A 144,179-nucleotide genomic window follows, 5' to 3' on the forward strand; every position below is an offset into this window, starting at 1 on the left:
TCTCATCTTCTATTCCTATTCTCCTATATTCCTAAACTCCTGCTAGCCTGTCTTCATACATACTACAACAGCCCAACTGAAAGATTCAAATGTCCTGATCTATTTGATGATGCACTCCTCCACCAGTTCCTGCCACATCTTTACAGATAGATCTGACCTTTTCTTGTCCTAGCCCTTTCATATTTCTCCCCATCCCACCTCCAACTCTTTCTTTTAGGGGGAAGGGTATATTTGTCTCTCAAAGAAACCATCCCTAACATTTTATTTAAAAGAAGTGCATCTGATGCAGAAATAAAGCTCCTGGAAGAGAGCAACACAGAATGTCCAGACCCCATGCCAGGGGGTGGGTTGAGTTTCCTTCCCCACCCCAACAGAGCCCCAGAAACCAAGAACCTCTAGAATCCAACCACCACCATGCTCACAGCAACTCTCCATAGGTTCAGATGAACCTCACCCATGAGGGAATCTGCAGAAAGACCCATGATTGAAATCTCCAAGCTTGCTCAGAGCAGAAATTGGCCTCTTCCTCCCATCTCTCAAGTTTACCACTAGTGTGACAGTCACACCCACAAACTGCCCTGCTGCCATATAATCTCATCAATGGACATCAATGATCCAGAGACTCAGAAATAAAGCTCCAGAAGAGAGCAACATAGGCCTCACACATGAGTGAAAACTTCTGTATAACCATATTCTAAATTTTAGAATTCCTGGAGTGATCCTTCAGACTCTACACCACTGATGTACCAAGAGTAGCACACAACATTTGATTGGGTTTAACAAACATGTTTTTAATCTCTTATACAAGGTCTTAATGGCTCCAGGATGAAATACAATAATCTTCACACACTTTCCTCTAAGGAAATTTTGTTGGACCATTTTTAGCAGATTATTCATAACAAGCAATACAAATTTAATTGTTTTGGTTCTGCTTCTGGGGGTCACGGTTTGGGATTTGGGTTGGAAACATTTGAAATATGGTGGTGGGAAGGTGCAATGGTGGTGGAATTGCTGTTTGAATATTAGATGTAATGAATTGTTGTGAACTACTTTATAAAAATAAAATAAAAATTAAAAAATAAAAAATTTTTTAAAAATGCATCTTCTTCCTCCCCATGTGGTCAGCAAAGCAACCTCACCAGGTAGAGCATCCTGTGATGGAAATGTTCTAGAATCAAAGCTGTTCAATACAGTAGTTATAAGCAACACCTTACTGCACCCTTGAAATATGGTTACTGCAGCTCACAAACTAACTTTTCATTCTATGTCATTTCAATTATTCTAATATAGAGTTCTATGCAGATAGAGGCTACCCCATGGAATGAAATAACAGCATATTTTATTTTTGTCAGAGTGCTAATAACTCTGGGCTGGAGCAATAGCACAGCGGGTAGGGCGTTCGCCTTACACGCGGCCAACATGGCCGACCCGAGTTCGATTCCTCCGCCCCTCTCGGAGAGCCCGGCAAGCTACCGAGAGTATTCGATATGCCAGACACAGTAACAACAAAGTCTCCAATGGAGACGTTACTGGGCCCGCTCGAGCAAATCGACGAGGGCTAATAACTCACTGAAGTTACTGTGCTCATTTCTTTCACAAGTTTCTTAAAGAGATCTGGTCTACCAAGAAAAAGTGCTAGACACACAAAATGTATTGTATAGATTATCTATGGCTGCTTACCAAATTATCACTCACTCAACAGCTTATCACAACATTTGTTTATTATATTACAGGACCAGTGAGTTAAGAATCCTGGGTGTGACTTAATTGGATTACTGCCTCAATGTCTCTCCCAGATCTGAAATCAAGGTATTGGCCAAGACTAGAGTGTCATCTGAACACTTGACTGTGGAAAGGTATGCTTTCGGTTTATATAGTTACTGGCCCGGTTCAAAGTTCTTCAAGGGCTTCCAGAGTGTAGCCTGTTCCTTGCTAGCTGTTAATTTCAGTTTCTGATTATGCAACATTTCCAACATGGCAGCTCATTGCATACCCATTTACTTTTTTCCAAAACTTCAAGCCAGGAAGGAAATAAAACTAGCTATCAAGACAAGATTCAACCTTAAGTAAGCAAATCTCAGAAGTGATATCTCATCACTTTGCCATGTCTTATTGATTCGAAAAAAGTCACAAGGTCAACTTACATTTGAGGGAGAGGATCACTCAAGAGCATGAATACCAGAAGCCAAGATCGTTAGAGACCATTTTTAGGAGTCTGCCTACCAGAGTAGGTTACTAAATGTTCCCTGAGCGGATGCCGAATGAATAATGACTCTCTTCAGGCTACTTTTATTGGTTGTAGCATTTTGGTTATTTAATACAAAAAGGAGTGTAGAAGTGTCCTCACTTCTCTCCTTTTTCATTAGAAATTATCAAGGGAAAATACAAGATATTTCTCTGAAGAGACCTGAGAGATGAAAAAAGCAATAGGAAAGGAAACTTCTTGGCAAATTAGGCAGATCTCAGAGGCCCTGGAATCCAATTGCTCAGATTCAGAGCAATTTGTTCTTCTGTTGTTGTTGTTCTTCATGAAATTGCTGTCAGGAATCAATGAGTTAATAAAGTTAACAAACTTAGGACAGTGGGAGCAAACACTCAAAAAATATTAGATAGTATTGTGATTACTGCCGTTGAATTCTGTGTTGAAAAAAAATTTCTGCTTCTATTGCTAAAGTTAATAATCATATCACTTGGGGTTCTTAGTTAAAGGCAATAAAAAACCAACTCCAACTAAGCTAAGCAGAAATGATATTGATTAAAATGGAAGCTGCAAGACCAGGGGTATGGCTTATAGTGCTGGGATGCAGCCTTTGCATGCAGGAGCCCTGAGTTCAATCTCTGGCACTATATGGTATCCCAAGCACCACTAAAAGCAACCTCCACACACTAAATCAGGAGTAGTTCCCAAGTACCAACAGATGTGGCTCAAAACCAAATTGAAAATATAACGAGTAACTCTCAGGCTCACTAGGGAACTGGTGTGGGACTGTGTAGCTGATAAAAATAACCCCAAATCACAAAGGTGGAAAGTGTCTGGCAAGACCCTCCTTTGCCCTCTGTCTTCTGATACGGTTACCTGTGAAGCTCTGAATACACCAACAGTTCTTTTCCCAAATGTATGTGACTAACAGTTTAAAGAAACTTGGTCTTCTTTCACCTGTACAACCACAGTTTGCAAGCCCAAAAGTGAACCCATCATTGGAATTTTCAGTTGGTACCAGCCAACTGATAGAGATAAATCTCAAAGAGACATGGAAGAGTCAAGATTTGACATTTTTCTCCTATGGTAGAAGAGATATCTGATTACTCCCAATATTCATTAAAGAGGGAATTTTTCAAAACATAAAATAAATATTCCAGTGCTGAATAGCCAAAACAGTTGTTAGGGGCAAATGTCCACTAAAGTGGCCATTAATTATTTCTCCAAGCACTAAATGCATAATTTTAATCCATGTATAAAAAATTCAATACATTGCTGCCAGCAAGATCACTCACATATTTATAGTCTCATTACATTTTTATCTACATCAAATTGGTAAGCCCAGAGAGAGAAGGAAGAGACAATCAAACAATTAGTAGTTTGGTTTATTGCTATTTACTGTGTTTTTTTTTCTAGTAGATTTTTCTTCACCATAAAATAATTGATTGCAGATTATATTTATTCAGAATCTGTGTTGTTACAAGATATATATACATCTGTAAAAAAAAGTATATCTCCCTCTAAGATTGATTGCCTCCTACTTTGAACCCTATTAAATGTGGTGCGGTAATCTTGGCGTATGGATAATGGTTTGAAGTGTCCAGGAATAGATTCATTCGTGGGTGATGCTCAGCGTGAGCGTTGCTGTGAGCAAGGTGGGGTCTGGGGTCTGGAGGTTTTCGGCTGCCAGGGATGGGTCCCTTGGAGCACAGTTATGGCAAGCATCATGTTATGCTCCCTTCTGGGAGAGAAAGACGTGCGATCTCTGGACCTGTACTTTAACAGATTCCTTGTTCTACTATACTGCATGTCTGAGGCCCCAGTTTTTCCACAGTCTTAAGGCCCATGAACATCCAGTTTCTCTCCCTAGAACTAACTCTGCTTTTGAAAATCTTGAATCTAATACCCAATTCAGTTCCACATGTAATAAAACTACTTTCCAGGGCAAAGCAGTTTGACTATCAGAACAAATAATGTAAAAGCATTTTAATAATCTATAAAACAATAGAATGATTATTCTTACCTTATTATTCTTCTTCTTCCCAATTTCTTTCTGTACCCTACTACTCTGTGGTTAAAATGGTTGGGCCTCAAGGCAAGCAAGAATACAGCAGATACTTGCTTTGCTCTCCCAGGTTTGATCCCAGGTATCACATCTTGTCCCCCAAGCCCACCAGGAGTGGTCCCTGAGAACACAGTCAGGAGTAAGCCCTGAGCACCACCCGGTGCAGCCCCAAAAAACAAAATAAATAAATAATTGGCCATCCCCTGATCATGAATAGCATTGCAAATATTAAGCATTTGCTACAACATGTATTGTGCTGTTACACTTACTCCTACATGCATAAACAGTAAATCTACAGGGACATTTCTGAGGTGTAGAGAGGAGTTATGCTACAATTGGACTCGCCCCAAATTTAATAGAAAAAGAATGATTACAGATGATTCGTAGTGACTCGTCCAAGGTCACACAGACCTACCCTTTCTTGTCAAGCTCTTGCCCGTATTGCCAGCAGGAAACGCTCCACCCACACTGCTCAGTGCAGCTGGAAGTAGAACCTTGCCATCAGTAGTGACCAGAGTCCCTTAGGCCTGTGCTGTGTCGATGTGCGTGCAGCTCATCCGGAAACGGAACCACCCAGGCTGCGGGGCCTGGAGCTCAGGAGCCAAGCAGAACTGGGAACAGGGGTGAGGGGTGCAGGGGCGGCGAGAGAACAAGAGAGAAATGGGCCTGGAGGGTGTCACCAGCCAGGAACACTGGCTGAGACAGTCAACCCCCTGAATGCAGGGCCACAGGGCATGAGACAGGAACAGAGAGCGGTGACCGCAGGCCTGCAGGAAAGGCATGAGTGCTCGACCGAATTCACGGCCTGAGAGTGGAAAACTGACGCCATGACAAGCTGCAGCTAACATTAAGTCTCAAGTAGACCTCAGTTTCTATTTCCCTGGAGCAGAACTGGCTGTTTCTGGTAGCTCTCAGTTGACTAATTTTCCAAGATCAGGAACTGGGCAGTTGGGTCTGGCCAGTCATGAGGGGTCACTGTTCCCTCATTAAAAACTGATACTAACAATTGCTGACTATTGTTATAATAGGGGGCACAGCGGATAGGGCGTTTGCCTTACATGGGTTCGATTCCTTTGCCCCTCTTGGGAGCCTGGCAAGCTACTGAGAGTATCCCGCCTGCATGGCAAAGCCTGGCAAGCTCCCCGTGGCACATTCGATATGCCAAAAACAGTAACAACAAGTCTCACAATGGAGATGTTACTGGTGCCCACTTGAGCAAATCAATGAACAACGGGAGGACAATGCTACAGTGCTACAGATGATTCATTTCATTACAAGGTGCTTAGATTCAGAAAATAAAATGAATCATCATGAAATACTATTTTTTCTCATAATAACATTTTAATATGTGGTTGAAAGAAATATGACATCAAGCCAATCAAAGCATAAACACTAACCAACAAACCTCTATAATTTTAAAAATTCAAATACACTCCAACCCATGTAAGATAAATATTAATGTGTTGCACCTATTAATACATTTTTGTTAGTCTTAACATTTAGACTAATTTTTCTATTGATGATTTCGATGGTTTGTTTTATGAAAACACTGCACATGAAAATTTGAATTGTGGTTGTCTTTTTTCCCTTAATAAACTTCCCTAAACTTAGCAAGGGCTGGAGTGATAGCACAGCGGGTAGGGCGTTCGCCTTACACGCGGCCAGCATGGCCGACCCGAGTTCGATTCCTCCGCCCCTCTCGGAGAGCCCGGCAAGCTACTGAGAGTATTCGATATGCCAGACACAGTAACAACAAAGTCTCCAATGGAGACGTTACTGGGCCCGCTCGAGCAAATCGACGATCAACGGGAGGGCCTTTACCTTTTTACCTTAAACTTAGCAAAAAATAACCAAACTCTTTACATCTGCTTTGGACAGCCTTGCAGCACTGAAATCATTATTCACAGTCCCCACAGGACCTAAACACTTAGTGCTTAGTTCTAAAAGATGTTAGTGCTTAGACCTAAATGATGTTAGTGCTTAGACCTAAATGATGTTAGTGCTTAGACCTAAATGATGTTCCCACAGAACATCATTTCTTCCTCACCTCTATGCTCTACTCTTGGTTAAGAAGACAATCCACAGAAAGAAGTCTAAAAAAATGAGTGTCACTCATGTGTATTCTATAGAGAAAACAAAGAGATGAATTAAATATGGCAAAAATACTTTAAGACTGTTAAGATCAATTAATAGTTACCAGAAGGGAGAGGAGAGAAGAGTGGGTAGATCAACAAAAATAGGTCTATTGTATGATGAAAGATAAAAGTGAACTCCTAGTGGCAAACTTAAAATAGCATATACATCCCACATCCCACAACCACCCCTATGTAAGTACATCCATTGGCACCGCTTTACAGACTCCCAATTAAATCTTGCACAGATCAACAGATCAAAAAAAATCACCAGCACACCCATCTCCCAGCTGAAAATGCTGGGACACCCTAAAGAATGATTGGCCAGTCCCTGCCCTACCAAAACAAGAGTAGACACATTCACACTTTATTACTGCCACTGTGCCAATATCAATGGCTCAACTCAACTGCCTCAAGACTGAGCTTCTCAGAGATGTCAAACTGCCAAAATTCCCAGGCACACCAGGCTGAGGAGTCTGGAATCTTTTCAGAGTATGGTCAGGTAGCCTTTCCCCACCCCCTCTATTTCTGGAAGCCCTGGCTGCTACACCCCACACCTCAAAACTGCCCATATAAACTCATAACCCAGTTAAATAGTCTGATGTTTCTGGAGCATGGCCATTGCACCTCCAAATTCTACAATACTGGTATCCCGGTAGGGGCACGCCAACTTAGATGGGAAAGTCACATCGAAGCCAACTAAGATCCATAAACAAAAACATTACTATAGAAGTATCAACTAGCAACCACAGCTTAGTAAACCCACAGACAAAGAGTTAATGACCATAATGTGAGATATAAAATTTTCACAATTTTTTCTTTACTGAAGAAATTTCATTAGCCATTTTTTGATAATTCCGTTAGCCATTTAGTTGTAACCAATAATATAAAATAAATGATTTTATACCTGTGAAGGGGGCAAAGTTGGAAAATGGTTGGGAAAATGATTGGGGACAATGGTAGAGGGAAGGTAACCCTGGAAGTGGGATTGGTGTTGGAACATTGAATGCCTGTAATAAATGCATCACAAGCAACTTTGGAAAGCACAGTGTTTAAATAAAGGGAAAACAAATTAATTAAATTAAACAGCATACACATATTGCCTTTCAATGATGCACACCTAAAGCCTACATAACATTACCATTCAATACTTTTGTTTTGTTTGTTTTTGGTTTGGGGGCAATGTTCAAGGGCTATTTCTGACTCTGCACTCAAAAATTACTTTTGGCAGTGCTTGGGGAATCATATGGGATCATGGGTATCGAACATGGGTCAGACACATGCAAGGCAAGCATACTACCTGCTTACTATCCCTCCAGCCCCAGGAATGTGACTTCAATGAAAATTACATAGAAATAATTATATGAAAGATATGCAATTATGTAAATTTACTTAATATATAAAATTATATTTGTAGACATCTATATATGTGTACATATGTAGATGCCTTATCAGTAACTCCAGTTGAAGGTTTTACCCGACAGAAATAAAAGCATGGTATGTCAGAAAAAAGAATGAAAAAAATTGACGAGTGGCATAAAAGCACTCACAGTCCTTTAGCACAGACTCTTTTTTTGAGGGCATGGTGCATACCCTCTGATCAGCCACAACCATGCTGAGACCACTCTCCACACGCATGAAGGTACTGGTAGAGGAACAAAGGCATGCAGGTCCCAGGGCTGAGTTCTCCAAGCCTGCTCAGATCGGGGTTGAGCATCCTCCATCTTCCAGTAGGCAGGGATCACACCCACCAACTGGCCCCCTGGCGCCGTGTAATCCCATCAACAGCCAAGACACAGAGACTATAAAACCCAGCTCCCGGAAGAAAACAGCACAGAGTCTCCTGCCCCCGCCCCCTGGCTGTCCTCTCTGGGACCCCTTGGAGGGGGGCGGGTTGAGTATCCCTCCCCACCCTGACCAGAGTTCCAGCAGCCGAAGACCTCCAGAACCAGCCACAACCATGCTGAGACCACCCTCCACACGCATGAAGGTACCGGCAGAGGAACAAAGGCATGCGGGTCCCGGGGCTGAGATCTCCAACCCTACTCGGATTGGGGCTGAGCATCCTCCACCCAGATCCTCCATCTTCCAGTAGGCAGGGGGTCACACCCACCAACTGGTCCCCTGGCGCCGTGTAATCCCATAAATGGCCAAGACTCAGAGACTATAAAACCCAGCTCTGGCAGTGATGTGGTGGCTGTGCGACATCTTATTATCTTGTTCTTACTTTGGACAAACTGGCAAGCTACCAAATGTAACCTGCCCACACGGCAGAGTCTGGCAAACTCCCCGTGGCGTACCCAATATGCCAAATACCAGTAACAATGATGGGTCTCATTCTCCTAACCCTGAAAGAGCCTTGAATACGGCACTTTAAAAATCTCAGGGCTAGGACGAAGGAGACATTACTGGGGCCTGCTCGAGGCAATCGATGGTCGTGATCATGATGGTTCATACCCTCTGATCTCCTTACACTGCTGACTGCCCAGAGTTTGCACTATTTCCAAGTGTAATAATAGTGCAATGAAATAGAGGGATCCTGCACAATGAAGTGGAATAGAGTTATGAGTTGCCCAGCGATACACATTAGTATTTGTCTTTATTTACTAGTCACCCACCATTTCATTTCATAAAGTATACTTTCCCTCTTCATGTTCTTTAATAGGTAGATAAAAAGCAAGGTATTTTAGAAAAGTTACAGTCAGGAATACTCCAAATGAAATATTTCTAATGTGTACATCATGAGTAAACAATCAATTTCCATCATAGCTAGTTTTCAGAAGTTGTTCCTGATTGGTATGGTCAGATTCCTTACTGACTCCACATTGCTAATGCACTCAGCACTGTTAATTTACAGAAGCCTGTTCTTGAGCAGATGGTGGTGAAATAGTCCAATGATACGTTTGTTCTTCCTTTGAGAGGACTTTGGTTGTGTTAGGAACTCCACTCAAAGGGACAGACTTTCAGGTTAAATAAACCCATTTCTGCAGGGGTCCTGGCACACACAGCAGTGCTCAGGGACCACTGTAGGCTTTCTGCTCTAGCTTGGGGAATAACTTCTGGTACTGTAGACTGGGAAAGTCCTGGCTACCACATACACACACCCCACAACTGCTCGAATAAACTCATGACCCAGTTAAATATTCTGGTGTTCCTGGAGCACAGCCATTATACCTCCAAATTATAGAGGGAGTTCAGGCTGGTCAAGATTAGGGGATCAAACCCAAATTGCCTGCAAGACAAAGCTTGCTCTCCTGTTGACTAAGCTATTTCTCCAGCACCCAAATCTCTGTCTATAATCTAGATGGCATAATACAAATTCAGCAACTGCTGTCACTTGCTGTCATAAGAATTTTGCCTTTTCTCTTATTGGTTCAGGACTGCAAAATTAAAACTTCTGTGATGATTTATCTCAACTCAGAAATGTGCCCTAAAATTCAGGTACTGTCAAATACTATGAGGAGAAGCCACATAGATATGGATTCACAAACGGTCAAAAAGAACAGCATACTTTACATTTGACACATTGGTTTTCTTCAACCAAGGCAGTAACTTGAACCTGTCCCCTGGTCATTAAATATGAATATAATAATGACACATAATTCAGACATTTCCGTCGAGTGTGCTCCCAAATAAAAAGTTTTTAAAAGTCATGCAATCCTCTACCCTACAAGATGCACACACAACATGCATAGTTTCTTAGACTATTACTTAGTAATTCAGAGCATTCACTGCCGAGAACTCAGTGCTGACACCATGTATTACTATGAAATTTATACCAGGGTCTGGGAAAGAAAACAATTCCTCAAATCATCCTCTTTAAATTCATTTTAAGAGTCGTATTCACTCATGACACTGAGCCTACCTGAGCTACATAATCTGAATGAGAACCTAAGAGAAGCAAAAGAAATAGGATACATAATTTTATGCCATGTGTCTCTCTTTTTATGCCATTTAGCACTTCATTGTTCTTACCATACTTGAAAAGTTTATCAGTGGTAGTTCACACTTTTTCACCCCAAAATATCTCTATAACACCATCAACAGAGAGACCTAACTTGTCAGGTTTCATTCTGACTTTTCATTTATTCTTTCCTACTTGCAAAGTATATCCAAACCCTGGTTCCACCAAACCTGTAACTGCTTTGGCCTTTGTAATTCCTATTTTTTCTGCCTGGAATGCTGTGTCCCTCAAAAAGGTTAGGACTGGTATGTTCTCATTCAAGTCTCAGCTCAAACATTCTGCTCTCAGAGAAGCTGCCTTTCAGCCACACTAGGTAGTGCTCAGGCTTACTTGTGACTCAAAACCATATGGGACCATATGGGGTGCTGAGGATTGAACTTGGGTGGGGTGTCTAAAAGACAAACTCCTTAACCACTGTACTATCTCCAGACCCAAATAAAATCCTCATCTCTACCTACATGCTGAGAATTCTGGGAGAGTCCCTCGGTGCAATTCCATAACCTGCCAATTTCCTTTATCTATGACAGAATAAACGTCAAATATCTGCTTATTTTTGCTAACAATAAGATCAAACCAAGATTGGCCACAGGAAATGTAAGAGCTTTTACACCTATTCTGTCTCTCAACCTTTCTGGTCCTTTTGATCATAGCCATCCTAATAGGTGTGAGGGAATATCTTTGTGTAGTTTCATTCTTTTGCATGTGGTTGTCTACTCAACATGATTTAGGAAAGAAATTTCCCTTTCTTCACAATTGGCTGCTCAGAAGTATGTTGCTTAATTTTTATATGTTTGTGAATTTCCCAACTTCCTTCTGTTTCTTCCTTCATACCTCTGTGGTTGGAAATATATATATATGATTTATAGCTTATTGAATTTAGTGTTTTGTAGCCTGACTTATAAACTATTCTTTAAGACATTTGTGTGTTCTTGAAAAGAATACACTTGCTAGTGGACAGAATATTCAGATAGGAGTTCTGTGAGTGTTGGTAACTATTGATTATGTACGACAAGAAAAGATACATCAGAAATGATCTGTGGCACCACATATGGTCTACCACAAGGAGTGACCCCTGAGCACAATTAGGTGTGGCCCAAACCACGCTCTCAAAAAAAGAGACAAGAGATAACAAGGATCAAGAGAAAGAAGGAACCATGTGTACTATTGGTAAGAGTGCCTTGATCACAATGAAAAACAGTATAATTTTTCACAGAACAATTAACACAAGATGATGCAGTAATCCTCCTTCTGGGTATCTAATTAAAGCAATGAAAATACAACATCCAAGCGATGACTATAACCCCCAAATGCAGCATTATTTACAATATCTAAGTCACAGAAATAACCTATCTGCCCATTAGCAGTTGAATGGATAAAGAAAAATTGTGTAGATAGATTTGCTCGAGCGGGCCCAGTAACGTCTCCATTGGAGACTTTGTTGTTACTGTGTTTGGCATATCGAATACGGCACGGGGAGCTTGCCAGGCTCTGCCGTGCGGGCGAGATACTCTCGGTAGCTTGCCGGGCTCTCCGAGAGGGGCGGAGGAATCAAACTCGGGTCGGCCATGTTGGCCGCTTGTAAGGCGAATGCCCCACCACTATGCTATCGCTCCAGCCACACACAAAAAGTGAATATTATTCAACCACAAAAGAAGGACTTCTCATTTGTGGCAACCTGGATGGACATTAAGGCTATTAATTCTAAGTGAAATAAATCAGGAAGATAGGATGTGGAATCAGAAAAAAGAATCAAACTCATAGAAACAGAGAGTGAAATGGTGAGTAGTATAAAAGGATGAAGGGGGGTGAAGAGTGCAAAATTCTACTAGAAGGTGAAAACTTCAAGGGATCCAATGTTCAGTATAGTGACTAAGCTTAATAATACTTGAAATTTTCAGATACAGCATAGTTTGTTTTATAAAAGGCTGAATTTATGTATGTACAAAATATGTAGGGCTGGAGCAATAGCACAGTGGGTAGGGCATTTGCCTTGCATGCAGCCAACCCTGGGTTCGATTCCTCTGTCCCTCTCAGAGAGCCCGGCAAGCTACCGAGAGTATCCTGCCCGCAAGTTAGAGACTGGCAAGCCCCCTGTGGTGTATCTGATATGCCAAAAGCAGTGACAAGTCTCACAGTGGAGACGTTACTGGTGCCCGCTCGAGCAATTCGATGAACCACGGGAGGACAGTGCTACAGTGCTACAAAATATGTACGTGGCTGCAAATTTTTATGGATGAGACAAACCAGGAAACTAACAGGATAGAAGTCTGGGGTTTGAAGGAGAAGGAAGGGTGTCTGTTGGAGTACATGGAGCTTAGGTTTATCAGACTGTACCCATCACAGTGCTCCCGAGTCACTCCCATTACTTTGTCTGTCTGTAACCTCTTCTATGCTCTCTTCCCCAACCAATTTGTAAGGTCTCATCCTGCTTAAACACTGAAGCTGTACTGTCAGTTAATATTGCCTTTCTCCTCTCCTTATGTCTTTTGAGCAGTTTACTTTAATGCAATGTCCTTTTGTATAGATACAGGAAGACAATTAATTAATATGCTCGGTAATTTAGGAATTGATTGGCTTTGAATATTATTCACTCCTGGGCATCTGCCTTCTCAACTTAAGCCTCAGTTGCCCTCACTTCCTAGCACCCCAAGGGCAGGGTCCCCACGTGGGACTGGATGGAACCAGGGCAAGCTGGTAAGTTATGTGCTACGCTGGCATCGCGATGGGCCAGGCCAAGGTGCCACGATTCTTAACTATAAGTTAAGAGGTTGATCATAGGCAAATGATGTCATGATCCAAAAGTAACGACGAGACTAGGGCCCTGCTGCTAGGAATAGGAAAGATATCTGGCCTGAGCACTGAAGTCTGAGATCGAGATTGCCCTAGGAGAGCAATTCTATAAGCTCAAAGTATTTCTTACTGTGTCCATACGAAATGATTAATATTATGTATGCTTATGTTGGTTGGACAAGGAGAGGAGAAACACGTCCTAGAAGCAGTTTTCCTATGTGTCCTGACTAGCTTGGATGAGGCTGAACCTTTCTCCCCTCCAAACTGCCTTCAGTAAAAGATTTCAGTATATTGAGGCAGTTTCTCTTATCTCACAGGAACCTAGCTGGCCTTAGGTATTCAGATCCCAGGTGCTAAGCCAGGCCTGGTCTTTGGGATGTAGATGCCTGACTCCAGGCTGGCTGATTTTGGAGATGTAAATTCCAAACTCTAGAGGACTGATCTTTGTTGTGCTAATCTAAGTGCTTATAGCTTGTAAAAAGGTGAGGCCAGGATTACTGGCCTGCTGATGTAAAGAAACAATGTATGTTTTGCCTCAGTGTTCTTTCTGTAACTCCTTTTGATGACATCACTATATTGTGCCCTTTAGAGTTACTCCCTCTCGGAGAGCCTGGCAAGCTACCGAGAGTATTGGATATGCCAGACACAGTAACAACAAAGTCTCCAATGGAGACGTTACTGGGCCCGCTCGAGCAAATCGATGATCAACGGGAGGGCCTTTACTTTACTTTACTTAGAGTTACTATGATCTATATAAGGGAGATTTCAGGGCTCTGGGGCGGAGGGCGGGGGACACGTGCATCAGAGAACCTGGGAAGATGGGGCTGAGGACAGAAGCTGAGAGAACAAGGGCACACGTGCTTGAGGATTCCTGAGGCCTCCATGACATACATCTCTTCCATGTAATAAATGGCTGCTAAGACCAACCAGCTTGGCCTCGTTTCCTTCCTTTGCCTGACCATCGCCATCAACCTCCCTGGAGTGGGGAAGCGGCCTGACCGCCGGCCTTTTTATTTTTTGTGTGTTTACACAGATGTCATGTGACAAGAAGGGAATGCCTTCATATGACAAAGCCTTGCCTCTGGATGTTTGCCCCAATTCAAGAGAGCTTCTTCATAAAAATTTTATTTCTGGAGATGTGAATTGAGGTACTCTGCATTCCTTAAGATTATGGTTAGAGTTTCTCCTGAGGTCTAGAAAGCTTCAGTTAGCATTAGTTCCATACACCATCATGGCATATACTAGAAAAAGCCTGCTTTGGGGTTTGCCTTGTACAAGGTCAATTCAGGGTCTATCCCTGGCACCACATACAACCCCCTGATTCCTGCTGGGAGTGATCCCTGACACAGAGACAGGAGGAAGCACTGCACATCGCCAGATGTGGCTAAAATCAGAAAAAGAGAAAAAAAGAAAAAGCCTCACCAGAAATTATGGAGGAAACCAATCCTAAGAGTGCAGATTCAATTTTGTTTCTTGCTTTTGATTTACAGCAGAACACACAAAACGTAACTGTGTAGGGTGACAAACGTGCTTACTAACCTTATAGAGGTAATCACATCACTCTATGCATATATCAGATCTTTACTTTGTAAACCTGACGCTTACTAGTGCTCTATTTTAATGATATAAAGCTGAGGAAAAGTAAAATCCTATAGTTTGTTATAGGGTAGGTGACTTGGATGAGCAGGAAGTGACGGAGGAACTGTCTGAGAGAGAGAGAGAGAGAGAGAGAGAGAGAGAGAGAGAGAGAGAGAGAATGTGTCTATCTTACTGCTCAGTCCATCTGGTCTACCTGGGGAAGTTCCTGAGGGAGTTCAGGCTGCCAAGTGCTTCCATGTGATGTGGGTGTCCCACCAACCCCAGTAGGCAGCATCCAGCTGCCCCTGAGATCCCCTTGATCTTCACCGTGTGGGAAAGTAGTTTCCACCATCTGAGATCTCAGGAGTTGCAGTCTCAGGTTAGAGTAGGAAAAGGAAAATCAGTCTTTGCTCCATCTGAGTTTCCAGGTCTGCCTTTTGTCCTCACAGAATTTCACAGAAAAAAAAATTCAGGAGGAGACTAATAGTCAATTTCTTGAAATAAAATGTCTTTATTTGGAGAATAAAGATATGAGGAGAGAGAGAGAGAGAGAGAGAGAGAGAGAGAGAGAGAGAGAGAGAGAGAGAGCTTCTCTAGAGGGGGTTTCTCTGAGGGGAGAGTGCCCAGAGTTGACACGTGGGAGGTGAAATCCAAGAAAGGGTGTGTGCCCACTTGCCTTTGCAAAGTTGGATTTATAGTTTTATTCCAAAATGTCCCCACTTGGGGATTTCTATGTTGATAAGCATCTAGAATATTGTCAAGGGTATTGTCAAGAGGAGGAGCTTAAAATTTTTGATGGTCTTCTACCATATCCTTATCACAGACTTTTGTTCCTGCTGAAGCTTCTCTGCTCAGGGGAGCCAGCCTTTTCTAGGCTAATGCTAATTTTATATCTTAAAGTGTTTCTGACTCTCATGCTTTAGGGGATGATGCCAGAGTAACTTTATTTTATTTTATTTTATTGAGTCACCATTAGATACACAGTTACAGAGTTGTTTATGATTAGATTTCAGTCATAAGATGTTCTAACACCATTCCTTCACCAGTGCACATTTCCCAGCACCAGTATCCCAGTTTCCCTCCACTACCACCTCTCTCAGCCTGCATCTTCCTCCTCCTCTTTCTTCTTCTCTGTCTCTGTCTTTGTCTCTCTATCTTTATCTCTGTCTCTCTCCTTCTCTGTCTCTCTCTCCTTGTCATTGTGTTTTGCAATACAGGTACTAAAAAGTTATTATGTATAGCCTTTTACCTCCTTTCAGCACTCACTTCTTGTCCAGGATGATCATTTCCAATGACCATTGTCATAGGGCTGGAGCGATAGCACAGCGGGTAGGGCGTCTGCCTTGCAAGCAGCCAACATGGCCGACCCGAGTTCGATTCCTCCGCCCCTCTCGGAGAGCCCAGCAAGCTACCGAGAGTATTCGATATGCCAGACACAGTAACAACAAAGTCTCCAATGGAGATGTTACTGGGCCCGCTCGAGCAAATCGATGATCAACGGGAGGGCCTTTTATTGTCATAGTGGATCCTTCTCTGTTCTAACTACCCTCCCACCTACACCTGTGCAAGTTTCCAACCATGGACCAGTCCTCCTGGCTCACCAAGGTAACTTGAATCCAGATCTTGGAACTCATTTCCAGGGCCCGTCTAATCTACTTGCCTGCTTCAATGCCTTCTCTCCAAAAATAGTTACTAATACATGCCACCAGCTTGCCATTTTTCCAGCCTGTTCCACTAGAGCTACAAGTTTATTGGGTGTTATCTGCTTTCCTGATGTCATCTCAATGTCATCATGTCATAGGAATTATTTTACCCAATGACTCACCCCTATGAATATGAATCACCGTAGTTTTAGTTTGCAATGCTTCCTTGCAATGCTTCCTTGCAACCTAAGCCAGTGCCATCTACTGCTGGCTTTTGTCTAGTTTCATGTCCCTTCTCACAGCAATTACTTTATTAGTCACAACTAGCTCAGGGTGGCTGCACTAACGAGTACCAAAAACTCAGGGAAACAACAACAGCTTAACTTTGATGAACCCTGCAAGTTAATCAGGGGATGGCAGGGCGCTCATTTTAGTCCCTTATGGGAGCCCAGACTGCTATGTAGCTACAGTCTCACTAGTTTCTGTAGCAAAGGAAACAACACGCTCTGAAGAGTCTCACATTGGGAAGCTTAGAAGTGAGTCATATTACTTCTTAAAACTAATAGGCCAAAATTAGTTGATGACATTACTCAACCACAAGGAAGCCAGGAAGAGCAATTATTTCTTGTGTTCAGGAGGGCAGAAAAGTAAAAAGAGAGAAATGTTTATTGAACAACATTGAATATCTGCCACCATAGGCCAATAAGAAAAACTAATAATAATTAAAATATCTGTGAAAAGTAGGATGAAAGGAAAAGCCAGACTTTTTTACTGGTCAGTGCAACTGATAGATCTAGTTTAAAATGAACGTTGTCTGGGAAGCCTCTTGGAGGAAGTAACATTTGCATTGAGACATCAGAGATCAGAAGGTGTTATCAAAGAGTTGAAAACATTTTTCAGATAATAAGCAACAAGCATACTGAAGGTGGGATGAACATGGGTTTTCCTGAAACCACAGACTTTGGAAACTGAAGAAGCTCAGGAGTGGGAGTTGGGAAAAACAGTGGGGTTGAGGAGGCGCTGTTATACAGGAAATACCTTCAGGATCCATCACCCATCAAAGGGAGGTGAAGGTCTTAGTAAATAATTACAATTTTATCTTAAATGCAATAGGAGTCATCGAAAGATCTGTAGACAAGCAGTGTACGCTTGATTTACATTTTTGAAAACATATGGTTTCTCTGTGAATGAAATAATGACAAAGGGTGAGAAGAATGAGAGTGAAAATGGAGAGGCTGGTTGGGTGGCAATTAAAGTAATGCAGATGACAAAGGTTGAAAATAGGTGTTACCAAAGGGTTGTGTATTTAAGAAGTGATAGATTTAGTAATTAGTATGACAAAAAGTAAATCCAGATCTATTCTGAAGCTATTGGTCTTTAGTAAGAAAGCAGCAGTCAGTTAACTATAAGTCAAAAGCCTTTGAGGATGGCAAAGAACTGAGCCTTAGGGAGCATAAGTTCAATTTTGATCCCCAAAATGGCTTTAAATGAGCGTGTGGGGGAGGAGAAGAATGTTCTCACAGAAAGGGGAAATTGAGGAAGTAATGGGAGATGACTAATGGATGAGATAATGGTCAGATGAAGAAATGACAACGTGAAAATAGCCAGGTAGAAGGTTCACAGGGCAAAGTAGGCAAAGGTTCTTTATATCAGGCCTTTCATACAGGATATTCTTATTGGCTTCTTAGAATGTGGTGGTTGTGCTCTGTGGAAGGGTCAGATTCAGTTTAAAGAGGACAGTAAAAAGGCATTTTCTCTGATGGCTGTCTCCCAACCCCATTTTAATATGCTCCATGATGTCACGTTTCACAGACAACCTACTGAAGAATGGCATTAGAGAGACAGGTTAGGAAAGATAAGAGTTAATTTTACTCCCATTAATAAAGATAAACATAGTGAGTTAAAGTGAAACACTAAAGTGGTGAGGAAAACTTTTGGCCAATAATAACTACCAGAATAGTAAAAGGGTCCAGCATGAATAAATTCAACTTGAATTTAGACAAGGTGGGTGATGGTTTTTAGACAAGGAAGAATGGGTGCCTAGGGGACGGATGCAAGGACGTCTCTATAGAGTCAGGGAAGTGAAAATTTACACTTTTGGCAAGCGGTCGGTGTGTGTGGGTTAGTCAGTAGAAATGTGATTGGCCCAGCAGGGTCTGCTGACTGGCAATGATCTAAGTTAAGGTTCTACCCTCCCACAGGGAAATGGACATGATCCTCAGAAGATGAAAGAAAAATGAGAGAAATGAAAAGTCTCGAGTTTTCTCAAGCAGGCATGTTAAGTGAGGCTAGGATCATCTTAGCAATGTGACCTTCAGTGGTGAGGGACTAAGTTGGTATAGGCGAAGATAGAGGCTTAGTCGAGACAAGGAGTCAGAAGAGCTTGGCCAGATTTGGGCCAAGCAGAGAAATCTCCGTCATCACATTTCTGGTTTTAGACCCAGGGTGGTTGCTGGTGTCATTCGCTAAGATAGAGTGGGGGTGTCTAGGAGACGACTAGGCTTAGAATCCAGAGGAACACGGATCCTATTTTAGACATGGTACTTTTGAAACACTCAAATTGGATAGAACTTAAATATAGGAGTGGATCACATAAGAGAAATTTGGGGTAAGAGATAAATCAGGAGCTGTCAGTGTGACGTTACTTCAAGATCACACAAGTGGAAGTGGGAGTTAGACGAGAAACAAGACTCCAAGATTTGGGTAATGAATTCCTCCTGGAGATTTTTCCAGAAATGTCTTTGCTAGAAATATGGATTGCATTTCCAGTGGCACAAAAGTAAACTGAACAGACAACAATTGGAGTAGCGGTCAAGTATTTGAACACTATTTTCTTTTGATTTGAAAACCTCTACTTGTTGTTACTAATGATAATATTTGCATGTCCCAAATTATATTTCTTGAACACTATTTTGTTCCCATTTAACTCTCAGAAAACTGGGGAGAGGGGGTGTAACATATCCATGGTGACAAAATTACTTAGTCTTGGGTCCTCTTTTCAAAATTAAGAAACCTGATTGGGGAGTTTCTGTTCTGAACCTCTATACCGAATGGCAGGAATAATCATTAGCTTGCTTTATTTTCTTACTGTGTGCCAAAGAATAGAATTATGTACATATAGTAGTTCTAATAAGAGTTCTTACTGAACTTCTCTACCTCATGTGTGGATGTTTGAATCATTAAGGTTGGGGCACCGGGTGGCAGTGCCCCAAGGCATTATAGACAAGTCCTAGGAAGGGCAGAATTCGCTTTAGTAGATTGATCATAACACTTCAAACCATTAAAAAAAGTGAACACAAAATGTAACAAAAGCACACTGGATGGGAGTTAGGTTTGCGTTGCCCCATGGCGTCAAACTCAGTGATCAGCTTTGGACATCATGTGGCAGTGAGATGTGCACAAAAATTTCCCCCCACCCTCTCAAGTTGTCCCCTCCAAAATATCAGACCGAGGCACTAAGACCACACAGACGTCTTTGGAAAGAACCCTTGGGGAACAAGGGTTTGTTTTGTTTTTTGTTTTTACTTTTTCTTTTAAATATATATATATCCTCAGTTTCTAGCAGAATCTGGTAGGTACAAGACAACACTCTGGAAAAAAGAAGGGAATTGAGGGAGGGCGGTGGGACAAGGAGGGAGGGCGGGAAAGTGGAGGATGGCAGAGAGGACCAAAGAGAGGAGAAGGAAGCAAGAAGGAGAAAGGAAGAAATTGACACCAAACACTCTTCCAAGATAAACTCTTATCAGAAAAACAAAAAGCTGGTTCTGCTTTAAAGAAAAGAAGAGGTCCGTGTTTGGGGAAGATGTGCAGAAAAGCCCTCATCCCACTTTCCACGCCCGTGCAGCTCAGCCCCCTCCCAGCCGCCCAGCATCCCCGGCCGGGGCCTCCGGGTCCCGCCCACTCCCCGACCCCGCCCACTCGGCCCTCCGCGCCTGCGCACAGCGGGCCCCGGGGAGGTCGGGGGTGGGGGGGGGGGGAAGAGGAAGAGGAAGCCGGGGGCGGGGCCTGGCGGGGAGTGAACCGGAAGTGCAACGCTCCGGCTTCTCCTCGCCCAGGCGGAACCCGCTCTCCCGGCCCGCTCAAGAACTTTTCTCCTCGCTGCCGCCCCGACGGCGCTCGCGGCGGCCCTGAGCTTCGCCCCGCGGCCTCCTCCGCCCGCCCCGCCCCGCCCCGCCGCGGCGTCGTCATCGTCGTCGTCGTCGTCGTCGTCGTCCCCGTCCCCGGCCCGGTTCGGCGCGGCCCGGTCTCCCTCGCGGCCCCGCGCTGTCCGCCCGCCCCGCTGCAGAGATGTGCGACAAGGAGTTCATGTGGGCCCTGAAGAATGGGGACCTGGACGAGGTGAAGGACTACGTGGCCAAGGTGAGCGGGCGCGGGGGAGGAGGGGTGGGGAGGGGGAGGGGGGGCGGCCCGATCGCCCACCCCCCCTTGGGGGGAGGGGCGGGCCCCTTCTGACCTTTGGTCACCTGGAACCGGGAACCCCTCCCCCCCGGCCCCCCCCCCCCGGTCCTTCCCCTCCCTCCACGTGGAGGCCGGGGATGCGGAGATCTTTCAATCAGGCACTTCTCCATCCCCGGGTTATTCTAAGCCGGGAGGGGTGGGGGGTGAGGGGGTAGGGTGGGACTTGGTGCGGGGGACGGCGAGGCGGGGGGGGGTGGTGATTTCCAGTCCAGAATGCGTTTTCTGGCGCGTTGGGATCTGCCTGCTGTGCTTTGGGGGCCTGCACGGGTCTTGGGAGCAAAAGCAAATTGGAGCCCTTCCCCCCCTCCTCCTCCCACAAACACATCACTTCCAAAATAAAACAAAATAAGAGGTTTTTTTTTTTGGGGGGGGGGAAATCTCCCCGTCCTTGAAATGCTGAAACTTGGTAGCACTTGGCCGGGAAGTTGTGGCTTGGTGCCGCTTTGGGTGTGGCTCTGCCTTCCCCACCACTGGCCGGAGCCCGCTGGTGTGGACCAGCCTGGGGCATGGGGTGTGTGTGTGTGTGTGTGTGTGTGTGTGGAGGAGGGGGGGATCTCAGATGCCCCCCCCGCCCACCCCCAGCCCTCGCAAGCCTTCCTCCCTCCCCCCCCCCACCAGCCTGCACACCCCGCTGGTGGCTTCCTCATTGGATTCCCTGGGGAGGGTGAGGGGGGGGGGGAGTCCGGAGGAGGGTGGTGGAGAACAATAATAGTAATAATGCGTTTGGAGGTAAAATCCTGATGCGCAAGACAGCTCTTCTCCGACGTGAGTCCAAACTACGAATCTCAGTCCAAGCGGTGGTGGAGTGTTGAACTTGACATTCCAAGCTAGCCCTGCGTTTGGACATGGATTCGGGGCCTTCAGAAAAAACACTGGAGAGCAATTGGGGTTGTGATTATGGCGATGCTCTTGTAAAAAGTGTGTGTGTGGTGGGGGGTGGGGGGGCGCGCAACTTTTTTTTTTATTATTATTATTTAAAGAACTGTCCGTGATTTACAAAGTTACTGAGAGTTGAATGTTAGGCATAGAGTATTTCAACATGAAACCCACCACCGGTGTCAACTTCCCTCCACCAGAGTTCCCATACAAAGGCCGCTGGTTGCAGCCTAGATCTTTGGTATTGTTGAGTCTGTTTTGGATATGTAACTACACCACTCTTCTTGCATCCTCAGTATAACCGGAGCCGGTGACTCTGCTCCTTGTTACTTCCCCTTCTCATCTTGCTCCTTGCACCCTTCATTCCGTTCCTTCTCTGAAAAGGACAACTTTTTGAGGACCCAGGAGGGCATCTTGCTTCTGAATGGGTTGACTCTGACTTTACCATGGAGGTCACCTTACTCTTAATTCTGAAAGTTAGAGGGCTGGAACTGGATTTTAGTGTTGTAAAAGATAGAGCCCTTGCTGTGGTGTTTTTGCCTCGAGATTGTGTTAGCAGATGAAGAGTTTCTGGGTTTTTTTGAGGGGGAGAAGGGAGAGCCACACCCTGCAGTGTCCACAAGCTATTCCTGGTTTTGTACCAGAGTCACTCCTGGCAGCACCCAGAATCGAACCTGGTCCCCTGCCTGCAAGGCAGAAATAGAAATGTCCTACCCATTGTTCTCTCTCTCTCCCTCCATCTCCCACTCCCTCTCCCTCTCCCCTATAGATGCAGACTTTTCTTAATGCAGGACCATGAGAGGCAAATTCCTGGTAGTTTTTGCTCTGATTATACCAGAACACTAGGCTTACTAGATGCAGATTATCTGCTTGGTTGTTGGCAATGAATTTTCTGGACACCGTTCACTGCCTTCTCTGCTAGTGGCACTTAGAATTCTGACTTCACTCTATGTTCCATGGAAGATGGAAGGGAAGACATACCTTACTCGGGACCCTTCCATCTATGATACAGTTACTACTCTGAAAGTGAGCCCCTAAGGATTTTATGTCCTGGTGGAACCTGGGTTTTTATATACTTGAAATAGAAGAAGTGGGCCGGAAAGGTAATACAGCAGGTAAGGCCCCCGAGCCCTGCTTGTAGGCCCTGAGCACCGCCAGGTGTGGAAAAGAAACAAAATGTAGGAAGAAGCAGTAAGTACTAAGCTTACAGCTACAAAAATAACAATGTGTGTGAATATTTTATATTCTTGTCAGTCTTGTGAGATATTTCATTAGTCCCATTTTACAGATAAGATTACTGAGATGCTTGAGAACAAATTCCAGTTACACAGATAGCAAATGACGAAGCCAGGACTGCTGACTTCCAAATTCAAGACTATTGCTCCACACAGGTCTTAGGATCTAAACGTCATTGTGATGAAACACATAGTACCAGGATGTCTGGTGTTGAGCGTTCCCGGAGTCACTTACACCGAGTTCTAAGTCACACAAAAAGGTTTATATACAAATCTGCACCTGTAATGATGGATGTATTTATTTTCAGATAGTTTTTATATCAGGTTATGTTGTTAAGGTAGACTTTATTTTTCCCTATTGCTGCCATACTTACAACTCTCATTAACAAAAAAAGATGTGCCTAAGATGAGGATGAGGAAAATATTAAGACCTGGTTTATATAGGAAGGTTTGACTCTAGTTGTATGAAGACTGTTGATCTTTTTCCTTGCCTTTTGCCTTATTAATAAAAAGTAATAAACCAAAGTAAACAAACACTGACACTCCAAGCTTTCACTGATGGCGCTCCTGTATTGTACCTATTTGTACTCTTTAAGGCCTTTTAGCAATGTCTTGTACTCAACAACCATCTTCCTGCTTATTCTTGGGCTTGTCTCATTTTCAGTTAGGAATTGAACTTTTCTACCTGCTCCTAACTTCTCTACAGAAGTCTATTATCTGGATAGGAATGCATTGTTGATGTAAGAGGAATTCAAGTTGCTGAAAAGTTCATAGTTCCCAGGATCACTGAAATTGTAATTTTCTAAGTAAATTACATTTGTCATAAATTTTTTTCCATTTGTCAAATTACATTAAAAATATCACAAACTGTTTGGCTCATTGACCTAAAAATCATTTTTATTTAATCCATCCATTTCAGTAGGCACCTTTTAGATCCTAAGCATTTTGCTAATGCCTGGCACGATCATACGTTGGATATAACATTTAGGAAGCTCAGGCATCTCTATTCAGCAGAACTCTATGAAAACGCTTCCATACTTTTAAGTAGTATGCAAATTATAAATAGCATCCACTTGCATAAAGTTTGCTTTGTCCGATTGGAAAACAAATGAGAGACGGAAAGTAAGATATTCCTGAGCAGCAATTCTAGGTATTCTTAACTCAATTTTCCATCAGTTTGCTCCCTCTGGATAACATTGTTTTTGCAGGAGTCTTCCAATTCTACCTTTATGTTACTTTCTCCCATTGGAGTTAATTTTACTCTTTTATCCTCAGCTGAACCTTCTCAGTAAAATTCCAGTCGAGCTCTCCATGTTCTTCTCAAAAACCACCTCTTTCTGTTGTCTCCTTCGGTGGGTTGGAGGTGTGGCGGGGGACGGGGTACATGTGGACAGGACGCACAGAGGCTGAGGCCAGCTAGGAATGCTCATTCTCCCAGGCCCTGTTGTCCTCTTTTTGATTAGTGATCTGACTCAGTCATTTGCCAAGACAAGAAAAAGGGGGATGGGGAAGGTGTCCCTAGATTTCTCAGTATAATCAAGACTTCCTTTTAAGTCTTTCATTCCTTATTCTTCAATCTAACCATTTACTGATTTAAATTAGCTGCTCATTCTTGCTTGTCTGGACTGTATCTGTGTGCCTTCCTGGTCAACTTGGACTCTTTCGCTAAAAGAATCGTTCTATAAAGTGGGTCTGAGCATGCTCTCTTTTCCAGCTAACCTCCTCCCGTGCCCTTAAAATACACTTGTGATTCCTCATTATTTATTTTTAAAAATGATAATTCATCCTTGATTCGACAGACCAGGCCTTTGTGCCTACCTTTCTATATTCAGCTCTCTCCAACCTCTGATCCTGACCCTGCGATGCCATTTCTTGTAGAACTATATGTACTCTTTAATCCTGCTTGACCAAATTTGCTTACCTCACTCCATCCCTGATTTCCTGCTTACTCTCTTAGTTTAAATAGCTCCTCCTCTTGAAAGATTCTGATTTCAAGTGAAGTGCTGCTTTTAATGTTTCACTTATTAGGGGTCACGGCACAGTTTATTCCCTCAAGCACTTCCAGATGTTGTCCCTGAGCACCACAGAATGTGGCTCTCCCCCCCCCCCCCCCAAAAAAAAAACAAAGGCAAGAAAAATACATTGAATTTTATTTTACTGTTAACTGTACTTGGTCTCTCAGGCTAGGAGGACTGGTTAATGTTAGAACCAACCACAAGTGTGTGGGGGGTTGAGGGTAGTTCAGATAGAGAAGGGAACGGTATGACAGTAATAGCTGGAAATGATCACATTGGACAAGAACTGAGAGTGAAAAGTAGGTAAAGGGATGTACACTACCTTTCAGTACGTGTATTGCAAACCCTAATGCCTAAAAGGGAGGGAGAGAGGGAGGGGGGAAAGTGGGGCGGAGAAAGAGAGGAGAGAAAGGAAGGGGGGGAGAGAGAGAGAGCGAGAGAAAGAGAGAGAGAGAGAGAGAGAGAGAGGCCTGCCATAGAGGCAGGGTTGGGGGTGAGGGGAGGGAAACTGGGGACACTGGTGCTGGGAAATGTATACTTGGGGAGGGATGGGTGTTGGAACACAGTATGACTGAAACCTAATCATGAACAGCTTTGTAAGAGTCTATCTCAGTGGCATACATTTTTAAAAATTAATAATTGTAGTTGTATTTGATCATGTATAATTTATATTTGGAATTATGGTTCTATACAGTACAGATAAATTTGTTAAATTTGTTAGTATGCCATAAGAAACTAAAGTAGCCATTCTATCCAGATCAGTGGTTATTTCTATTCAGAATGGTTTCGAATGTTGTGTACAGTTATAATTACTAGCTCTGTCAACCCAGAACCTATCATCAATCCCATTTTAGATAATTTAGGAATACTGAGGCTAAGACCAGGTAGCTTGCCTGAGGTCCGAGATGCTGAGATTTTTATCTCAGTTTCTTTGATTCCAAAGCGGTAATACCTAGAGCACTCAGGGCACTGTATTACTGAGCGAATAAATGTTGAAAACGGATCTCAGCAGGACCGTAGTTATCCTGAGACTGCTTGGAGCTGAGCTGCTTGGTTGTTTGAGGATCTAGCCCTCTTCCTGGTTAGTGCTTGTGAGCTGTATTAGTAAGCATCCCTTTAGGGCTCTCATGCGTGGACCGTGGACCGTTGTTTACCGGTCCTTCTGTTTCACTTGCTGTGAATAGTATGCACGGGTCTCTAACTTGTCTCTGACTTCCCTTTCTGTGGTTTCCTTCTCTACACTAGCCTCCACCCTCCTTACAGCTGCCCTTGACACCCTGGTAGGTCCAAAAACCAATCTGTGTGCACCCTGGGCGTGAGTAGGGTCTCTGAGCCTTCCGGGGAGTGTCATTTCTATACACACACACATACACCCGCATTTATAGTGCTTAGTGCGTAACTCTTAGTAGTGCTTGGTGACCATAAGGGGTGCTGGAATTGAATCTGGGTTCACTGCATACAAGCATGTAGTCTGCCCACTGTACTCTTTCTCCAGACATTATATGTATTAGAAGGATTTTTTATTTGAAATATTATAGAAAATAACATTTTGAGGGACCAGAGCAATATTAGAGCGGGTAAGACATGTGCCTTGCACACAGTCCACACGGGTTTGATCCCCAGCATCCCATATGGTTCCCTGAACACGGCCAGGAGTGATTCCTGAGTGCAGAGCCCTTAGCATTGCCAGGTGTGGACTCCCCACCCCCACCCCCCCAAAAAGGAAAAAGAAAGTAACATTTTGATACTTAGTTTTAAACCTTTGATTGTAAATTTTAAAAGTTGTAGGTGCTGTTTTTGGAAAACAATTTATTAAAAGATTGTTGGTATTGATTTTTGAAAACAATATGGACATGTATCAAAAAAAGAGAAATTGAGCTGCCATTTGACCCTGCCATACCACTTCTGGGAATATACCCTGGGGGCCCAAAAACAGCAGAAACAACCTCTGAAAAATAAATGTAAGCACTAAACATTATGCCCACAAATAGAAGTTAGGCACTGTCCTTTGGAAGTTTGGAAATGAATTACTATTGAAACCACAGTATAGAGCTGGAACATATTGGCTTTGAATCTAACCAGCTCTTTGGGGGAGTTAATTGTTTAGAACTCACCAACTGGAGTTAGAATATTTAGAATACCTAAATAACATAAACTGCATGATTTTTTTTATTATACTTGGTGTCAGTGATTGTTAACCATTGTTACTGATAGTAACAAACTGCTTTAGAAGGAAACTACTTAAGATCTCCTTCACTCTAATTTTGTAAATGGGGGAAATGAGATGATAAAGGACTTGATCAGAATTATACTTCTAAATAAGATTCAGAATTAGTTTTCTTAAACCTGAGTAGGTGCTGTTTTTCATTATACTATGTTTTCTAATCAAAACACTTTATTCAGTGTTCTGCAGTTTTTTCTCGTCCACCCATCTACCTGGTTAAATTTTTGCTGGGATTTTAAGTTTTAATAGTATTCTCGTGGGAGGAGGGGTTTGGCCCCACTCACAGTGGTACGCAGGGACTGCTCCCAGTTTTCCACTGGGGTGCCAGTGCCAGGGAGCTGCCCATTGAGCTGCCTCTCCAGCCCCAGTAGCATTCCTTGGCTGCAGCTGATCCCTGCTTGATGCCACCATGGTATCTAGTGGAAGAGTTCTCTTGCTGTGTTCTGTGTGCCGACTATAGGGTTTCTTACATTGAGAGCTATGGGTTCCTGACTTGACTGACACGGTCCTGATTTGAACAGAGGCTTAAAAATCTTGCCCCATGGAATGTGTCTTTATGTTTAGAGTGTTCAAAATTAGTTTTATTTTAGTGACTTTTTTTAAAACAAAGGTGCATGCCTGTATAGGTGTGGATCACTTATTACCATTGGATATTAAAATAGTGCCTCGAACTTTAGAATTTAAACACACTTCCACCTCCCAAATATTTCTGCATATGTTGATTTAAGATAGTGTTAATAATGGCACACTCACTGGGGGTTGAGGGGAAGTCCAAATTTTGAAGTCCCTTCCGGTGTTTCTGGAGTTCCCTATTATGTATGAATCTTAGTGAAATAAATGCAAGACTCGACTCTGACCACCACCAAAACCAACGAGGACAAATTGTTTTTTTCATGCCCACATTTAGATTGTGGTTCTGTAAGACAAACATGGCGGGTTGGATGCATTTATCTGCAGCTGACTCAAAGACTTACAGGCACTTCACTGTGACTTGAGTAGACTTGAATAGAATAGAATGTAGCAGTAAACTAGTTTCTAAAAAAAAGTAGTGGCGGGTCCTTGGGGCATACCTTCTGGGCCAGGTGGTGACTATGACAAATTTTCATTTTATTTCTTGGTTTCAAGCTTTCTTAGTTCCTGCCCATTTTCTGTGCTAGGATCTTTAACCTTCGCAGCAATTCTGAGAATTCTTTCAATAGCTATTAATGTTTTGCATTTCTGTTAATCAGTATGAATCGATTTCTGTTGCTTGCAGGTAAGAACTTTGTGTTAACTCTCCCCTGTAGTATTGTTAGCTTTTTGGAGACGGAAAGTCCTTTGTAGTTTTAGGATTTTATCATATTGGCTCTTATCTGTGGTTTAGTTATATTTGGGTTGAATTGGTACTTATAAGAATGAATCCTTCCTTTATTTTTTAAGTTTTTTTTTTTACCATGTCGTCTATAATATGTTCTTAGTGTTAGTGATGTTTCATTTTCCTCTCAGAATTAAGTAGTTCTGAATTTACTTTGTGTAGCTTTAAACCCAGTGAATTTCTCACACTTTCCCACACAATAGTTGTGAAATACAATAGTGATGGTAGTTGTACATAACCAACTTATCACAGCCATCCATTTAGAATTTCAGTTTGTTTTGCCTCCCAGGCAGTGCTCAGGTGAGCCTGGTGCCACACTCGGAGAGTCTGTTACCTGAGCAGGGATCTGATGCAAGGATTTGGAGCTTCCTGGGTCGTGTAATTCTGCGTGCTGCTAGGACCATACTGGCAGTGCTGGTAGCTAAGGGCAGTATGGTGCTGGGGTCAATACCTAACCCCTGTTCTATCTCCCTAGGCCACAGTTAAGGATTTTTAAAACCATAGTCTTTGTGTGTGTGTGTGGTTTTTTTTTTTTTTCTTTTTAGGTCACACACGGCAATGCACAGGGGTTACTCCTGGCTCATGCACTCAGGAATTACTCCTGGCAGTGCTCGAGGGACCATATGGGATGCTGGGAATAGAACCCAGGTCGACTGCATGCAAGGCAAACGCCCTACCCACTGTGCTATCACTCCAGCCCCTAAAACCATAGTCTTAAAAAAGTGAAGGTAGTTGGGCCAAAGATGTAGCTTGTGTTGATTGCCATGACTTCTTGGTGCGGGAGAACCCAGGTTTATTTGCTGGCTCAGCTGGTCCTCTACACACCGCTAGGTAGCTCCCAGCATCACCATGTGTGGCCCCAAAATAAAAAAATTTTTGTGCTTATACTGTTTCCTTACAAGAATCAGAATCATCAGTGCCTTTCCATTAATATTTAGGAACATTGAAATTTGCACTTAATGCCACATTATGTACAATGACATAAAAGCAAGTGTACCAACAAATCGATAAAATTGAAAGCTTTCTTATTGGAAACTAAACCTTTGAAAGCACTTTGTTTTATTTTATATTTGGTTTGGGGGCCACCATTGGCTGTTGTCAAGGCTTACTCCTGACTATGCTCAGGGATCACTCCTGGTGATTCTTGGGGGACCGTATGTGGCACTGGAGAATGAACTGGATTGACCACCTGCAAAGCTAGTACCTTGCCCTTTTGTTCTGTCTCTCTGGCCCAGTTTTGTTTTAAATAAGAGCCAAACCTAGAGGGGTGGGGCTGTGTTCAGCTCAGTGATGTGGACCTGATGATGCAGTACTCGGGCCCAGCGTGCTCAGGTGCCATGAGGGCTGCCCCAGCATTGCTGTTGCTGCCTGGGACTTAGGGCCTCGCACTCTGTCTACGGGGCCTCTACCACTAGAGCTATCTCCCCAACCCAGTGTTTGTGATTTTAAAGCGCTTTGTTAGAAGAATAACTGTACTTTCCCTTTGGATTCTCGTACGCCTGCTTTTGACTTTCATCCTATCATGTTGTTTAGTTTTATCAAACCAACTTTTGGGGCCAAGCAACTAGCTCAAAGACCTAAGAGTACATGCTTTGCACGCTCAGTGCGTGCTTTGTTCTTTCCTCAGTCACTGCTCAGCATTGCCTTAGAGTTCCTTCTTGGCACCTCTCGGAGTGACCTTGATTACAACGGTCCCAGTGATTAAACTGTCCAACCCCTGTTGACTATGGCCAGAAGTATCCCCCATGTACCTCTGAGCATTGCATAGAATACCTGAAAAAACACTGAAAATCTTCTGCTCTTCCGTCTGTAGGTGGGAATTAGAATAATATCTGAGTCATGTTTTCTTGAGCTAGTGAATGTTAGCAGTGCCTAACACATTGTTACTGTACAGTGAATATTTGTGGTGCTCTCTGCATGTAGATCCTTTCCTTAGACTTGTGTGCTCTATAGTCTCTCACTCAACTATTCATCTCCATAGTTGTGCAAAAGCAGCCATAGATAATCACTAAACTAGTGAGCATGTCTGTAATTCTAAATTTCTTCACAAAAACAGACAGCAGTGGGCTGGAGAGTTAAGGCACTTGCCTTGCACCAGCCAACCGTGGCTTAGTTTCGGCACCAAATTTGGGCTCCCTGCTAAGAGTCACCTAAAAAAAGAATCCAAAAAAGATAAGTTGGTTTTTGTTCTTTTCTTTTGAATTTTTTGAGAGGTAAAACTATTGAAATGTATGCTCAAATATTGAGCTTCCTTTGGAGATCAGCATTTCCAAAAATATGATTTTGACATCTTGGTGGTTGAAGGATACTAAACAGGGCTTTGAGAAGCCACATGTGGATAAGGAACTTGAAATGAGGGAGTTAATGCAATTCTCAGAGAAAGCAACATAGAACCACCACAGTAAATTTGAAACTTCGAAGACCTAGGACTGTTCTGGAAAACTAAGAATTAAGAATTATTACTTATAAAAGCAAAAAGAGAGCTAATTTTAATCTGCATTTTTGAACAAAAGGAAATCTGCAAAATTGTTTCAACTGTCAACAGACATCCTTCAAAAATGTTCCAGAATTCTCTCTAGCTGTGATGCCAGCCTTGTGACCTGGCTTGATTTCCAACTCCAGCTAGCAGTTTCACTGACTCATTCATAATTCATTCAGTAAATATCATTTGAGAACCTACAGTGCTGCAACTGTTTTCAATAGCCATGTGGCCACAATAGTGAGTAAGTCTTAAGAGGATGAGTTTTCTTCAGTAGATTCTGTTAACAGGGGATATGCAGACAAAGATTCTTGTATGGGTTCTGAATCATTTCTTTCCCTTTTTAATGAATGGCATGAATCAAGCTTAGCAACTATATAATTTACTAAGAAGTGTGCACCTATATAAAAAGAGACTAAGAGTCAAAAAAAGTCATTTTAGGTTGCAGTACAGGGGAATCAACATGATACAACATCTAATTGAAAATGCAGGACAATGGAAACAGTATATTCTCCAGTTTTTTACAGGTGTCAGGTACGATCTTACATAATAAATTAACATCTATTTAGATCCATTTAAATATGCATATTTAATCTGCAGAATATTCCATGTAGACTTTGTGTACTTGTTATAATTAGTGTAATGGAAATTGACTTCTCTGAGATCCCTCTGCTAATAAGTGGAGGCGGCACAGGGTTAGATCTGATTCCAAGATCTGACTGGTTCTTGCTTGTGATTGCACTGAAATCTTTCAGAACAACCTCAAATAAAACACAGAGAAGGGGGAAAACAGAAGATTTAAGTATTGAAGTAGAATACAGAGTACATGCAAGCTTTAATTAGGAAACAAATTTTCAAAACTGTGAGGAAGACAAAAATTAGAAATAGAAGACCCCTAACATTTCATTCAAAATAAACGTATATGGTTATGATGTGTGTACTGTGTGTTTGGGGTGTTCAGGAGAGGGGGGTGTTAATCTGTAAGTTACTGAATAGACTATGAAGGGTTCCAATCAGCTGACCTCTAGATAAATTTCTGTGATAGTTTTGGAAGTATCTGAAACAAGCAGTTCTGTCATGAATAAAATCTGTGAAGAAGTAAACTAGAGCTGTCGTTCACGTATGACAGCAGCAGAAACCCTAAGAAAATCTCACCCCCTCCCAGAACTCATTTCTGAAGAATTTAGGAATTGAATTTTCCCTCCCTTCTCTCTCCTGCCTTTCTTCCTCCTTTCTTCCTTTCTTCCTCTCTTCTTCCCCATCTTGGGTTTATTTTCTTCTGCATCCTTAGGCCCTTAGGAGTGTCAGCCAGTGGATCAGGACACAGATAATTCCCAGACAACAAAATATTGGGGGGATGTGTTCAGTTGTGAAACTATGAATCCGCTTCTTGAAAGCGAGGCAGCATTTTTATCATACTAATCTTTTTTCCAGATTGAGATACTATTTGGATGGGTTTTCTTGATCTTATAGTCATTGAAAAAATTTTACTTTCAAACCACCAGTAAATTTTTTCATGTTTGCTGTTTTCAGTTAGAAAAAAACTTAATTCCTCTTAAATTTTCCAAAGAATAAATGCAAAGTGCATAGTTCATAAGTAAATGGGATATACAAAACCAGTCTAAATGACTGAAGTAAAAAACAGTGCCTTGATCAGAAGTACTGTTTCAATATATGGAGGAATATGCAAGAAGATTTAGAGCCTTTACTATCGTGAACTCTTGTTAGTAACATAGAGGCATTTTCCATTGCCTGAAAACCCTTCATTACATTAGTGCTAATTCACATTTTAGTTATTTATGGGTTTGGGGTCACATCAGTGATGCTCAGGGCTTACTTGTGGTAGTGCACTCAGGAATTACTCCTGGGGGACCAGGTGGGATGACTAGAATCAGACCTGGGTCTGCTGCATGCAAGGCAGAGCCCTTCCTGCCGTACTCTCTCTCCAGCCCCTAACTCGCTTTTTATTTATTTTTTGACTACCGTTTAGTACTGTTTAAGTAATTTCATGAGCATGAGCCTGCAATTTGAACCAGTACTTTTTTTTTTTTTTAACCACATCTGTCAGAGCTCGGGATTACTCTTGGCTCTGCACTCTGGAACTCTTGGTGGGCTTGGCGAACCACATGGGGTACCGGGGAATCAAGCCTAGGTTAGCTACATGAAAGGCAAGCACCTTATCCACTGTACTACATTCCTGCAGCCCTGAACATACACTTTCATGACCTTAAATAATCCTAGCTTATGAATCTCAGAGACAGAAATAGATATTTATATAACTAGCATGGAGAACACAAAATTTTGTGTTTAATTCTTACTCTTAAGGTATATTCTATTTTTTTTATTTTTTTATTTATTTATTTTTTTTTTTTTATTTATTGAATCACTGTGGGAAAGGTTACAAAGCTTTCAGGTTTATGTCTCAGTCATGCAAATATCAAACACATTTCCCTTTACCAGTACTTATTTTTTCCCATGAAGAACCCCAATAAAACCCCACCCCCCACCCCTCCCCGTCCCTGTGAGGCAGATGAATTCTAGTTAACACTCTATCCGCTTTGATTAGATTGTTTCAATAAAAGATTCACCACTATTATTTAGAGTTTACCCCCCCCCCCCCAAATCAGACATGCTGAAAAAGCATTGTGAAGTGATTTGCTTTCTACAGCTGGGTTCAAGAATTAAATGTTGGTTTTGGATTTCTGCTATTTTACCTATTGACCCTGGAAGTATTTCTACTGAAAGTCAGATAGTTAAGAAATTGGTTTCTGTGTTCTGGAGTCGTGGCCGTGCTGGAGAGCCGCTCGCGGGGGGCAACCGGCGGCCTCGGCAGGGCGCGAAGGGCGGAGCGAAACGCCCCCCTTCCCATGAGGTTTCAGTCGCCCCCACACTCCCGGCTCACACCTGCTGTCCACAAGGCGCCCATGTGGCCGCTATCCTTCTTTCCAGAGAGGAGAGGGCGAATGGGGCAACACCCTTTCCCCTCCGGCAGACTCGATGGGCTGGATCAACGCATAGTCCGTTCACTTTTCTGCTCCAAGCTGCCGGGTTCTGCACCAAGTCCTTGTGCTTCTGGGGCCATGGCCGTGCTGGAGAGCCGTTCGCGGGGGGCGACTGGTGACCTCGGTAGGGCGTGAAGGACGGACCGGAACGCCCCCCTTCCCATGAGGTTTTAGTCGCCCCCACACCCCCGGCTCATACCTGCTGTCCACAAGGCTCCCATGTGGCCGCCATCTTTCTTTCCAGAGAGGAGAGGGCGAATGGGGCAACACCCTTTCCCCTCCGGCAGACTTGATGGCCTGGATCAATGCATAGTCCGTTCACTTTTCTGCTCCAAGCTGCTGGGTTCTGCATTAAGTCCTTGTGCTTCTGGGGCCGTGGCTGTGCTGGAGAGCCGCTCGTGGGGGGCAACTGGTGACCTCGGTAGGGCGTGAAGGACGGACCGGAATGCCCCCCTTCCCATGAGGTTTTAGTCGCCCCCACACCCCCGGCTCATACCTGCTGTCCACAAGGCTCCCATGTGGCCGCCATCTTTCTTTCCAGAGGGAGGAGGGCGGAAGGGAGCAACACCCTTTCCCCTCTGGGCAGAAATGATTGCCTGGATTAACGCATAGTCCTTTCACTTTTCTGCTCCAAGCTGCTGGGTTCTGCATTAAGCCCTTGTGCTTCTGGGGCTGTGGCCGTGCTGGAGAGCCGCTCTTGGGGGGCAACCGGTGACCTCGGTAGGGCGTGAAGGACGGACCGGAACGCCCCCCTTCCCATGAGGTTTTAGTCGCCCCCACACCCCCGGCTCATACCTGCTGTCCACAAGGCTCCCATGTGGCCGCCATCTTTCTTTCCTGAGAGGAGAGGGCGAACGGGGCAACACCCTTTCCCCTCCGGCAGACCCGATGGCCTGGGTCAACGCACAGTCCGTCCACTCCTCCGCTCCAAGCCGCCGGGCCCTGCATCAAGTCCTTGCGCCTCTGGAGCCGTGGCTGTGCTGGAGAGCCGCTCGTGGGGGGCGACTGGTGACCTCGGTAGGGCGTGAAGGACGGACCGGAATGCCCCCCTTCCCATGAGGTTTTAGTCGCCCCCACACCCCCGGCTCATACCTGCTGTCCACAAGGCTCCCATGTGGCCGCCATCTTTCTTTCCAGAGGGAGGAGGGCAGAACGGAGCAACACCCTTTCCCCTCTGGACAGAAATGATTGCCTGGATTAACGCATAGTCCTTTCACTTTTCTGCTCCAAGCTGCTGGGTTCTGCATTAAGCCCTTGTGCTTCTGGGGCTGTGGCCGTGCTGGAGAGCCGCTCGTGGGGGGCGACTGGTGACCTCGGTAGGGCGTGAAGGATGGACCGGAACGCCCCCCTTCCCACGAGGCTCCAGTCGCCCCCACACCCCGGGCTCATACCCGCCGTCCACAAGGAAGGTATATTCTATTTTTTACTGTGAGATTTTTTTTTTCTTTGCCAGAATCTCAGCCATCGTTGCCATTGAAGTGTGCCACATAATAGTCTTGTCAGTAAAATTATCTTTCAATCAGTAACATGTCTGAAGCAACAGATCTGTTAGATTTTAGATGATCACCTGGATAGGATCAGTCTGGTGTAGATTTTGATTAATAATTAGAAACTTACTCAGAACACAACAGAGTTTCATGAACTTGCATAGCTATATATGTCCTAAATAGGTATCCATCAGCAATTATTTATGGGTATTACTGCTTCTTTGAGGTAAATTCGTATTGAAAATTTGATGCATTTAACACAGCCTTCCCATTAACATTTTAGAAAATCAGTAGAGTACGTAGATTTTATTCTTCTCAAACCTTCTCTCTTGCATGCCCTCTCTTTTTTCTGTGCTGTAAAATTGCAGGTATTTTTATTACTACCTTTTTAAATTTTGTGTGTCCCTCCCATTATAGATTATGCATTTTAATGCATTACAGTATTATAATTTATTGATAACCCTTGGATAGTTTCATGCACTAATATCATCCACACGGTAATATTCTTCAGGGTTAATGGCAGAATTTACAGCGTAAGGTAATGTCTTTTAATCTTGGGGGTCAGGGAAAGGAGAGAGCAGGACATAGAAACGAATTAGGAAATGGGGGAACATTTCATTTATCCAGTTTCAGATCTCTGCCATTTCCAAAATAATAAACCGTACAGTCCTAAGAAATTGGGAGTTCTAAGTAGGGATAGGTTATACTTAGCTGAAACGGGATTATTGGGGACATTGATTCAGTTACATAGAATTTGTTAAATTTAATACTTTCACTGCATTCTACTCAGGCATCTAATACTAATTTACTTGCTGTGCCTTAAAATGATCACACAAATGCTAATTTCTAGTCTGCTGCTTGTTAAGCAGCTTTTGAGGACACTGGTTTCTTGTGACAGTACAGTATGTACTTATGCCTTAGAATTCAGTTGCAGCAAAGTGTACATTATCTTGGAGATCAAAGAAGAGACTTAATTTGGGTTTTTTTTTCACCTGCCGAGAGGCCTAAAAAAAAGAAATGCAGGAATCAGATGACCATTTCTTTTAGAAATAAGATAAAGAATTCTGTCCTGTTACTGCTTTTGTTTGGTTAGTTTTGGGGCTGTACTAGATGTGCTCTGCGGCTTACTGGGTCTGTGCTCAATCACTCCTGGCAGTGCTCAGAGGGCCATACAGGGTGCCGGGGATTGAACCCAGAACCCAAGTCCTCTGCCTGCTAAAGCAAGCACCCTGCCCGTTGTACCATCTCTCCGGGTCCCTGCTGCTTATTTGAGTGTTCATTATTCAGACAAGGCTGGAGAGATAGCACAGTGGGTAGGGCATTTGCCTTGCACGAGGCTGATCGGGGTTCAATTCCTCCATCCCTCTCGGAGAGCCTTGGCAAGCTACCGAGAGTATCCCAACCGCACAGCAGAGACTGGCAAGCTTCCCGTGGCATATCCAATATGCCAAAAAACAGTAACAAGTCTCACAATGGAGACATTAGCCTGCTCGAGCAAATCGATGAACAATGGGAGGACAGTGCATTATTCAGACGAACTTAAAACTGTGTCATAGAGAAATGTAAGAAGTACTGGCACCTTTTAAGTTTGGTTATTAAAGTTTCAGTCTTGTGATTTTAGTGTTGTTCACCCTGTGGTTTAGGTATTTAGCACTATAATTACTTAACACCTACCTGCTTAAGGTACCTGAATCCTCTTGACCCCTGTCCCCATTGTCTCATCATTTCTCCCCTTCTCCTTCCTTCACTCTTGCTTCTTTCCTTCACTTTCCTGTACTCTGGGCCAAGGGTGATCCAGGCATCCCCCCTTTAGACCACTGCATTTCCTCATCCAATTACTCTAAATAACATATAGGTGGTATCATGTAGGGCCAGGTGGAGGGGGCCGGTTGGAGAGAAATTGACACTGGTGGAAGGGTCAGTGATGGAACATCTTATGTCAAAGCCACAACTGTGAATAACTTTGTAACTCGTGATGTTAAAATCTGGAGGAGTAAAGTATTGAATGTAGTGAATACCACTAAATTACATTTGGAGATGTGTGAAAAAGAGCTACACCATTAAGAACAAGAAATCTGAAACTATTACCATTTGTCATATATTTATGAATGTCTTCATCTAATAAATCTAGGAAGGCAAAGATTGAAAAGAACTGGGCAAACTGAGTGAAAGGAAGAGTAAGACGAAGAAAAGAAATTTTAAGTGAACTGCTTGGTTCACTTTGTTCTGATCTCTGTGTATGACTTTGTTAGAGATACAATACAGACCCCTGAAGTCAGTTTTTTATTAGTTTTGTTTTGGGCGGGGGGAGGGTGCATATCCACCAGTAATAAGGGCTTTTTCGTGGCCCTGCACGCAAGGATCACTCCTGGTGGGATTCAGGGAACCACAAGGGTTGCTAGAGATTAAACCCAGATCTGCAAAGGCAAGCACCCTACCTGCTGTACTATGATGCGGGCCCTGAAAGCAGTTTTCTTCATCGCTGTATATAAGTTGTTGCCCTGTGTCTTGAGCTTCCAGAAGCTATACTTACAAAGTAGTAATTGCATTCAGTCAGAAGAAAATTTGTTCTCCTTTGTTGTTTTCTCAGTTGTTAACAAAGTTGATTGGTCTGCCTAGGAAGAACCCTGGGGCCTTCTGGAAATGGGGATGGGCAGGTTCCCTTTACTACCTGAAGGGTTAGAGCGATAGTACAGCGGGTAGGGCATTTGCCTTCCATGCAGCTGACCCGGGTTCGATTCCTCCGTCCCTCTCAGAGAACCCGGCAAGCTACTCAGAGTATCCTGCCCACGCAGCAGAGTGTGGCAAGCTCCCCATGGCGTGTTCGATATGCCAAAAACAGTAACAAGTCTCACAATGGAGATGTTACTGGTGCCCACTCGAGCAAATTGATGAACAATGGAAGGGCAGTGCTACAGTGCTACCTGAAGGTCCAGCTCCACAATTCAGCCTCATCAAATTGAGAAGCCACCAAATTGTCCCAAATTTATAGCTTGTGTACCACGCAACTGCATACCTCAAATTTTCATAGTACTCACAGCAAATCTGATGGGAAAGTTGCATAGACCACTGAGCTCATTGAGCCTAAACCGTAATCCAGAAGGTTCAGCTGGCACTAACCATTAGCACAGTAGATCTCAGTGACTTGACTAGCATCGAGAGATGTAACAGTTACCACAAATTGATCTTACTGATCTAAGATTTCATAACTCCATTTGCCTTTGGGTTGTGAACAAGCAATATGAAGTAAATTAGATCGTGCCTGCAAGGAGGCAGTCAGAGGTGTTGGGTGGGAAACTAGGGACATTGGTGGAGGGAAGGGCACACTGGTGGTGGGATTGGTGTTGGAACATCTAATTCCTGAAACATTGCATTGTGAACAATTTAAGTCACGGGGTTATGATTTTTTTAAATCTTTATTCAAGTTGATTTGGTGGGGGAGTGTTGGACCTCACCCAGCCTTCCTCTGTGCTCAGGAGTCACTTCCGTATGTGTTGCTGGGTTCAGGTCCAAGTTGGTCACATGCACAGATAGTGCCTTACCTGCGGTACTAATTCTCCAGCCCCTAAAAAGTTGATTTTAAAAAGACATGAAACATTTTTTTCCTTGCAAATCAGGAAAATGAGGCTTAAATTCAAGTAGTTTACTTGGAGTTAGTAATAGATCCATACATTCAGTATTGGATTATTGGGGCTGGAGCAATAGTACAGAGGGTAGGGCGTTTGCCTTGTATACAGCCAACCTAGGTTCGAGTCCCAGCATCCCATATGGTCCCCTGAGCACCTCCAGGAGTCATTCCTAAGTGCAAAGCCAGGAGTAACCTCTGTGCATTGCCAGGTGTGACCAAAAAAAAAAAAAAAGGTATTGGATTATTTAAGTATCGAAACTCTGTTAAATGAACTCAATGTTAGATTTTACTAGGCAGGAAAAACATTTGAATGATGCCTCTGTAGTTTTTTTAATCCTTAATTTGTAAAACTTGCCATTGCTTTTCAGCTAATATGAAAATTTATCACAATTAGTACGCTTTAAAAATGTTTTATTTGGGGGCTCGAGCAGTCCTGCATGACGTAGAGACCTTGCCTTGCACACAACCCCTCTAGGTTCAGTCCCTCTATTCTCCCCCAGCCCTCCCAGGATGGGATCCCCGAGCAGAGTCAGGAGGAAGCCTTGAGACAGCCTAGTTCAATAACAACAACAAATTTATTTCTGCTTCAAGATTGACAAAAGTATAAATGTTTTTAAAGTCTAAAGTGAAACAAAAGAACTGTGGCTGACTTAAGGTCTTGTAATTAGAATTAATTATCCATCTCATAAAAGCTCACTTGGTTTTTTTTAGTCAGTTTTGGATCTATGCATGAGCTTTGTTGCTATTTTGAATATAATAATTGACCATTAAAGCTTTCTTTTCAGAATAGTCTTATTCTAATATCAAGTTCCTGTTTACTTCAGTAATTTAGGCTACTTAATATTGGGTAGCTGTGTGCTGTTATTTTTGATGTTCCTTTATTTTTCTGTTCTGTTTATAATGGAACTAAAGTTTTGGTTTTGCTTTTGCGTTGCATTTAGAGAAAGGCTTCTATAAGGTTTTCAACTCCTGAATGTGTTGAGGTTATATTATAAAGTTTTGTTGAAACTCAGAAGAAGAAGGTATAATTTACATAGATTCCCAAATTCGATATATACTAATTCAGTCTCATTAATTATTTCTTATGTCTGCTGTGTGCTTCCTGCCAGAGACTCGGATGGGTGCACTTTTTGTCATTTGTTTTCTTGCTCTTCTTAAGACATAGATTCATAACTTGCTTGTGCCCTTTATTGCCCCGAAACCCTGCAGTGCGGGAGACTGAGGCTAGGTGTCCTGCCCGAGCCCTCAGCGTGGCTTGTAGCACTCTCTCCCAAGGCTCCATCTGTACCTTGGACTTTTTTTTTTTTAATGTAAAATGTGGCTGGAGCGATAGCACAGCGGGTAGGGCGTTCGCCTTACAAGCGGCCAACATGGCCGACCCGAGTTCGATTCCTCCGCCCCTCTCGGAGAGCCCGGCAAGCTACCGAGAGTATTCGATATGCCAGACACAGTAACAACGAAGTCTCCAATGGAGACGTTACTGGGCCCGCTCGAGCAAATCGACGATCAACGGGAGGGCCTTTACCTTTACCTATCCCATTTATTTTTTGCTTTGAATTAGTATTTCCTTATGTTTTTGTCCATTCCTTTATGTTTCACATTTTCTCACATCACTTTGTTTTCAGTGTCTCAGTAGCAGCCTCTAGTTGAAATTCTGTATTTTAAGAAAATCTGGGCTTCACTGTTTCTAAGTTTGACAGTTGAATCTATTCCTATAACTGATCAATTTAAATTTCTTGCATCTTAGACTTCGAATTTACTTTTTCTCAGCTGTGGGAATTTATTTTCTTGGCTCCTTACATGACTAGAAAGGCATTAAAAGGTATTTTTAGACCTACTAGAATGTAAATGTCACCAGAAAAAGGTTTTAGAGTCTAAATTTTGTTGCATTTGGTTTTAGAGTTTTTTGAAATAAAAATACCTTTTATTGCTTCGGCTACTTAATTTTACAAAGGGATATTGAAATTCAAAGTGGGCTCATCCAGCTTAATCAGTGGCTGAATAAATAGCCGTACTCCTACATTAAAATAAAATAGAGGTTGTCCTTCTGTTCTCTAAAGATAACTACAATTAAAATTGTCATACATATATCCTCTGAAACTTCATGAACTATCTGTGGACATAAACATGTTTTGAAGTAAACAGAATTAATCCTTCTTGCTTTATTTATCCAGTAAATGTGGCCTTTTTTTTAATCCTGTCAACAGTACGGAAGAGCGGGGAGATAGCAAGCGGGTAAGGTGCTCGCCTCACACAGCTCTGACTCAGGTTTCATCCTCACCACCACAGACCGCCAGGGGCCTGCCAGTTGTGCCCCTGAGCACCCTGGTTGTGCCCCCCCACCCCCCCAAAAAAGAACCCAACCAAATGAGCAAAATTTAGAACTTTTTTTAAATTTTAATCTTTATTATTGAACATTTTAATCTTTATTACTATTATTATTATTTTATTGAATCACTGTGAGATAGTTACAAGCTTTCATGTTTGGGTTATAATCACACAGTGATCCAATACCCATCCCTCCACCAGTGCACGTTCCCCACCACCAGTATTCCTGCTATACCCTCACTTTCCCACGCCTCCTTTCTCTGTGCCTCAGTTTCCTTAAACTGGTGTAGTAGTATTGGCACAGGATAATCATTTGGAGAGGAAAAAATATTTTCGTTTTCACTTTATGTGTTTCTTCATAGTGTTTTAGGAGGAAATACTTATTTTTAAATTTCTCATGTACAACATTTGGTTTCTCTCTAAAGACTACTTTTTAGCATCTACCACTTGTTTGTGTTTTCTTAAGGATCACTTTTGGTTATCCTGTGCCTCGGTTCCACATTCTTAGAATTTTCAATTCTTCTGTTTACTGGAGCAACACTTGGCAAAGTGCTGTAGATCCCTGAGGCCTTTTCAGAAGGTTCACAGGATGGAAATGATTTTCACAATATACTGACTTCATTAACTCCTTTCACTGCGAAGACATGTTTACTGATGTTGTAAAGGCAAAGAAGAGTCGAACTGCTGTTGTGAGCCACAGCCGGAGGAACTAACTGCAAAACTGATGGTCATTGGGAGCTTAACGCCCCTCCCACACACACACCTGCTCTTGCGTACTTAATACACGTGCCAGATTCACTCAGGATGCTCTTCATGAAGCACTAAACACTTGCATTAAAATGGGAAGTGTTCACAAAGTGCCACTTGAGTTGCTGGAGCTACAAGATTGCCTAGCTGCCTTTTTAAAAATGGAATGCCAGTTTTATTGGGGAAAACTGACATTATGAATTTTGCTTTTCAAATTTGGATATTTGACAGTCAATTTCATAAAAATAATTGAGTGGATCTGTCATTTCTAGGAAAATAACAGCTTTTATTGCCAGTAGTAAGATTTGACTTTTAAGATAAACTTCAAATTTGGGAACACTTATTTATATCTGGAGTCATGGTCTTCAGTTAAAGATTTTTGCTCACAGGTTGGAAATAAAACTAAAGCTAGTGATTTTCATATTGTATTTGTGAACATTTGGAAGACCTATGTAACTCAGTAAACAAATATTTTCTAAGTGACTGGTACATGACATTATAAAGACGTGCATGCATAAAAGATTCAGAGTGCAAAAGAATGATGGGTTTTGAATATGAATATGAACAGAATATGAAGTTCTTTGATATAGTTTCACATTCCACATGGTAAATAATTTGAAATAGTTGAATTTTTAGTATTGTGTGAAAGAATATTTATAACTAACTTTAGAAGGCTGTTTAAAATGTTTTACATAACTGCATTATCTGTGTAGTAGCACTGTAGCACTGTCCTCCCATTGTTCATCGATTTCCTTGAGCGGGCACCAGTAATGTCTCCATTGTGAGATCTGTTACCGTGTTTGGCATATTGAATACGTCACAGGGAGCTTGCCAGACTCTGTCATGCAGGCAGGGTACTCTCAGTAGCTTGCTGGGCTTTCTGAGTGGGACAGAGGAATTGAACTTGGGTCAGCCATGTGCAAGGCAAACGCCCTACCCTCATTTTCTGTGTATGGCCACATTTTCTTATTAAAAGATTTAATACGGATTATATATATTTAAGAATCTAGCTTTAGAATTCTGCTATTTACTAAGGCTGCAAAAGATACGGGAAAAGTGTCTCTTTAACCTTTTAAAAATTATTCTTACTTTTTAAAAAAATTGGGGCTGGCGAGAAGTACAGCAGGTAGGGCACTTACCTTGCATGCGGCCCAGCTGGGTTCGATTCTCAGCACCTTACACAGCCTCCAGGAGTGACCACTGAGCACAGCCAGGAGTAAGCCGTGAGCACAGCTGGGTATTGCTCAGTGCTCGCCCCCCATCTTGCTTACATAATTTTTCTCATTATATAATTTTTTAGTTAAGTATTTTAACAATATTTAAGACTTGCCGTGCACACGGCCAACCGAGGTTTAATCCCCCACATTGGTTCCCGGAACCCTGTCCAGAGGGATGCCGTAGCACAGAGTGAGAAGTAAGCCTCGATTGGCCTGGGTGTGGCCCAGTCTTGCACCACCATCTCCCTCCCAAAAAAAAAAAATTTTCTGTTGATCAAGACATGAGTGGAAGTAGGACCACCACACCAGAAATGGTAAGTGGTTCCCCGGCAGCAGGGCGGGTGCAGCAGCGAAACGGATCAGGCTATTGAGTGGGATTACGTGAGAAATGACGTGGAGTCATGATAATATTAACATTCACCAGAAAGGAGCAGATGAAATTTGGGGGTGAAGTCTTAGTGTGGGTGTGATCAGTGCTACACTTCAGGAACATTGATTTACATGTTGGATTCTGGAAGATTAATAAATGGGGTTGAAAATTAATCAAAATTCTAGGGCTGGAGTGATAGCACAGCAGTAGGGCGTTTGCCTTGCACACAGCCAACATGGCCAACCCGAGTTCGATTCCTCCGCCCCTCTCGGAGAGCCCGGCAAGCTACCGAGAGTATCTCGCCCGCACGGCAGAGCCTGGCAAGCTCCCCGTGACGTATTCGATATGCCAGACACAGTAACAACAAAGTCTCCAATGGAGACGTTACTGGGCCCGCTCGAGCAAATCGACGAACAATGGGAGGGCCTTTACTTTTACTTAATAAATGGGGTTGAAAATTAATCAAAATTCTTGAAGCCTGTAGTGTGATGTTAATATCGAGTGCTTACATGTCAGGTGCCTTACAGTATTTCAGTGAAGCGTCACAGCACTGTGTGGTAGCCACTTTCCAAGTTAGAATTTCATATGTCCAGCTGACCTATTTCATACACCATAATTCAGTACTTTTTCTAGGCACATTTTCTCAACATACACATGTACACACACGGATACTCTTAAAATCAATAGGCACCTTATTGAATGCAGTACTAATTTGGCGTATTATAATATGCTATCAATTAGCAATCATAGAATTTTAGTGAGACTTAAAAGTATCATATTTGGTGTTGTGATAAAGTATTAAATGTGATTTCTGACCCCAGGGACCTTTACATACCAATTAACACAAGATGCAAGTGCCTGAAAAGTTAAATTGCAATAAAAGAAAATTGCCAGTGAATTAAGTATTAATCATTCATTGTGGCTTCTCTATATCTTGGTTCTCAGCTAAAAGGACATTTGCAGGTTTGTTTCTGAAGGAGGCAGCAAGCTGTTTCAGAGCCAAACCCACTTGTTTTATCTCAAGCAAATAGTGCAGTAGTTCAGTAGATTCTGAATGGGATCTAATTGTATTGTCCTTTCTAGCAGGAAGTTCCCTTCACTTTTTAAGTCCATACATACCTTCATTAGTAAAAATTTTCTAATAACAGTTCTAAAAGAAGAAATCATGAGTTTGAAATACATAATTTTTACATTGTTTATTTTGTATTCAACCTTTTATCCATCTTGTATGTGAAAATAAAATTTCGTGTACCATGGTAGACATTCTCAGCCACCAGTCTCTTAAACTGTTATCACAGCCCGAAGTACAGATTCCAGAGGGGAAGGGGAAGCAGTTGTAGATTGATGGGAGCACCAGATGCCTGTATCCCCATAAAACGAAAGAGCACAAAAACTACAAAGACCTAGAGTTCGTCTGCCCAGCACTCGTTTACAGTAAGGGAACAAAGGTCTGCCAGTTACTTCCCCTGTATGGGTTGCAGAGATAAGGAGAACAGTGGATTTTGTCTGGTGTTTGATCCACTCCTTAATACTACTTCTCTCCATAAAAATAAAACTCAGTAAACAGGCAGCAAAAGACAGGGTTCCCTCCTGATGGAAGGGGTTCAACCTGGTGTGTCAGCAGCAATGGAAGCGGTTCTTATCAGAGGTCATGGTCCCCTTTGAGAATCAGATGAAAAAAGACAATGGACTCTTCCTGGAAAATTGTGTATATGCAGAATAAACCGTAGACTTATAAAAAGCCTGTTCATGACTTGCCTGCCAATCTGAACATCACAAGAGGAAAGGTTACTAAAAAATCAGTAATTGTCATACTATATATGTGGCAGCAAATAGATGAAAAACTAAATTAGAATGTGGAGTGTTGGTTGTGTTCTTTAAACAGTTCTTCGACAGTCCAGTCTGTCGTACTTTTCTCTGTGCTATTGAGTAGATAAGGTATATAGGCAATGAGGAGCAGGGAACAACGACTGTGGTTTGGGGTTTTAGTTTTTTCTATAAAGACAACAGTGTGTATATGTGTATAATACATGCATATGCGTGCATAATTTATATGAACATTCAGTTTGTTGAGACTTGGGGAAGCATGTACTTTACTCCTTCACTATTTGCAGTGCTTCAGTGGAAAAGTTTGAATAGTGCAGGGCTAATGAACATGCTGATTTTTATGCAAGTGAGTATTGTCTGTCTCTTTAGCAGTTAGTACTTGTTTCCTGAAATGAATTAGTAAAAAATTAAGTGACTGTGGGCAGAGGTCCACAATTCTTTTTTGTACGCTTTCATGTTAACTTAAGGTTAGGAGCGTAATAACTACTAATTACTGATACAATATCAACTAAATCAGTATACCATAGATATTGGAATGTTATACATACGTGTGTGTGTGTGTGTGTGTGTGTGTGTGTTTGAAGCACTTGCTCAAATGACAATCTCATTGAATTTTCAAAAGTTGAAAAACCTGTCCAGTGTCCAGTCCCAAAGTGTCATGCTTTCACATTGGAATGTTATATTAGGTTTTCCTCCCCAAACAAAACTTATCAAATTGGTTATGTGAACTCCTCAGGCATAAACCACTCAACAAAAAGTAGAAAGTAGTAAATGCTGGGACTGGAGTGATAGCACAGCAGATGGGTCGTTTGCCTTGCACACAGGCAACCCAAGTTCGATTCCCAGCATCCGATATGGTCCCCTGAGCACCGCCAGGAGTAATTCCTGAGTGCAGAGCAAGGAGTAACCCTTGTGCGTTTCCTGGTGTGACCCAAAAAAGAAAAAAAAAATTGCCACTCAATGCCTCTTTTGCAAACCACAGCACCCAAGAGGAGAGAGAGAACAAAAGGGAATGCCCTGCCACAGAGGCAGGGTGGGACGGAGGGGATGGGGGGTGGGAGGGATACTGGCATCAGTGGTGGTGGAGAATGGGCACTGGTGGAGGGATGTGTGTTTGATCACTGTGTAACTGAAACCCAAGCACAAAAATTTATAAGTCTATAACTGTACCTCATGGTGTTTCACTAATAAAAATTTTATAAAAAGAAAAAAAGAAAGTAGTCAATACTTAACTGATATGTGCTATCAAGAAAATAATAGCTTTTAAAATGTAAAAATATACATAATAATCTATGTTGTGTTTCTGACAACCAGTAGGCTTCATTTTGTGGTGAAAGAATAAAATGAAATTGGAGCAGTCATTCTTGCTAAAAGGGAATGAAGACTTGATAGATTAAATGGAGCTTTTTTCCTCTTAAAGATTAGATGCCAAAACCTAGGATAGTCAGTCAGTGGACAGGGTGAGGTGTTTTGGGGGGAGGGGAGTGTTGTGTTGGTTTTGGAGCCATACCCAACAATGCGCAGGGTTTACTCCTGGCTCTGCACTCATTAATCACTCCTGGCAGCACTCGGGGACCATATGAGTCCCTAGGATTGAACCCAGGTCGGCCACATGCCAGACAAGCACCCTCCCCTCTGTACTATCACTCTAACCACTTAAGAGAGTAGTTGTGTTTGTTAGACTTGTGAATTCTCAATGAATGGAAAGGACTCTGGGACCATTAAAAGCTCATTTTAATGATACTGTAACCTCTCACCGTCAGTCCATCACCTTCTAAGTATTTGTATTCCTTTTCTTCATAGCTGTTATATCTTAAAATTAGGTTCAATCATATGGCTATTTGATTAATATTGGTTTCCTTCACTATATAAGAGCCTCCATGCAATCAGAAGCCTTGTCTGATTCTGCCTGCCAGTGTTCCCTCTGTGAATAGGGCCTGCCAGGCAGGCGAATGAGTGAGCAAATTCTTAATGGCTGATTATATGATTACCTTGTGATAAGGATGTCAGTTTCATCAGTTAGGGAAGTGGTGCAAATTAAATTCTATGCCTTACCATCCGCATAAAGTCTTAATCTTTGAACCCACTAATCCTATATTGACATACTGATTGAGAGCCTTAGAAATAAGTGCACAGTGATAGATTCCATTATGGCTAGTACCATTATGTATTGTTTTCAGCGGGACTAAAAATTCTTGATTTGAATTAGTCATACTGTTTGTTACCCATTGTGTAGAATTTCAAATATTTGACCACTGGTTTGACTTTGCAAGAAATTTTTATTGTTTTCATAAAATTGTTATAGTTGCCTCGTTTCCTTTCTATAATTTAGCACCCAGGTAAATGTTATTTTCATTTGACTTATCTTAAAAGGGAGAAGACGTCAACCGGACACTAGAAGGGGGAAGGAAGCCTCTTCATTATGCAGCAGATTGTGGGCAGCTGGAAATCCTGGAATTTCTGCTGCTGAAAGGAGCAGATATTAATGTATGTAAACATTGTTCTCGAAAAAGATTCCTATTGTATGCTTCGGGTAATTGTTTCCTACAAAAATAGTCACTTGTGAAAACCTCACTTGAAATAAAAGCAATCTGAAATTATACCAAATGTACTATACTTAGGAATATATAGTAGAGCCATTTAAAAGTTGTGAACTTTCGTGAACTGGTAAAATTGAAAATTAGGCTATTTCCTTTCGGCTGTGGAGTTTCAGGTTCTGAAGCAGCTTGAGAGTGAGTGCGCTCCGTAGGTAGCAGATGGCTTCGCCCTGCAGTCATCTGGTCACATTTGATGGACAAAGGTCAGTAGGAAAGAGGTCAGACAGAAGTGACCATATTCAGGCATTTGCCTTTGCATTGTCCTTTTTTTTTTTTTTTAATTTCATTGTATCAATGTGAGATAGAATGCTTTGTTTCACTCGCTCTCACTGTTACACATTCCCCCAAACCCTGAAAAAAGGAAGATGATGACCTCTCAGCATCTTCCTTTTTTCAGGGTTTGGGGGAATGTGTAACAGTGACAGTGAGTGAGACAAAGCATTCACATTTCAGGTAACACCGCCTCACCTGGCACAGTTGTGTCGATCTTGCTTCCTTGTTGACCATGTTCTTCTATCTCTTCTCTTCCTAGACCCCCAGTAGCGTTTTTGTAATAGTGGGGAATTATAATTAGGGACATAGTGGCAAGATGTCAGCCCTGATTGAAATCCTGCTCGCTCCACTTCATGGACTCCCAAGCAGAAGGCGCTGAGCTTGGGCCTGGGGTGCCCTCCAAGAGTGTAGAAACTTGGAGCTCTGTAAAACGATCTCGTATAGGAAGGCAAATGGCGAAAATGATTTTAGGGATTCCCCAACTAGCTCTAGAACTGAAAAATGATAATGTGGTTAACCTCTGTATGATATATCCTCTAGGCTCCAGATAAACATCATATCACTCCTCTTCTGTCTGCCGTGTATGAAGGCCATGTTTCCTGCGTGAAATTGCTTCTGTCAAAGGTGAGCTCGATTGCCAATTTTTTGTTGTATTTTTGTGTTACTTGTATGATATCAGGGACAGAAAAACTAGAGGTAAGATCCAGAATTGGAATTTAAATGTGTTTCTCAAAAGAGTTGGTTCACAAGCCATTCACTGTTGGTGTTGGGTAAATTTTGGCCAGACTCTCATTTCTCAGCCAGGGGCCATATAACTTCCTTGTGGAGCCTGAGGATCTTCCAAGGGGCCATGGTCAGAAGAAGGTCGAGAAAACTGGGCTAGAATAGAAATTAGAAGTTTCCTTCTCAAGAATATCTATTAAAAAGAAATCCGCTGAACTAAACATTGTATTATTGTCAGTTTGAACTTGAAACAGTTCTCAAATTGGGGACCCGAGAGATATTCCAAGGGTAAAGGCTGGCTTGCATGAGGCCAGCCTCAGTTCCACCTCTGACACCTCCTGACCCCCTAGCTTTGCTGGGTGTTGCCCAGAATTTATATGCTTCAGTTTCCCTTAGTACCTACTGAGCAAGATTATCAGAGATAGGTCACAGTTACGCTGTTTCTTCATGTAGTTGAGACTGTAGCAAATTTAAACTGTTTTGTGTTTATTATAAAGGTTAGATGGACTTTAAAAATTGAGTCTTAGGCATTAACTTTTCAGTTGTAAGCATTGTATTGTAGATGGAATCAACTGGTTGACCGACCACATACGTTACCTTCATAAAATGAGATACCAGCATTAATCCCAATTACCATCTCACGGCCATTCACTATTTAGTCCTTCCCATACCAACCAACGAAAAGTCTTCAAAATCACCTTTGAGGGGTGGGAGACATAGTACAGGACTGGTAGGATGCTTGCCTTGCAAAGTGGCCAACGCAGTTTGGTCCCCCCAGGTACCTCATGTGGTCCTCAACACCACCAAGTATGTCCCAAAACAAATAACAGTTCTCTGTGTGTGTTTGTACCCTTGAAAAACATTGGGTAATTTATCCAACAATTCATGAAAGGAGTGCACAATTCTAACAATACTGCAGATAACTGACCCCAGTTCAGCCACATCTTCCTGATGGAAATCACTCTGGCACACATCGCCAAGGCAACAGATAAACCCAAACCAGGTTCTCACTTCTCTGAGATTTCTCAATGCCCTTCCTTGGTTGGACCCCATTTTCTTGACTCAACCTCTTTGCTATGTATAAAATGGAAGAAATAGTTAATAATACTGTGTTGAGTATTTGAGAGTTAGTAAATGACTATTTCTTATCAGGTGTTTATTCTCATGGTGAGAATATTTAACTACGTGAGATGGTATAGGTTAACTTGATTATAACAGACATTTCACAACATAAAGATAGGCTTTCACTTAAAACTTTATGTACTTATTATCTCATAATCCTAATATTTGAATGTCTTGGAGACAGTATAAAAGGTCATTTATATTTTACCTCATACCCTCATAGTCAGGAACTTTTCTCTAAAATCTTAAAATGATCTTTTGTTCTTGCTAGATATGCAGTAGCACCTTTAAAAGCATACTGCACATGACATAACAACAAATCTAAGACTATTATCTATGAACTGAAAATTAACTGTAGTTAGTTTTCTATTATTTATATCCAAATAATGAAAAACAGACTAGGTTGGGGGCTTCTGTCTTTCAAGAGTTAAGTGCAGGTGATAAGCTTTTCCATTTTTATTCTCTTAAGAGATGAAAACAATAACAGCAACACTTAGCCCACCTGGTCGGTTAAGTTAAACATTCTCAGCAGATGCTGCTGTTTGCATAGTTTGCATATGCCATTCCCTAGAGCATAATTAGTGCTTCCTTTGGACAAGCCAAAGTATACAATAGAGTAGCTTGGCAATTAAGTTAGGAAAATGAACTTTAAGTTCTGGTCCTATCGTTTAATGGCCACTAAATTACCTAACATTTGAAGTCACTGGAATTAGTGGATGTCTCAGAATTATTCTGAAAATTTAAGATGGTGTTAGTCCCCATTTTGACTACTTTCTCACTGAATTCTACCTGTCTGCATGAGCAGAATGCCAGTTTCTCTGTTGTTGTTGTTGTTGTTGTTGTTGAGCTACCCCAGGCGGTGCTCAGGGGTCACTCCTGACAGGCCTGGAGAACCATATGTGTCACCGGGGATTGAACCTGGATCGGCTGTGTGCAAGGCAAGTTCCCTCCCTGCTATACAGTCACATTTTTATGTCCCTTAAGGCTCTAGTTTAAATTTCTTACAAACTTTGGGCAGGTCTCTGAGTTTAGCAGTCGTATTTCACAGAGCTATTGTGAGGACAGATTGATGTGACTTATTTACGGTATTATGTTAAAAATGGAAAACTGCTAGGAACATTCTAACATTCACCATATTGACTATTAGATGCTATTATGGGGTCTCCACATATATTCTTTACTCTGTCTCCTGCTTCAATACATTGAGAATGAAAATAAATGCTTTGTGCGTGTATTTGAATCATATTTTAAATGAGTGTTTTAGTAGACTCCAAAATTGAATTAGTAAGTTCTGTGGTTATAATACTGTTTAAGTGTATGTTCATGCAGTTAAAAATTCTCAGGGTCAGGCCAGAGAAATAATACAGGGGTAAGGTGCTTACCTCTAATCCAGTTTCCATCCCAGGAAGAATCAAGCACCAGCAGGAGTGATCCCTGAGCACTCAAAAAGAGAACAAACAAAAATTCCCACTGTTCTCAACACTGTTAAACTATCTTGAAACTTTAAACAAATGGCTCAAATCATGAGGTAATGGAGTTCTTTGGGAGCAGTTTCTGCTAAAATATTCACAAGCTCATTCAAAAGAAGTATTTTATAGCATTTCTAATACAGTGATAAATCATAGTATATACATGCACTAGTTAACAGTTTCTATGAGGCAAACATTACCCTGATACCACACACAGGATAGTAGTAAGAAGGTGTTTGCTTTTCTTTAGGGCACCGAAATCATACAGTGCCAGATATCTGTAATATGATGTAGTTGTGAATTTATTTTCACCTATTTAACAAGTGTTTACTGAACATTCGCAGTTCATCAGGCATTATCCTGAGGGTGAATACAGCAGGGTGCTTGCCCTGGGAACAAGTCTATGATATGTGCTTTAGGAAAAAGCAGTCTTTTGTAATTTAAAAAAAAAAAAAACTAAAGTGATTCATTAAGGAAAAAACTTATAGGTGTCTGAAAGCAAATAAACAAACAAAAAAATGGCTCTGCATTAAAAAAAAAACCCTGCTGCATAGCAAAATAACACAACAAATGGGGGGGGGGGGGTGGAATGAGGGCCAGGCATATATATCCCTTATCTGTTTCAGGACCTGGGATCGAGTGTTACCTCCCCAAAAAAACAAAACAAAAATAGTCTTTTCCTTGGGTCTGGCAAGATAGCTCGGGGGACTGGAGTCCATGCCAGAATCCCAGATTTAATTCTTGGTGCTGCATAATCCTCCACGCACTGCGGGGAACAAGCCCAGATCCCAGTGTAGTTCCTGAGCATTAACAGATAGAACCCCCAAAAAAACAAAAACAAAAAAAGGGGGGGGGGAGAAGAAATTTGCAAACTGTATATCTAAAAGCAGTTAGTGTCTAGAATATATAAATGACTCATAATAGCCGAATGTCCACCGTCTTTTTGAAACCTGACAGTTAAAAGCTAAGTAGCACAAATGCTACCGTTCCTGTCCTGAAACCATAGTATACTTACGAGTTCAGATCCCACTGTCTGGCATGCAGGAAGCATGAGATTCTTAGGACTACAGGCGCTTTCTGCCCGCCCGACCCCCACAGCCAGGTGTGTGTAAACACCACGAAAAGGGATGTGGTTCCCCCCAGCACCACCCTGTTGAGCACCATAGCCAGAGGCGTAGCTTCTGCCAAAAGGTATGTGAGCTATGCTGTGACGACCCCTTGTTACAACATAGCAAACCACGGCATCTAGCATCAAAAGCAGGGGGAGGCCAGGAGTGTATGGTACAAATAAGTAGACAGGTAAAGGGCCCTGGGGGAGGCGGGGAGCAGAATTTTTTTTTTTTCAAAGAAGATACATACAAGGTCAAGAAGTATATGAAAAGATGTCCAAGTAACTAATGAGAGAAATGCAAATCTAGAACTGTGTCCACAGAAAGACAGGAAGTAACAGATGCTTGCCCGAGGCTGAAGGGAAAGGGAGCTCCGAGCTCTGTACCACTAAGGTAGCAAGTAGATTCCTTCAGCGATTACAAAGAGATAAAATGTTAATTTATAATTTCGAATGTATAAAATCCCTTAGCAGGACTGGAGTAAACAAGCCTTTCTTCCTCTAGCAGAGGGCAACCATAAGCACCAGGAGTGAACACTGTACTCGGTGCCAAGCACTGAGGAATTTGTGTACTGACAGTTTAGCTATACTCAGCTCCTTCGCCACAAAAAGCCTTTGTCAAGACAATCTCATAACCACGTTACAGGTTTTACAGTTCCCTTCTTAAAATGTTACTGATCTAGTTGCCTATTTGTGCATTTTAGGAACTAGTGATAGTAACAGAATTGGGTTGAGTGAAATAAGAAATAGATAAGGCAACAGAGAAGATGAAGCCACATGAACATTATCATATCTTTTTAGCTACATTGTCAACTGTCCAAGGGCAGAGGAAACTTGGCTTTACATTTTAACATTCTTTAATATTTTACAGTTTATCAAACAACAGTGGATGAAATCTGTGGCTTGCTGTATAAACACTTGTTTAGAAACAGTGTTGGACTTGGAGAAAAGGCACCCTTCTCTCTCGGGGGATGTAAAGTATGGTTTCAGGGATGACACTTGGAATATGGTAGAAGTAGTAACAGTTATTTTATAAACCAGTGTTGAATTTTATAAACAGCGACTTTGAACATCAAGAAGTTACTTGTGAAGCCTTGAGATAGTAAGGGACTGATACTAATCTATTCAAGCCATGTAACTTGGCCTCATCTTCTGCCAGGAAACTATCACCTGAATCAGATTCTAAATATAGAAAGACAGCCTGCCAGTGCTGAGTCAACTTAGATATCAGAACAAAAGGTCTTTTTTTCTAGAAATTACCTGAAAATATTGTGTATTGTTTGCCATGGGGCAGCCTATTCACGTGGCAATGTCACATTCCTCTCAGTAATTTGTCTTCAGTGAGCTGTTTTGTCCAGTTCTTTGTCAGGTATGTCCAGGCCCTACCTCAGTACTGTTTCATTGAATACACATTATTGACTGCCTGTTACCAATTGCTATGCAAGGCCTGGGGAATTCAAAGATTAATAGCTTGGATCCTACTAGTCACATACTTAGTAAGTAGGAAGTCAGGTGTGTGAAATGAACAACAAGTGTGTGAAAGTGTTCAGATTGCTGGGACTGGATTTTGTTTGTAAAAGAACAAGGATGTAGGGCTGGAGCGATAGCACAGCCGGTAGGGCGTTTGCCTTGCATGTGGCCGACCCGAGTTTGATTCCCAGCATTCCATATGGTCCCCCAGTACCACCAGGAGTAATTCCTGAGTGCAGAGCCAGGAGTAACCATTGTACATCACAGGGTGTGACCCAAAAAGCAAGGGGGGAAAAAAAAAGCAAGGATTTGAAGGGGGAAATTTGAGTGTGGTTCTGGAAATCTTGGGAACTTGGTTTCAAAAAATCTAATAAGGTGTTGAGACAACATGCCAAGCTGAAGCAGCATTTGAACAGTGTCACAGGCGCAAAACAGAACACAGTGCTTTATGGCTGCAACATAGTCCGGAAGGAGGAAGTAAAACTTTCAGACGGTGATCAAGCAAATAGTGCGTTATTTTATTTATCTTTAGTTTCTGGGATGCCATCACAGCTTCACAGGTAGGTAAGTCTTGTGTTTTCAAAAATCGGATCACTGTGGTCTGAAATTGATTTATGTAAGAGGTAGGGGGAAGAATAAAAAACTAATGCATTAGAATCTTTATATGACCATTCTGGACTAAGACAACAGTGGAAACATATGGGACAAGTGAGAAATGTTGAAAAGAGTAAAGTTGAGAGACTTGGTGACTGAATTAATATGAAGAGTAAACAAGGAAAACTACACAGTCTCCACATATAAGGGAAAATGGTGTGTTTATCACCATGATAGAATAACTGGGAAAGCAGATTAGGGGGGGAAGTCATTTTAAAAGTGGGGGCAGGGGTAGAGGGGTGGTGGTCTTAGACCAAGTGGTAGAGCACATCCCCAGCATGTACAGAGCTGTGAGTTCAGTCGTCAGCATTTCATAGTCCCCCAGCACTGCCATGAATGGCCCCTATAGAGGAAAGCATTTTAGGAAGGGTTGAGTGTGAGGTATTTGTGGAACTTGAACTGATTAAGTCTCAGAGGTAGTGTTTATATTCAAGGATTTAAAGTTCAAGATAGATGTTCGGGGTTGGGGGAAAGGTGGAACATTATTATGGATAAGATGGTCCGAAGAGAGCATATAGACCAGGTGGGAAGGCCAAACACCAGAAGGCAGGAGCCAAGGACCACAGCCGTGGACAAGAGCTCACAGTCTCCCTGGGATAGAAAAAGGGAGAGGGAAGTGGGGTGGGAGAAAGGAGAGGCAAGTTGTACACATACAAGAAAAACTTGAAGAGCACATTTTGTTTGAGATATGACTACAATGAATTCAGAGTAAAGTTGCTGTCGTTATTCAAGTGTGATTTTGATTGAAGTCAGGCATTGCTGACTTCCAAAATATTTTCAGAATAAGATGAAGCTGTAAATTGTCTCCCGTGTGCGTTTTTCCATTTGCCTTTTAGAAAGAGGACGTTTGTTGAGCAAGTTTTGGTTTCCTGTGTAATAGCTATGACTTTAAGTCTGAGTTGTGCACAGTTGCCATATGCCACTTGGAGTTCAGCCTAAAATATGTTAAAGCCAGTTACTGTGTTTGTTTTACCCCAATCAGCAGGCCATATATGTCAAGGAGAAGCTGCTTCAATGAGGACGAGTTCCCTGGGAAAAATGACCTTACAGCACAGACCAGCCTACCAACCTTTGTACACTTATTTTCTGAGGGGAAAAAAAGTAACTTAGTCCATTGTTACTGTAGGTTCCCTTTGCTATGGCAGTTCAACCATAAAAAGTAAGGTCGAATGTCTTGTTATTTATAATTTAATGAATAGGGCTGAGTTCTTGGTCTCCTGATTCTTTCTTTTGGGAGCATTGCAGAAATTAACAGAGAGAAAACTAATCATACTGGTCTTCTAGATACCCTTGTTAAGTCTGTTTCCCTTAAAATGATGGAAGTGTTGTGTATTTTAACCTTTAAGAATCTTCCCAATACCAAATGACTTAACTTGTAAATTTTAAAAGAACGATTACTAGTCATTCTCATAGTTTTCCAAAATAGTGGAGAGAATGCTCCCAAACTCATTTTAATAAGCTAATATTATCTAAAAATCAAAACCAGATAAGAATTTTACAAGAGAAACGTATAACAAGCCAGTATCCTTCATGAACATGGATGCAAAAGTTCTCAGCAAAAAGCCAACAAACTGAAATCACCATTAAATTCTACACAATGATCAAGTAGGATTCATTCCTGGGATGCAAGGAGGGGTTCAACATATTCAGTCAGTAAATATGTCACATTAGTAGAATGAAGATAAAATCCATGATCCTCTTAATAGCAGAAACAGTGTTTAACAAAATTCAACATTCTTTCATAGTAAGTGCTAAATGGTTTGGGATAAAAGATTATATTTCAACATAAGGATACCATTTAGGATAACCCCATAGCTAACATACTCAAGAGTGAAAAATTGAAATATTTTTCTCCAAAATCAGGAAAAAGATCACTCCTGCTCAGCTTAGAACTATTAGATAAAACAGAAAGATGTAAAATTGTCTGTTTTTTGAGGATGACATGATTTTATAGGTCTTACATACAGAAAACCCCAAAGTCAACACGCTCTTACCATAAAGCAAACTTAATGAGGCTGTAGAATACAAAAATCACTTGCATTCATGTATATTGACCATAAAAAAAAAAAGTGGACTACCCCGTATATCACCACACACTTACTCTTTCATTTTGTGCTACATAAAGTATCAGCTCTGAAAAACATCCCTTAAAATGCTTAAAATACATTCTTTGGTGGGCAGTATTCAGCCAGGATTTGGTTTGTGTGTGTTGGGGTCAGGAAATTAGGTGTTGATAAAGTGTTGGCTTTTGTAATAGGGGAACATTTCCTAGACTATCATTTTCCATGCTGGTTTATAGTCAGCTTGTCTATGCTCATCAAGACTCAGTCTAAGTATTACCTCATGCAGGAAGACTTTAGCCTGCACATCCCATTCTGGTTTATGGGCACTTCTGTGTGTGCAATATTATTTTTCACACCCTGTTATGTCATACTGGTTAATTTTACTCTCCCACACTAGCTAGTCTGGCAGACGAGCTTGTTTTTCTTTGATTCTCCAACCTTGGTACAGTGTCTGTGTAGCAGCCATTCAGTAAATACTGTCAAATGGGTTGAATGGATTTGCCAGATAAATGGGATGAGGCATTCATTCCATATGGCCCTTGAGTGTATAGATCCAACACAGGATCTTCAGAAATGAGGAGAAATTCCCTAGGATTCAAGAAAGATTAATAGGGGGAAAAAGTGATATTTTTGACTAGACTTGGTCTCTAAAGGATTTGTGATATCAAGTTTAGATTATTCTATAGTCCTCAGATGAGCCAGAGAACTACAAGACACTGGAGGGTTTTTTGTTTGTTTTTTGGGGTTTTTTTTTTTTTTTTTTTTTTGGCTTTTTCAGTCACACTGACGATGACGATGTGCCGGGTTTACTCCTGGTTCTGCACTCAGGAATTACTCCTGGCAGTGATCAGGGGACCATCTCCATCTGGGATGCTAGGACCAAAGCCGGGTCGGTTGCGCGCAAGACAAACGCCCTGGCCATTGTGCTAGTCCTCCGGTCCCCACTGGAGGCTTTTTGGTGACTGAACCTTGGGCGGGATAGGATCTAACACAGATCACTCAAATTGCGTTTGAGGGATTCGGTCGTGATCTGGGAGCAGGTACCTCAGTGCACCAAGCACCTTTCTAGAGACAGGGAACAGTTAATAACACAGACAAGATTCCTGTTCTGGGGCTTTCCTTCTGGTGAGAGATTACCTGACACAACTATACGCACAAAGGCTTATGCGCACATTCTCAAAACTGAAAGGCTGTGTTGTGTGCGAGTTGTTCTGAACAGCACATGACGCTGAAGCTCCCAGCCAGCCCCAGCTCCAGCATCTTCCTCGGGTCCAGCAGGGAACCTCCTGTCACCTCCTAATCTCTTGCCGCTGCGTTTCATGACTCACAGCCAGTGTCCGAGTTGTTCTCTGGGAACTTGTCTAAAAGAAACTTGTCTAAAAAAGCGAAGAGTCCATTTTGCCACCTATTGCCACCTTCTTGAACAAAAGCAGTCATTTTTCCTATTTTATACAACACATAGAGACATTCACTTCTTTTAAAGATTACTTAATTAGAGTTGATAGTTTAAAATAAAGCTATTCATTGCTCATGTTACTGGCAAGTTGTAAGCCACAGAGCTGTGTCTGTAGCTTAGAGTTTTTACTGCCTGAACTAACAATGCGGCTTATTTAAAGCTAAATCCATAACCATGCCAACTGTTTTGGGGGTTCTTAGCCCCCTTCAGTAGAACGGGCTCCGTTAGTAAAGGAATTTTTTAATTCCCCCTCCAAGCATTAGCCTGTGCCGAATAATGAGCCTTTCTTTCTCATTTGCGGGGCGCATATGGTGATGAAGACTCTCTCCTCTCTCTTCCAGGGTGCTGATAAGACTGTGAAAGGTCCAGATGGACTAACTGCCTTCGAAGCCACTGACAACCAGGCAATCAAAGCTCTTCTTCAGTGATGGACAGATGGGCTGACAGCTCTCGAAGAATGACTCTCCTGTGGCCTCACACTGCTGCCTGTCTGTCTGTCACTCTATCTGCCAGCTTCTTCAGCTCAGTTCTTCTAGAGGGGTGAGGGGAGAGAGAAATTCATTACCAATCAGACTTCCAGAAAACAAATGTGGGGGAGGGGAGAAACCCTGAGCAGGCTCTGACGAGGATTCCTGATCAAGTCAGCCTCTTTGCCCTGCCTCGTCAGAGACGCAGCCGGTGCCCCAGGGAGAGCCATAGCAAAACACCAGTTATCATTTGACCTTTTTTAGCTCCCCAGCTAACTTAACGAGGTTGTGTCAAGGGTCCGCTGACACAAAGGCCAACTCTACCTATTCGGTAGCCGTAGCTGCCAGCAGGGGTGGCTGCCGCCATGTAAACTTAGGGTGCTGAGATAAGCAATTAGCTCTAGCCTTCTGCCTTAAGATGCACTCTATTGGGGACCCCCTGGCATCTCGGGGCGCTGCCTGTGGTTGGTGACCAAATCTTCCCCCAGTGACGTTCAGCTTTATGTGGAAGCTCAGTTTCAGCGAGCAGGGCACAGCCCGAAATCGCTGGGTGACTGAACTTGGGATTTCCTCTCCTCTTTCACATGAGTTTCATCAGTCTTTACCTAGAACTGACTTATTTATAAAAATCTTAACTTTTGGAAGTCGAAAGGAAAAAATCATTCCAGTATGTTGTCTTTTTTTTTTTTTCCCTCCTCTAGATTTAAGATATATCTATAACATTGAAACACATTCAGACTCCTTCTGGTAGTAAAGGAGATTTAAAAAAAAAAAAATAGAATCATAGCCATAAGCCTGTTTGTATCATAAATGGAGTAAACAGCTGTCTCAGTAACCAATGGGTTTTCTTGATTTGCGGTTTGAATGGACTGGTTTCAGTTATGTTTGGAGAATTAAGGAATGTTCTTTGGAATGCCTTTCTCAGACCCCTCTTGGATGCTGATGATTTAATTGCACCAAAGCTGCCATTGGGGTGAGAGTTACTGTTTGAACAAATTTAACCCCATCCCTTCAGAAATCTGCATATTACCAATTTCCTCTTGAGTGTGGCTGGGCTTCTGCTGAACACTTGCCGTCCCAACCCATGTACTCTTTCTAATCATGCATCCTTCAAGCAGAGTCTGTTCTGAGAGACAGTGCCCCCGAGTCATGTTCTGTGGCCTGCAGAGATATTTAGGTATTTAGATACATTTTCACATTTATTTCATCAAGCAGTACGACCTAAGGCATAGAACCTTAATTTTCTGACATTAAAAATATTTTAATTTCTTTGACTTGCCATCCGTATGATTACTAAAAATATTAGGGTTTTTCCTTACCAAATCATGCAATAATTGAATGTACCTCAAATTTTTAAAAAGTGGGGGTGGGAGTGGGTTTGGGACTTGTATTCTGATTGTGGATAGTCAATATTTTTTAAAGGCAATGTAGCATTCTACAGCAGGGTTAACCAGTACCAAGAACAATCAGGCTGGTTAATAAATTTTACTGACCAGTTGCTGATTGGTGATTGGTGTGTGTGTGTGTGTGTGTGGGTGGGTGCATGCATGCGTGAGTGAGTGTGATTTGCCCCATGAACCCTTTTTTAATCCTGTGACTTTTCACTTATAAATAATTTAGCCTTGTAATTGTCCCGAGACAAGAAAACAATCACAGAATGGTGATTTAAGTACTTGGATGTGTTTGGCTTGCGCTGCTGTCTTGGTGCAGCCTCTGAGAGTTGGATTAAAGTCAATACTCCATGCTTGACAGCGTCACTGAGCTGAAATGTGAAGTGCTCCTCGTTGGAGGTGGGGGCACTCTGTCGGTCTCACAGTGTACTGATGAGGTGTGGGCTATCTCTACCTTCACCTCTTGACACATGCTCTTCGGAAATGTGGATTTCCCCCTCGACACGGTTCTTTTTACCTTTCCTTTCAGACTGGTTTGTCGTAGTTGGCAGAGAGTGCACTGTCCTATCCTACCTGAACCTGGTCTGCTTTCTCTGGTCACTGACCAGGAAACCACGTGATTCTTTGTATATTTCTCCTGATGTCCTTTGTATAGCAGTAGAGGCTACTTCGCCTTCCCCGATCTTTCTTAGCCATTTTGTAAACCCCACAATTAAAGAGCAATTGCTTAAGAGGATAACGTATAAACATAGAGTAGGCTGACCAAGTTGGTTTACAGTTTTCTTCTTACAGTTTTTTTTTAACTCAGTTATTTATAATGTATTTCTGAACCACTTGGCAGAGAAATTCACAACACTTAATGTTCATGTTTTGAGTAAAGGAAACTAAAATCATGTCTGCTTTTTTGGTACCATGTGCATTAATGAAAGATTAAGTAATTCTGTTCTCCACTATTTAACATCTCAGAAAAGAGTTTGCATGTTCTGTAGTTTTGTATTAAGTCATTTCGTATGCACTATATCAAGTAAAAACAGGTGATTTATCTGTTTACATCAGTGTACTAACATCTTGCAGCTTCAGACTGGTTGGTATCCTGTAGACTTGTAACTCAAATTCAGCACCTGAGTCTAGCCAAGCAGTTCTTCTATGCACTGCTCACCTTCCAAATCCAGTGGGCACCCAGGAGACATCGGTGGGTGCAGTGTGTAGTCACTGCTAGCAAATGGGCCCTTTCTGCATTTATTTTTTCCCAAATAATGAGTTTTAAATCGATATGTATCTGTTTGATTTTCTTCCCTAAAACTTCAACTGAGCTGCTGTTTTCTTTCCCGCAATATTGTATACTCGACTGTGTGTAGCAGAAGCTGGTGAGAGTGCCCTCCTACATAAGCAACTGCAGTGTTTTGCATGCAAAATTTTAAAAATTTAATTCTATTTTGTAAATGGAGAAACAATCATATCTTTCTAAGCAGTAATGGAGGAAGACTAGTACTTTGTGCATTTTGATATATATTTGAGTTTATTTTTTCCACAATGTAATACTTTGGATAGGTTTCTCATAATTATCCTTGCTCATGTATATCTGAATGCTAAATAATACTGTGTTTAAGTTTTGTGTTGCAAGAACAAATGGAATAAACTTGAATTGTGCTATAGCAAACGTGTCGGTAGCACTTCTCCCCTACCCCCCACACTCCCGGCTACTGCCCTCCTTTTCTAGTCTTCTCCAAACCAAATACCAGGTTTTTGGTTGACTCTAATATTTAATGAATCTAAAACTTCCCCCTGTTTGTTCCTCCTCTTAAAAAAAAAATAAGCTAGGAAGAAAATAAGAGCTATGAAAGATTTCATGGAAATGAACCGTGTTGCTCAGATCTGCATTTGTATCAGTCTCCTGGTAAAGAACATTCTGTTGATTAATAAAGTTCTGTAAACCTCTTTGTTTACTAGTAAACAAAGTAGCATGTTGTAGGCCATGAGCATCTTAATGTTAAAGGAAACAAGGTCATGGTGATCCTCTTCTGTACTTTCATGTGTTCACATGTCCTAAACTTGCCTCTTCGAGTTTTTAGGATGCACATTCAGGATAAACATTTTGATTTCACACTAAATTACTTGGAACTTGGAAACTGAACAGGATCCTGTATGGGTTATGTTTATTCCACCGGAATCTTGTCAACAGCTCTAAGATGACTGAAGTTTCCTTCTGAAATGGTTAATGATCCCCAAAACATACAAACCAGAGTTTCAGAACTTTGACATTGCGAACAAGTATAGACATGGGACGGCATGTTTGCCTGTGGCTGGACTGATCACGGGAGAAGACGGAATCATGTTGAGAGTGTGTGTCTTTAAAGGGGATTAATTCTATTTTTAACAGAACAGAACCGCCTGATAGCATGATTGAAGAGCAGCCCAGTATCAGAGGAAGGCACACAGCAAGCTTGCTTTCGCTTCCAGAATGCTTGCTGTGAGGTGGTTTTGTGATCGGAGAATTGCTATACAGTCGACCATGGCTAATGTCTCAGCTCTGTAATATTTTTTCTTTCCCTGCATCACCAGTGATGTCCCTGGGCTCGCAATATCACCCTGGACTGGGGAACCTGCTAGAAAGTCCTAGTGCAGGGCTGCTGAATCAAACTGGGGCTGGGCCCAGCCGTCTCTGGTAACCGGCCTTACAAGTGAGTCAGCTCACATTTACAGACCCCATGTTCATTCCTGAAGGGAAAGTGCATGGGAACTTTGAACACGTGACACAGCAAAATTCTCCATTCCTGAAAAACCCTCAAACTTGCCCAGTTAGGTTCTAGGCAAAAGAAGTCCTAGTAAGATGGAGTAAGATGAAAATGAAAGACCAGTGAGAAGGGTCAGTGTTCTTTAGTATGCAGAGAGTGTTTGCCCTGAAGCTTGTCCTGTCACCTGCTCAGGACAGTGCTTCCTAGTCCACCATAGCCCAGGGTGACATTTTCTTTGGCTGAGATGCTGAGAGTTGAACCCTGCCTACATCCTTAGGGTGAAGAGAACATGCAAGAAAGTAGGGGGATGGGCTGGGTGTCCTGTCTTGGCCAGCTGCACCTCACAGGGATTGCTCCTCAGCTGTCCCTACGACTTCCTTCCAGTCCAGTACTCCAGTTTCCACTGTGGACACCGTATGTTGGCCCAGAACTGCCCTGTTGGTACCGCCTAATCAGTTCCAATGTCGGATCTGCTGTCTTCCTGATCAGCCATCATCCAAAGAAAGATTTCCAGTTGAGAATAAAATGTAGTCGCTCTGGTAGCATTGGACTTCTTTATTTGTCCAGAACTACTGAGGTCAAATCAGTATACAGTCAAATGGGAGATAAATTTGATTTTGTAAATCCTGGCTCAGTGCAGTGGGGTGAGGAGTAACGGGGTGGGGGGAGGGGGTTTAACACCGAAGTGTCCCTGTACTCAGATAACTGGCCAAGCATCTTTATAAGAATTGTGTATATCGGGGCTGGAGCAATAGTACAGCAGGTAGGGCATTTGCCTTGCACATGGTCCACCCGGGTTCAATTCCCAGCATCCCATATGCTACCCTGAGCATCGCCAGGAGTAAACCCTGAGTGCATGAGCCAGGAGTAACCTCTGTGCATCGCCGGGTGTGACCCAAAAAGAAAAATAAAAGTATATCATGGAGCCAGAGATATAATTCATAGTAAAGTACATTTCCCACGGATTAAAATCCCTAGAACCAAAAAGTAAGAAGTCTTGCTGATCTATTGCAAACACACATTAACATGGAAAGACTAATGCCAGACTCACTGATCCAGTGAGGGGATGTTGACCTGGGGTGGTGATACGGAGGTGATGGCGCAACTGTGGCCTCCTGAAACCAGCTTACAAGCAGCAAAGTGAAGATGTGACCAGGCACCTGGACTTCTGTGCACTCAGCAGCTGCAGCACTGAAGACTGGCAGCCCCAAGAACCCCAGCCTCTCATCAGAACAGCAATGAGACACTTCGAACTCCTGAAGGCTGGCTGGTCGGGCGGACTGCTAGTAAGCTCTTATATTGTTTGATTTTTAAGAACTTTCCACCCCATCCCCTGACTTTCTGTGTTTGCCAACAAGTCTAGAATTGTATTTTATCTCTCCATGCCTTCTTCCTGATCCCCCCTAACTAATGTTACCTAGTCATGGTGACAGTCATTATATCAGGGAACCTACCCAACTAACCATGTTTCCTTCCCTTGTGATCTGCTAGTCACACTTCAGAAGGCCAGAAAACCCTAGATCAATGTGAATTTGTCAGTTTTCCAACTGAAAGGAGATCGGAAGTATTGAAAAAGAAAATGATTTGTTGGATGACAACCAAGGGTGGGCACTGTGCTGAAAACTTTTCATATTGCCTTGGTCAATTTTCTCAATGATACCATAAATATGGACAAAAAGAGGTTAATGAACTTGCTCACAGCCAGTAAATAGATCGTAAACTGGGGCCGGAACTATAGTACAGCAGTCGGGGCACTTGCCTTCACCTGACCAACCCAGGTTCGATCCCAGAACCACATATGGTCCCCCGAGCCCTCCCAGGAGAGATCCCCAAGCAAAGAACCAGGAGTAAACCCTGAGCAGCTCCAGGTCTGCCTCAGAAAAAAAAGAAGAAAGAAAAAAAGACCACAAACAATAAAATTCAATTCTGGCTGATTTTAGATCAACAGTCTTTGAAACCCTCAACAAGACATTCAAAATCACGCTTATAAACAAACTTCAGGGCTTACAGAATCTACTAGAAGCTTTGCTATGACTCAGCACTGAGACCCCAGCCCTGGGCACTTTTGTTTTAAAAACAGTAGTTCCGGCAACTTTTATTTGAATGAAAACCTCTGACCTCAGGTACATTGCACTCCATTTCCCACATCTGACTTCGGTGGTCAAATGAGTGAAAGGCAAGTGGTCAACTGATCTCCACAGATGCCGAGGAAGCCCTGGTAGAGCTGTCCGGGCACCCGCTAATGACCTGTCCCCCAGTGCATGTGAGGAGCCGGGCTCCAAGACCACCTCTGTGCGCTGCATGGGCTCACTAAGCTGGTCTGCACCAGGGCTCAGTCCCCCTGATGGGCCTCCAGGAGCCAGAGCCCAGGGAGGGAGAGCACATCTGGTGCAAGTCTTGCTTGACAAAGGGCCCCATTCCCAAGCCCTCAGGACTCCAAGTGCTTGTGCTTCTCAGGTCCTGCCACAAACACCGGGCAGTGACACCAGCTCCTCATCTTCATCCTATGCCTTCCCCTTGTCCTTGAAGGGACCATTACCCTGGTCCTGTGGTTCGTCTCATGTCAGTAGCTATGAGCTCAAGTCTTGTTCCACGTTATTATTAGCCACTCTTTTCATCAGGATACTCAATAAGCAGAATAAATAAGTAAAACCAGACATCTGTCACTTCGCCACAGGCAACCCGTCCACTCAGGACACCTTGCCGTGGCCTAATGATGCAGAGATCCGAGAGGAATTCTTTGCACTCGGGGATATTTCTGGGTGGGTGGGCGGGCAGCTGCCTTGCAGACATGAGATGGTGATTCCACTCCCACCCCACAACCCTGGTGAGCGACCCCCAGTCACGGCAACAACAACAGAAAAAGGGATTTTTTTTTTTAACAAGAAAAAGTACATTAAGTTGTGTGTTGCGGGGGGGGGGGGGGGCAGTTTGTTTGGGTTATATGAGCCAACAGAATTATCTTAAAAGTTGAACTCTCGGGGCTGGAGCAATAGCACAGCGGGTAGGGCATTTGCCTTGCACACAGCCAACCTGGGTTCGATTCCCAGCATCCCATATGGCCCCCTGAGCACTGCCAGGAGTAATTCCTGAGTGCGTGAACCAGGAGTAACTCCTGTGCATTGCTGGGTGTGACCCAAAAAGATAAAAAAGAAAATTGAACTCTCAAATTTCAGAAGATTCAAAAGGGTAACACTTTAAAATGAGGTCTCACAAAGTCATGAAATTTACATACAAGTGGTACTACATGGAAAGTATCATGTTAAGTGAAATGCCTCAGAAAGAAAGGGATACACATAGAAAGATTGCATTCCTGTGGGGAACATAAAGTAACAAAATAGGAGACTAACACCCAAGAATGGCCCGAGATTAGTGTTAGGGGAAAAGGGAGCTCAGATAGAGAAGGGAACACCAAATAAAGGTGTTGGGAGGATCCTCCCAGGATGGGAGAAGCATGCTGAAAGTAGACTATAGACCAAACATGATTGTCACCCATTGCCTCTTTTGCAAACCACAACACCCAATAAGAGAGAAAAAAAGGGAATGCCCTGCCACAGAGGCAGGGTGGGATGGGGGAAATGGGGGGTGGGAGGGATACTGGGATCCGTGGTGGTGGGAAATGGGTACTGGTGGAGGGATGGGTATTTGATCATTGTAGAACTGAAACCCAAGCACAAAAATGTGTATGTCTGCAACTGTACCTCATGATGTCTCACTATTAAAAATTAAATATGGCCGACCCGAGTTCGATTCCTCCACCCCTCTCGGAGAGCCCGGCAAGCTACCAAGAGTATTGGATATGCCAGACACAGTAACAACAAAGTCTCCAATGGAGACGTTACTGGGCCCGCTCCAGCAAATCGACGATCAACGGGAGGGCCTTTACTTACTTTTTTACTTTTATATAAATAAGCTATTAAATTAAAAAAAAATAAAAGGACCAGTACAAGGACACACCAAAAAAATAAATAAAATGAGGTCTCAGATCTATCCCCAACACACACGAACTTGCATTCCAAACAGGCTCACCTGTGTGCATTGCTGCATTTAGCATAATACTCGAAAACAAGCTCCCCCTTGCCCAACTTTACTTCCCCCCACCCCCGCCCCGTGCTGCTTAATGGGCCTCAGAGTTTCCATTAAGATGCCCACAGCCTCTACAGATCAAAGATTAGCACAGGTGAGCCAACTTAGCCTAAACTCACCAATGGGCTCAAAAATGAGCTGGAGGGGCTGGAGAGATAGCACAGCGGGTAGGGCCTTTGCCTTGCACACAGCCGGCCCGGGTTCGATTCCCAGCATCCCATATGGTCCCCTGAGCACCGCCAGGAGTAACTCCTGAGTGCAGAACCAGGAGTAACCCTTGTGCATCGCTGGGTGTGACCCAAAAAGAAAAAAAAAATGAGCTGGCGCAATAGCACAACAGGTAGGGCGTTTGCCTTATACGCGGCTGACCCCGGTTTGATTCCCAGCATCCCATATGGTCCCCTGAGCCCCACCAGGGGTAATTCCTGAGTGCAGAGCCAGGAGTAACCCCTGTGCATTGCCAGGTGTGACCCAAAAAGAAAAAAAAATGCTAATGGCTATGCAGGCAAGATGAACCCAGCCAGAACCCCAGTTTAACTTTGATTCTGTGCACAAAATGGGTCGAGATAACTAACCCAAAGTGCTTAAAAACTATGTTTTGAGAACATAGTCCTGCTAGATTTAAAGGAACCTGAAAACATCCATATAGAATCCCAACAACTAAAGTTTCCAATAACTGTGTGCATGTGTGTGTGTCTGTGTGTGGTGGAGAAAGATGTGTAAGAATATTCAGAAATAAGCTTTTCAGGCTTTCTTGACACTCTTTTCCTGTGTCCCAGCAACTAAGAAACCTTAATTTCATTCACAAGGAGCTACTCTCCACAAAAGGTATATTAAATCTTGTTTATAGCACAGTAACGTTATTGCAGTAGCAAGAATCTCAGGGGTGAGCCAAGGAGATGACACCCAGGGATGTAGATCATACAGGCCCCACAGTACAACATAATCCACCAAGAACTGGCCAGGAAGCACCACCTCAACCAGCCTAACCTCCAAACACTAGTGCCTGTAGAGTTGGACACTGTACCGCCAGGAGAGATCATCAGGTCCCTTGAACCCTGCTTTAGTGCTCTGCTCCCCCCACCAACCAAAAAAAAAAAAAAAAGAGCTCCAGTGCCTTTTATGAAGAATCGCTTCCAAAATCACATCTCCTGGGGCTATAGTACAGCGGGTAGGGCATTTGCCTTGCTCGCAGCCGACCCAGGTTCGATTCCCAGCATTCCATATAGTCCCCCAAGCACCGCCAGGAGTAATTCCTGAGTGCAGAGCCAGGAGTAACCCCTCTGCATCACCGGGTGTGACCCAAAAGAGAAAAAAAAATATCCACACCTCCCTTGAAATCTCCCCCAAGCTCTGCTCAGCAACGTACAGCCACATTTTCCCTTGACTTTTGCAGTGCTGGGAACCGAACCCAACTCTACTGCACGGAAGGAGGAACTTTGCCTCTATTTGGGGGAAGACAGGGTGGGCACATCCAGGGACCAATCCCAGTGATCCTTGGCCAGCTGAGCAAGGTGACTCAATAATAGAGACCCCAAAATGAGGTGGTGCTCTGTGGTTCAAGGGCGGGGGTGGGTAGTTGCCTGTGGTGCTGGGGGTCAAACTGGGGTCCCACACATCTGGAAACTGCAGACACCCTGTACTAGCTCCCTCTCCTTTCAGTTTTTTAAATCCTATCCCCCACAGGCACACAAATACTCAAAACACACTGGTTGATTAATTCCTGCAGAGCCTTTGCCCCTGACCCAGAGTACTGGCTGCAAGTTATATGCCCAACACCACTGTTTAATCTCTACTAGGACCTCACACAAAATTGGCATTTTGTCCACACCAATGAATAGTTCAGAGCATTCATTTCAGAAACCCAGTTCCAGATGCCAACGTATCTGCATTCTTTCAAAAAAGACATCTCACTCCTGGAGTACCTTAAAGTTCTTCTTCCAAAGAAGGCCAAAGAGCAAACGAGAATGTGATTCTGCCTCCAGTGGCCTCACTGATAAATCAGTAGAAGGAGCAGCCGAGTCCCCTGTGGTCCACCCCAGCCCTAGTCCAACCCTCCTGAGATGAGAGACACGTGAGATCATGTTACCTGGGCTTGTGGGTCCTTCAAAATGACGGTGGTTTCGTTTCCTTTCCACCGGACCACATCACCCTTGAGAATCCTGGCAGCCTTCCAAGCCACGGCTTGGCAATCGTGGAAAACTCCCTTCCTCAGCTGCCCTCCCACACCAGCAGACGAGCTGCCTCTGGCCTCCGTACTTGGAAACACCTGAGCCTGCAGTTTCAGGGACTGGCTGGGGCAGGTGAGTCATCCAGACCTGGGGAGCTTGCAGGAGTCATGGTGTGGCTCGGGGGTCAGAGCTAAGGAGCGGCCCGAGGAAGGTCATAGCTGCTGCCCCTCCTCACCTCACTCCCATAATCTCCGAACAAGCAAATAAACCCGGACCCTCTGAAAACGCTCGCTCCGCCCATCCACTAGATGTTTCCACGTTAGGTCTGACCTTGGAACGTGATTAGAGGTCAAAGAAGGAAGGGTGGGCAGGGGAGACTTCGATCCCATTCAGACTGGAAAATCAACAACCGTCCTGGGGTCTGTGACAGAGGGGAGGCTACCAGGCAAGCGAAGTCCCCCAGAAATGAGAGGGAGAGAAAGGGAGCCCAAGGAGAGGCACTTGGAGGGGCAGAAAACCCTTCTTAAGAAAACCTAAAGGGCAAGTGAAGCAACTGAGAACCTGCTCCTCCCAGTCAGGGGAGAGTAGCCGAGAGAGATAGAGAGAGAGAGAGAGAGAGAGAGAGAGAGAGAGAGAGAGAGAGAGAGAGAGAGAGAGAGAGAGAGATTTACCAACAGAACTTCCCACAGCAAATATCTGAGAAATGTTCCCTCTGGCTTCTGGCAGGGAGAGGGCAAAAAACCCCTCTTGGATCATACCCAGGCACCTTATTGTTCTTCTCCACGGGGACCGCCATCAGGAGAAATGAGTTTACCAGAGCCCACCCTGCTGGCATTATTAAAGGCTGATCTGGGTAAGAGAATCTGTGCCAACACAGTTCCACTGGAAGAGGCTGGGAGCCGCCGAAAGCATCATGTGAGGGAGGCACAGGCCCCCGGAAAGAGAGCTCATCCTAAGGATACAGTTCCTTCCCACCCACCACCACACTGGCAAGGCCTACTTACTGCAGTTCCTCCTCTCTGGCTGTCAAGGAATAAACGACAAGGCATGTCAAGAGGGGCAAAAAAAAAAAAAAAAGAAAGAAAAGTCACAACTTGAAGAGACAGAGCAAGTTTCAGAATCTGACATGGCTTGGGAAGAATTGGATTGATCAGACTGGAAATTTAAAACAACCATGATGAATAAGTTATGATAAGCTTTACCCCCTGGATAAAGTGGACGGCATAAAGAACAGGTGGGCAACGTGATCAGAGAGATGAAAATCGAAGAAGAAACTAAAGGAACACTAGTGATCACAAACCGCATTCCAGAAGGAAGAAGGCCTTTGATGGGCTCATTAGCAGATGGGACGCAGCTGAGGAGAATGTCTGCGCTGGAAGATAATCAGTAAAATTATTGGAAAGCAAACAACAAAGAAGGGAAGAAACGAGAGAGAGGGTGACTAGGCAAAGGAGACTCGAATATTTAAGATCTGTGGAGCAACTCAAAATGTTTAATATATACATAATGGAATAACAGAGCATTAGAGAAGATCAAAACAAATATTTAAAGAAATAATGACGGAGAATTTCCCCCCAATATTAATATCAGAGGACAAAGTACAGTTCTAGGAAGCTCAAGGGAAAATTTTCCTCAGTTTCAAGCAAAAAAAAAGGCAAACCTGGGGCTGGAGTGGTAGCACAGCAGGTAGGGCGTTTGCCTTGCACTCGGCCAACCGGGTTTGATTTCCAGGAGTAACACCTGTGCATCGCTGGATGTGACCCAAAAAGAAAAAAAAAAGCAAACCTAAGTATATCACTTTCAAATTATAGAAAATCAAAGATGAAAAGGAAATTCTGAAGGAATCTGGGGGTAGAAGGGACAAAAAATTTTACCTATTTCAGAACAAAGATAAAGATGTCATCCAACTTCTCCTTAGAAGCTATGCAAGCAAAAAGAGAATGAAGTCACATATTTCCAAGTGCGCGCGCGTGCACACACACACACACACACACACACACACACACACACACACACACACAGAGGAAAAGAAAAAGAAAAAAAAAAACAAAGTTCTCTACCCAAGGTGCAAAACTTCAGCTGTGAAGAAACAAGTCTTTCTCAGGCAAACCTTCCAAAAAAATATATGTAGAAGTTCTTTGAAAGAAGGAAAATAGAAATTTATATTACATAAAGGAAAGCACTGAAGAAGGAACAGATGAAGATAAAAGAAAATGAGAAAATGCTCTAGATCATTAATCATCAGGGAGATGCAGACCAAAACAACAATGAGATATCATTTCACACCACAGAGACTGGCCCACATCCAAAAGAACAAAAGCAACCGGTGTTGGTGCAGATGTGGTGAGAAAGGGACCCTCCTTCACTGCTGGTGGGAATGCCGACTGGTCCAACCCTTTTGGAAAACAGTATGGACGATTCTCAGAAAATTAGAAATCGAGCTCCCATTTGACCCAGCAATACCACTCCTGGGAATATATTCCAGAGAGGCAAAAAAAAAAGTATAGTCAAAGGGACATCTGCACTTGTTTATTCATTGCAGCACTCTTTACAATAGCCAGAAACTGGAAAAAACCTGAGTGCCCAAGAACAGATGACTGGTTAAAGAAACTCTGGTACATCTACACAATGGAGTACTATGTCACTTAATCACTTAACTTCCCGTTAGTTGTCGATTTGCTCGAGCGGGCGCCAGTAACGTCTCCATTTGTCCCTGTCGCGTGCTAGTGTAGCCCAATGGCATCTGTTCGCTCTGGGAACATGAAGAGCCTCAAACCGATCGTTCAAGATCTTGACGAAGAAGTCTGACCATCTGGTAGGTGGGCGGCCACGCGGTCTTTTGACATCCCGTGGAATCCAATCAGTAACAGCTCTAGTCCAGCGGTCGTCTTTAAATCTCATTACGTGACCTACCTCCACTACCCAGCCGTCGCCACACTCCAGGACGCTTTCCGGACCCGCATGGCAGCTCCGACCAAGACTCACGCACGACTGAAGATCCACAGAACAAGATAAGCGGAACTCTCTGAGACCTTGGACTCCAGCTCGCGGACCCAGGAACAGAGTTTCTCTGCTTGCTCCCACTAACCACAGGTGACAAAGGGATTCTAATCAGGAGCCCCACCCTACCCTGCCCTGTCTGCTTCCATCAACCACCCAGGGATCGGATCGCGAACAGAAGACCCACCCTACCCAGATAAATACCCCACTGGCAGACTTCCACTATCGACACTACCTCCACTACCCAGCCGTCACCACACTCCAGGAGTACTATGTAGCTGTTAGAAAAGATGAAGTCATGAAATTTACGTACAAGTGGTACTACATGGAAAGTATCATGTTAAGCGAAATGAGTCAGAAAGAGAGAGATAGACATAGAAAGATTGCATTCATCTGGGGAACATACAGTAACAAAATAGGAGACTAACACCCAAGAGTGGCCGAGATTAATACCAGGAGTTTTGCTGCATGGCTTGGAGGCCAGCCACACACTCTAGGGGAAAAGGGAGCTCAGATAGAGAAGGGAGCAACAAATAAAGGGTGTTGGGAGGATCCTCCCAGCATGGGAGAAGCGTGCTGAAAGTAGACTATAGACCAAACATAATTGCCACTCAATGCCTCTTTTGCAAACCACAGCACCCAAAAGGAGAGAACAAAAGGGAATGCCCTGCCACAGAGGCAGGGTGAGATGGGAGCGATGGGGGGTGGGAGGGATACTGTGATCAGCGGTGGTGGAAAATGGGCACTGGTGGAGGGATGGGTGTTTGATCATTGTACAATTGAAACCCAAGCACAAAAATTTGTAAGTCTACAACTGTACCTCATGGCGTTTCACTAACAAAAATTTTTTAAAAAATGTAAATGATGGAGAATGGGCACTGGTGGAGGGATGGGTACTGGATCATTGTATAACTGAAACCCAAGCACAAAAAATTTGTAAGTCTACAACTGTACCTCATGGTGTCTCACTAATAAAAATTATACCACTTTATAGGTAGGTTAAATGTCTTATAATAACAAACTAGCTCTAATTTCTCCTTCTCATACCTGTATTATTGCTGTCATTCATTTCACACATTAATATACATTTATGCCTACAATGATATGTATATACACAAAATGTACATGACCAAATATATTGTTGCTATTATCATTTTGAGTAGAATGTTGTCAGCTGCATCAATTGAAATCAGAAAAACAAAATTTTTCTTTTTTTAAAAATTTTTATTAGTGAAACACCATTAAACTAAAAAATGTGAGAGAGCGAAAATGGGATTCTGTAAAGTTTCTATTAAAGTCCCAAAAGGCAGAAGACAGAAATAGTAACAAAGAATAAGGACAAAAAAATAGAAAGTAATAACATGGTATATATCAGTCCAATATATCAATAATCATTTAAATGTGTAGGGTATAATGCATTAATTAAAAGATAAAAATTGGTAAGCAGATCAAAACACATGACCCAATTATATGTTGTCCACATAACTCCACTTTAATTATAAAAAAAAAACAGATAAAATTTAAAGTATGTGGATGGAGAAAAATCATGCTAATGCAAAAAAAAAAATGTGTAGCTTATCAGCAGAATTTATATTAAACCAAATGCACTTGAGAACAAAAGAAAGAAGTCAAGATTAGTTAAAAGACCAATTTTATAATTATTATATATAATTATTCATGATAATTAGTTAAATTGTATGAATAACAAGGAATAAGATAGAATTTTGCAGGGACATACATTTTAGAAAGTAGATGTTGGATTCTAGAGTGGCTTGAAGTAAGCTAGTGAAGGGATGCCTGGATAGCTTTGTCCATTTCTTAGCATCTTTCTAATGTAAAATACTCAAATTACTTTGCTTGCACATTCCCAAAGTCATCCCACCTTCTTTGGGAATGTGAGCTGGCAGGACTGAGTTTGCCTAAGAGCTACCTGTATGAGCCGTAAGCAGCCACAGGTCAGCTCTCAGATGCTCCAGCACTTCCCTCTCCTGTCCTTGGTCCTCCACTCCTCCTCGGCCCCTGTTACAGCAGGACTACTTACTCTCTGTTTCCTCATCACATGGCCCTGCAAACCAGGATGTCTGCTTTCTAACTAGGGCTAAACGGCTAAATCCAATTGATGTCGGTGAGCCCCAAGGGTGGATCATGTGAAGTGGGGGAGGAGAAAGACGGTCCCTTTCTCCCTATCCTTTCTCTGCCACCCGGGGCCAAGGGTTATTGGGTTCTTGTCTCGCCTCACAGAAAGGAATTTCAGGAGCAGACAAACAGTGAAATTACACAGTTTTATTGGAGGTTTTGAAGGGAATGAGGGAGAAAAGGTTTTGGAGAGTGGAGAGTAACGTGCTCAAGAGAGAACCCGGGCTTCTCCAAGGGCGGGGAGAGCCCCTACACACATCCAAGCATTAGACATGAAAGCATGAAAGCACACATCTCAAGAGGGGAGATGCGGGCAACACATGTGCTCAGGCACTGCATGTGCTCGGCCACGTGGGTGCAAGCAGCACATGGGCTCAGGTAGCATCTGCACACCCCTCTTTGTTCAAGGTGGCTTTTATAGAGTATCTTCTCAGGATGTCTTGGTCTGGAATATTCTGAAGTCTTCTTTGGGCTGAATCACTAAAGTTAGGGTAATCGAGGAATTTCCTCCATGAGTAGGTATTCGATCTCCTCAGGGTCCGTTGCTGGCACCAGGTGAGGGTCTTATCAGGCCTTAGTTCCTGTTTTCTGCAAGGTTGGCCTTTGCAACTTCAGAACTATTACTTCCCAGGAAATTTACTGCCATCACCTGGGGAGGGAGCCTTCCCTATCTGTCTGCCTAGATCACAACTATCCCCAGTGTAGGTAGGAAGGAAGGAAGAAAGGAGGGAGGGAGGGAGGGAGGGAAGGAAGGAAGGAAGGAAGGAAGGAAGGAAGGAAGGAAGGAAGGAAGGAAGGAAGGAAGGAAGGGAGGGAGGGAGGGAGGGAGGGAGGGAGGGAGGGAGCGAAAAAGACAAGATGATTTTGGGACATGTTGTGCCAAAGAGCACGTACATGTCCAAAAAAGAATGAAGTATCTCGAAGACACAAAAACCAGCGTGAAAGAATTCCTGTTGGCCGAAGTTGCAATAACTTGAACCATAAAATAAATAAATAGTAATACCTCATTTTAGTCTAAGAACAAAGCAACCATACATAAATGTTTTCTAATATTGCGGAGTTCATGCCCAATTCAATCAGCTAATCAGTGGCTGAATAAATAGCAGTACTCCTACATTAAAAAAAATCTTTTCTAATATTTAAAAAGTCATTGAACAAATAATTGTCGAGAAGGCATTAGCTCTCCCTTATATAAAACAGTACCTTAAATTTAATGTAGGAGAAAAGAAGCAAATACAAAATCACTGCTATAACAATAATTTCTATGGGCAGAAATTCACCAATGGAAATAAATAGGCAAAGCAAGGGAATAGACAAGGGCCAGTTAAATCCTCAGATTCTGACCCTGAAGCTCAGGTTCGCCAGCTGGGGACAGAGTTGACCAAAGCCAGCTGGCCTGCAAACTTTTTTCCTTTCTTTTTTCCTCTCTCCCAAAGCTTCTTTCTAGCATCTTTCTTTGGCCATCAGGGCCTGAAGCCCCATAATGATATTATTGGTGTTGCCCACCCATTTTCATTCTTTATGCTAGACCCTTTCTTAGACTTGTCAGCAATGGGAAATATTCTTAAGTATAATAATCATAATAGTATTGCATGGTCATGGAGAGTATCATGCTAAGTGAAATGAGTCAGAAAGAGAGGGATAGACATAGAATGACTGCACTCATTTGTGGAATATAAAATAGCATAATATGAGACTGACACCCAAGGACAGTAGAGACAAGGGTCAGGAAAATTGTTCCATAGTTGGAATCTGTTTCATGAGATACGGGATAGAGAAGAGATCACTAAGACGATGGTTGGAGGAATCTTTCGGGATAGGAGATGTGCACTGAAAGTGGATAAAGAACCAAATATGATAACCTTTGGGTATCTATATTGCAAACCACAATGCCCAAAAATAGAGAGAGAGTATGGGGAAAACTGTCTGCCATAGAGGCAGGGGGAGGGTTGAAAAGGGGGAGGTATACTGGGGACATTGATGGTGGAGAATGTGCACTGGTGGAGGGATGGGTGTTCGATCATTGTATGACTGAAACTCAAACATAAAAGCTTTGTAACTATCTCACAGTGACTCAATAATAAAATAATCATAATAATAACTCGTTTACTCTGCTATTATTTTATTACTTTCTCATGATTCTTATTTGATTAGTTTTTTGTTTCATCTCAAGCTTCTTTTTGGTCAGACATCTGCTCTTCTTACATAGGTTCTCGGGTTTTTTTTTTTCTTCTATGTTTCATGTGTTTTCCTGTCTATTGACTCAACTTTAACACCTTTATTCATTAAGGCTTTTTTTCTGACCTCATCCATTTAGCCTTTTTTATTTTTGCTTTTTGGGTCAAACCCAGCGATGCTCAGGGGTTACTCCTGGCCCTGCACTCAGGAATTACTCCTGGCCGTGCTCAGAGGACCATATGGGATGCCAGAAATCAAACGCGGGTCGGCCATGTGCTAGACAAACACTCTACCTGCTGTGCTATCACTCCAGTCCCCCATTTAGCTTTTAAGAGCTCCAAAAATGAAACTCTGATAGAGTTATTTTATAGAAATGATGTCTTCTTTTTTTCTTTTGTCTTAAGATATACATTACTTCTGTTCTCGGGCACTCAGGGTTTTTTTTTTTTTCTAAATTTTGGCTATTATGAACAGTGCAGCAATCAACATAGAAGTGCAGATGTCCAGGGAGATGCAGATCAAAACAACAATGAGATATCATGTCATGCCACAGAGACTGGCCCACATCCAAAAGAACAAAAGCAACCGGTGCTGCAGCGGATGTGGGGAGAAAGGGACCCTCCTTCACTGCTGGTGGGAATACCGACTGGTCCAACCCTTTTGGAAAACAGTATGGACAATTCTCAGAAAATTAGAAATCGAGCTCCCATTTGACCCAGCAATACCACTCCTGGGAATATATCCCAGAGAGGCAAAAAAAGTATAGTCAAAGTGACATCTGCACATTTGTTCATTGCAGCATTCTTTACAATATCTAGAATCTGAAAAAAAAATGAGTGCATTTAACAGATGACTGGTTAAAGAAAATTTGGTACATCTACACAATGGAGTACTATGTAGCTGTTAGAAAATATGAAGTCATGAAATTTACATACAAGTGGTACTACATGGAAAGTATCATGCTAAGCGAAATGAGTCAGAAAGAGAGGGACAGATTGCATTCATCTGAGGAACATAAAGTAACAAAATAGGAGACAAACACCCAAGAATAGCCGAGATAAGTACCAGGAGGTTTACTCTATGGCTTGGAGGCCAGTAGCACATGCTAGGGGAAAAGGCAGCTCAGATAGAGAAGGGAGCACCAAGTAAAGGCTGTTGGGAAGATCCGCCCAGGATGGGAGATGCATGCTGAAAGTAGATTGTAGACCAAACATGATTGCCACTCAGTGCCTCTTTTGCAAACCACAGCACCCAAAAGGGGAGAGAGAACAAAAGGGAATGCCTTGCCACAGAGGCAGGATGGGATTGGGGGGATGGGGAGTGGGAGGGATACTGGGATTAGTGGTGGTGGAGAATGGGCACTGGTGGAGAGGTGGGTACTCAATCATTGTATAACCGAAACCCAAGCACAAAAGTTTGTAAGTCTACAACTGTACCCCATGTTGTTTCACTAATAAAAATTAAAAAAAAAAAAAGAAATGCAGTTGTCATTTTGACTATACTTTTTTGCCTCTCTGGGATATATTCCCAGGAGTGGTATTGCTGGGTCAAATGGGAGCTCAATTTCTAATTTTTTGAGAATCCTCCATACTGTTTTCCAAAAGGGCTGAACCAGTGGGCATCCCCACCAGCAATGAAGGAGGGTCCCTTTCTCGCCACATCAGCGCCAATACCGGTTGCTTTTGTTCTTTTGGATGTGGGCCAGTCTCTGTGGTGTGAAATAATATCTCATTGTTGTTTTGATTTGCATCTCCCTGATGATTAGTGATTTAGAGTATTTTCTCATGTGCCTTTTAGCCATTCGGATTTCTTCTTTGCAAAAGTTTCTGTTCATTTCGTTGCCCCATTTTTTGGTGGGGTTGGATGCTTTCTTCTTTTGGAGTTCAACCAGTGCTTTGTATATCCTTGATATCAACCCCTTGTTGGATTGGTATTGGGCGAATATCCTTTCCTATTCTGTAGACTGTCTTTGTACTTTGGTCACTGTTTCTTTTGAGGTGCAGAAGCTTCTTAGTTTAAGATAGTCCCATTGGTCTATCTCTGTTTTCACTTGCTTGGCCAGTGGCATGCCATCTCTGAAGATACCATTCACTTCAATATCATGGAGGGTTTTGCCAACCTTGTCTTCAGTGTACCTTACTGATTCCGGTCTGATGTTGAGGTCTTTAATCCATTTTGATCTTACTTTTGTACATGGTGTTAGGTAGAGATCTGAGCCCTTTTTTGGTTAAAGAGACTTTTTGGTTAAAGGAACTTTGGTACATCTACACAATGGAATACTATGCAGCTGTTTGAAAAGATGAAGTCATGAAATTTTCATACAAGTGGTTCACATGGAAAGTATCATGCTAAGAGAAATGAACCATAAAGAGAGGGACAGACATAGAAAGACTGCACTCATCTGGGGAATATAAAGTAATAGAATGGGAGTCGAACACCCAAGAATAGTCGAGATTAGTACCAGGTGGTTTGCTCCAGGGATTGAAAGCTGGCAATACATGGTGGGGGGAAGGCAGCTCAGATAGAGAAGGGAACACCAAGTAAAGAGTGGTTGGAGGACTCACTCGGGATGCAAGATGCATGCTGAAAGTAGACTATAGGCTGAACACGATGGCCACTCAATACTTCTATTGCAAACTACAAGACCCTGAAGAAAAGAGTGAGCAAGATGAAATGCCCTGCCATAGAGGCCGGAGGGGTGGGGGTGGGAATGAGCTGTGGGGGTGGGAGGGCTACTAGGATCAATGGTGACAAGAATGGGCACTGGTAAAGGGATGGGTACTCGATCATTGTATAACTGAAACCCAAGCACGAAAGCTTGTAAGTCTATAACTGTACCTCATGGTGTTTCACTAATAAATAAATATATAAATAAAAGGCACTGATATTGGGGGGGGAGGATATATTACTTTTTTATCTTGCTGAATTTTGTTTAGATTTTGTTTATTTTAAACTGACTTTTTTCATTTTGTGTATTGTTTTACATTACAAATGCCTGTCTGAAATGTCTAGTAAGACTTAGTTGTCACTTTATGATTACAAGTTAATCATAAAGTTAGCTCTCATGGCAGAATCCATGCCTAGGGAACTCCAAATCTGATCCATGGCATCGCTGACCCTAATCACCTCCAGATATGCACCCTAACATGTTTTTGATTATTAAAAGAAAAGAAACAGGAATACTAAAAGAATTGAAAAGATGAACTGAATACTAGTATGTCAACACTCACTGTCACATTATTTACAATAAATAGGCAGAAGGTGGAACAATTTAAGTCCCTGCACAGATGAATGGATAAATAAAATGTGGTCTATCCTTACAATGGAATAGTGCCCAGTTTTCAAAGGAAAGAATTTCTGAGATATGCTGCAGCATGGTTGGATCTTGAAAGCATCATGCTATGTGAAATGAGCCAGACCACAAGGGACAAATGTAGATATGATTCCACCTCAATGAAAGATTTCAAGTCAGCAACTGCACAGAGTAAAAGCTACTTGGCACTGGCCAGGGTAGGGTGGATGTTATTGCTTAATGGCAGTTTCATTTCTGTTTGGGCTGGTGAAAAATGTGCCAACAGTGGTGGTAATTGCACAAGATTATGAATATGCTCAATGTCATGAACCAGTCAGCTCTAAAATGGTTTCTGTGGCACATTATCTGTGATAGATATTTTACCACCATCAGGGCCAGATCGATAGTACAGCAGGTAGGGCATTTGCCTTGCACGTGGCCAACCCAGCATCCCATATGATGCCTCAAGCCCTGCCAGGAGTAATTCCTGAATGCTGAGCCAGAAGTAATCCCTAAGCATCACTGGATATGACCCAAAAAGCAATATATATATATATATATATATATATATATATATATTGCCCATATATATTGAAACAGCGGTAGGGCATTTGCCTTGCACGCAGCCAACATGGCCGACCCGAGTTCGATTCTTCCGCCCCTCTTGGAGAGCCCAGCAAGCTACCGAGAGTATATCGCCCGCATGGCAGAGCCTGGCAAGCTCCCCGTGATGTATTCAATATGCCAAACACAGTAACAACAAAGTCTCCAATGGAGACGTTACTGGGCCCGTTCGAGCAAATTGATGATCAATGCCTTTACTTTATATATATATATATATATATATATATATATATATATATATCACCTCCATCATGCACGGAAAAGCCTGGCAAGCTACCTGTGACATATTTGATATGCCAAACACAATAACAACAAGTCTCACAATGGAGACGTTACTGGTGCCGGCTCGAGCAAATCAATGAATAATGGGAGAACAGTGCAGTGCAGTGCAGTGCAGCCACAAAAAGGTGATAGGAAGACAATAAAACTTACTTAACAGAAGCCCTCATTGGTAGGTCTTATTGTCTGTTAGGGTCATTGCAGGGACTTCAGGCCGGTCCCTGGTACTTAAGAATCCTTAGATTGAGATGGCCAGTGAAATATCTTTCACAATCTTTCCTGTAGCAGACACCCCTGGTTGCTGGTGTTCAGAGAACAAGAGGGGACAGCCACGTCATCCAGAGCCAGCATTCAGCGCAGTTCCTCTGAATCTGCCTGTCAGTGGTTCAAGTCTTCAACCACCACTGCTGTTCTCTGCCCAGAGACCTCCTTGCTCCCTGGAAAGTGCTCTTCCTGGCTGACTGGGAAGAAAGGGAGGAGAAGTTCTCACCTGCCTGGGGAGAAGGGAAGGGTGTCACCTGTCTTGAGGGCTACTCACTTCCTAAACCCATTTCCAGCTAATATTCCCATGTTTACACCATTCTCCGTCCTTGCTTCAGAGCCTCTAGGTTCCTATAACACTCAGATTATGGAACATGAATAGACATTAATGTCTATAACACCTTTAGGGGACAGGGAAATCTGGAGGCTAACACACTACTCCTTGGCCGGAGAGATAAAAGTGTTAAGGCACTTGTTGTGCATGTGACTGACTCCAGTTTGATCCCTGGTACTGTATAAGGCCCCCGAGCACCACAAGGAGTGATCTCTGAGCAGAGACAGGAATAATCCCTGAGTATTGCCAGGTATGGGCCGAAAATCAAAAGAAAAGAAAAAAAATATAGTTTTTTTTTGTTGTTTTCCCCACTAAACTTTCAGAATTAGATTTTGAGCATTCATGCACTGTCCACTGCACTGTCCTCCCATTGTTCATTGATTTGCTCAAGGAGGCCCAGTAATGACTCCATTGTGAGACTTGTTGTTACTGTGTTTGGCATATCGAATACATCACGGGTAGCTTGCCAGGCTTGGCCGTGCGGGTGAGATACTCTCAGTAGCTTGCCTGGCTCTCCGAGAGGGGCGGAGGAATAGAACTTGGGTTGGCCGGTTGGGCCACGTGCAAGGCAATGCCCTACCCGCTGTGCTATCACTCCAGTCCTTCAAATAAGTTTGTTGTTTTATTTTAATAGAAGGGTGCAGCATACTTATTGATGCTCAAGGGTCATTCCTGGTGGTGCTCAAAGGATCATATGCAGTGTCAGAATTGAACCCAGGCCTCCTACTAAGCAAAGTATGTGCTCCAGCTCTTTGAGGCATCTCTCCAGCCCTCCATTTGTTGTTTTAATGAGACTTAATTTTATTTTTTAATAAAATAGGTCTTATTTTATAGTACTGTAGGGAGATTTTCATAGGGAAGGAAGGGAGGGAGGAAGGTAGGGAGGGAGGGAGATAAGAAAAAAGAAAATATATGTAAACAAAAATAAACTGCATATTTTAAATATGGAACACCATGTCCTTAGACACAACCTGTGCAGCGTTACCTTATAGCATCACTTTCTATTCTATTCTGGTCACTGTGCATAAGAAGGATTATACAGCCCCAAATGCCACACTCAAAACCATTGAAAGCCTTCTGGATGAAAGCCATTGAGGGCACTCAAGTCTCCTCAGCAAACCCTCCACTGAGCACTTTGATGAGTTAGCAGTCCTTTCTTATCCAAGAGTGATTTTCTTACTTCTGGGGTTCATTCATGCCTTACTTAAGCAGATGCTCAAAGCACCTTTGTAAGCTAAGCATCAGAATTTCTTAGCACCACAAAGGTTGAAAAATGGCAGGGAGAGTGGGGGTGGGGCCTGAGTGGGAGGAGTAGAGGATAGTCAGTAGTGGGTCCCCATAACACTCACCTCTGAAGCTCCCAGAGTCTCAGATATGCTAGCTGGGAGGAAGAGCAATGTGAGAAGGCAGCTCTGGAGGAGATCTCTGGGTGCCACAAATTGTAGACAATCTTGAAATCAAGGTGCCTCCAAGGCATACCCCAGAGAACAGGACACCCCCCTTCTCTCCACTGCACATTCTCTGCTCCACCTCTAACTCCTTGAAACCAGCTTTTAAAATTCCACTTTTTATTCCCAACCCCATCCCTCTTTCTTCCTGAAGAGTGGAAACATTGTTTAATTACTCCCTTCCATACCCGACCCTTTTAGACAACCTCTCCTCTTTGACACTCTTTGGCCCTTGTCATATCATCCTGTCTCATGGATTCATCCATTCTTATGGCCTCATTCAGCTTCATGGTCCCAGTCTTCATAGTTTGTGGTCTCACTTACTCTCAAGGTCTCATCCAATCTCATGGTCTCATCAATTCTCATGGCCTCATCCAGACTCAAGCTAGAACATCATGGTCTCATCCAGTCTCATACTCTCCTTAGTATGGCTTCATTCAGCCTCACAGTCTCATGCAACCTTATTCTCTCATCTACTCTCTTGGTCTCATCCAACCTATGGTCTTGTGAAACCTCACAGTCTTGTCCAATCTCTTAGTCTCATGGCCTGTCTCATGGCCTCATCTAATCATGACTAAAACCAAACTCACCATCCCATTGTATCTCTTGGTCTCATGCAGTCTAATGGTTTCAAGTGATCCAGTCGCTTATTCATGGTCCCAAATGTGGGAAAAGGCCAAACCAAGGATTAAGCTATTGGTATCAAGTGGTAAAGCCTGTGTTCTTATTATTCCAGATAAAGGGGCTTTATCCATCTGGCTGGTCAGCCCTTAGTCTGACCTTAGTTATTCTCCTCTAATGGACACTTTCATCCTTCCCAATTCAGCGAGGAGAATATCCAGGTCAATGTCAGCTTCAAGAGCGTGGCTTTTTGTTTTCTCTCATTCAGACTCTAGGTTCCTGGGCCCAGATGAGTCATGGTGATGCCCAGGATCCTTCTTCACCACAGGAAAGGTCTGTCAGTGAAGCCCAAAATGACCTTCTTGGCCTGGATGAGGATGTAAGAGGAACAGACACCTCTACTGAACACCACAGTGGTTCTGGGAGGTGGAGGGCACCGCCGTTATTTTTGAAATAATCTTTGGTCATATCTGTGGTTGAACCCAAGTGCCATGATGAGAGATGCTAATCACTGAAATATGTATGACTTTCCTGAATTACTGGGCTATTTTTTGACACCTTCTATGGGTTTGTCAAGAGTGAGAATGAGTCATAACTGAGTACAGGAAGCAAAGCAGAGACACCCAACTTGTAATTTATCTCTCTTGACTCTTAACATACTTAAGGGACTATTATTTAATCAGGCTCTCTTAGATTTTAAGCACATCATAGGCACATTTTACCTCCATAACCCTCTAAGGTAAGTAGTGATGTCCTCTTTACAATCAAAGAAAAGAAGGCTCAGAGAGCTTGTGAGGGGTGGAGTCCAGCTTCAAACTGATTCTTTCTGTCTCCTAACCTCAAACAACATTTTGATTTGGGGCCACACCCAGATGTGCTCAGGGTTTACTCTTGTACATTTACTCTTGTGCTCAGGGATCACTCCTGGTGGGCCCTGGGGACCATATCAGGTGTGAGGCATCAAACCCAGGTTGGCCACATGCAAGAAAAGTTCCCTGTCCTCTGTACTATTGCTCCAACCCATCAAACAAATGTCTCATGGGAAGAGAAGAGCCATTTGACTTCAAGAAAACTTTGTATCTCAGGGAAGTAACATATTTCTAACCAGATACAACCACAGCATTATCCAAGGTACAAAAAACAACTTTGCAAATTGGAAAAAAAAAGGAGCTTATTTTTAGAGCACTGAACTTGGATCAGAGGAGTGGTCTGGGCTGGAGGGTGACATCAGAGGTAACCCTACTCACCCTATTTTGTGAAGAAAACCCTTTCCCAATTTAAGGGCTGCTTCTAATGTCTTTCCCTGTGCACAGTAAGTGATCCTTTTAATTGCTCATGGATTTAAATGGTTCTACCAAAATCACATGGTGGTCTGACTCTTTTGATCCGGCTCTAACGGATGCTTGTCAGGCATAGATCAATTATAGGAATGGCAGAATGTACCTGGAGATAGATGCTTTTGTCAAAGTGGGTCTTTTTCATTTTCATTCACTGACCTCTTTATAACCTTGCCATCAACTCACAACACCATTTTGGCCTCTCAATTAATCCTGTATATCAGGACCCCCATCTTTAAAATGGAATAATGCAAGAATTTCCAGTTGGAATAATCCTTCAGCAGCAATCTGGGCTATCCCTCAGATGTCAGGAAACACCAATATTCCTTATATGGTGAAGGAGATCCCTTTCTTGAAAGGGATTTCCTAGTTCTCCTAGAAGTCCCTTCCATGATCCAATCATCACACAAAGAAATACTTACCATATCTGATTTCAATTCCTCCATGGAGATGCTAGCCCATTTAGTTCTCTGTGAAGATAAAATCCATTTGTGCTTGATTTAAATATGTTTAAAGAGCATTACAAAACCAGTAAAGTTTGTAAGACATTCACTCATACACCCATCAACCTTAATTTCTATCTGTTATCTCCTTTCAACTTTTATGCATGCATAAATGTGTCTAAGAATTATAATCCTAATATAGGTAAAATATTATTGTAGTCTCATCTTCCATTAAACACTTCTTCACACACAAACTAATACTCACCTTCATCTTATTTCAGATTCTATCCCTTCTGCAAAGATCATTCTTAGAATCCTCCTCCAGATACCAAAACGAATGAGTGCTTTTATCTGATGACCATGTATGTATCTATTCATATGGGACTCAGTGGCTGAGTTTACCTTGTCTTGCCATATCTTCCCTGAGCCCAGTAATTTATAAGGTGGATGATTGAAACTATGTCATTATTTTGTTATTTTGGGGTAAGTATTTCTGTAATTTGTCTCCTAATCTACCTATATGTCTCCTAAACTCACTTCACCTTCTGAGTTTCTAGTATCAAGGAATACCATGAACCCCGAGGGTTTCTCCATTGACCTGGAAGAGGAACAAAGGTCTGCGAAACCTTATGCAAGACTTCATGCCAAGATGACATCAAGTATTTATGTCAGTGCTTTGCATCTGCCAATGAGCTCTATCTTGACACTACAGTTCTATTAAGTTCTGAGTCTGTATACTTCAACTTCTCTGAGAACTGGGACCCACTAAACACTAGTGTCACCACTGAAGATAGAATATGTTTGAAATACCTTTTATACTTCACATTCACAAACAGCATGAACATGAACTATCCATGGCCAGAGGACAATATTATATTCAGTATCACTCACCATCTGTTGCAGAATTGAATCTTCATCTTTTCATTATATTCTCAGTTATGGTTAATTAGGAGTGAAATATGAATCTCTCTCTGAGCATACCCTGGAACTCATTTTTAAGTTTAAAAAAAAAGTAGCAACTCTCCAAAATAGCAAGGCTGTAGGAGACACCACACAGAATAAAAAGCTGATTTCAATTAATAAGCATAAGATTAAATAAGAGAGACTCCACTGAACACAAATCCACTGATCTCAATTTTTTTTCCATCTGGGCACTTACTAAAAGGCCTCATCCTCTACTTGGGATAATTCATATTGGCAAGCCAACTTCTGAGTGTCATTGTGTGCCTTTTTACAAGCATGAGAGATGATGGCTTTCTGGCAAAAGGTCCTGGGAGAGTTGTCAAACATCCTGATAAATAGGAATCAGCCCTATTCTCAGTATTTGAGTGCACAGCTCACTGTCGACCTTCTCTGACATTCTCATGTCCTCCCTGACTTAGCCAGGCATCGAGCCAAGATAATGAGTGAGTGTCTCTGTCCCTTCCTATGTAAGTCCTTCTCTGAGAATCACAGACAAGAAACCAGGGAACACAGCAGTGCGTTGGAACCAGTTCATAGCAACTCAATTGAAAGGTGATGGTGAAATGTTTAGGAATTTCGTGAGCAATTGACATTACCTTGACAGCTCAAACTTAGAATTGCTAAAAATTATTTGCACTGAGGAAGTTGGGAAATATGGCACATCAGCACGAGTGGTTAAATATTTACCAGCACACACCCTGGTAATCCCTGGGATTTGAAGGACACTTAGAAAGGGTCAGAACTTGGACAACCTACTTCGTTTTGTCTATTCCCCAGAAAAAAAAGTAAAAAGAGAGTCAGTCCTGCAATGGTATAATTCAGAGATATGAGGAATCTCCCACTGAAAAATACCACAGCTCAGAGTGCGTCTCATCACCAGCTATGGACAAAAAATATAAAACAGAGGGTTTGGGGGCGGAGCAATAGTATAACAGGTAGGACTCCTCTCCGGTACACAGCCATCCCAGGTTTGGTTCCTGGCATCCCATGCAGTTCCTCAGCACTGCCAAGAGTAATGCCTGAGCACAGAGCCAGGAGCAAGTTCTGAGCACTGCCAGGTGTGGCCCAAAAACAAACAAATAGAAGAAACACCGGAAGCTTTCTCAATCTGACAAGGAGGTGGCTCAAAGTTTTCCCAAATGTTTTATGCAAAAGAGTCACTTCCTGTTTCCCCTGAGATGTGCACGTGGTGCTGAGGATCTGTTCTGTCCCTGTCTCCAGCTAACGGTCTCTCTTGGTCCTGCCACTGCCTCGACAACCCCACTAACTGGGAGATCTAAACCACAGGCTTTTATTGTCCCACTTTCAAAGTCTGAGTTCAGGTTGTGGACTTCCTTGAGTTTTGTCACTCAGTAGAAAGCAAGGTGAGAGCCCATTCACAATAATTCCACCTTATGACATAATTTCCTCCCAAAGTTCCCACATTTGGGGGGAACTGAGGTGATACCAATATTTAGTTCATTGCAAAGCCAATTAAGATCTTGGAGTCTTCATAGTTCATATTTTTAAAAAATTTTTACAAATGAAAAATATGGTGAGGTGTTAGTATCCTAAAGAAAAAAGAACTCATACAACTCAATAGCAAAAGAGCGATCGGATTGAAAAATGGGGGCGGGGGGGGGGAGCTGGAGTGATAGCACAGCGGGTAGGGCGTTTGCCTTGCACGTGGCTGATCCAGGTTTGATTCCTAGCATCCCATATGGTCCCCTGAGCACCGCCAGGGGTAATTCCTGAGTGCAGAGCCAGGAGGAACCCCTGTGCATTGCCAGGTGTGACCCAAAAAGCAAAAAAAAAAAAAAATGGGGGTGGGCGGAAAGCATCAGAATTGGAGATTTTGTCTAGATAGCAGAGCTTAGCTTTGGGGGAGTATAGTTAGGAAGGGACCTTGGGATATTGGTGGGCAGAAATAGGAACTCTGATGATGGTTGGAGTGTTGGAAGAATGTATGCATGAAGAATCTATCAAAACAGTGTTTTAAATCATGGTACCCCAATAAAAATGGCTTATTAAAAGGGGGGGAAATGGTCAGATGATCTAAATCAACATTTTTTCTAAGACTACATAAAGATAACGAATTGTCACATCAGAAGATGCTCAACATCACCAATTGTCATGAGGATACATGTCAAAACCATATCCAGAGACTGTCTAACACTTGGTAGAATGGCTAAAAAAAAGAAAAGAAAAGAAAAGAAAAGAAACAAGTGTTGGTCAGGAAGTGAAGCTATGGTGGTGAGCTGGTGCTGGTGGTGAGCCTGTGAATTGAGGCAGATGCTATATTAAACAGTATGGAGATTCCTCAAAGAAATTAAAAATAGAACCACCATACAATCCAGCAGTTCCTTTTCTGGGCATTTTCCCAAAAAAAGACTAAAAGCACTAATTTGGAAAGTATCTGTACCTCCATGTTCATACAGAATTATTTATAATAGCAGATATGAAGACCACCTATGTTCATCAATGAATATCCAGTTAGAGAAAATGAAACATTATACAAAAATTAAAAATACTGAGACATTGTCATTTGCAACGTGGAACTTGAGAATCTCGTACTAACATCAGATTATCAAGAAAGAAATATATAGAGAAATAATAATAGAGAGAAATATAAAGAGAGAAATTAATAATATAGAGAAAGATAAATTTTGTATAATATCACTTATATGTAGAATCTCTCCCAAAATGCTTACCTTATTAATACAGAGACATTGATCATTATCAGAGGGGGGGATGATGGTGATGGTGATCAAAACCTACAGACTTCCAGTGATAAATTAAATAAGTCATGTAAATATAATATCAGCCGGCTAATCCAGTTAAAAATACTCTACTAATAAAAAAAAAGTTGCTGGGAGATTACATCTTAAAAACTTTTACTACATGAAAAAAAATTGTTAACTATGTATGATAATACATGCCAATGAGGGTTAGGGTGGCGATCATTTTCTAATATACCCAAATAGCAAAGCATTATGTTGTACATATAAAGTAAAGTAAAGTAAAGGCCTTCCCGTTGATCATCGATTTGCTCGAGCGGGCCCAGTAACGTCTCCATTGGAGACTTTGTTGTTACTGTGTCTGGCATATCGAATACTCTCGGTAGCTTGCCGGGCTCTCCGAGAGGGGCGGAGGAATCGAACTCGGGTCGGCCATGTTGGCTGCGTGCAAGGCAAACGCCCTACCTGCTGTGCTATCGCTAAAGGACGATAATGTCAGATGTGATTGTAACTCAATTTGACTATGAGAATTACTGTCAAGGAGACACCTGTGAGTTAAAGCAATGCTCCCTTCCCTGAGTCCCTGCCCCTTCTACAAAAAGGCGACCTGGCACAGTTCTCCTTGCTCTGGTGTTGGTCACCCATGATCAGAGAACACTGAAGGACTAGAGGGATGGAGCCCCAGAGATGGAGATAGGAAGTAGGAGAAGGAAATGGAAGAGAATTCAAATGCAGGGTATAGAGGACTTGACCACGGCATTCACTTCCCTCCACCAATGCCTACAGAGTGATGCACTGAAATCTTGAGAATTCCTCTCTGTGAAATCCTGTGGTCTTCAGTACCTTGAAGACTTGGAGAATTGGGTTGGAACTGAACTGTCACTCCTTTCTGTGCTTTGTGGCAGAGAAAAGGCCCTCCCGTTGATCGTCGGTTTGCTCGAGCGGGCCCAGTAACGTCTCCATTGGAGACTTTGTTGTTACTGTGTTTGGCATATCGAATACTCTCGGTAGCTTGCCGGGCTCTCCGAGAGGGGCGGAGGAATCGAACTCGGGTCGGCCATGTTGGCCGCTTGTAAGGCGAACACCCTACCGCTGTGCAGAGAAAACACAACTCTAATTTTATAATAAAGATTAGGTAAAAGTGGGACTTTATAGGTTTATTTAGGTTGAAAAATCATTGTGGACCTAAGGATAACCCAACAGTAGAGCACTTGCCTTGCAAGAAAGAGGTCAGTGAAATTCCAAGTGTGATCCCTAACCCACCTCACCATGCTCAAGTGTGATCCTAATAGCATGGCCCTTAAGCTCCCTGGTGTGCAAACTCTGGCAACACCACAACCAAGAGAGCACAAACTCCACAATCAGGTATCCACAAGTATGTGATACCAGGTCATCATAGGAACATATCATAGGTCATAAAAGCAACAGAAATGGGGGAAATAGAAATATATTAATAATCACAAAACAGTGAATTAGATGTTAGGGTTTTGACATAAGAACAGTGATGGAGAGTGTTTGACACTCTGGTGGTGGCAGGACTGAAGCAATTTTGTACACCCAAAGCAGAAACATTAACACTTCTGTAAAACAGAAAAAATAAGGAAATAATTGAGAGCATCTGAAAGAACAGGAGTGAAGTGTAAATGAGCTAATTAGCACTTGGGCATTGTTCCCTAATAGTTCGTGTGTGAATAGAGTACCTGCCTTTGGAACTTAGAAGTTTGTTCTCAACACTTAATTAAGTAGAGTATGAACTATTCAAAGAAAAAAGTTAGGTGTTGGATAATATGGGTACTTTGCAAAAAAATTACAGAGAATCTAAGAGAAGTACAGTGAGTCAGTACAGTCTGAAATTGATGATATTCCTAGTGCTGATGTAAGTGTAACCACCGGTCTCTTGTTACTCTGAACAGAAGTCACCAGCCCCCTAAAGACACTTAGCCTACACCCAAAGCATCTGGGAGGTTTTCATTCCCCTCCATGAAACTACCTTTGTGACTTGGATCTATTTACATGAAAGAAAGTCATTGTTGCACTGTAAGGAGTCTGGATGAGATTGCTGGTTCTATTCACTGCAAAATTCAATGAGTGTCTAGAGATGAGGCAGCTTCTCCAAGTCTGACGTGCCGGAGAGTCACGCTGCTGAAATGGAGATTTAAACAAGCTCCCAGGAGTTGTCTGTACTTCTGGGCTGGTCCATAAACTAAACTGAAGTGGTCAGGAGCTGGACAGTGGAAATCGAATGATCAGTTAGGAAAAGTTTGTGCACCTTAGGAGCTTGAACACAGAAGCAGGCAATTTCTAGACAATGTTGGTGCAGTGATAGAGACGCCCAAACACACATCTGGGCATATGAAGACAGATCTAACCGCAAAGGGTTGGAGTCGTCAGGAAGTCTTCTGGAGAGAAAAGCAGGAGCAAACAAATGGTCTTCTTATCTGGGATAGTCAGTGGCAACAACAATAAAAAGCAAGCAACCCCTGGAGGTTACTGTTCAATTTTGGAAGCAGCGTGGCTTGAGTTGTGTTCAGTACCTCCCTGTGAACCACTGGTTGATGTTAGAGAAGTCATCCTGCATTCACTCCTTTTCAAATCCTGTCGATCCTGCATCCCAATGATAGTTTAATTCCATCCACTTCTTTCCAGCTCTGCTGCTGCCCTCTCATGCCCAGCTACCGTCATTTCTTACCTGGAGTAATGCAATCACCTCCTAACTGTGCTCCCAACTTCCCATCCTCCTCCTCCAATCCATTTTCCAGAAAGCAACTAGAGTTATCCAGTTTGTAGATAAACCAGTCATGTTGTTCTCATAAAAAATCCTCCAAAGGCTCCCTTAACAGTCCTAATTCCCTAACCCTTTCCATGATTTTTAAAGCCAAAGAGCCCTTTCTGATCCCAGACAGCCTTTCCACCTCTCGCCACAATGCACCTGGGTATGCCTCCAGCCACATTGCTTGAGGTTCTTCTGTCCAGGATGCTTTTGCTTCAAACCTGTTAAGAGCCTGCTTAATGGTCATCGTTCAGTTTTCAGCTCAGATGGCATCTGTTCAGATTGACCTGCTCTGAATCTTCAAATTTAACCCATTCCCTTTAGTAAATTTACAGGGTATATCTATTCTATTATCTTTAGAGCACTTATTAGAATCTGGAAATACCTTATATAATGAAAATTTATTTCATGTATATTTCATGATGTAATAATTTATATATCGCAACACACACACACACCATTTATCATAGTGTAAGCCCAAGCACAGAAGATACTATGTCTATCCAATTTACTATTACATTCCCTGCCCCTAGATTCGCATGAATGAATAGATTTGTCATAGTTTAAAAGGTGCCAGATAACTTGGAAAGCTTTTGAAGTCACCCAAATGCCTAAAGTATTAGTTATTATGAAGTTATTAGTAGTAGAAAGTAGTATATGATACCTTGAGAAATATTTAGGAAGTAGAATCCATAGGACTTAGCCATGGGAGAGAAATGATTCTGTGAATAAGGAAGAACTAAAGATGACTTGCTGACTTCTATCTCAGGCATCTAGTGAGTGGTAATGTCATTAAATGAGATCTTAGAAAGCAGAAAGAATCCATCCTGCTATGTTTATGATGCATTTATTGCTGGAATTTTTCTTGAAGGGGGATTGGGAACCACTCCTGGAGGTGTTTAGAAGACTATGTTTAAGTGTAGAAAGTTAAACCCATATTGGCTGCATGCAAGGTAAGTTCCTTAAGCCCTGTATTATCTCTCTAGCTCTATGATGCATTTAAGGTTCTTCCAAAACATCCAGATTGTTCTTGGTAGACTAGTCTGTGCTGGAGATATGAAATAGGGAGCTGTCAGTTTATTTGAGACAATATAAGTGGCAAAAGATGAATGCATAACATATAAAATCTAGAAGTGTACCAACTATTAGATTATGGATTAAAAAAAAATTAACAAAGGATTAGTCAAATAGAGATGAGAACCAAGAAATTCCCCTGTGTATCACAGAAACCAAAGGGACATAAAAGTTTCTAAGAATTAGGTGTGATGAACAGTATTAAATTTAGCAGAGAGGACAGGGAAGATAATGAATAGACAGTGCCCATTTCATTTAGCAGTTAGGTGCTTGCGGGCTCCTAATATGAAAGAGAACGGTGTAGGTGGGAGTCAAATGGCAGTGTAATAAAGATTGATTCAGATGTGAAGTGATGATTAAAAATAGTCCTTCAAGAAGTTTAAACGGGAGTGAGAGGAGAAAGAATAGCAACTAATGAGGTCATAGCAAGGTTTAGTTTGGAGGAAAAAAATTTTTTTTGTAGTGACAGGGATCAAACTCTGATCTTATGCATGTGAGGCATTTGCCTTACTCTTGAGTCCTGGCCTTTTTTTAATGATGGAAAATACTTAGGCCTAATATATATGTATGCTAGTAATAAAATAGTTGGCAAAGATGAGGCATAGAAGATGAGAGATTCGAGATAGTATAGATTCCCAAAGAAGATGAGAGAAAAGGGACAGAGGATTTGGACTAAGACCCAGATGGCTGTTTAATCTTCATCAGAATGGGGAATGCTCTCCTTCTAAGTCAAGAGAAAAGGGAAAAAACATATAGTAAATGATATTAAATATATTTTAAAACTTCACATTTCTCGATGCATTCATCTGCAGTTGGGCTTTAGGTCATTTCCATATCTTGGCTTTGATACTAAGTGCTGCAGTGAACATGGACGTGGCTATATCTTTTGAATTAATGTTTTTGGGTTTGGGGGAGAGATGCTAATAAGTGACATTGCTGGGTTATACTGGGCAGTTGACTGAGAGAGAGGGGTATAGGGGTCCTTGGAGGGAAGAATGTAGGTAAACTGATGATGGGAGTGTGTTTGAAATATATACGCAGGAAACCATCATTACTGTCATTGTCACTGTCACTGTCCTCCTGATGTTCATCAATTTGCTCAAGCGAGCACCAGTAATGTCTCACAACAAATTGTGAGACTTGTTGTTACTGTTTTTGGCATATTGAATACGCCACATGGAGCTTGCCAGGCTCTGCCATGCAGGAGGGATACTTTTGGGAGCTTGCCAGGCTTTCCAAGAGGGCCACAGCAATTGAACTTGGGTCAGCCACATGCACACCCTATCAGCTGTGCTATCACTCCAGCCCAGTCATCATTAACCATATTCTAAATCACAGAACCTCAATCAATTAAAAATCATTTTTAAAGCCTCCCATTTCTTAATAGTCAGTAGATGCAAAGTCAAGTCTGTTTAATATAAGAATTAATGAAAGCAAAAAGAAGGAGGAGGAGGAGGAGGAGGAGGAGGAGGAGGAGGAGGAGGAGGAAAAGGAAGAGGAAGAGGAAGAAGAAGAAGAAGAAGAAGAAGAAGAAGAAGAAGAAGAAGAAGAAGAAGAAGAAGAAGAAGAAGAAGAAGAAGAATTATTAATGGAAACCAGAAAACATGCACAAGCAGGCTTGCACTGCAGCAAGTGATCCAGAACTGGGAGACTTGCAGAAAGTTCTATAAACAAGTCTGAGTAGTGGTGACAAGCAAGAAGACTCATACAGTTGTGCAGGAAGAATATAGCATGCCACTCTCTCAGGAGCCACATACACTATTACAACACAAAGCCTGGAAATTCACCAGAAACAGAGAGCGCTGGTCTTTAGAGCCTGCCCAAGAGCCTTCTTCCCTTTTTTTCATTAAAGTACCTCAGAGTAGAGAGATCTGTGTAGCAGAGTTGGCATATCTATCTGGAAGCCTGATATCCTGACACAGGTCTGCTTGCAAGGCTGGTGTCTTAAAAACTCAACATTCAGTTCCCTAAATGAAAGAGTAATCCACAGTGCCTGGAATGTTTTGTGCACACAAGTCTAGTTTCTGCTAAACCTCTCCTTTCCTTCTGGAATTTTAGTACAAGCTACACAATTCATGTTAACATGACTGCCCCCACCTCACCCTCACCCCCACTCCTCCCCACTACCGCCAGAGAAAATTTGGTGCCTTTAGATTCTTATGAAATTCCTAGACAGAAACATCACCAACAACACATCATTCCCCTGGAGAGGGAAGAATGAACAATCTGCATTCCCCCTCTTGGGTGGGAAAGAGCAGAGGGAGCCGGGATGCAGATTTCTCTGGACTCCGCTGTGTCTTTTCCCCTTGGGATTGGATATGCACCTCATTTCACTCCTGCAAAATGACTTTGCAATGAATCTAATTACATGCTGAGTTCCATGAGTATTTGTAACATACTACCATGTGGCCTTGGAGATCGAAGACACTAAACCTACCCCTGCCTACTCTTCCACATCACCTGTTCTTCACTCTATCCTCTTGGGTACAATCCAGTTTCCATCAAGTGTATCCTCAAGCATAGATGTTCACCAAAGGAATCTCTACCCCAGAGCATGACCCAGGTGATAAGAGTCAACGTACTGCCATTATGTCAGGAGAGTCAGAAAGATCAGACACAGGGGACTTTCACCCATCTGGATCTTATACTTTCTAGAGTGATTCAAATTGCTGCACATATGCCAGCAGTTCCTTCAGAATCCAAAGGGCCTTTCACTGAATATCAGGCTCATTGCTTTAAAGCTGCAGTGTAACTTGTAGGTCCTCAAGAAATGTTGGTCAGTAAATTCAAACCCTGGACAGGAAGAAGCTGATTACAGGCAAAATTTAGCCCATCCCTGTACTTATAAATAAAGCCTTAATAGATGGTGCCAGAAAGATAGTACAGGGGTTAAGGTGCTTGTTTTGCATGTGGCCAACCCTAGTTCAGACCCCAGCTCTGCATATGGTCCCCTGAGCATCCCCAGAAGTGATCCCGGAGTGCAGAGCCAGAAGTAAGTCCTGAACACAGTAGAGTATGATCAAAAACAAAAAATGAAAGAAAGAAAAAAAACAGAAGGAAGGAAGGAAGGAAGGAAGGAAGGAAGGAAGGAAGGAAGGAAGGAAGGGTAAAAACAACCAAAAAAAAGATTACTTAGACTATATAGATAAGTCCATCTGCTTATTCAGTGGAGTTGGCTGTTTTGACATTATAACAGTAGGGCAAAACCGCCAAACATAAAATATTAGCTGCCTGACCCCTTGTCAAGAAATGCTTGCTGAGCCTTAAAGGGAGAGGTTGGAGTTTCAAAGAATTGAATAGGGGGGTTTGGAGCAATAGCACAGCAGGTAGGTCGTTTGCCTTGCACGCGACCGACCCAGTTTTGATTCTCAGCATTTCATATGGTCCCCTGAGCATCATCAGGGGTAATTCCTGAGTGCAGAGTCAGGAGGGTGACCCCATGCCCCCCCCAAAAAAAGGAACTGAATACAGAAAAAGCAGGATGGAAGATGAAAACAAACTTTACCTGTTTGTATGTTTCCCTCATTGGACAGCAAGTCTAATTTCCAATATTTTATTGACACACAGAGCCCATAGTGGACTTTTAATTAGATTTGCTTTGAATCTGTAGGTATGTTTCTAGAGAAATGACAGTTTGAGCTTTTAATTTTCCTATTTCCGGAACATGAAATAACTCTTCTTTTATTTTTAGGGTTTCTTTAATTTTTCACTGAGATGTTTTATTGTTATTTTAGAATATGAATCTTTCACCCCTTTTATCAAATTTGCCCCTAAATAATTATGACTTTGATGACAATCTATATGGCAATTTTAATATTTTAATGTCCAGCTGCTAGTATATAGAAATACAGTTTCTTTGTAGAGAAGCATAATTACTTTTTATACTATCCTGCAACTATAAGGTATTAGTTTCAGTGGATTTTTGGCAGCTACTGAGGTTTCCTGCATGACCAACCATGTTGCTTGTGGGTAAAAACTGTTTTGCTTTTCCAGCAACTCTGAAAGTATTTTATTTCTTTCACTTGCCTTTTTGGCCCACTCATGATCTCCAAAACATTGCTGAACGCAAATGCAAGTGCAGATATGCCTTTTCATTCTTTTGCCATTCGGGTAGGGCTTTGTGAAAATAGAGGTTTTGATTAGATTGGGAAAGTGCCTTCTGTTCTTGGTGTATTAAAAGTGTCGATTGTGATGGATAAGGGTTTGATGCATCTAAATGTTTCATCCTTCTATATTTTCTCATTCACAATACCAGTAATAGCATATCCATCAGTAAAACACCATAACATTTCTATTAGGAAGCATTTCTGGTACTCAAAAAAGATGTTTTATGGTTGGGACTGTCTGTTTTATTTTACAGACATAGAAATAGCAGAAGAGTTTAATGGGAAATTTAACATCTGTATGTGATTGCCATAGTGTCTAATTTATTTGAATAAATGCTTTAGAATCTAGCATTCCAGTGTTCTAGGTACACTGGAAAAGGATAGTTTTATAAGGTAACCATTTAGATTCATGAAAGGAAGCATTCTAATGAGGGACATAGGGAAAGACAATAATGAAATCTATGGAGTTCATGAGAAATTTTCAGGAAACTACTTTGCTATTTACATTACCAGGCTGCAGAATACCCAAGTGTATATCAAGTACTGCTTCCTCTCACTTCTTGTTAGTTCATAGAAAATTTAATTCTCAATTAAAACTCACCTCAGTAAAACTCATCTGAGATTGAAAAACTCATCTGAATTAAATTGAGTCAGGTTTCTTAAGGCCCAAAGAAACTGGAATAGATTATAGACTTCTTCCAGATTATTTTCTTTTAAATTTGATCTCCAATTTTTTTTTATTTAACGCCATCAGCTAAACAATCTACCTAGATTGGGCAAGATGCCTCCTTATCTCACTGGAGATTTAGCCGGCGGAGATTAAAAATTAAAATGGCTCCTATCCACAAGTATTCTGGAGCCTGCAGAAAGTGGTCCCAGAGCAAATGAAAGATTCAGCTTCCTGAGTTGGGTTGTGATGCAAGAGAGAGAAATAAACGTCTTTTCCACCAATCACTTCCTCTCTGCTCTCACCTAGAGAATACTAACCTGCATTTGTTCTGGAAATAGGATGGAAATCCCTGCAAACCCATCTTTCCCCACTCCAAAAATTGTCTCCACTTACATACAGACTGAAGCGCTGGAACCAGTCACTTATCTGGGCTAGATGCACCCTAGAGCTGCTTTGCTGACATTTAGCCAGTGTGTGCTGGGTCACACAAAACAAAAACACCTCCCATCTTCTTTATTTTAATTTTTTAAATTTTATAATGTAGATAGCACAGCGGGTAGGGCGTTTGCCTTGCACACAGCTGACCAGGGTTTGATTCCTCCATCCCTCATGGAGAGCCCGGCAAGCTACTGAGAGTATCTCACCCACACGGCAAAGCCTGGAAAGTTCCCCGGGGCATATTCGATATGCCAAAAACAGTAACAAGTCTCACAATGGAGATGTTACTGGTGCCTGCTTGAGCAAATCAATGAACAACAGGAGGACAATGCTACAGTGCTGCAGTTCACAATATTTAATTACATTTACTATTCAAACACCAATCCCACCACCATAACACCTTCCCACCACCATATTTCAGATGTTTCCATCCCAAATGCCCCAATCCCTGTCCCAAAGCAGAGCCAAAATAATATATTTTGTATTGTTTGTTATGAAAAAAAGCTGAAAAAGCTACCAAAAAGTATCCTTAGAGTTTATAAAGGTTGTGAAGGTTGCTGTATTTCACTCAGGGGCCATTAAGACTTTCTATAAGAAATAACTTATAGAGTCTTATAGATAACTTATAGATAACTTAAAGAGTCTCCTACCCCTGCGCCTGGCTGTCCTCACTGGGGTCCCTTGGCGGGGGGCGGATTGAGTTTCCCTCTCCACCCTAAGCAGAGCCCTGACAGCTGAAGACCTCCAGGACCCAGCCAAAGCCATGCTGAGACCACTCTCCACATGCTTGGACGAGGAACGAGCAGAGGAACCCAGGTATGCAGGACCCGGGGCTGAGATCTCCAAGCCTGCTCGGTTCGGGACTGGGCCTCCTCCACCCAGCTCCCCTATCTTCCAGTAGCTATACAGTTACACCCACCAACTGCCGTGTAACCCTATCAACGGCCAGGATCCAGAGACTCTAATACCAAGCTCCCGAAAGTGCTCGGGCGCAACTTTTTATTCTCTAGTTCTCACTCTCAGAGAACCCGGCAGGCTATTGAAAGTATCATGCCCGCCTATATGCATGACTAGGAACACCTGTAAAGGTGATTAGAGGATGCGCCAAAAGCTTCCATCCCTCTCGAAGAGCCCGGCAAGCTACCGAGAGTATCCCACCCGCACGGCAGAGCCTGACAAGCTAACCATGGCTTACTCGATATGTCAAAAACAGTAACAATGAATGGTCCTCATTCCCCTGATCTTGAAGGAAGCCCCAATTTGTCATCGGGCTACACTAGCACGTGACAGGGACGAATGGAGACGTTACTGGGCCTGCTCGAGCGAATTGATGAACAACGGGGTGATAGTGATAGTGATAAGAGATAACTAACATGTTGTTAAAGGTTTAATCATGTGTGCTTTTATAGACACACACACACACATACACATATATATATTATATATTTTTCCCCCTAAGACTGGTTGCTTCCTACTTTGAACCCCAACAAATGTGCTGCGGTACTCTTGGAGTATGGCTAGGGTGTGTCCTATGAAGTGTCACAGCCACGCAGTCCAGGAATAGGTTCACTCGTGGATGAGTCTCGGCCCAAGCATGTGGGGAAAAGCCATGAGCATGGCCGTGGTTGATTTCTGGAGGTTTTCAGCTTTCCCAGCTGGGTCCCTTGGAGCGAGAAGGGTTCTCACCCACCCCCCTCTGGGGCCCCCTAGTGAAACAGCCTGGAGCAACCCCCATCTTCTTCTCATCTAAATGGTTGTGGCTCTACTCCTTAGGTATTGTGCTAAAGGAAATCTCTAAGGAGGCTACATGGTAGCTCCCCAGGTCCTGCTGAATCCATTCTCAACTCATCACCAGTCCAGCAGCCATCCCACTGTGTTTGGGTGTTTCCAATGCCAGACAGCTAATATTCTATGGGAAAGTTGATCCCCATGAAGTCAGACAGGATTGATGCCCCTTTTAAGGCTTAAGTGTGCTCATATTACTGTTGCTTTGTTCATATTACTGCAGCCTGAAATTATTCTCACTTCTTAAGGCACTTCCAGCGCACCATTAATTCTGTTTATAAGTAACATTGAGCAGCCCGATTAAATATGCCACTCCATTAAGAGGCAAATCTTTTCATTGCGTTGGCTCTGGAGAGTCTATATCTAATCCTGCAGGGAGAAACACAATCGAATTCTCTGCTCTGTCTTCTTTGTGGAAGGTCTGACAATTGGGCTCCAAGAAAATATTCACTTTGAGGAAAGAAGTAAGTTTTCTGAAATCTCTGAAAGCCAATGAAGTATCCCAGACTACAGAAATAAGGAGAAAGAAAGAAAGAAAGAAAGAAAGAAAGAAAGAAAGAAAGAAAGAAAGAGAAAAAAATAAAGAAGGAGAAAGGAGAAAGGACACAGGAAAAAAAGAGGTAAGATTATATCAAGGACAGAATCCAAGTTTTTATTATTTTTTTTTTCTTTTTGGTAACCCCAGCATTGCACAGCGATTACTCCTGGCTCGCACACTCAGGAATTACTCCTGGTGGTGCTCGAGGACCATATGGGATGCTGGGAATCAAACCCAGGTTGGCCACGTGCAAGGCAAACACCCTACCCTCTGTGCAATTGCTCTAGCCCCAAGAATCCAAGTTTTTAACAGTCTGCTAGGGTTTAGAACCACCCCCCAAATAGTAAGGTTGCTTTTTCTCCCCTGTCCTTCCAGATACTTCTAGATGAAATCCCGTTGCCCAGACTCCTCAGCTGGAAAGCCATTGTTCCTATTGCTGACTGAGTTCAGCAATTTCAATTTTTTTCTACCTTCTTCTGGCAAGTTCAGATCCATCCCCATTTTCCCTTTAAGCCCTTAAAGAAATCAATGGTCTCTACTTTCTCCTAATCAATAGTTGTAAACAACTGCATGGCTCCTTAGCCAAGGAATTGATCGTGATATGCGTAAGGAGGTGGGGTGAGGGCACTTGGGGGGTAGACCTGGCAAACCACCCAAGTGCCCTCGTCTCGTTGGTGAGTCACAGAAACAATATTATAGAAATAAGGCCTTAGAGTCCAATGACTGGTTTCACAGGTTCCACAGCGACACCTTGAGAGCCGAGGTGAGACAAAAGAGGCAAGACTTTGCTAAAACCTAACAGCTATGATCCACTGAGGAAGGAAAGAAAAGAAACATATTCTGAGCATCTCCAGACCCAGACTAGGCGTTGTGTGTCTATGTAACACTCCCAGTCACTGGTTAAAGAAACTTTGGTACATCTACACAATGGAGTACTATGTAGCTGTTAGAAAAGATGAAGTCATGAAATTTACATACAAGTGGTACAATATGGAAAGTATCATGCTAAGCGAAATGAGTCAGAAAGAGAGGGATAGACATAGAAAGATTGCATTCATCTGGGGGATATAAAGTAACAAAGTATGAGATTAATACCCAAGAATAGCTGAGATCAGCACCAGGAGGATTACTCCATAACTTAGAGGCCAGCCGGGTATCCTAGAGGAAAGGGCAGTTCAGATAGAGAAGGGAGCACCAAATAAAGGATGTTTGGAGGATCCTCCCAGGAGGGGAGATGCATGTCGAAAGTAGACTATGGACTGAACATGTTTGCCACTCAATGCCTCTTTTGCAGACCACAACACCCAAAAGGAGAGAGAGAACACAGGGGATTGCCCTGCCACAGAGACGGGGGGGATGGGGGGATGGGGGTGGGGGGATATTATCCATGGTGGTGGAAAATGGGCACTGGTGGAGGGATGGGTATCTGATCATTGTATAATCGAAACCCAAGCACAAAAAATTGTAAATCTACAACTGTACCTCATGGTGTTTCACTAATAAAAAAAAAACACTCCCAGTCACTTTGCAGAGTGTGCATATCATGCCCATTTTACAGGTGAACTCACAGAGGTAAAGGTCACATAGCTTACACAACAAGGGGGTTAATGAATAAGAGCTGAGCAAAACAAAATTCTATTATGTCTCCCGTACTTGGACAAATGCCCAGGTATCCCAGCTTACTACACAGCCCCCAAGAAGACAAGAGATTTGCATCGAAAGTCATTGATTCCATATGATTCTTGGCTGTCTTACTTTAATGGCACATGCTGAAAACTTCAGAACCATTATGTGATCCTGGAGCACCGAGAAAGAATGAGTTCAGTACTGAGGAAGGACTCTGGCTCTGCTTTAAGCCTGTGAGACAGAGTCACAAGTGGCAATGAAGCCTTCAAGGACCAGTTTGCATCTGAAGCTGAGAAAAAGCTACTGATGGAGGATCCCAGGGCAGAGACCCAGGTGTGTACCACATTCAGGAACCTCTTCTCATTGGTATCATCCAGCACTGCAAAAGCAATGATGTTAAGTAAACACACACACACACACACACACACACACACACACACGTGTGCACGCAATCTTATGCACAATACATCACTGAACTTGCATCTCATTTCAGTACATGAGAAAGATACAACTTTTTGCTTGGGAGGAAGATGTGGGAAGAGAAACACAAAGAGCTAGTGAACTCTAGAGGGAGGGATGTCGCCTCAGTAGACTGGGGGATGAACAAATAGGCAAGAATGGTGAACAGCCCTCCCCCAGGGTGAGCTGGAAACACTGTGCATGAATGTCAGCCTGATTAGTAACACTGAAGGAGTAGCCAGTTGATTCCAACCTTGTTCCCACAAGAAAACAGAGATTTTTAGTTAGACCATTGAATCTGAGGAATTCCCAGGGTAAACGAAAAGGGAACATCGTTCTCCTTGGGATTCCTTCTTGCTAGCAAACAGGAATGATCTGAAATGGTGCGCTCACATGTTGTATAATCCCTAGGTCAACTCACAGTGGGTAACATATTTTTAAAAGGTAAAGAAAAACTGTAAATCATGGTTGGATTCTGAAATAAGATAAACATTCTGTGGAGTAGTTGCAAAGCAGAGTAATGAGAAATAAAGGCAGACCGCACAAGCTGCAACACAGCGGGGACAGCCAATGGCTCTGTCATTTCCAAGAAAGGTGGGTTCACCTGCAAAGTTTGCCAGCACAAGAAAGATGAGGTGGCTGGAGCAATAGATATTGATTGAAACTCTAGAAACTGGAAGTCTCATGCCAAGATTTGGCATCTCATGAGTGGACTCTTCCTAACTTGTAGATATCCACCATGGTGTACAAGACTTTTGTGTGAGGAATGTGTTTGTGTGTATGAGAAAGAGGAGAGAGAAAAAGAGGAGAAAGACGAGAGAGAGAGAAGGAAAAAGAGAGAGAGGGAGATCAATAACACTTCTCAGTGTCCCTTTTAAAAGGACATCATCCCCCTGCCTTATGGCCCAAGATTAAACTTCGTCCTTAGTTTAAGTACAATGGAATACTACATGGTTATCAGTAAAAATGAAGTCATTAAATTTGCTTACAAATGGATGGACATGGAGAGTATCATGCTGAGTGAAATGAGTCAGAAGGAGAGGGACAGACATAGAATGATTGCATTTATTTGTGGAATATAAAAAATTATATATAGTATGAGACTAGAACCCAAAGATAGTAGAAACAAGAGCCAGGTGGACTGGTCCACAGTTAGAAGCTTGCCACAAGTTGGGAGGGGGAAGGGGAGTTAGGATAGAGACGGGACCACTGTAACAATGATAGCTGGAAATTATCAGAACTGAGTGATTTAAGGAGGTAAAAGGATATATATATATATATATATATATATATATATACATATATATTATATGGTAACATTTCAATACTTATACTGAAAACCATAATGCCCCCCAAAAAGGAGAATGAGAGAAAGAGAGAGAAAGAGAGAGAGAAAGACAGAAAGAGAGAGAGAGAGAGAGAGAGAGAGAGAGAGAGAGAGAGAGAGAGAAAATTCCTGACATAGAGACAGGCTGGGGTGGGGGTGGTGGCCAGAGGAAAAATTGGGAATATTGGTGGTGGGAAATGGTGAAGGAATAGGTGTTGAAACACTGTATGGCTTGCCACCAGACCCCGCTCCAGGCTGTTTCACTCGGGGTGTCCCAGAAAGGGGGTGGGTGAGACACCTCCCCACCCCAAGGGACCCAGCTCTGGCAGACAAAAACCTCCAGAACCCAACTGCCACCCTGCTCACAGCCGCTCCCCACATGCTCAGGCCAAACCTCACCAAAGAGTGAACCTTCTCCTGGACTATATGGCTGCATTTGCAGCCATGCGACACTTCCTAGGACACACCGTACCCATAGTTCAAGAGTACCGCACCACATTTGATGGGATTCAAAGCAAGAAGGAATATTATATTATTTCAGTTCTGCTTTGGGGCAGGGATTGGGGTTCAGGATAAAAACACCCAAAATATGGCAATGGAAAAGTGTAATGGTGGTGGGATTGGTGTTTGAATATTAAATGTAATCAAGTATTGTGAAGTACTTTATAAAACTTTAAAAAAAATTTTAAAAAAGAAAGAAACATTGTATGGCTGAAACCCAATCATGAATGAATAACTTTGTAACTGTGCATCTCATGGTGATTCTATTTTTTTTAATTAAATTTAAATAAATAAATATTGGTTCTTTAAGAGGAAGACATTGCTTCATGTCTATAATTAACTGTCAATTACTATGAGGGGCCAAGCTTTCCCACATGGGGATCACCAACATATATACTCAGTCTTGTCCTGAGGCACTAATGCAACCAAGGTAGGGAGGGCATTTGGAGTGGAGGAGGTGAGTTTCCTGCCTACAAAGAGGCTGAGAAACAGACCATAACTCACCTTCCAGAGCCACAGGGTCCAAGTTTAAGCTATCTGTCTGGAACATCTGCAATGTGTCCCTTATACAGGAACACCAAGATCCTTACATCAGAATTGAGCTGGCTGCTTGAGATGAGACTCATTTTATCTGTTGTTTCTCAGGCTTCCTTTGAGATAAGTGCATTTTAGTGCAATCAAATTTCCAATTAAGAATGAATAAAATCATACCCATGACTTTTGATTAGACATATTTTTTGGAATTCAGTTAAAAATATTTTTACAATTTTACTGGGATGCATTACTTTTGGCACATGAGTGACTTTTGAGACTTTTCTTGATTTTCCAAATATAAGAAATGTTGAATTCTCATTGGTGGTGATGACAATTTTTAACTTAATTATCCTGGTTTGGAAAGCATGTCTGGGAAGATTTCAAAACTTTCAAATGTGCTAGAACTTCCTTTAAGGCCTAAGCTGGTTTTAATAACTAATAGCTCTTGTGCTTGAAAAGTTACACTCTGAAATAATGCACAGATTAAATCATCAATGCAATTGTAAAATAATCTGGTCTGAGCTGCAGTGAAAATGCACGAATAGTTTTCTGAGTGTCATTTAAGTTATACTTAGCAATTTTGAACTTTAAATAAATTTATACAAATTAAAAATAAACATGGTAATGATTAGAAATAAAAAATTCAACTCAAGAAACTAGAAAAATATGAGGGTAAATCTAAAAAAATATATAAAAGTGAGTAAATAATCAGAATAAGAGCAGGAGTGAGTAGGTAATAGCGACAGAGACAACTGAATGATAAACCAAGAACTGTGTCTTTAAAAATAGGAAACCATGGGACCAGAGCGATAGTTCAGCAAGTAGGGCGTTTGCCTTGCACGCGCTGACCCGGGTTCGATCCCTGGCATCCCATATGGTCCCCCAAGCACTTCCAGGAGTAATTCCTGAGTCATGAGCCAGGAGTAACTCCTGAGCATTACTGGGTATGACCCCAAAAAAGAAAAAAAAGTTTAAGGAAAAAAAATAGGAAACCACAAGAACTATTAATAAAAATAGAAGCAATGCAAAAATAGCAGGAACAAATTGTATACAGCAAAAGTTATAGTAGAGATTTTTTAATTCATTAAATCAATTAGAATCATTTTTGATAATGCTATTTAAATTTAATGCATTTTTTAAAACTTTTTTAAAGCTAGGATAAAATTAGTAATTAAAAAAAACAAGATTCATTCAAGAATCAATAATTACTAAAGACATTGAATTAGTGTTTATAAGTCTTCCTATGTGCCAACAATATTGAAAAAATATATGCAGCTTATATGTTTTTGCTTGCTTTCAGTTTGAGGGTCACAGGGCCACACCCGATGATGTAGGAGACACTGCTTGGTTGAAGTTTCTGTAATTGTTCTGCAATTGCTTCTGCTGGAACCCAGGTCTCCAGCAAGCAAAGGAAGCATTCCAGTTCTTTGGGTTACCTCTCTGGCCCTATAGCCCATGGGTTTTAGAGGCAGGTTAATCCATTGTCAAGAAACAGATAATTCTTACTTTATATAAATTATATCAGAAAGAAAAAAGACAAAATACACCTATGTTATTTTGAACCAAGTTATTTAAATAACTTAGAATTTAAAACGATTCTCCCTTAGAAATATAGGGAAAATAAACTACAATAAAAATTAAAAATAAACAAGAAAAATTAAATTCTTAACTATCATTATTTAACCATGAAAATATCATCAAATTTTATTCATTAGTTTATCTCAGTAATGTAAAAATAACCAGATATCAGAGGAAAAGATAGTAAAATGTACTTACTAGCATAGAATGTTTGCAAACAAAAAGCAAGAGATGGGGAAGTAAATGGGAAAAATATATGGTAAAAATACACATCTTAGGGATGGAGAGAGAGTGCAATGGGCAGGGCATGCACAGAATAGACCCAGATTCAGTCCCTGACATCCCAAATGATCTCCCAAGCATTGCCAAGAGTAATTCCTGAGTGCAGAGGCAGGAGTAACCCCTGAGTATCAATGGATGTTGCTTCAAAACAAAACACAAGAAATACTCTTTAATACTCATTCGTGGAGGGAATAAAAACTGACCAATTGAAAATGGCAATAATATATTCTTAGTCTAATACAAATACTGAGTGCATAAGGGAGAAAAGCATTTGTTGCCTGTGATGGCCTTAACAAGTTACCCCAGACTGCATGGGGGTAAACAACACAGATTCATTGTCTCAGAGTTCAGGATCGAAGCCCAAAGGAAGACGGCAACAGAGCCTTGTGCTCTGCTAAGGTGCTTGGGAAAGTCTTCCCTTACCTCTTCCAGCTCTGGTGGTGGATGGCAGTGCCTAGTACTAATACCTTAGCTTACAAACGCATAACTCTGATTTCTATCCTTGTATTAGAAGGATACCAATCATTGGTTAGATCCACTCCAAGACAGCATAGCCCAACCTTACCTTGACCACATCTACAAAGAGCCTATTTCCAAGTTCTTTCTTTAAATCTTATTTTATTTTTGGCACTGTGATTTACAATAATGTTAATGGTAGTTTCATGAAAACATTTAGCATCCCACCCTCCACCACAGTGTTCACGTCCCTTTACCACTGTCCCAGTGTCCCCTCATCCCATCTGTCCATCCTACTCCTTGTGGTAAGCTTTCTACTGAAGACCAGTTCTCAGTTTCTGTTACCGTTGGGCATTTGTTATACCCCCACTTTTTTTTATATCCCACATATAAACAGAGAGATCTTTTTCCCCTGTCCCAATTTTATTTTAATAAAGTAGCTTATAGAAATTTACCACATTCAGGATTCCAACACCAATCCCATCATCATTCCAACACCTTTCCAACATCTTTTGTTACCCACTTCCATCACCACCACCCAAGCCTGTCATGTGGAGTAGAGTGTAAAAACTCCAGGGATTCTGAGACTTTGGATAGGGTGATACAACTTGTGGCTCTTTTGTGAGATTCATTTATGAGACTCTGAATCATGGCCGCTAATGAGTTTAAATGGTGCCAGAAGTGGTTTATGGGCGTGGCCACTGGGGTTGGGGAAGACAGGGATATGGGTGGAGGTCACCCATTTCCAACTCTGCAGAAGCCTGGGGAGGAGGGGAAGGGGATTCACAAAAGTCACATACCTGAGGTTTTCAGCTGCCAGGATTCTTGTCCATCCCACTCCTTGTGACTAACTTCACTGAGCACTCTTCATATCCATCCACAGCATAGCAAATTGCATTAGTTTATCTTGTCTTATAGCCAAGTAGTATTCCACAAATAAGGTCAGATTTTCCGGTACAGGTAATTAGAACTTCTACATCTCCCAGAGGGAAACATTTCAACCCAGAACAACAAAAGCTAGAGCTGGGTCTGGAGAGGCTTTAGAGTGTTGAGGATTATGCCTTGCATTTGACCAACCCAGTTTGATCTCCAGCACCACATGGGCACTCAATTACTGGATACAGAGCTGGAGGCCCAAATGCACCGTTAGGGACACCCCTGTACAACAGGGTCGGAATAGAACCTCATCCTCTAAGCCTGCACTGAATCACCCACCTGTGGGTTGCCTGAGGATCACAGTGAAGGACTCTTTGTACCTCCTGAGCACCATTTGGGAGATTCTGCCCCTCTCCCCAATGCTTGATTTAATGTATTTAGTTGTAAACCATCAGAAACATTTTTATTAGATTAGAAATAGCATAGCAATAGCTTTACTGATTCTGTTATTCAATATTGTCTATAAATCCTACTGAACTCTAATATTCTATATTTTCTGTAAGTTCTACCTAGTCCTAATTATCTATACACATAAATTTATATACTAAGTTTACTAATGAAAAGATATCTCAGTATCTTTTAAAATGACCCTATTTTTAAGTTAGTTAAAATCACAACAGTCCTTTTCACGGAATGGCAAGCTGATCCTAAAAGTCTTAAGAAAATACAAAGTCAAGAGCAAAAAGAAAAGCTGCGAAGATTTCTTCTATCAGATATGTGACTTAGAACATTATAACATTCAAGAAAGTAGAAAATTAGCACAGAGGAAAATACTAGCAGATAAAAATAAATTCAGTGTAGAAACAGATACTGAATTACGACAGGCATGGTCATGGATCAAGAAGGACTAATCAATCAGAATTGGCACAATTAGTTGTGCAAATGGTAGCTTTTATTACCTACAAAAGTAAGTTCAGATAATTAAAGACCTGGTGGTGAAAACTAAAACTTGAAAACTTGCAGAGGAAAGAATCATGCTTTAAAACTTAGAGGATACACACATACAAACACACACACACTATACTATACTATAAGGAAAATACTAATAAATTTTTCATTAAAACAAACATAATTTTATGAACTAAAGATGAAATTCAATGAATAAATAAACTGTATCCTGGAAAAAAAATGCAATACAAATCACCACAAGGGCTCCAGTGTGCAGTATATATTTTTTTAAAATTCTAAATGCCAGTAAGTAATCGAATACATAAATTTTAAAATTTTGAGTAAGTTAAAGCAACAGAAAAATCTATAGTAATAAAAACAAATCAAATATAATGCTATCTGTCAACACAGATAAATCATCATGGTGGTTGGTAAAAAAGCAAATTTCACATGGTACTCATTGCATATAATTCAAATATACTTAAAGTCTAAAAGTATGTAAAATTATCATGTTATTCATGTGAATAAATATAGAAAATTGTAAACACCACATTAAAGATAGTGGCTAATTCTGAAAGAGAGAGGACTCAATGGAGAGATCGCCACACCAAGTACTTCTGATGGACCTGATATATTTTATTTATTAAAAGAAACTTCCTAGTTATCTTAAGCTCTAAATACATATGTTCTATTTATCTGTAAATAAATAAATTTACCCAACTGAGCAGTAGATTTGGGGTGGGTTTTGCTTTCTTTACATCTGTACTCCGTGAAACTTCATAAAAATATATTATAGACAATTTTGTTTGTAGTACCATGAATCAAACCCACGGTCTCGCACATGCAAGGCATGTGCTCAACCACTGAATTACATTCCACTCTTAGATACAAAAATATCTAAATTTTCATTTTGAATAATTTTATTGGATTATCAATAAACAGGATGATTGATAGTAAGTAGGTACTAGTCCTATATTATTGGTGGTGTGAATTGGTGCAACTTTTCTTAAAATCACTCTATATACATAATTTTAAAATATATAAAAACATATTGAGCATTCATTTTGAAAATTTGTCACAAGGAAATAATAGAAAAGGAAAAGATACACATGAAGTAATGTTTGCTGCACAACTGTCCATAAAATCCCAAAGGTTGCTTTTGATTTCTTGGCAACTAATTCATAACTGGGCACTGAAAGCTGTTCCTTATCTTTACATAAGCCATGATATAGGCAGATACTGAAATGTTATGTACCCCTATGCATAAACTTGTGACTTGAAATCAATGGACATGGAATAATGTCCCAAACTCATTAGTGAAAAAGTAGTACGTCATACTGTGCTCATTAAGTTTGTTCAGATTGTAAGAAAGAGGAATTGAGTCTGTCTAGTAGAAGAAAGGGCTAGAGCGATAGCATAGCGGTAGGGCGTTTGCCTTGCACGCAGTCAACATGGCCGACTGGAGTTCGATTCCTCTGTCCCTCTCGGAGAGCCCGGCAAGCTACCGAGAGTATCTCGCCCGCACAGCAGAGCCTGGCAAGCTCCCCGTGACATATTCGATATGCCAAACACAGTAACAACAAAATCTCCAACGGAGACGTTACTGGGCCCGCTCGAGCAAATCAATGAACAACGGGAGGGCCTTTACTTTACTTAGTAGAAGAAAAGGCATAGCAGGAAGAGGAGTAAAGGTGAGAGAAGAGAATAGATTACCACTCTATGGTAACCTAAAAGATATATTCTAAAAATCTTTTTTTTAAAAATATGGTCAGCAAAGAAAGGGAGAGAGAAACCCCTAATGAACCAAATCAGAAATTAAAAGGGGGTCATTACAACAGAAACTACAGAAATTCAAAGGGTCTTCAGGGAGTACTTTGAGAAGCTTTATGCCATGGAACACGAAAACCTCAAGGAAATGGATAAATTCCTAGATTCCTATAGCCTCCCAAGGCTAAACCAAGAAGACCTGGAATACCTGAACAGACCTATCACCATCAAGGAAATTGAAATGGTAAAAAAAAGTCTTCCCAAGCACAAAAGTTCTGGTCCATGGGGATTCACTAGTGAATTCTTCCAAATCTTTAAAGAGGACTTACTGCCAATCCTCTTTAAGCTTTTCCACAAAATTGAAATATCAAAAACTTTTCCGAACAGTTTCTATGAAGCAAATATCACCCTGATAACAAAAGCAGACAGAGATACCACAGAGAAAGAGATTACAGGCTGATATCCCTGATGAACATAGACGCAAAGATCCTCAACAAACTATTAGCAAATAGAATCCAACAACTCATCAAAAAGATGACCATGACCAAGTGGGATTCATCCCGGGGATGCAAGGATGGTTTAACATTTGGAAATCAATCAATATAATCCGTCATATCAACAAAAGAAAAGATAAAAACCATATGATCATATCAATAGATGCAGAGAAAGCATTTGACAAGATCCAGCACCCGTTTATGATGAAAACCCTTGCCAAAATGGATATAGAGGGAACTTTCCTCAATATAGTTAAAGCCATCTACCACAAGCCTACAGCAAGCATCATCCTCAATGGGGAAAAACTGAGAGCCTTTCCTTGTCCACTCTTTCCACTGCTGTTCAATATAGTACTGGAAGTACTTGCAATAGCAGTTAGGCAAGAAAAAGATATTAAGGGCATTCAGGTAGGAAGGAAGAAATGAAGCTCTCACTATTCGCAGATGATATGATAGCATACTTAGAGAACCCTAAAACCTCTATCAAGAAACTCCTAGAAACAATAGACTTGTTAGCAACGTTGCAGGCTATAAAATCAATACCCAAAAGTCCATGGCTTTCCTATATGCAATACTGAGAGAGAGAGAGAGAGAGAGAGAGAGAGAGAGAGAGAGAAGAAAGTGACATGAAAAAAACAATCCCAATTCACAATTGTGCCCCAGAAAATCAAGTACCTAGGAATCAGCTTAACTAAGGAAGCAAAGGACCTGTACAAAGAAAACTACAAAACACTAGTTCAGAAAATAATAGAGGACACGAGAAAATGGAAAGATATCCCTTGCTCATGGATCAGGAGAATTAACATTGTCAAAATGGCAATACTCCCCAAAGCATTGTACAAGTTCAATGTGATCCCTATTACGATACCCATGACATTCTTCAAAGAAATGGAGCAAACACTCCAGAAATTCATATGGGACAATAAGCACCCACGAATAGCTAAAGCCTTCTTGGGAAAAAGAAAATGGGAGGAATCAACCTCCTAACATCAAACTCCACTACAAAGCAGTAATAATTAAAACAGCATGGTAATGGAACAGAGCTGCAGACCAATGGAACAGGGTTGAATATACTGACATCTCCCCCCCAAACATATGATCATCTAATCTTTGACAAGAGAGCAAGAAATGTGAAGTGGAGCAAAGAAAGCCTCTTTAACAAATTGTGCTGGCAAAACTGGATGGCTATGTGCAGAAAAAAAAATGGGCTCAGATCTCTACCTAACAGCATGTACAAAAATAAGATCAAAATGGATTAAAGACCTCAACATCAAACCAGAATCCATAAGATACATTGAAGACAAAGTTGGCAAAATCCTCCATGATATTAAAGCTAATGGTATCTTCAAAGATGTCACGCCACTGGCCAAGCAGGTGAAAGCAGAGATAGACAAATGGGACTATCTTAAACTAAGAAGCTTCTGCACCTCAAAAGGAACAGTGACCAAAGTCACAAAGACAGTCTACAGAATGAGAAAGGATATTCACCCAATACCCATCCAACAAGGGGTTGATATCAAGGATATACAAAGCACTGGTTAAACTCCACAAGAAGAAAACATCCAACCACTTCAAAAAATGGGGCAATGAAATGAACAGAAACTTTCTCAAAGAAGAAATCCAAATGGCAAAAAGGCACATGAGAAAATACTCTACATCACTAATCAGGGAGATGCAGATCAAAACAACAATGAGATATCATCTCAAACCACAGAGACTGGCCCACTTCCAAAAGAACAAAAGCAACCAGTGTTGGCACGGATGTGGTGAGAAAGGGACCCTCCTTTACTGCTGGTGGGTATGCCGACTGGTTCAAATCCCTTTTGGAAAACAGTATGGATGATTCTCAAAAAATTAGAAATTGAGTTCCCATTTGACCCAGAAATACCACTCCTGGGAATATATCCCAGAGAGGAAAAAATGTATAGTCGAAGTGACATCTGCACAGCGGGTAGGGTGTTTGCCTTGTACACAGCCAACATGGCCGACCCGAGTTCAAGTTCCCCTGCCCCTCGCGAAGAGCCCGGCAAGCTTCCGAGAGTATCTTGCCTGCATGGCAAAGCCTGGCAAGCTCCCAGTGACGTACTCTATATGCCAAACACAGCAACAACAAGTCTCACGATGGAGACATTACTGGGCCCGCTCGAGCAAATCGATGAACAACAAGAGGACTGTGACCATGACCGTGACATCTGCACTTGTTTGTTCATTGCAACACTGTTTACAATAGCCAGAATCTGGAAAAAACTCGAGTGCCCTAGAACAGATGACTGGTTAAAGAAACATTGGTACATCTACACAATGGAGTACTATGTAGCTAGCTGTTAGAAAAAATGAAGTCATGAAATTTACATACAAGTGGTACTACATGGAAAGTATCACACTAAGCGAAATAAGTCAGAAAGAGAGGGACAGACATAGAAAGATTGCATTCATCTGGGGAACATAAAGTAACAAAATAGGAGACTAACACCCAAGAATTGCCGAGGTAAGTACCAGGAGGTTTACTCCATGGCTTGGAGGCTAGCCGCACATGCTAGGGGAAAAGGCAGCTCAGACAGAGAAGGAAGCACCAAATAAAGAGTGTTGGAAGGATCTTTCCAGGATGGGAGATGCATGCTGAAAGTAGACTATAGATCAAACATGATTGTCACTCAGTGCCTCTTTTGCAAATCATAGCACCCAAAAGGAGAGAGAGAACAAAAGGGAATGCCCTGCCACATAGGCAAGGTGGGATGGGGGGATGGGGGTGGGAGGGATACTGGATCAGCAGTGGTGGAAAATGGGCACTGGTGGAGGGATGGGTACTCCAACATTGTATAATTGAAACCCAAGCACAAAAATTTGTAAGTCTACAACTGTACCTCATGGTTTTTCACTAATAAAAAAAAATGTGTTCTCTGTAGGACCATGTTGTGAGATGAAGTGATGAAAGTTAAGGCGACTGAGGTAGAGGAAAGGGGAGAAATCAGCATCATTTCAAGGACCTCGAAGGAAAAGAATCCTATACATTGGATCAGATGTCTACACCCAAAGCCCATCAGTTTTAGTTTATCAAGTGACATAAACCTGGTCCTACCAAGACCGCCTACCAAGCTTTAGTGAATGCAGTGCTCCCAGAGTGAGAAAGATTATTGTACACATTCCCAGCAGTGGCCACTACCAGTATAATGCATTTTATAGTAGGAGATGAGTAGCTCTGTGGAATGGTGAGCCATAAATGAATACTGCTCACTCTCTTGTATAAGTGTTTGCCTTTATTTTCAATGAATATGTATTTTTTCATTTAAAAACTTTTAAATGTATTTAATTAAAAATAAGTAAAAGGGGGCTGGAGTGATATTACAGCAGGTAGGACATTTGCCTTGCATGCGGCAGACCCGGGTTCGATTTCCAGCATCCCATATGGTCCCCCGAGAACTGCCAGGAGTGATTCCTGAGTGCATGAGACAAATGCAACACCTGTTGCACACTGGGTGTGACCCAAAAAAGCAAAAAGAAAAAGTGGGGGCAGCTGGAACAATAGTACAGCAGGTAGGGTGTTTGCCTTGCACGCGACAGACCTGGGATGGATCCCCATCACCCCATATGGTTCCCCCAGCACCACCAGAAGTAATTTCTGAGTGCAGAGCCAGGAGTAACCCCTGAGCATCGCTGGGTAAAACTCAAAAAGCAAAAAAAAAAAAAAAAGTAAAGGGAGTTTCCTTTTCTTGGCAAAGGGAGGGTGGCAGGGAGACAAACTGTCACTTCATAATAATATCATATATTTTAGGAGGTCCAGGACAGGCTCAACGGTACAAAACTTCCATCAGCTGTGATTCAGAAAGGCAGGAAACCAGTTCCAACACACTCCTCAACTGTCTTCCCACCTCCCTTTCCCTGTCACTCACCCAAATTTGTTTCCTGATACCAGAATGAAGACGACGAAGTGATTATCCTTTAGGGCACAGGGTAAGAGAAGCCAATGGACACAAATCCTCCCTGGAGAGGAAAACAGTTTCCAGCTGTCAATTCAAAAATAATCATCTGGTTATTTACCTCTTTGCAAGATGTAAAGTCTTGGATGGAATCTCTATCTTTCTCTGCCTCTGAGTCATAGATAAATATCTTTCGGGGGTTTTTTTCTCTTTTTTGCTATTGCTATCTTTTTTCCTTTATATTCATATGCTTCAGGAGAGGGAAAAAACTGCATATACTCTTTCATTTTTGTTGTTTGTCTTTTTGGGTCACACCCATCAATGCTCAGGGGTTATTCCTGGCTCTCAGGAATTACTCCTATGGGTACTCAGCACACATATAAGATGCTGGGGATCGAACCTAGTTCTGCCCCATGCAAGGCAAATACCTACCTGCTGTATTCTCTTAAAGACCTCGTGTGTCCCTTGCTCTGCCTGGTCTGGGAACATCATGAATATTCATTTGACACTCACTGACCAATATCATTGCGAGAGGAAGCGGCTCAGTGTTTTGCCATCAGAACCTCCTGGTTTGAATCTTGGCTTGGTGTTTGTTATTTGCATGGCTCTCAGGTACCTTTGCTTTCCATCTCTAAAGGGCTTGTTGTGAGGAGTCACTTGGGATGCAGATGGGGTGATAGCTTTGATCTTAAATAAACACTCACAAATTGTAGTGCCACGTCTGTCAGACACTTTAGATGACTTACAGGTTAAGGAAAGGAATTGCAGCTTCATCTTTGCATCTGAAGACCTAGTCAGTGCACGATGGCTGGAGGAAGGAAGGGTGGGGTCAATGACTACTTCTTAGGTACAAGCACAGGCAATAAGAGTGGAGGGTGTGGGGGTAAGAGTATGGAAATAAAGTCCACCATGGATTGAACTGTGCTAAACATGAGTACCTGTGTCCTCAACTATACACTCATCAGGTTTTAGATATAGTTGGGGACACAAGATGCTCCACCTTTTTGCCTAGAGAGGCACCCAATATTTGTAGGAGGACTCCCATAATTATTTATAGAATTAGTTCATGCAGGTAGTCACTTATTAACATCCCCTCTTCTCCTACCAAAGCTACTAATCCCAATAAAGAATAGATCCACTTTCAGGAGAGGCAAATGACAATGAGGTGTCTGTCAAGGTGGCAGGAGGCAATGGGCCTGGGGGGTGGGGACGTGAAAGAAATGTATACTGGTAGAAAGGAGTCGACACCAGTGGCAGGATTGGTGTTGAAATATCACCTAAAATTCAACCATCGATAACTTTGCAAATCATGGTTCTTTAATTTAATTTTTTAAAATTTTAATAAAGAAAATAATAAAGAAGGTGACCAAATTTTTGGTTTATTTTCTGGAAAAAAAATTTACTTAAAATGAAAAAATTCTTGGGGATGTCATATACAATATGTGCTACTAATGGCATTTAGGGACAAAAGTGTCAGAAAGTGCAATTCCTGCTCAACAGTTATCTTCTCATCATCAAAATGGCATTTCTGGGGAACCAGCCAGTCCCTTCGGTTCCATCACAGACCTGTGCCAGAGATCGGTGTGTCTGCAGAACCTGGCCTCCCCAAACCACCTAAAGTATCTTCAACCAGGGCTGGAGCGATAGCACAGAGGGTAGGGAGTTTGCCTTTCACGTGGTCAACCTGGATTCAATTCCCAGCATCTCATATGGTCTCCCGAGCACCACCAGGAGTAATTCTTGAGCACCACCAGGAGTAATTCCTGAGTGCATGAGCCAGGAGTAACCCCTGTGCATCGCTGGGTGTGACCCAAAAAGCAAAAAACTTAAAAAAATTAAAAATAAAGTATCTTCAACCACACTAAGAATAAAACACTCAACTACAGGCCAACCAACGGGTAGTTCCATGATTCTGGGAAAGAACACTGGAGCATACCATCCTATGGCCATGATGATCCTATGAGCATCAAGAACTGGGTTCCAGAAGGAAAATCTTGAGAAATTCAGTAATCAGAATAAGCACATTCAAATGCAAGATGGATGTTTTAAATTCACAAGGATACCAACGTCATGACAAACAATGGTACAGTGGGCCCAGAAGATAGTTAAGCATAGAGTTACCATATCACCCAGCTGCTCCATGAGTAAATACTCAAAAAAGAGTTGAAAACAAGACTTAAAAACCATAATTTCAGGACTCCATATTCATCATAGCACCATTTACAATAACCAAGAGTAGAAACAACCCAGTGTCCATCAATGGATGAATTAACAAACTGTAGTTGACATAGAAGGGTATTGAAAGCAATGGAGGGAGGGTTTTTTTCCTTTCTTTAATTGAATCACTATGATATACAGTTTCAAAGTACTTATGACTGTGTTTCAGTCATACGATGTTCCAATACCCATCCCTACAACCAGAGTACATTTCCCACCACCATTGTCACCAATTTCCCTCCCACCACCCTCCCCAGCCTGCCTCTATGGCAGACACTTTTCTTCTCAGTCTGTCTGTCTGTCTGTCTCTCTTTCTCTCTCTCTCCCTCTCTCTCTCCTCCCCACCCCCCTTTTGAGCACTATGATTTTCAATACAGATACTGAAAGGTTTTTATGCATATCCCTATATCTCCTTTCAGCACTCAGTTCTTGTCCACAATGGTCATTTTCAATTACCACTGTCATAATGATCTCTTCTCTATCCTAGCAGCCCTCTCTGCACCCCCCATTGTGGGAAGCTTCTAACAGTGGGCCAGGTTCTCCTGGCCCTCATTTCTATTATCTGTGGGTATGGGTATTAGTCTCCTACTAAAACAGTGGTTTTTCAACTATGGGTGTGTGGACTGGCCCATGGATATCAAAGTGCTAAAAACAACCAGTTTAAAAGAAAGAAAACTCTGGTTCATGTCACAACCTGGAAGCTTGATGAGATTATCTAAGTGAAAGAAGACAGACACACCAATAAATGTGACACCCCAAAGTTTGGAAGAGAAGTTAGGAAGTTGGAGGCATAGAGACAGAGAATAGAAAGGTGTGGCCAGGGGCTAGAGGGAGGTGGGAAATAGGATTCCTGTTTTTGTTCGTTATTCTAAAAATAGGAATTTAAAAATTAGTTTGATTGTAGCTTACATCACATGATTACAATAGCATTTACATTTGATGGACACAGTTACTGTACCTTCACCACCATCAAAGTGACCCAGACCCTTTCCCGTTGTCCACTGGGAGTTAATGGGGACAGAGGTTCAGTTTGGGAAAATGAAAAGACACAGAGTGGTGATGGTTCCAAATGTGTGGGTACACCTCATGCCTCCATTCTGGCCACTAAAAGGTAATTAAAAGGCTCAGGATTGAATTCCATAGACTTTACCACAGAAAAAAAGAAGGGAGAAATGCATCCTCCAAGATCCCATATGCCAAATTTTAAATAAAGACAGGATCAATTTTGTTATTTCTTTCGCTGTCAAGTCATCCTTTTATCTATGTAATTTTGTAAGTTTTTTTTTAAATGGGATCCATATTATTGATTTTTCTTCTTGCCGGAGGCTCCTGTGTGTCTGGATTCTGCACTGTTTCTGCTCCAGTCTTCCCCTAAAATCTTGGTTGTTGGGTCAGCCCAGGGGTCTTGCATGAATTTTTTTATTTGAGTAAATCAAAAATATTGCCTGGAAACACTGTTCCTCTTGATGTTTGAGATTTTGGGGTTCCTCTCCAATAATGAGAATAAGAAAAGTGCCACATTCTAATTATGGTCTTACCTCTGACAGCCCAACCACCTTTACCTTCCCACTGAGACTCCACTCTCTGATTCCTGGTGTCTGGACTGAGCAAAGGAACACTTGAAGCTAATGCCTTCCCATCACCCAAGTAATGCTCCCATTTGTAACCCTTCCTCATGGTCTCTGGGTCCCTCTCCTCCTAGGTTCTGGGCTGATCCCCATGCCAGTTTCCTCTCCTCCCAAACCCCACCGTGTCCTGGAATCTCTCTGCCGGTGACCGAACATCACCTTGCAGAGAAGGCCTGTCTGAAGTCCTCTTGCCAGCTGTGTTTTTCCTCTTCAGGAGCAACTGATCCCTCGTGATCCCTAAGCTGTAATCTCAGCAGGCTGGGATAACCTGACACTCCCATTGGTCTGAAACATAAGTCACTTGTTTTCCGAACCACAGGGCCGGTTTGTTGCACATTCTGTGACTTCCTCTGTAGATGGATCCGACTTCTGAAAGAATTCAGAGTGCACAGGGAAAGAGGGCGATACCGAGCAGAGACTGAGTGAACTACAGGCCAAAAGTGGAGTAGGTCTGGCTCTCAGACCACCAGGGCCTTCTTGCTAAGAGGTCTGGCTACCTTCAGGGCATGCCTGGCTCTCGTGATCAGACCATCAAGACGGAACAAATCTCAGGCAGAAGTTTGCAAACTTCACATGAGGCACAAGTGTCCGGTAAAGAGGTAGGGTGTGAGGTGACTGGCTTCTTAGCATCACATGCCATTGTCATGAGAATTTCTCACCAAGCAGGTACAGTCCATGGAGTGCCAAGTGAGGTAAGGGAAACTGGGCAAGTCCAGCTTTGTCTGCTCCTGAGCTCAGTGCCCTTGAATGGACCCTCTGGGTTTCAGCGACTTGAGGTGATGACAGAACTAATAATGACCCTTACTTCAGAGGGAGGCAGGCCACAGCAATAAGATGAGTCTATTGTGGAAGAGTTTTTTTTTAAAAAAAAACTGTATGACTGAAATTCAATCCTGAACAGCTTTGTAATGCTCTAAACAAATAAAATTAAATTAAAATAGATACATACCAAACTCAAAAAGAAAAACTGTACAGCACCCAATGATGTGATAATTTTGATAGTTATTAAAAAGACTACCAAGGAGTTTCTTAAAAAGAAACCAAGAGAAGCATCCCCTCTTCCCTGTGATATGCAAAGTATAGGGTTTATCATGTTGAGAGGATGTGTGTGACAATGGAGACCCCACCCCTCTTCCCAGGAAGCAGGATGAATAAGGACCCTCTTGCTCTCTAACACACTTTTATTCATGGGACCACAGACCTATTATGAGCTGAAACGGGGGTGGGAGACATGTGAGCAATGAGAAACAAGGAGCATATTGATTCAGAATACCATGGGTCATTACCATAAGGATGGGCAAAAGAGTGTACAATGGAAATGAGATTGTATCGGCATCTCTCAGACCCATCTCTGAGCCTGAGGAAGAGAAGAGGACACAGGGGAACCAAGCTTCAGAGAAAGAAAGCACGGTAAGTAATTATCTCACAAAGCCAAAGATGATCGGGAAATTTCTGTGAACCTAACCACACCCTCAATGACTCGAAAAAATATGCAGGGTATGAGGCCAAATGCAGGGCCATTTAATCTTCCTTCCTTTTTTTCTCTCCTTCCTTCCTTCTTTCCTTCCGTCGTTTTATTTTTTATTTTCCTTTTGTCTGTAGCACATCTCCTGGCTTAAAAACAGAGTCTTTTGGGGCCAGAGCAATAGTACAGTAGGGAGTTTGCCTTGCACACTGGTCACCTGGGTTTAATCCCAACACCCCATCTGGTCCCCCAAGCCTGCCAGGATTGATTCCCTGAGTGCAGAGCCAGAGGTAAGCCCTGAGCACCATTGGATGTGACGCCAAAACAAAGACAAAAAACAGAGCTTTCAGGAGCCAGACAGCTTGTACAGTAGGTAAAACACCTGCCTTGTACATGGCTGACCCTGGTTCCATCCCAGGCACCACACAGGGTCCCCTAAGCATTGCTCAGTGTGACACAAAAACAAAACAAAAAGAAAACTAGAGCCTTCGATCTAACCATTAAGAGAATATACTTGATATTTGCACACGCTCTGTCTAACAAGGTGTTGTTTCCTAAAATACATAAAGAACTCCTAGATCTCAATAACCAAAAAGGCAAGGAACTCAATCCAAAGGGGGAAAAATGGCAGAAAGACCTGAATATTCACTTCTCAAAAAAAAAATACAGATATACCACAGACTCATGGGGAAAAAAATTACTAACGTCACTTGCTGTTAGGGAAATAAAACTCAAACCCAGAAAGAGTTGTGAGAGTGACCTAGACTAAAACACTGGAAGCAACAAAAATGTGGAGAAATAAGAGTGCTGGTGCCCTTGGGGTAGGAACGTAAATTGGTGTGGCCTCTGTGGAGAACAGCAAGGGAATTCCTCAAAAAAAAATTGAAATGAAGAGTCGGGAGCTAGGAGTAGCTTAATGCGCTGAGTGCATGGTTTGCATGAGAAAGGCCCAGGCTCAATCCCAGGCACTGTATGGTCTCCTGAGCACTACCAGGACTGACTCCTGAGAACAAAGCTGGGAGTATCCCCTGACGATTGCCTCACTCCCCCCCCTCCATGAGAGGACTGGAGATGTAGCTCAGTGGTAGAACATCTGTCTTGTACATTTATTCCCAGCCCCATGAAAAAATAATAAACTCATCTTCAACACAAATGTCACGATCCAGCAAGATCACCTCTAGGCATTTATCTGAAAGATATGAACAGTCTACTTTGAAAGGACATCTGAACCTCTCTGTTCCTGATATCGTGGTATTATTCACAATAATCTAACCATGGAATCTTCCTAAGTGCCCATCAACAGATAACTAGAAAAATTTATGCTCAATAAAACTACTCTGCCATTAAAAAGGATGTCTTTCTGGACAAGGCAGATTGAAGAGGTGATTACATCCTAGCTATTCTATGTTTAATTAAATATGGAAGTCAAAGGAAATTACTGGATGGTTTCACCTTTAAATTAATATGAATTACCAAGGCAAAGGAACTGGTAAGAAACAATAAAACTAACCCTTGGAAAGATGGGAGGGAAGGAAGGAAGGAAGGAAGGAAGGAAGGAAGGAAGGAAGGAAGGAATTATTCAATCTCCTATTTCCTGATATTTATCTCAGAATCCACCTCCCACTCCTGTCCTCAGCACTGACCCATTTACTCTGGCTCTCAGACTGCCAGTACAGTTTTGGGAGTCCTGAAACATGGATTGACTTGGGACACTGATACAAAAAATATGTCCCTGACTCAAGTCACAAAAGTCAAGATGAAAATCTCCCTCAAAATGGCAAATAGTTTGTGCCCAACATTTTTAAAAGCCACATATTTTGAGTGTTATGTTCATATGGGCTTTATCTTAATTTAAAAAAAATTAAAAATAATGACTTTGGCCAGAATTTGGGTTAACAGAGAGAACTTTTAAAAGTTAGAATGTATTCCTGGCTCTCGTCACCTTAGAATGATTAAATGGGGACTTGGCTGGCTGATTCAGATGGGTTGCCAACCCTCTGACTTAGGAAACTGCCAAAACACTCCTGGCCAAAACTGAAAGGCGGTTCAGAAGAAAGGATCAGGATCCAAGCCAGCCAGTTCCTTAGATCTGGCCTGATCCCCAGCTTAGTCATCAGTGACACCCCAAGGCCAAGAGAGGGCACATTTTCCAGCCCCAGCTTGATGCCTTGAGCCCAAGGCAACTCTGCACACACTCTCTCCCCACTACATGGAATGGGACTCATATGAAAGAAAGATTCCTCTCACAGTGATAATATAAAACCAATGGTTGATACTCAGAGAACTTGGTAGATGGTGATGAAGACGTACAGGTAAATACATAACAATCACCTCGCAAGAAAATAAATAAAAACCACACACATGTGTGTGGTTTATTGTAAACATCACCAATATATTGTTTATTTACAAAGTTTAAGTCACAGACAGCAGTAAGATAACATTGCTGACTCCATAGAATTTATTTCCACCCCTCCCAGAAAGCAGTGGTTGATTTTTGCTGAAGCCCTGGATCCCTGTATTCCAACTATGATTATTGTCCAACCATGATTGTGACCCAATCTCCTATTGGGTAACTCCACATCTCCAACTGCTGCCTCTTTTCCAAATTAGTTCACTGTCCTTGACAATGTTGAGGTCTGCAGCACATAAACTCACATTTGTGCAAATTATATTCACCCTTTTTCACCTTCTGCTCCAGTCATAACAGACTTTTATATCCAGTCTGAAGATGAACATTCCCTCCCTTCCTTTGGAAGTCTAGACAGTCAACAAAGCAATCAATCAAGAGCTCATTTGTAGCATTTGCCAATTTCCTTGGTGCAAATTCTCTCCCTTTGGCCAATTTCAAACTGTCAGTGACACATCCCCAAAGGCCTGAGTGGGAAAGAGAAACACAACGGTAAACCATACACAGAATGTCCACTCTAGAGATACAGCTGATGGGAAACTCAGAAGCATAAGCAAACTGTAGCAAAATGACTAGGCAGTGATGTGTTTTGAATGTGTATTACTTTTCCCATATATTTATATATGTGTGTATATCTATCTATAGATAGATATAGATATATATATATATATAGATCTGTATCACTGTATCACTCATCCCGTTGTTCATTGATTTACTCAAGCAGGCACCAGTAACGTCTCAATTCATCCCAACCCTGAGATTTTAGCAGCTTCTCCTTACTTGTCTTTCCCTGTCACTGTCACTGTCCTCCCATTGTTCATCAATTTGCTCGAGCGGGCCCAGTAACGTCTCCATTGGAGACTTTGTTGTTACTGTGTTTGGCATATCGAATACGTCACGGGTAGCTTGCCAGGATTGTCTTTCCCAATACTGCCATATTGGAGGCTCTTTCAGGGTCAGGGAAATAAGACCCGTTATTGTTACTGTTTTTGGCAAATCAAATACGCCACAGGTAGCTTGCCAGGCTCTGCCGTGCGGGCGGGATACCTTCGGTAGCTTGCAGGGCTCTTTGAGGAGGATGGAGGCTTGGGGCGACCTCTAATACAGGTGTTCCCAGTCTGCCAAATGCAACCTTTTGGTTGGCTGGCTTATTGTAATGATCTGCATATATATACATGTATATATGCATATATATATACATAGATATATATACATATAGCCCAAGTTAGCAACTGAAGAACATTCTTTGGATTTGAAAATAGGTCAGATGCAAGTGTACAGAAGTTCAACCCCCTGCACTGCATAAGTCCCCTGAGCCCTGTGAGAGTGATCTCTGAACACAGAGTTAGGAGTAAGCCCTGATCACAGCTGGGTGTAGCCCTTTCTGAAAATTAAATGATATGGCTGAAGAGTTAGCACCGTGAGTAAGGCTTGCACGTAGCAAGCTGACCACGGTTGGATTCTATGCACCACATACCACATACGTCCCCCGAGCACCTCCAGGTGTGGTCCAACCCCCCACCAAGTTTAGTTATGAGTTTTTTATAAATTTTAGTGATAACTACTTTTAACAACTGGCTCACAAAATTCCTAACAACTGTGTCAGCTCTCAAATGCTGGTACAAGGCGCCTCCAGCAGACGGCAGGCTGGAAGAGGCAGAAGAGGTTCACACTGAATTCTCCACATAAGCAAAATATGGGGAGATAGTGGACGGGGTGTGGGATTATTGGGATCAGGACGTCAACTGCTCCCCATCCATCCTGTGCAGTTCCATTCTCCAGATCAAAAAGGGGGGCGCTGTCTCTGCGCCAGGTCTGCCCCATCTCCCAGCTCTGCAGTTTCTGCTGCCTGCCTGCATCTGACCTATTTTCAAACCCAAAGAACACGCCGATTCATTCCCCAGTTGCCAACGTGGGCTACTGGTTGCACAATGCCCCCCTCTCCCGACAGACACACCCATCACTTTGGCAGTGATGTCCACAGCTCCGCAGGTCCCAAAAGAATGACGCAGCTGGGGATCATTTTGAAGACAATTAAGACTGATGAGCTGACTCAGCAAAAGCAGCCCGGAAAAGGCAGGAAATGGCTCTGACAGAAGGATCCTGTTCCCTCCCAGCGGGTGAGACCCATTAGGACAGGCTTTGGCAGAGGGTCTGATTTACTAGCAAAATTTAGCTTAGGTTTAGCCACACCTTGACAGGAGCTGAGTGGGTGGGCATGCTTCTGATGGGGTTGTGGGAATCAGGCTGTTCCCTATGTAACTGAGAGGAGAATAAACTGGACAGATGGATGTTGGTGCTCACAGTTGAATGCACTTTCCCATGAACCCTTATGCCCAAAAGTAAATAATGAGGCATCATTTGCATTCACAGAGTTGCTGCACTCGAAAATATTTATTGGTGATTTTTTAAGTGTGTATTTGATAATAAATTTAGACTGTGGAATACTATACACCCACTAAAAAGAGCATTTTTTTAATCAACTCTTACTGACAATATAGCTCTTATGACAACTGACAATATAGCTCTTCTGACAACTCTCACAACTATATACAATTTTTAAGTGGCAGAGGAACGGCAAAGACCCATAGCATTCTATCATTTGAATATCTTTATATTTATAGCCATAGCACAGCAGTAGGGCATTTGCCTTGCACGCAGCTGGCCCAGCCGAGCCGGGTTCGATTCCTCCGCCCCTCTCGGAGAGCCTGGCAAGCTACCAAGAGTATCTTGCCCACACAGCAAAGCCTGGGAAGCTGTCCGTGACATATTCGATATGCCAAGCACAGTTACAACAAAGTCTCACTATGGAGACATTACTGGGCCTGCTCGAGCAAATAGATAAACAATGGAGGACAGTGCTACAGTGCTATAACATAGTTATAGTCCTAAAGGTGGTAAAATATCTTCGCAAAAATGTACAATTGTTTGTCTCTGAAAAAAGACAGCTGATTGAGATAAAGAAGGGACCACCAAGCAAAGGATGCTTGGAGGGCTTGTTCGGAATGGGAGATGTGTGCTGAAAGTAGACTATAGACCAAACATGATGGCCACTTATTACCTGTGTTGCAAACCACAACATGCTAAAGAAGAGAGAGAGAGAGAGAGAGAGAGAGAGAGAGAGAGAGAGAGAGTAAAAGGCAATGTGCCTGCCACAGAGGCCGGGGGTGGGGGGGATGGAGGGAGTGGCGGAAGGACTATTGGGAACATTGGTGGTGGAGAATGGGCACCAGTGGAGGGATGGGTACTCGACCATCGTATGACTGAAATGTAATCACAAAAGTGTGTAAGTCTGTAATTGTATCTCATGATGTTTCATTTAAAAAATTTTTAAAAATTATTAAAATTTAAAAATCAAAAAAAATTTTTAAATAAAATGCCTCCATGGGAGAGAGAGGTTTTGGGATCCTTTGGAGAGGAAGGGGGTACATTGGTGATGGGTGTGGTGTTGGAATTATTTGCACAATAAAATATTGTCAATAGCAAAAAAGAAAAAAAGAAAGACAGCTGATTAAGTCCAAGAGTGAAGAAAGACTAACGTACTTCTTTAAAAATGCATTCATTTGTTTCACACATTATTTTGGCAGAAGTGGGTTTTGGGGTCACACCCAGTGGTGCTAAGGGGTTACTCTCAGCTCTAAGCTCAGTGGCTACACACAGTGGTGCTCAGAGAATCATATACAGGGCCAGGAATCAAACCAGGGTCAGTCACATGCAAGGCAATTGCCTGAACCCCTCTCTGTCTCTCCACTCCTGTATCATGCATTATTTTGTTCAAAAAATAATAAAATATGACTATTTCACAGAAAAGGGATGTTACTTGCCTCTTCTCAGAGCCTGGTATGATCATTTAATCATGTAACTTGTACTTTACGCTCATATGTTGTTTCTGGGTTGGATGACTTCAAGTGTGAGGGAGGGAAATAATGAAGTGTGTGGCTATCTTTGGTCACTGTCCTCCCGTTATTCATCGATTTGCTCGAGCGGGCCCAGTAACGTCTCCATCGTGAGACTCATTGTTACTGTCTTTGGCATATCGAATACATCACGGGGAGCTTGCCAGGCTCTGCCGTGCGGGCGAGATACTCTCGGTAGCTTGACGGCTCTCCGAGAGGGGTGGAAGAATCAAACTCGGGTCAACCATATTGGCTGCATGCAAGGCAAACGCCCTACCTGCTGTGCAATCGCTCCAGCCCATGGCTATCTTTAAGGGGGGAAATAGCCAAGCACAGTCCTGAGTGCCCTCAAGCTTTATCCACATTTTAAAGGATCTTCTCTACTCAGGTCTGCTTGGACCTGGCCCAGTTTTATCACCAGAAGATCTGTGTTCTCAGAAGTCCTTCTGAGTAATCTACAATGGTGGGTCCCACTATGCGTCCCTCCAAGCCCATGGCATTACCTTCAAAAGGGCACACCACCATGTACACCCCATGGGTTTTCTCCCACTGGTGCTCCCAACTGACCAAACCCAAACAGAGGGCAGAGGGCCATTGACTTCCACCCAAACAGCTCAGCAGGGAGGGGAAAGAGGAGAGAGAGAGAGAGCAGGAGGTCTTGGGGGAAGGACAAAGGAACGATGAGATCTGACTTCTGTCTTACCTCCAATGCTTCATTCACTTTCTACTTTCCTGAACTTCCCTCACCTCTTAGGCTTTTATGCAAAGGGTGTCACACCCAGTAGGTAGCAATATGCAAACTCACATGCACTGTGTCTCCCGAGGAGTGAGATCCTCCAGCTCTGAGTCTATACTGACAGAAAAGATCTGAACCAGAAGTTTCTCCCCAGAAAGTTCCACCTTACTGTTCTATTCAGGATCCTTGCAAAGGTTTCCTTCTTCTGAGGTAGTATTTCTCATGGTAGGAAGTCCAGTCCCAAATTTCAATTCCTAGGACCAGAGAGTTCATACAGTATGTAGGGTGTTTGCTTTGCACACGTTCAACCCTAGTCAGAATCTCTCATGCCCCATAAGGCCCCCAAACCCCACTTGGAGTGATCCCTGAGCACAGAGCTAATAGTAAGCCCTGAGCACCTCCAGCTGTGGCCCAGTAATAATCAATCCCTGGGCCTCAATCCTTAGTGATTGGTCCCTCTGGGATAGTAATTCAATCAACCAAGTTCTCTTTGTATCACACTTTGAAACTCAGAGCTTAAAGAACAGTGTTGCATCAGTGTGAGAATTCTGAAATTCATTTCAACAGCAGGGAGAATGAGTGATTTTTCTGTAATTGTTATTTTATTGGTGTGGGAGGTGGGGTCCCCCGCAGTGGCTTTCAGGACATACTTCTGAATCTGTACTCAGGGATCGCTCCTGGTGGGCTCAGGGGACCACATATGGTGCCAGGCATAGAACCCAGGCAAGATCCTACCTGCTGTACTATTATCACTTCAGCCCCTATTTTAATTTTATTTTAGGTTTTCGGGTCACACCCAGCAGTGCTCATGGTTTATTCCTGGCTCTGTACTCAGGAAGCACTCCTGGTGGGATTCTGGGGTGCCAGGGATTGAAGCTGAGTTGGCCCTGTGAAAGACAAGCATCTTACTTACTAAACTATGTCTCAGGGAGTGGGGGGGGGGGGGGGGGCTGGAGTGATAGTACATCAGGAAGGGCATTTGCCTTCAAAAGGCCAAACCAGGTTTGATTCCCAGCATCCCATATGGTCCCCCGAGCACCCCCAGGAGTAATTCCTGAGTGCAAAGTGAGGAGTAACCCCTGTGCATCGCCAGGCATGACCCAAAAAGCAAAATAAAAAATAAATCACCTATGTCTCTGACCCCGTAGTGTTTATTCTTAAAACAGCAGTAACAGTTTGGGGGCTTCCTACCCACTTACTGCCTGCAGCACGGATGGCGTGCAAAACCAGCAGCATCTCACAGCACCATCAAACACCAGCCTAATCAGCCAGGTGCTAAACTCTCAATCACAGGCCTCCGAACACATAATCAAGTACCTGTACGCAGGTGTTTTAAGAGATGATTGAGCTAAACAGTTGCCTTTGTGCTTATTTAGGAGGTTTTGCAACATTAAAATGGAGTAGCTCACGCTCCAGCCGGCAGACTTCAGACGTTTCTCTGCTGAATAAGTGGAGGCAATATTTAACACGAGAGGTTTGAACAGACTTGCAAAAAGCTTTGAGCCTTATTGATGATGCGTTTCCTCTCCTTTATTGCCACTGCCTTTAAGGTGTTGCCCTTAAGGGTGGTGACACCTTTTAAAATCACTAGAACTTATTTCGCTTTGTTCAGACTGAAGATTTTGATCCTTTCAGAGAAAACCACACGCAGATCCAGTATATACATTTGCCTCTGCATAGCCAGGGATCCATTCCACCTGTCTCTCAGAGGTGACAAGCCTGGGACAGAGAGTTCTGAAGACCAAATCAAGTTGTACTTGATGAATTACAAAGCAGCTTCTCAGAGGCCCAACAGTCACGGTCACGGTCCTCCCGTTGTTTATCGATTTGCTCAAGCGGGCCCAGTAACGTCTCCATCATGAGACCTCAAGTTACTGTGTTTGGCATATCGAATACATCACGGGTGGCTTGCCAGGCTCTGCCATGCGGGCGAGATACTCTCGGTAGCTTGCCGGGCTCTCCGAGAGGGGCGGAGGAATCGAACTTGGGTTGGCCATGTTGGCTGTGTGCAAGGCAAACACCCTACCGCTGTGCTATCGCTCCATCGCCTTCTTAGCTCAGTAGAGGCCCAACAATGAATCCAAAATGACCCCAGGAAAATCCCTGACAGACTAGAGGCCCCGGAAAGCCACCATTCTCAGTAGCAGCATTTTTCTTAAGACCCAGAGTAAGTGGCTGTTGAGTTAGTACAATGGGTAGAGCCCTTGCTTTGCATACAGCTGACCTGATTCGACCCCTGGTACTACTTATGGTCTCCTGAGCCCTGTCAGGAGTGACCCCTGAGTATAGAGCCAGGAGTAAGTCCTGAGCTCTGCTGGATGGGGCCCAAACCACTATCATCACCAAAAATGAAACAAAAACCAGAAAAAAACACTGGCCTCTCTTAAGGCTAGCAGTTTCTCTCCGTGATTTATTTTAGGAAATAATGAGAGGGAATTCCTTCTTCTGCAAATAGTAGCTCATTAATTTCTATTCATTCCTATTCATTGTGAGTTGCCAGATAACATGAGAGAATTTGTTATAATCCATTTTGTATTTCTCTTCCTCTATCCCTGGTCTGGAATCATCACCAAAATATTAGTTTCAGAATGTCCTAGTTTATCGCCCACAGCTAACGGACTGTAACAGCATTTGGACATACGTGGCACCAATTTAAGAAAGTCCCAACACCCTTGCTGCGGAACAGAGAGAAAGGTTTCACAAACTGCTTCAGCTGTGGCTCAGTGATTCACAAAGGCAAAGCCACAAAGGGAGGGAGTTTTACTAGGTCAGAACAAATCAAGGGTTCTGTGACTGTGGGTTCTGAGGTTAAATAAGCCCAGAGGACTTCATCCTTCACTTCCGCTCATTCCCTGAAATTGGTCCCTAATTATAGACCCTTCAGTACTTCTCTCTCCTATCCTCTTCCTCTTTCGAGCAGGCTTCATTGGGGGAACTAATTCATGTTCAGTTGAGACTTTCACAGCTTGGGACATTCCAACCTGAGCTGGGTATCCATCTGCAGATTAAAAGTCCTTTTCAAATCAGCGAGTCTGACTGGCTTGAGGCTTTTCTGGTCTTCCTTTGTCAGGGAAGAACCTTCCTTCTTTGGTCTGTGCTCTCTCAACATCAGCATGCACGTGAGAAGCAGAAGCGTAGACCTCAACTAGGCACACAACAACTTCTACCTCTGTGCTGGGTTTCACAGCTAGAGGCTGGACAGATAATGCCCTCCCAATTCCATCCCACTAATGAGTCGGGTCAGCTCCATCAAGAAGTTCGTTTCCTCTCCCCTGTCTTTCTGTAAAACCTCTGTCCTCTCACATTTTGTGGAGAATGGATGTCAACCTAGTGACGCTCCATCTGCTCTTCGCTCGCCTCCTCAGATCTAAGAATTGCCCTCCTCCTCCTCTTCCACTTCCTCCTAATCTCCCACGGGACTTTGGCCACTTGCGCCATCCCCCACCCCCAATTCTATCATCCTTTCTTCTGGATCTACAGCTTCTAAGTGTGCCTTTGCTAGATGTGATCCTTCCCACCACAAAATGTTAGATGTTCGGGGGCCCGAGCATTGGTACAGCAAGTAGGGCACTTACTTGCATGTGGTCAACCCAGGTTCAATCCCCAGCATCCCAGATGGTCTCCTGAGTACCACCAGGAGTGATCTCTGAGTGCAGAGTCAGAAGTAACCCCTGAGCATTGCCAGGTGTGGCCAAAGAACAAAACAAAACAAAAAATTAATTTAAAAAAATTTTATATTAGATGTTGTGATTGTAGCACTCAGGTATGAAAATAATCACATTCCACCTACGAAATTCCAAAGTTGAACAACCCCAACAATGACTGTGATGCTTCTGTTCCTTCACTCATGAGAAGGACTCGAGTCATAGGATTAGAGAATGCAAGAGGATTTTGAGTAGAAACATATGAGTGAGACTCATTCCCCCCAAAACAGAAAGGGGGGTCTGATTTCTCCTTTTGCATCCCGAGACAGCTGGTGGGTCCCTGAACACCACCAGGTGTGGCCCTGGAGACCGGCCCCTGCCCCACCAGTACCACTGGGGTGGATCAGGTAATTCTGATTACCACAGGGCCAGAGCAACATCACATCCTTGGCCCTCATCTTGAACCACTGACCTGATTGGCCAAGAATCACTGGGAGGGGGACCTGGCCCTCCTGAACACTGTTTAGGGGGTCTTAGCAATAAATGCATAAATAATATCCAAGGGCTAGGGGAAATGGCTCGGTGACAACAAGAGCCTGCCTTGCACATGTGAGGCTTCAAGTTTGGTCCCTGGTGCTGCCTATGTGCACCAAGCACAAAGCTGCCAGGACTGGGTGCCACCAGGTGCAAAGCCAGTTATGCAGAAGCTCCAAAAGATCTTATTCCCGTCATCACACAGACAATGACAACAAAGGAAAAGGAACAGGGCAAAATGAATCTCCATAGGCTCAGCCACACCAAATCAACCCCTGTGAGGGAGTGAGGCAGAATCTACATCCCTTCCTATGAAAATAGTGCTGTGTAGAGAGAACTCAATGCACCAAGATGAGATACATGTATGTACACACACACACACACACACACACACACACACACACACACATCTGCGGGTTTCCAACTTTGTCATTATTATAACAATGATGATCTGAACTCATTTGAATTCATACACCAAATACTTAAAAGTCGTATAGCTGGACATGGAAATTAGGTATGCATTTTCATAAGTACTTAGCAGGTTTACATAGAAATCTCACAAGCAAACAAGAACAGAATAATAAGTGATGCAAATAGTTTATTGACACATCTATTTTGACCCAAAATGCCCCAGCTTTTTATTGTTGATCTTGGTTCGTGGGCTTGTAAAATATTCTAGACCATGGCTGCGTTTTCTTGACTTGGTCTCTAGCTATTTTATGTTAACTTTACATATCTGACATTAATCAAAGCGGGTTTGTTTTCCACTGCTTCTGCACTATCCAAAGATTTATAAAAGTGTTGTCTTCTATAATGAAAGTCGGGATTCTGTGACAACTTGGTACATCTATTTATGTCAGAAATCAGTGGGAGCTAAAGTGTGTGATAGTTACTTAATGTTTTATCAACTGTTGAAACATTGTAACATTTATTTTCTGTTTACACATATTTTGATGTTAAAATATAAAGAGACTAGTGGACTTTCTCAGCAGATGATTTTAACATAGAGTTTATATTTTATACTCATAAATTTACCTTTACCAATAGACAAACATCTAATTGATATTCCTGAGTATATTTAGACATAAGTCACTACATGAGAAAGAAGCTACAGATAAAGGTTTTTAAAAAATCCCACTTATGCCAAAAAGATAACATTGAGTAATTGTACAAGTCTTTCACATCTTTTTATATATCTATAGTCATATATAAATACACAATGTTATATAGATAATTTTGAAAAACAAGATCCTATTATACAGACTTGTCTATAACTTGTTTTACTTAACAGTGTCACAAATAACTTTTCAAAGCAAATCATACAAAACACATTGCGCTCATTCCTTTAAACAGATATTGCTTTATTGCACTCAAACATACCCAAATTTATTTGACCAATTTCCCCCTTTTTAGAAAAAAAAATTACTCAGCGTGCCCCTAAAAATACACTTTCTTTAAGCAAACAAGCAGAAAGCACCCCAGTTGCATCAAGACTACTATAGTTTCCCCAATTGTTCCGAGCATCCCACAGGAAGGATATTGCTCCATTTAGGAAACTCTGCTTGTCCTGAGTTTTTATGTTAATTCTTCTTGAAAAACACTCATTTCAAAGTCTTTACGATTGCCAACAAAATGGCTTTGGATAGCGCTTTGTGACATACTTGAACCATTGTCTAATGAGTTACATATACTAAATAGACATAAGTAGAATTGTTTGGACAAATAGTAAGTATTTTAAATTTCGAAGGGGACCAGTTGTACTCTAAAAAGATAGTTCTGGCTTACTCTTGTCACCAATAATGAATATAATAAATCTTTCAATTTTGGTCAAAATCGAAATGATACAAGAGAAAAGGACTCAGAGATGCAATTGGCATCTTTTTTCATAGTCAGGGAGAATGAGCTTCTCATACAGTGATCAATTGTGCTATTTCTTCTTCTGGGAAATTTTTTTATTCATAATTTGTCCATTTTTCTGTTGGGTTATTTGTCTTATATCTCAATTTATAAATGTTTTAGCTAGTAAAGATACTAACTCTGAAGCACTGATTGCAAATAATTTTTTCTATTTCTGCTTCACTTTGTTGCTAGTTTCCTCCCTCAAGAGAATTGACCTTTCACATAAGCAACTGCATACATCTTTTCCTTGTTATATCTGGCTTTAACATCATACTATTCAAGTTCTCATCAGACTGCAGTTATAAAAATATTTACCTGTATTTTCTTCTGGTATTTTTATAATTTTTACTTCCACACTTAAGGTGTCCCTGCATGATATATAAGTTTATAAATGTATATAAAAATGAAATAAAATATAATAATGCCATTGTACTACATACTGCTTTACATTCCTTTTTGTGTGGGGGGGTACACACCCAGTAGTGCTCAGGGCTTAATCCTGATTCAGAATCACTCCTGGCAGTGCTCAGGGGACCATAAGGGATGCCAGGGATCAAACCTGGGCCAGCTGCATGCAAGGCAAGTGCCCTACCTGTGGTACTATCACTTCAGCTCACTAGTTGTCCCACTTACCTCACAATTTGTCCCTTTATTTACATGAATTACCTGTGGACCCCCTTGGAATGTCCTGGGGAGCCCACAAAGGATCCATGGGACCCGCAATGAGAAATATTGAGCTAGAGTTTGAAGCTCCAAGCTAAGAATTTAGCTCAAGGTTTGCTTCTAGGTGCGTTTGGTAACCATGATTGAGCAACTTTGGCAGTTCCCAAATTGTACAAAACAAATCCAGAGAGAACATCAGAGATGACCAAGAAATACTGATGAAAAAGCAATTGGTGGTGAATGTCAATTAAGGATGCTACACTCTTTTTTAATTATTGAATCACCGTGAGATACAGAGTTACAAAGCTGTTCATGATTGGATGTCAGTCTTACAATGTTCCAACACTCATCCCTCCACCAATGTACATTTCCCACCACCAATGTCCTCAGTTTCCCTCCCACCACCCCCACCTTCAGTCTGCCTCCTTTCCTTCTTTCTCTCTGTCTCTGTCTGTCTGTCTCTGTCACTGTCATTGTCTGTCTGTCTCTGTCTTTCTGTCTGTCTCTATCTCTGTCTCTCTGTCTCTCTCTGTCTCTATCTCTCTCTCTCTCTCTCTCTCTCTCTCTCTCTCTCTCTCTCTCTTCTCTTCTCGGCCTTATGATTTGCAATACCGGTACTGAGAGCTTACCATGTTTGTTCCTGTACCTATTTCAGCACGCATTTCCCATCCAGAGTGATCATTTCCAACTCCCTTTGCCTTCTTCCCCAGCACTTGAGGCAGGAAGAAGCTACAGAGAGAGCAAAAGCATATAAACAAGCCAACAGCTCTCTGCTCCTAAGAAATTCCACTCCACCCCCTGCCATATGTCACCCAGCTCTGCTGGCCCTGGTGTGGGGCCAGCCAGACTCTCTCTCAGCCGAGCCAGAGCAGAGCCAGAGGCTCTCCAGAAGGAAAGCAAGTCCAGCAGCCCAGTCTGCCTAGCCCCGGCTGCATTTCCAGCTGCACATACCTCTAAGCATTATATGCTTCTCACTTCACCCACACATCCACTGAGGTGGACCAAGCATCCCAGGGTGCCAGGGAGCACCATGGGGTCTCACTTGTGGTTTTTACTGCTCCCCTACCTGGGTAGATCTAAGAAAGCAGCAGAGTGGCCAGTACACAACGACACCCAGATAGGAGCTTCACCAGTCACTCTTCAGCTCAAAGGAACTGAGCAGAGAGCATTGGGGGGTGCAGTGGAGGGAGGAGGGAGCCTCACACACACCAAAGTCAACCCCTCTGATTTCCTGAATTGCAGATTTGAGTCTCGCACAAAGCAAAGGACCCCAACACCATCCCAGTCCTCTTGTCTGGGTGACAAGGGACCCAAGTGGACAATAAGCCATGGACGGCCATTGTCTCAGGGCTGGACCACAGTGTCAGTGAGAGGCCTGGCCAGGACTGATAGTGACCCTCAAGTCCCCCAGGCTGCTGAAGAAGCCACCCACCAGATTGTTGCAGCAGTGTGGGAAAATAAGCCAACTGGCCCTGCTCCCAGAGCTCAGAGGGGATTTGAACAAGATAACGCTCACCCTCGAGGCAACCATGTCCTACTTAATGAGAGAAGATATCACAGGTAGGCTCATCCCTTCCACAGCAGCCACAGTACCCCAGCCCTGTCAGCCTCAAGGAGGTTCAGTCCAAGGCTGGGGCACAGTGCTCCATAGGGCTGCAGTTGTTGGAAATGGTTTCAAGTTTTTTCAATTCACAGGGACAGCAGGACAGAGCTCAGGGTTGGAGCACTTGCCTTGTAGGTGTCAGGCCCTGAGTTCCATCCCCAGCATTGCACCAAACAGAACCAAATCAAAAATTCAGATAAAATCAGAAGGGGAAGGACTGGAGTGATAGCACAGCGGGTAGGGTGTTTGCCTTGCATGTGGTCAACCCGAGTTTGATTCCCGCATCCCATATGATCCCCTGAGCACCACCAGTGTGTGATTCCTGAGTGTAGAGCCAGGAGTAACCCCTGTGCATTGCCAAGTGTGACCCCCCCAAAAAAAATCAGAAGGGGAAAAGGTGAATAAAATTCTGCCTGGGTTGCATTAGCCCTGATGCCAATGCAGTTGCAATATGTAGAAAATTTTACTTTTTTTTTTCATATATGCAGGAGGTGACCTGTGAAATACAGGAGCTTCAGGGGTCTCACACCACAGGCTCCAGAAGCAAAAATGCTGAGGGTAAGAATCTCCAGGTTCAAAAAGTGGAATGATAATATAGCAGGTCAAGAATTTGCCTGGCAGGGCCAGAGCAATAGCACACCGGGGAGGGCAATTCCCTTGTATGTAGCCGACCTACATTTGATCCCCGGCATCCCATATAATCCCCCAAGCACTACCAGGAGTAATTCCTGAGCACAGAGCCAGGAGTGACCCTGGAGCATTGCTGGGTGTGGCCCAAAAACTAGGGGAAAAAAAAAAGTATTTGCCTTGCATAAAGCCAACCCAGGTTTGATGGGTGGCACCCCAAATGCGCCCCCGCCCCACCCCTGAGCCTGATGGGAGTGATCTCTGATCACAGAGCCAGGAGTAAGCCCTGAGCACCATCCACAATAGTTTTAAAGATAAAAAAAAGAGTGAGAATTAGGGAAATTGCAAGAATTGAGTCATGACATGAGCAAAATCAATCATCCAAGCGTTTCTGTGAGTCAAACTTGAAATACACAAAGGAGATGGGATACCAACCTTGCTGTGGATTCAGCCTCAGAGGATAAAGATTTTGAGTTGATTCAGAGTGGGGTAGAGTGGGGTGGGGATAGGTGGGTGTGGTCTGACCCCAAGTTTGCCTTGGATGAGAAAATTCAAGACATTGTACCTTCAGGCAAGTGCTCACAGATGTTTTATAAGCAGTACCCAAAAAAGACAGGTCTTCTTTCTTAGCATTGTTTGTTTTTGCTGAAAAATCACCCTTTGTTCTGAATCAGGATTCATTTGAGTAGAATGAACAAGACACTGAGGGTCAGAGTCCTTGCTTTTAGGGGAAAAAAGGTTCTGTCTCTTCTGGTAAAATTTCTGAGAGTCAAGTACCCTGAAATGAGCCAGATTTGGTCAAAAGGGTCTGTTTGTGCAAAGAAGTTTCAGGGAGGCCAACAACACCTTGGAGGGAGATGAGGCTTCTCCACAGTGAAACGTCTTCTCTGTAAGTCCTGAGTTCACACCAAGAGCTGCCTTCTTTGCCAGGTCAGACAGTGGCCACCCCGCCTTCCCTCCTTCTGACTCTGTTCCAGGCCATAACTCCAGCCAAGTCAAGGCTGTCCCGGCCATAGTTGGGAAAGTTTTCACATGTGGATGCTACATACACCCAAGCAACAGGAGACCATGACAGGCTGACCCAGGATTTGCTTTTGCTGCTTTCCCATGACTTTCTGCAGAAATGTGAAAAGGGATTTCATCAGGAAATGCATCCCGAGAATCCCCACTTTTATTTCCGGGTCACCTCCCAAGAGGTCTTGCTAACATCTTCCAGGCCCCTGGAACCCACCTGTCAAGCCCTTCCCCTGCAGGCCCAGCCTCACCCCTTCCAAGAGCTAGTCATGACCAAGAAAAGTCCTCTTGTTAGGGCTACTGGGTTTGGTGAAGATTCCAGGCCAAAAAAAAAAAGTGTCTTGGAAGATTCTGAGATGAGATAGAAAGCAATAAGGCTCCCTTTGAGAACTGGTGGTAACAGGAACAAAATCCATTCTAGGAGTTCCCATGACCCCTGAATATCTTACCTGAGATAATAATTTTACAAATATTCATAGTACTAAAATTCCTTGGGGGGGGGTATGTGAATATTTTTTTCAAAGATGTATCACTAGCTTCTAAAACAGTGTGTAGCAACAAGAAGTGGTTCCAAAAACTGTTCGATGAATGAATCAATGAGGAACCTGAAATTCAGAACTAACAGGATTTGTCAGAGGTCACATTACAAGAAGTTGCATTATGAAACTTCCATGAACCCCGATCTGCCAACTCCAGATTCAAGCTCTGACTATCTTGGTTCTGTGCCTGGTGTTCCTAAATAGAATATAGCATCCTTAGGGGCCAACACACTAGCATCATTTCTCTCTAGACTGACCAACTGTTGGCTAAGTCATCGAATAAATAAATAGAAAAGTTTTCACCAGCCATGAGAGCTTTCCCCCACGTCTCCTCATTAGATTCCATCCACTTATACCCTAAAGTTTCAGTTATTCAGTCTGGAGTTCAGGATAAAATCCCCTAAGCTTGCTAAAAGTGGCTGGCACAAAGGCCCCTGTTCTTTCTGGGGTAAGAGTCATCGACTTTCCTGGCTGGATCCCCAAGTCTCCATTAAGGAAGGAAGTAACGCTGACTGGGATGAATCACATAGCTAAGTACCGCAGAGCATGGAGAAGCCTTCCTGTAATTTTGCAGTAACTCTGTGTTCTAAGTCCCCATCAGCCAATTCTCATGACCTAAGAATTCTGAATCCAACCTGTAGAGGCTTTACAACCTTGGTTGTATTAGACAGGGTTCTTCAAGAAGCAGAACCAGTAAGAACCAGGGTAGAGAAAGAGATGCATGTACATGAGTAGGTGGGTTGTGTACCTTCTGCAGGTTGTGTAGACACACAATTAAGGCAGTGGAGACTGAAAGTCCCACTGAACGTCTCTGTCTGCAAGCTAGAAACCCCGGGAATGTCAGTGGGTTTTTATTTGGCCTGAACCTAAAGGCCTGTGGTGTTTACGGTAAGAGTCAATGGTGTTAGTCCCAGTCTGTGGGCAGCATAGAATGAGTTACCCCACTTCATGCAGAAATGCAAAAAAAGGGGGGGTGTATAAATGACCTCTTCCCACCCAGAATAGGGAAAAAAAGCTATTAAGTCCCCTCGTTCAAATGCTAGTTTCATTTTCTCTCTCTTAATCTCTCTCACACACATATCATGTTTAATCTGGGTACGCTGCAATCAACCAAGCAGACATATAAAATTAACTGCCACACTGAGACAATTTCCCTGTATTCTCTTGGTTTGAATACCTTCCTTTCATTAGGTTCCCCCAAAGAACTTTCTGGTGACGTGGATATAACTCACCCATTGAATGCATTAGGCCACTCGTACCCCCTCTTTGTCTGAGAAATTTTTACACGGCCCAGGTCTATAAAATAGGTGCACAGACCCAACACTTACAAATAATAAATCTTAAAGAAATGTGAGAAGACACGTTTTTAAATACTATTATGGCCCACATTCGGTTACAGGACTCCATATGGGGTCACTGCCCACAGTTTAAGAAGCTAGACCTGATGGAGGCCAGTCAGGCTTTTGCACTTCATTGACAAAGTTCCACCATGTATGAAAGGAAGAAAATCGGATCCAAGTCTCTGTAGCACTGTAGCACTGTCCTCCCATTGTTCATCGATTTGCTCGAGCGGGCACCAGTAACAACTCCATTGTGAGACTTGTTGTTACTGTTTTTGGCATATCGAAGTCTCAGTTCTTTTAAATCGGTGATCAACGGGAAGCCTGTGCTTGAGGAGGACACAAGTTCTTTACTCATTTGATAGTTTACAGGGACAACAAACACTTCCAAGGAATAGAAGGTTGTTCTGTGAAGTTTTGAGCAAGCAACGCTGTATAAAATTTCCCGGGGGGAAATCAGGGAGAGGCCCCGATGGCTCTTCCCCTCACTGCCCACCTTCAGGGGACTCTGGCTGCTCACCCAGCCAGGATGGCCTGGACCATGGGGCAGATGGCGGATGAAATGAGGACCAAGCCAGTTGATTGATCAGATGCCGTTTATTCCATTCTCCCCATGTGTCTGCCCCAATCTCTCTGAGCCTCCCATTCTAGTCTCACACTGCCCCTCATTTCTGTCTTCTCTTTTCTCTCTCACTCATCTTTCTACACTCCATCTCGCAGCCTGGACTCTCTCTCTCTCTCTCCACGCACCTGCTCCTATATTCTTCTTCTATATTCTTTTCTCTCTGTCCCCCTTGCTAGTCCCTCCGCACTCCATCTCACAGCCCTGCCTCTCTCTTATCTCTCTCCAGCTCTCTATTCTCTCCAACTCCCCCGCACTCTGGGCCCACACTGAACCCAGTCTGGTAGCCAAATCAATGTAAGAAAGTCCTTCCTGAAAGCAACATGAAAAAAACAATCCCGTTCACAATTGTGCCCCAGAAAATCAAGTACCTAGGAATTAGCTTAACTAAGGAAGTAAAGGACCTGTACAAAGAAAACTACAAAATGCTACTTCAGGAAATAAAAGAGGACATGAGGAAATGGAAAGATATCCCCTGCTCATGGGTCGGGAGACTTAACATTGTCAAAATGGCAATACTACCGAAAGCATTGTATAAATTCAATGCAATCCCTATAAGGATACCCATGACATTCTTCAAAGAAATGGAGCAAACACTCCTGAATTTATATGGAACAATAAGCCCCCACGAATAGCTAAAGCAAATCTTGGGAAAAAGAAAATGGGAGGAATAAACCTCCCGAACTTCAAACTGTACTACAAAGCAGTAATAATTAAAACAGCAGGGTACTGGAACAAAGGCAGAACTGCAGACCAATGGAACAGGGTTGAATACACTGACATCTCCCCTCAATCATATGATCATCTAATCTTTGATAAAGGTGCAAGTAATGTGAAGTGGAGTAAGGAAAGCCTTTTTAATAAATTGTGTTGGCATCACTGGACGGCTACATGCAAAAAAATAGGCTCAGAACTCTGCCTAACACCATGTACAAAAGTAAGATCAAAATGGATTAAAGACCTCAACATCAGACCAGAAACCATAAGGTACATTGAAGATAAAGTTGGCAAAACCCTCCATGACATTGAAGCTAATGGTATCTTCAAAGATGCCACGCCACTGGCCGAGCAAGTGAAAACAGAGATAGATAAATGGAACTATCTTAAACTAAGAAGCTTCTGCACCTCCAAAGAAACAGTGACCAAAATACAAAGACAGTCTACAGAATGGGAAAGGATATTCGCCGAATACACATCTGACAAGGGGTTGATATCCAGGATATACAAAATACTGGTTAAACTCCACAAGAAGAAAACATCCAACCCCATCCAAAATTGGGGCAATGAAATGAACAGAAACTTTCTCAAAGAAGAAATCCGAATGGCAAAAAAGCACATGAGAAAATGCTCTACATCATTAATCATCAGGGAGATGCAGATCAAAACCACAATGAGATACCATCTCACACCTCAGAGACTGGCCCACATTCAAAAGAACAAAAGCAACCGATGCTGGCGTGGATGTGGCGAGAAAGGGACACTCCTTCACTGTTGGTGGGAATGTCCACTGGTTCAGCCCTTCTGGAAAACAGTATGGACGATTCTCAAAAAATTAGAAATTGAGCTCCCATTTGACCCAGCAATACCACTCCTGGGAATATATCCCAGAGAGGCAAAAATGCATAGTCGAAGTGACATCTGCACTTGTTTGTTCATTACAGCACTCTTTACAATAGCCAGAAACTGGAAGAAACCTGAATGCCCAAGAACAGATGACTGGTTAAAGAAACTTTGGTACATCTACACAATGGAGTACTATGTAGCTCTTAGAAAAGATGAAGTCATGAAATTTACATACAAGTGGTACAATATGGAAAGTATCATGCTAAGCGAAATGAGTCAGAAAGAGAGGGATAGACATAGAAAGATTGCATTCATCTGGGGGATATAAAGTAACAAAGTATGAGATTAATACCCAAGAATAGCTGAGATCAGCACCAGGAGGATTACTCCATAACTTAGAGGCCAGCCGGGTATCCTAGAGGAAAGGGCAGTTCAGATAGAGAAGGGAGCACCAAATAAAGGGTGTTTGGAGGATCCTCCCAGGAGGGGAGATGCATGTCGAAAGTAGACTATGGACTGAACATGTTTGCCACTCAATGCCTCTTTTGCAGACCACAACACCCAAAAAGGAGAGAGAGAACACAGGGGATTGCCCTGCCACAGAGGCAGGGGGGGATGGGGGCATGGGGGTGGGGGGATATTATCCATGGTGGTGGAAAATGGGCACTGGTGGAGGGATGGGTATCTGATCATTGTATAATTGAAACCCAAGCACAAAAAATTGTAAATCTACAACTGTAATAAAAAAAAGAAAGAAAGAAAGAAAGAAAGAAAGAAAGAAAGAAAGAAAGAAAGAAAGAAAGAAAGAAAGTCCTTCCTGACTGCCAGGCTCAAGGGCGGAAACATCACCTAGGTGTATTCCAAAGCCCTTCCTGACTGCAAGGGCAAAATACCTCCTAAGGTGTTTTTCTCCTTTCCTTGGTCCAATAACTCTATCAGCATCTTAATACTAGTTACTTTTGTGTGGACACGGTAAAAGATAACATTGAGGCTTGTAGGGCAGCTCTCCTGGGAACATCTTGCCACAGACTCAGACTACAGAGCTCAGGCCAGATTAATCTTTCCTAACCCTAGCAAGATCCGAATCTAGTTATTACTTTTTGGATCATGACAGCATTTGTCCATGACCAAGCTCTTAACTTATAGCTAAGCATTAGGCACTTTGGCCAGGCCCATCTCGATGCCAGGGTAGCACATAGCTTACCACTTGCGCTAGTTCCGTCCAGTCCCTCGTCGGGACCCTGCTTTTGGGGGTGCTAGGAGTAAAGGCAGCTGAGGCTTAGGTGAGAGAACAGATACCCAGGAGGAAAATATCACTGAGAGTCAATAAACTCCCATATTACAAAAGCATAGCATTTACTTCTTCTTGTGTCCATACAAAAAGGACATTGCTCTGAATTAATGTAAAGGACTTAAGGAGAAGAGAAAAACAATATTTACAAGTCAACAGAGCACAAAGAAAGAAGTTACAAATAAACACAGAGGGATGGGAGCACTGTGATGGGAGAAACCCAATATTGAGGCTATGAAAGGACAAAACAGTGTTATCCTCCACAATGCCACAGCAGAGTCAATGTAACTAACAGGGACCTTGGACCTGAGGCTCAGGCTAGGGTAGTCCAACACACTGCGAAGTTGTTGGTGTGAAATTGAAGGTCAAAAGCAAGGCAATTTCAGGGAAATGGACTGATTCCAAGAGATCACTCACAAAACCACTCTGGTATCAATGAGCTCCCCAAAATTAAGCTTTACCCCAAGAGTTATTGGTCTCAAAGCTGGATTTGCACCTCAGGAGCAGATACAAGAGAAAGGTTTCTCTGATCAACCATATCAACCTTTAGGGCTGTAGCAATAGCACAGTGGGTAGGGCATTTGCCTTGCACACACAGCTGACCCGGGTTCGATTCCCAGCATCCCATATGGTCCGCTGAGCACCACCAGGAGTAATTCCCGAGTGCACAAGCTAGGAGTAACTTCTGTGCATCCCTGGGTGTGACCCAAAAAACAACCATAAAGACCTTTGATAATGCCCCTGAACAATGCTCCCATATCATGACATCTCTACTTGTGACTCTATGGAATAATCTATAAGACCCTTGATCACAGGAGACTGCTTGTTCAAGCTGGAATCAGGATGAAAGGAACTAGCTAGATGGCCTTGCTACTCTGTAGCACCCTGTGGGAGAGCCTGATTCATCAGTGCCCTATGTGGGGTTTTGCCACCATCTCAGATGAACTTGGACTGAGCAGGGCATCTCCTAAACACACCTTAGGTGACAGCTATGAGCTCTGGCCTCACAGCACCCTTATGCATTGTCTCTGGATCCCTTTCTTCCAGACTTGGGGGTCTCTCTTTCAGTCTCTCTCTTGGAATCAGCCCTCTAGAACCAGTTCCTGGAATTTCTAGATACTAAACTTGCAACCAGGCTGAAGGACATCAGCTCTAGTCCATTGAGAGGAAACACGCTAATGGTGATACTTTGAACCCTGCTGCCTCTAGCCTTTAGCAGTGGGTGGGGTCCCCAGAGAGCCTCCTTCCCGCTTCCAATCAGGCTCCCACGGGCTCGCTGTAGCAGCAAACTTTTCAATAATCCAGCAA

At 42.6% G+C, this 144,179-nt stretch overlaps 1 protein-coding gene across 1 annotated transcript; it reads left to right on the plus strand.

Annotated features, from left to right (window-relative positions):
* Positions 1-20,382: 20,382 nt before the first annotated feature.
* On the plus strand, positions 20,383-61,382 carry MTPN (myotrophin). The gene is made up of 4 exons (XM_056124009.1): positions 20,383-20,731; positions 47,993-48,106; positions 49,030-49,113; positions 58,896-61,382. The coding sequence occupies exons 1-4, from the start codon at positions 20,660-20,662 to the stop codon at positions 58,980-58,982; spliced, it is 357 nt and encodes a 118-aa protein (XP_055979984.1). The 5' UTR covers positions 20,383-20,659; the 3' UTR covers positions 58,983-61,382.
* The last annotated feature ends 82,797 nt before the right edge of the window (positions 61,383-144,179 follow it).

Source organism: Sorex fumeus, unplaced genomic scaffold, assembly GCF_029834395.1.
Source record: "Sorex fumeus unplaced genomic scaffold, SorFum_2.1 ptg000048l, whole genome shotgun sequence".
Taxonomy (NCBI): domain Eukaryota; kingdom Metazoa; phylum Chordata; class Mammalia; order Eulipotyphla; family Soricidae; genus Sorex; species Sorex fumeus.

Bases quoted from the DNA above. Each gene is read 5' to 3' on its own strand.
- MTPN (XM_056124009.1), top strand. From the start codon at position 20,660: ATGTGCGACAAGGAGTTCATGTGGGCCCTGAAGAATGGGGACCTGGAC. The intron at 20,732-47,992 runs GTGAGCGGGCGC...TTATCTTAAAAG, and splicing joins TGAAGGACTACGTGGCCAAG to GGAGAAGACGTCAACCGGAC. The intron at 49,114-58,895 runs GTGAGCTCGATT...TCTCTCTTCCAG, and splicing joins TGAAATTGCTTCTGTCAAAG to GGTGCTGATAAGACTGTGAA.